The 110,000-nt window shown below is 37.6% G+C and overlaps 7 protein-coding genes, 2 long non-coding RNA genes and 1 pseudogene across 12 annotated transcripts in view; 6 read left to right on the forward strand and 4 right to left on the reverse strand.

Annotated features, from left to right (window-relative positions):
• The window catches only part of LOC109162782 (cytochrome P450 87A3-like), a 13,500-nt gene extending 893 nt beyond the window's left edge, over positions 1 to 12,607 (reverse strand). The window contains exons 1-7 of the mRNA XM_019311465.1: positions 12,408 to 12,607; positions 10,170 to 10,494; positions 9,747 to 9,893; positions 9,361 to 9,618; positions 4,686 to 4,775; positions 4,118 to 4,196; positions 1,268 to 1,374 (exon numbers count right to left, since the gene is read on the reverse strand). Coding sequence (XP_019167010.1) covers positions 1,268 to 1,374; positions 4,118 to 4,196; positions 4,686 to 4,775; positions 9,361 to 9,618; positions 9,747 to 9,893; positions 10,170 to 10,494; positions 12,408 to 12,607 — 1,206 coding nt within the window. The remainder of the gene's footprint in view (positions 1 to 1,267; positions 1,375 to 4,117; positions 4,197 to 4,685; positions 4,776 to 9,360; positions 9,619 to 9,746; positions 9,894 to 10,169; positions 10,495 to 12,407) is intronic.
• Positions 12,608 to 17,964: 5,357 nt separating this feature from the next.
• LOC109162787 (tropinone reductase homolog) lies at positions 17,965 to 25,371 on the reverse strand. The gene is made up of 5 exons (XM_019311471.1): positions 25,242 to 25,371; positions 24,941 to 25,148; positions 24,651 to 24,867; positions 18,869 to 18,981; positions 17,965 to 18,267 (listed from the first exon to the last, which is right to left on the reverse strand). Exons 1-5 carry the CDS (start codon positions 25,313 to 25,315, stop codon positions 18,088 to 18,090), a joined length of 792 nt encoding a protein of 263 aa, XP_019167016.1. The 5' UTR covers positions 25,316 to 25,371; the 3' UTR covers positions 17,965 to 18,087.
• A 4,839-nt stretch (positions 25,372 to 30,210) lies between these two features.
• On the forward strand, positions 30,211 to 35,715 carry LOC109162792. The gene is made up of 3 exons (XR_002051159.1): positions 30,211 to 30,221; positions 35,350 to 35,356; positions 35,464 to 35,715. It is a non-coding gene; the product is annotated as an uncharacterized LOC109162792 (long non-coding RNA).
• Positions 33,389 to 34,915, forward strand: LOC109162791. Its single transcript, XR_002051158.1, has 3 exons — positions 33,389 to 33,418; positions 33,547 to 33,645; positions 34,532 to 34,915. It is a non-coding gene; the product is annotated as an uncharacterized LOC109162791 (long non-coding RNA).
• A 25,150-nt stretch (positions 35,716 to 60,865) lies between the features above and the next one.
• Positions 60,866 to 62,625, forward strand: LOC109162744 (zinc finger BED domain-containing protein RICESLEEPER 2-like). The gene is made up of 3 exons (XM_019311427.1): positions 60,866 to 61,661; positions 61,751 to 62,487; positions 62,578 to 62,625. The coding sequence occupies exons 1-3, from the start codon at positions 60,866 to 60,868 to the stop codon at positions 62,623 to 62,625; spliced, it is 1,581 nt and encodes a 526-aa protein (XP_019166972.1).
• An 8,182-nt stretch (positions 62,626 to 70,807) lies between these two features.
• LOC109162786 (tropinone reductase homolog) lies at positions 70,808 to 77,071 on the reverse strand. Its single transcript, XM_019311470.1, has 5 exons — positions 76,884 to 77,071; positions 76,587 to 76,794; positions 76,283 to 76,499; positions 73,071 to 73,183; positions 70,808 to 71,184 (listed from the first exon to the last, which is right to left on the reverse strand). Exons 1-5 carry the CDS (start codon positions 76,955 to 76,957, stop codon positions 71,005 to 71,007), a joined length of 792 nt encoding a protein of 263 aa, XP_019167015.1. The 5' UTR covers positions 76,958 to 77,071; the 3' UTR covers positions 70,808 to 71,004.
• Positions 77,072 to 79,884: 2,813 nt separating this feature from the next.
• On the reverse strand, positions 79,885 to 89,460 carry LOC109162789 (annotated as a pseudogene).
• Positions 89,461 to 97,028: 7,568 nt separating this feature from the next.
• The window catches only part of LOC109162781 (UDP-glycosyltransferase 89B2-like), an 18,002-nt gene continuing 5,030 nt past the window's right edge, over positions 97,029 to 110,000 (forward strand). The window contains exons 1-2 of one of the 3 annotated variants that reach the window (XM_019311463.1): positions 97,029 to 98,377; positions 100,983 to 100,984. In XM_019311463.1, the coding sequence (XP_019167008.1) occupies positions 97,111 to 98,377; positions 100,983 to 100,984 (1,269 nt within the window). In that variant the 5' untranslated portion in view covers positions 97,029 to 97,110. Of the gene's footprint in view, positions 98,605 to 100,982; positions 100,985 to 110,000 lie in introns of those variants that run through there. The other 2 variants (XR_002051157.1, XM_019311462.1) reach the window with 2 other exon arrangements.
• Positions 106,932 to 110,000, forward strand: part of LOC109162785 (ASC1-like protein) — an 18,140-nt gene continuing 15,071 nt past the window's right edge. Inside the window, exon 1 of one of the 2 annotated variants that reach the window (XM_019311469.1) lies at positions 106,932 to 107,021. The gene's annotated coding sequence lies outside the window, so the exon portion shown is untranslated. The remainder of the gene's footprint in view (positions 107,022 to 110,000) is intronic. The other variant, XM_019311468.1, reaches the window with a different exon arrangement.
• Positions 107,018 to 109,541, forward strand: LOC109162784 (ASC1-like protein). Its single transcript, XM_019311467.1, has 6 exons — positions 107,018 to 107,190; positions 107,501 to 107,736; positions 107,902 to 108,057; positions 108,286 to 108,471; positions 109,084 to 109,262; positions 109,386 to 109,541. The coding sequence occupies exons 1-6, from the start codon at positions 107,053 to 107,055 to the stop codon at positions 109,415 to 109,417; spliced, it is 927 nt and encodes a 308-aa protein (XP_019167012.1). The 5' UTR covers positions 107,018 to 107,052; the 3' UTR covers positions 109,418 to 109,541.

The raw sequence follows: 110,000 nt of genomic DNA on the forward strand, positions 1-110,000 counted from the left end.
ATTATTATTATTATTATTATTATTATTATTATTATTATTATTATTATTACTATTATAATAATAATAATAATAATAATAAATATTATTATTATTATTATTATTATTATTATTATTATATATTTTGTATACGAGTATTTATGTCTTTTAAAAATCTATTTTATATCTATTCTTTTACCCAACCAAACATTGGAATACAATTCATATTCTCTTTCTTACCTATTACTGATTCCATTTCTTATGAAATAGCATTTCTATTTCCTCAAAATGCATTTCATGAACCAAACGTCCACTGCTCTCATTTTGTATTTCTAAAAGTTGCAAATTTTATCTCTAATTTTACAATTATATTGCAATTCCAATCTCTCAGTGGACGAAACCATTCAGGTTGTCACTAGAAAGAAAGAAATAATATTATTTAAAGACTTATATACTGTGTAAAATCCTAATAAAGTTAAGTATAATATTTCGTATGTTGAGTGACTTAAGTTGCGATATTTTTTTGGAAATCTAAAAATTAAAAGTGCAACTTTCAAAAGAGGGTGTTTGGTAACTAGAAAAGTTTGAGCTTTTCAAAGAATTTAAAAGGTGGAAAAATTATTTTTATGGTTGGTACAATCTTTGACTTAGAAAAGTTCAATTCAATAGGAATCTAATTCAATGATATCAAGTAAAGTAGATCCTATTTATGGAGATATGATTCTTTTTCACGGGTGATTGTGAATCTAATAAATTTATTTAATTATATTTATTTATCTTTTTTGGGCGTCAGGTTAAATGTTTCTTATAAATATAAGATATTTATCTATCCCACCACTACGATAACAACACTATTTATCCGAAACAATTTTGTCTCTCTCAATACTTTTTTTTTACATAGATACTGTTTCGAATATTGAATATTCTTATTGTAGACTAAAACTTTTTGGCACATAGTTTATTAATTTACAAGTGATTTATTAAACTCTCAATTATTCGTTATGTTTTTTCTTTTTAATGTTTGTATATAATAAGGATATATTAGAAATTTAAATATAATTTCATAAGAAAGGTTAAACGAACCAAAAATCTTATTAATTTTTTAGGTAGTTCAATTCTTATGTTTTTAGAGTAAAATCAAACATGTCAATTAATTTCCCAACAACGTTATTTCCATCAAATATAATTCCTTGAAAATATTTTTTCTATGAATTTAATTGATAAAAAGTACCAAACGCACTCTAAAAGTGATATGTCAAACTTACTTAGTTGCGTAATGTTTATCACTTACATTCCATCTAGAGGGATTGAATGAAAGAGGATCATCGTACTTCTCTGCACTTAGATGAACAGATGATGGGCAAATCATGAACATCCATCCTCTGGGAATTGTATATCCTGCATTCATCAGTGCATATAGGTTTTGTATTTAGCACACAGACTATTTGAAACCAATATAGAATAGTTTTGTTTAAAATTCAGAATTTGTAATGATAATTACGTAAAAATAATCGTATCAAAGCATATAATCACTAATCACTATAGAACGTATGTAGTCCCCTTTAAATAATTAAGCCATTGATTTCAAATTAATATAACTACAATTTTTTTTCGATATAACTACAGTTTCATTCGATATTTATACACTCAAATATGTGAAAATGTTGTTTAATTTTATTTTATATACATTATAGTTTCATTAAAACACAACTACATTATCATTTTGATATAACTACAGTTTCATTACACAATATACACTCAAATATGTAAAATGTTATTCAGTTTCATTTTATATACACTGCAGTTTCATTTTAACACAACTACAGTTTCATTTCATTTCAATTCAATTGCAGTTTCATTTGATAATATAAAAATAATACGTGAGGCAGTATCAATTTAGATACACTGTAGTTTCAATTCGTAATTATTACACCAAACATGCGCGCTCCGTTAACTGTAACGGCACGCCATTTCTTTATTTAAAGAAACAGCGCCGTTTTTGGACCGCGTGCCGCAAAGCTATGTGGACCACGTTCCACAGTATAATTGCTGCACATAAGGCTTTTTTTTTTTTTTTTTTTTTTTTTTTTTTTTTTTTATAGAAGTGAAGTGGAACAAAATATACATGGAGTTTATATGTAAGCTCATCTTTAGTGGTTTTTTTTTATTAAATATTAAAATAAAATTTTAATAAATATATTAATAAATTTATTACAAAACAAAATATTTTGAGAAATTAAAACACTTTTTCACCCTGAATTGTTTAACTTTTATAAATTTGGTCCATGTAAGTTAATTGAAACAACTTCAGCCCCTAAATATTCACAATGTTGCACTTTTAGTCTATCATGTTATATATTATTACTAGTATTTGCCACGTGCGATGCACGGACAAAAATTTATAAGTACTGTTGTAATGTTATGATACAAAGCAGAATTAGTTTTATTAAAAATGTAAATATAGTTATACAATGTAATATTTAAATGTTAAAGACAATAAATGCATTCGTATTGCTAATCTCATTTGCAATAATGATCTTATAAAGTTAAACGGACAGAGAAAGACCCAGACGACCTCGTAGTTTACATACAATAAAAATAATGATCTTACAAATCTATTAATATGTATTCACACTTAGACGGGAAAATTTTTTCCCTACTTGATTTTACTTTACCTAACTTTCTTTATAAATTATTAGAAAACTAATCAAAATTAAAAAATATTAAAAAGTTAGCGCGCGCGCGCGGACGCACACACACACACACACACACACACACACACACACACACACACACACACACACACACACACACACACACACATATATATCATTCAACAATTTCTGGGATTAGCTTGTGCACACATTAACATACTTACATACACACATTAACATACTTACATGCACACAACGCGTAGGAGGAAAAATCACAACCATCCATCAAAGCTCGTGCACACATTAACATACTTACATGCACACAGCGCATAAGAGGAAAAAATCACAACCATCCATCAAAGCTCGTGCACACATTAACATACTTACATGCACACAGTTTGTATTTTAAGGGGAGTTTGTATTTGAAAACAATCATATATATATATATATATATATATATATATATATATATATATATATATATATATATATATAATAACTTAATAAAAAATTAAAGTTTTAATATAACAAATGTTGGGCCAATATATAATTACATTTTTAAAAAAATTTCTAGGGCAAACCTATTACCTATCCCATTGCTATAGCCTATTTTTCCAAAGTTCATTCACAATTTTGGAGGGAAAGCTAGTTTTGAAGGGAAAGTAGGATTCTGCTTTATTATATATAAAGATAAAGATAAAGAAGATAAAGATTAAACTCCATTAACATATGATGTTATTTTTATAATTTAGAATTAATATTCGCTGTTAAAAAATGATGTATGTTTACATAGCGAGAATGAAACTTTAATAGTGGATATTGATCCTAAATGAAAAAAATTAAATAATAATCTCATAAAAGGAGTTTGATAATAAAGTTTGGAAATTATATAACACGAATGACTGAAAATGCAACATAATGGATAAGTAATGGACTAAATTTGTTTTTTTTTTTTTTTTGAAAGCATGACTAAATTTGTTTAAATCAACTAACAGAGACCAATTTCAAAAAGTGAAACAATTCAGGAGCCAAAAGTGTTGCTTTCAAAATGTTTTTTATGAAAATAAATAATGAAAAATAAAATTATTTACAATAAATATTACTCCATATTTCTAGTGCGTGTAGGTATATTAATTATTTGAAGTTGGAATCCGGAAATATAGGTTTAGATTGATTAAATGATGTATATGTTTATATTTATTACTGTAAATGCGCTACATTATTAAAATTAAAAATTTAGAATGTGAATTTAAAAATGTCAAAAGTTTTACTTGAGCTTGCACGATAAGCTTAATAGTCCGATATTTTAGAGTTTGGGTCAAGAATTTTGAGCTCGACCAAAAAAAAACTAATTAGCTTGAACTAAGAAGCTCGACAACCTGATAAGACTAACCCAAAATCGAATAAGCTGGCATGATTGAAATCCTTATTTAGTCAAAGGTTTGTGCCATATTTTTACATACAAAATATATAAAGTTTGTACTTGCCTTTTATCTCGAAATCTTGCACCACTTTTCTGAAGATTGCTGGAGCAATATCTGCTAGCCTAACGGTTTCATTTATAACCTGTTTCCACATACACAAAATGTGAAGATTACTTAATATCTCAATATGGATAATAAAGGCCGGAAGTCACTAATTTTGAGAAACATCATGTTATAAGATCAAAATTTTTCACCATCACTATATAACTTTCTTGAGTGTCGGCCGGATTGGCTGAGTTCAGTCCTGTTCGATTCGAAAAGTGGTGTTGTGACTTATCATGGATGGATGGATGTGGTTAAATATTTAATGTCCATCTATTTATCACCAATTGGTTTTGAGTAAGATATGACAATTAGATAACCAAAGAACTATGTGTCAAGCGTGCTTGACTTACAGTACATAGTCATAGGATGAGTGAGCGTGCTTGACTTACAACAGTCACATGGTGAATGACTTGCGGATATCAGAGCCGAGGTCACGGGTTCGAATCATGTGAAGTTGACCAATTCCGTATAACTAATAAATAAAAATTGGTCCATGTAGTAATATTCTTTTGATTAGTAAACTAACCATGTGCGTGAACTTCATCGATCTATATTCATTCCATGTAATGCTGGATTCCTTATCTTCTCTGGCCGCAATAATTTTCTCATGCTCCTCCTAGTGTAATTGCATGACATACCTTAACATTAATCATTGCATGTTTCTATTATGCTGTTGAAAAACTTAAATAGAACTATGGGTGTGTTTGGTTCGAGAATTGGAATGAGAATCAAATGCTTGGTAATGAGAATGAGTTTTGGGGAAAATATTTTATATGTTTTGTAGAAGAGTGGAGTTGGAATGATTACTAATATAATATTGATGTTTTGTGTATGACCGTATAATGGGAATAAAGGTTTTAAAAATATAAAAAAAAAAAAAAAATCAAGGCAATTGATCATAATATAATGACGTACAAAGCACCAAAATGAACAAAAAAAATCAAAACAAAAATCTAAAAACATTAATCCAAACTTAAAAATTAGATTACCAATCAGATAGAGTGACACCCATTTTTAATTAGAAGATGAAGTTTTTAATTGGAGGGATAATCAAATTCAATAGTTGTGTTTTAAAATGTTGTCAACCAAACATTAATTATGATTTTGATTCTCATTACCCATGAACCAAACACACCCTAACTGTTATTTATATATAAAGTTGTAATGAAAATTACACTTTTGGTCCTGTGACTATTGTGGTTTTGTTAATTTGAGTACTTGACTTTAAAAACTAACAATTTAGTCTCGTAACTATGCAATTTTTAATACATTTGGTCCACCCGGTAAAATCACCGGCCAAATGTCGTTGGAAAGTTATAAACCATTTTTAATTATTAAATTATAAGGGCAAATCGGTCATTTAATATCACTTTCTTCTTCCTTGCATCTGCTGGTTGGAATTGCCATTGGATTCTGGACTTGATTCGATTGGTGTTGTATGATTTGATTCAGCCATGGATTCTGGACTTGGCCAAAGGATTTGGGTTACTGGGCACTGCGTTGTTCACTCTAAAGCGCCGTTTGCTACCATATGTTCCACGGCGACATCGAAATTCCGCCGGAAAATTCAGCAAAGATTTGCCTTCTGATGGATTTAATTACCTGGGGTGGAACTGAATTGCTAAACCTGGTAAAGAACGTAAATAATAAAAGGATAGATAGATAGGCAAACGATGTCGTTGCAAGGTCGTGGGGAACAAATATTGTATTAGATATCGCTAATAAGTTATTACAATGCTTGATTAGGACAATATAATGAAAGTAGTGAATGTGTCTTAGTTGGACAAAGGAAGGGCTTTTTATACAAGCCGCGGACCTCCCAACTGCCCTTCTAAATTGGGGGAGCGGTTGTCCCCCGCTTTGACCGCGCCCAGTCCAGAGACCGGGCAACGCGGCCAAGATCGGCCGCCGAGGTCATTTGCCGACCCCCTGCCGAGGCCTCGCACTGAGGTCCCGTGCCGAGGTGGCTGCTGAGGTCTCATGCCGAGGCGGCTGTCGAGGTCCTGTGCCGAGGCGGACAGATTTGGCACGTAGCATCGCCCCGGGGCCGTTCTTGCTCCGTGCTCTCGAGTCGGTTCGGGTCGACTTAGTGTTGCAAAAATTGCGCCTAGGCGCTAGGCGGTCCCCAGGCGCCTAGCGATTTTTTCAACATTGGGTCGACTTATAATATATCCATCATTAGTCCCCCACTCTCCGAATTGCGAGTGATCGTCAGTGAAGGAGAGCAGATGCTCCAGCCGACCCGCCAAAAATGACAACCTCTTGGCGTCCACGTCCGAGGCCCACGGGTGTGCGTACGGAAATGCACCTCTTGCGATAAGGTTGGAACTCTATTATGAGCGCAGCTCCTTCATCTGCTAGGACTCAAATGTGATAAAATCCCAATAGGTCTCATTTATCCTACCCACAAATATCTCTAAAGTTAACACATCACAACCATCACCATTTCCCCCTCTTTTTCATTTTCCCCCATTTTTCCCCCTTTTGATTTTCGAATTTCCCCCTTTTTCCTCCCCTCCCACCATCAATATCAACATCCTTCTTCCATTCACTTTCACCACCACACACCGTTCTCTTTCTCCTCTCCCTTCCTACTCCTCCAGCGAGTCCACACGAGCCGCCCCGCCGCATGACCGAGCTGCCCATGCCGACCCCCCTGCCGAGCCGCCTAGCCCGAGCACGGTAACTCTTTCCTCCCTTTTTTCCCCTTAGCGCACGCTGGTTTTTTTTTGTTGTTGTTTGTTTGTTTGTTTTTTTTTTTCCTGCTTAGGCCGAGAACACCCCATTCACCCTTTATTTCGTTTCATAGGCCGATCATACTTCCCCCCTACACCTCCTTTTATTTCGTTGGTCTATATTGTGCATGTACTCTTCTTCCGACTCTTTAGATGATTTTTTGGACTCCGTAGACACCAACACTCTCCCCATGGACGACACTCATGACACCCACTCTCCCTTAGCCATGCACTCCCCTACCGCGAAGGTTACTACGCCGTACGGGGGTCCTTTGGATGCCCATCCTCCTCTTATGGACGACCACAACTCCGTCCCGTTCGAGGACCCCACTATGTACACCCCTCTAGAAACACTTGTCGCCGCCTCGACTCTGGCTTTGACTTCCGCCTACGAGTTCGAAGAGGCTAGGAGCTACGTGGGTTCGGTTGCCGAGGTCCGCCTACCTTCCCCGGCGGGGAACGTTACGGCGCCCCCCGCGCCTCACTTTTTTGGGATCTATGTGCAGTTCCTGAACCTCGGCTTCCGCTTCCCCATCCACCCCTTCGTTGTGGATTTCCTCAACCATTACGGTATAGCTCCGAGGCAATTAGTTCCCAATGCCCATTACCTACTTCTTGCTTTCCTCCTCCACTGCCATACCATCCATGTGAGACCCTATATCGACCTCTTTCAAAGCCTGTTTCAAGTTACATCGTCCTCCGGCCATGCGAGCAAAGGTTTCGTTGCTATCGAAGCTCGGGCGCACATGAAAGTGTTCCATGATATCAATCAGACCAACAAGGATTGGAAGCTCCACTTTGTCTTCATCTCGGTCGGCTCTCCTTGCCTGTTTCTCTCCTGGAACAATCGCTTTGTGCGGCACATGACCCCTCCCAGACGACCCTTTTGGCTCGGGACATCCACGCCTTCCGAGGTGAGTTGGGAGAGATCGCCATCGGAGAGATGATTACGGAGGAGAACATGCAGAGCTTGGGCTTCACGTCGGGCGCTCTGTTGCCGCCGCGCATTCGCCCCCGCCTCTTATGTGCCTCAAGGTCCGACGCGCGCCACTTGATTGATCTGAGCGATTCTGAGCAGTCGGAGCATTCCTCGGGGTCCTTGACTGAGGTCTTCGCCGAGCCCTCCTCCGGGTCCACCTTTGGTCCTTCCCGTGCTTCCTCCCGAGGTCTCTTCCTTCTTCCCTGTTGGACCACCAACTATTTATATTACGTATGCGTTAACCCCAAGTTTGTTTTTATTGCAGTGGGACCTCCTGGTATGGCCTCCCTCCGTGAGCGCCTTGATCGTGCCGTAGAGCACGCCTCCGCGGCGAAGAGACAGAAAGTCGCCGCGCGTCCCCGGGCTTCCCCGACCGATGTCCCGTGCCCAGGTGAACGGATTGTGCACGTAGCATCGCTCCGGGGCCTGTTCTTGCTCCGTGCTCTCGGGTCGACTTATAATATATCCATCATCTTCTTTCTGCTACTTTGCCGGGCATGCCGCTCATGGAGGCTAATGATTTGCATTATTTCTGCTACTTTGCCAGGCGTACTACAAAGATGGTGAATCCCTATGGTGAATTTTCCACCAAAATTTCATCCCTAAAAAATTGATGGTCTTAATTCAAGAACGCACAAAGAATCATCTTGGCCACGGGTGAACGACGGCGATGGAAACTTCATGGTACTTCATCTCCGTTCATCCGCGGCGGGTTAACTTTTCCATTTTTTTTTTATAACCAGCTCTAACGAATGGTATCAAAGTGATTGGTATTGTTTGCTTGATAGGTTTTTAGAATACTATATGGGTTTCAAATACCCCAAAACCCATACCCAAATAAAATAAGGGTATCACCCCCTTTCATTCCCTTATTCATTTCATCCCCTTTGATTAGTGTTTTTAGATTTTTTTGTTTTTTTTTTTTTTTTTTTTCATATTGGTGTTTTGGATATCTTTATATTAGAATCAATTGTCTTGATTTTGTGTTCTTGTATTTTTAAAATCTTTATTCCCATTATAGGATCATACATAACCAAACAACATTATTGATAATTATTCTCATTCCACCATACTACCAAACATGCAAAATATTTTCACTAAAACTCATTACCATTACCAAGTATTTGATACCCATTCCGATTCCGATTCCGATTCCCATGTGTGAACCAAACACACCCTAAAAATGGTTTATAACTTTCCAACTACATTTAGCCGGAGATTTGGCAGGGTGGACCAAATGTGTTAAAAAGTACATAGTTACGAGATTAAATTTTTAATTTTTAAAGTTAAGTACTCAAATTAACAAGACCACAATAGTCAGAGGACTAAAAGTGTAATTTTGTCTAAAGTTGTATATATGAATACTATGAATAATCTATTTCTTTGAAATCTTTGATTATTTAAGTTGACTTATTTAAATAAAGTGATCATATCGAAATGCAAACCTTCTCCCAAAACGTTGAATCCCAAAAGGTTGAAATGCAAACCTGTAGTTGTTTTAAGACGTGAGGATGTTGATTGAGGAACTTCAATGCTAATGTTGTGGCAGAAGAAGTGGTTTCGTAGGCAGCAAAGATAAGCATACAAATTACATCCACTGCAATTTTTTCTGTTAGAAATGTTTCCTCTTTGTCTACTTCACTTAGTAGATAATCCAAGAAATCTTTCTTCTTCTTCTTCTTCTTGCAGCTGGATCGTCTCTCGTTTAACGTTTCTTTAATTAACTTGATCACATTTTTACGTCCCTACAATTCAGCAAGGAGATTACACCAAAAAATATTTTACGTTCCTATATACACATATAAGACAAAAATAAAATACATACAGTAATGTGAAGTTTGGTAAAATTTTCATAATGTATTAAAAGAGGCACCTGCATGGAAGCATAAAAGGAAGTTCCGGGGACATAGAGAGGAAATGATACAAACCCTTCCATGAAAGCTTTATAATACTTTCTAAGCTCCATCGCCTTCTTCTCATCGTAACTCAAAACTTTGCTGGCAGCAAGTTTGAATAACATCTGGGCGAAAACCAAGAATTAATTTCAATGATCTCCTGTGAGATAAAATTGTAATACTAATCCGGAATAAAATACAGTGTTTGTTATGGATAAAGAAAAGGGTAAAAATATTACTCTTTTTTCCCTTATAGTAACAAATACATTATTTAGTATAATTATTGATTCAGACTCATCTCACAGAGAAGAATTCGTGACACAGTCTCACACAAGTTTCATTATTTACACGTCAAAACATGCAAATATTATATAGATTTTTTAATTTATTATGATACTTACAATTTCAGTAGCTTGTTTAATGTCCAAGTTGGAGAGAGCAGTCCAGTGATCCAAATGTTGACGAGCAGTTTGGTCCATCTCGGTGAGCAACGTTTGTTTAAGGTTTTCGGGGCCGACGAGGTTAAGAGCCAGGTTTCTTAGGTACTTGTGGGAGTCGCCATGATGGACCATAAAGCCTTGTGGTCCTGTGATTTGAGCACCGCTTTCTGTGTACCAACAATGGACCAACTTCCCTTCTTGTTGGAATATGAAATGGTTGATTTCTGAGTCGGTTGACACAATCACTTTTTGTCCAACTATGCTTGTTCGAAACAGTGAACCATACCTGAAAAATATATGGGAACTCATATACTCGGCGTTTGATTGGAATGGGAGAATTAGGAAGGGAATAAATTATAATTTGACGGAAAAAAAAAATAATGTGAGAATAAAGTAGAAATTCAATTTACATTATTTGGTAGATAGTAATATAATTTTGAGAATGAGAAATTAAAGGAAGAAGTGATATAAAGAAGGAGTGTTTGGTAGGATGGAATTGTAATTCTATGCTGAATTACTATTTTGTCATTCTTCTTATTATATTATTATTATTATTATTGTTATTATTATTATTATTATTATTATTATTATTATTATTATTATAATACATACATGCTCTGTTTGGTAAAATAGTTAGTCTATAGGCCAATTTTGAGTTATTTGACTACTATTAGTTGTTTGACTTGGTTTAAAATCAATATAACTGTTTGGATAATTAGCTTTTTGTACTTCAAAATGCTAAAATTAAAAAAGCTACTCAAACCAACTTTTTCAATTAGCTTTTTGAGAAAAGAAATTATACCAAACAGCTATCAGGTAACAGCTAATTTACCAAACACCTTTCTATAATCAGCTAATGTTATCAACTAGTTATACCCTCTAATTAACACAATCAGCTAAGAACTATTTACTAAACAGGGCCACAATGACATTTTAGTCTTTATTCACTACTTCTCTTTCAATTTTCAATCATTTTATTTTTACCAATCAAACAATGTAATTTAAATTCTCACTTTTTATTCTTTTCTCATAGAATTAAAATTCATTTCCCCTCTAATTCACTCCTTCCAACCAAACGCTCTGTAAATGTCCTTGTGTATTAATAATAATAATAATAATAATAATAATAATAATAATAATAATAGAGGGTAAATTTCTAAATTTCTTCATTTTTCTTTTGCAACCCGCTGCTAAATTCGAATTCTTGGAGGGGTATATGAATTGTAATTCAATAGTTTGAGGAAATTTCAATTCATCTAACAAAATAATTTAATTGATGACATGGATGATGAATTTCATTGCAATGGAATTGAAATTCATGCCAACCAAACACCTTACCCCATTAAATTAAAGTATCTCTATCATTATATTTTTAGGAGTTTTTTTGTTTTTTGTTTTTTGTTTTTTTTTCCTTGCTTGTTTGAATGAGAGAAATGGACGGAAGAAAAAAGAGGAGAGAGACAATTTACATTTGCAAAAAAATAATTTTTTGTGGGTCTGGTGGAAATTTTTTGAAAAAAAATCATGCTGGACTCGTGCGCTCACCAGTAGGACACACAAAGATGATTTGTTTTTTTTTTTTTTTTTTTTTTTTTTTTTTTTTTTTACTTATTTTCAGGTTTTTTTCCTTTTTTTTTTTTTTTTTCTCTGCTCTTTCCCTATAAACTTAAAAACCTTGACAAAAATCCAAACTGATAAGGATGCGCTTAAGACTGAATGCATCCTTCGAAGGAGCACACAAGAAAATATTTGGCTACCGCCTATTCTTATATGTATGGCCATATTTTACCGCCTATTCGGTGGTTCATGTTCAGTTGAGTTACCATGATTTACATCTTCCCAAGTATTCTGTCGGGTCGGAGTGTGGGGCCCTTAGGGTTGAAGTTCAACCTTTTGGAAGAATGTATGGTCATACTTTAAAAGCAAATAGAAAGGGGAAATTTTAGAGAAAAAAATCAGTCAAGTTCCTTTTATTCAACTACTTAATATTGTCAAAATATCAAATACATTCTTTTTTTTGTGGTAAAATAATATAGTCACTGATATTTTAGAATTAATAATAATAAAAGCTGTTAGAAACATTTCTATTGTTACCTAAATGTATATAAAAGATGTTTCATCCATCTAAATTTACACTACTATCTTTATATTCTTATACTTGAATTAGAAACTAAAATCCATGCTAGTTTTATAGTTTACCTTGTCACTCTCTGTTGAATGAAGGGTGGGATACCTTGGAGGGAGTGAGAAGTGAAGAATTGGATGGATTCACCAATGATTGGAAAACCCATTGAGCCAGGAGGGAGCAACCCTTTGCACTTTGGGTTTCTCCATCTATACACCCAATGAGCAATCGCAATAACTAGAAAAGAAATAAGGTACATAACAAGCCATGTCATTTCGCTACTATACTTTGATGAAGTGAATGATATATGGTCTAAGTTTGCTAACCCCACTTATATAGTGTTGAGGTAGTACTCCAAGAGTCCAAGATGTCATTTCAAATAAATAAATAAATAAATAAATGCCTAGAAAGCTGACACTACGCGATCAGAAATCTTCCCACAACGATAAAAACAAAAATCATCTCCCCCGCCTAATAAATCAATTGCTATATCATGGACCATGTTCCCCATTGTATTGTGGACATTATTGATGCAAAACACATTCATATTATGTATCTACAATTGATATGTTATGTACTTATAGTTAATAAATTATGTACCTATTATATATAATTAGGTCCATTTGAAAATCTGAAAATATTTTTCGAGAGATAATTCAATTTCTGGAAAATATTTTTATTTTTTAGTGTTTGGCGGATGGTCTAAAAACTACATTTTTTTTGTTTGGTAGAAAGTTAAGAAATTACTTTTTTCTCTGTTTGTTTCATTTTCTTGAAAAATGAACATAAATACGGAGTATATTATAAAGTTATTTGTTATACAATATTAATTGTAAAAATGATAATAATAATTGATATATATATATATATATATATATATATATATATATATATATAAGAGCTCATATATGGTCATGTCATTAAGTGTGGCAGTGTGGTCGTATCTGTGTCGTTGAATCAGTTTAATCTAACGACAGTGGCTAATTCTGAGGATTTGAGGATTTTAGCACGTTTTGGTAAGTGGGAGTGTTATGGTAATTACAGTGGCCATTTATAGCGGCCGGGTTCCAGAAATACACCAACAGTGTTGACAACATGCACCAATAGTATAATAAAACACACCAATAGTGTATTCCCGAACATTGTATGGTTTATTTATTTATATCTAATGGCGCGTTTTTGGTGATGCGTACCTAATTTGTGTATGTTTCTTTGATGTGCATTTCATAACATAGATGGTGTATATTTGTATAACAATTGGTGCGACCGCACTGAACACACGGGAAAGCGTTGCCGCACCTAAACTTGGCACCAATGGAAATCTACATATACACCGGAGTAAGCCTAATAATGCACCAATTACACAAATAAAACACACACCAATGTGATTTTCTATATTCCAGTGCCCTATGACGAGTTTACCATTGCAATTCGCTGGATAGGAGAACGTGCGCAAAAATACTTGAAGAATCTTGATTAATGTGATTCATTGAATTTATCTAATCTAATGGCCTGTAATGGACTATATGACCACACCTAACAGCACGGCTGCACTTGATCACCCCTCCCTATATATATATGATGGTACGGACATGGATCTACCTAAAAATAAAATGAATTAAACGACTGTTTTAGTTAAACAACGTACGAAAAAGTAAGTAAATATTATTAGCTCTTTGTAAATTATTTAAATTCCATATGGTTGGTTGGTGAGGGGGAGAGATTCCTGCATGTCCTTATCCTTGTAGGAGTAGGAAGCATTTCCTACATTTGCGTGAGACAAAAAAAGTAACCTCCTCATCGCCAGTACGTAGGAGATGACAAAGTATCCTCAGTCTCTTGTTGGACACGAGAAAGTTGCTTCATCTTCCGCCAGAGAAGATCCAACGAACAACTCACTACTACAAAAATAACATACAATGTCAAACATATAACGCCGATAAACATTAAATCAATTTATACTTTCTTTTTAAAAAAACTTTTCACGTCGGTTTTAAATAAAACCGATATCGTAAATAATTTTAATGAATATACTATAAACACTGACGTCGTATAATATAACTATTAATTTTATTTTTTTTTTTACAATTGGTATACGACGTCGGTTTGTAATAAAACCGACGTCGTATACTACTGATTTTTTTTTTGGTTTTTTTTTTTATAAATAAATTTACGACATCGGTTAATAGCAAACCGATGTCGTATTTTATGAATTTTTTTTAATCAACGAGTATATGTCTATTCTTTATAAAATCGATGTTAGTTGTATACGTATGTTATTTTATATTTTTAATTTATGATACGACGTCGGTTTTACTAAAAAAAACCTACACAGTAGGGCTTTTGAATTAAAAAAAAAATTACAAGATACGACGTCAATTTATTACAAAATCTACGTCGTATCGTAATATTTTGAGACCAGCCATTCCCTTCTAGTTTTCTTCTTCTTCTCTTTCAAACCTAAGCCATTGTTGCCATCTCTCCTCCATACCATTGTTGCCGCCACTGCCACCGAACGTGTTCACCGCCGCTGCTAGGGGAGAGCAACAGACGAATCGGATCGGTTCGAATGGTCGGAGGCTCAAACCGCTCAGATTTCATATTTGATTATTTAAACTCAATTATGTTGTTAAATGTAATTTAACCTTTCAGTTTTATTGTTGTTTCGGTTCGGTCGGATCTCCGAATGGAATTCGGGTAATATACACTTAAAAAAAAAAAATTTAACAAAAACCTTGAAAATTGAAAATATATATCATAATATATTTTGATTCCCATATTTTCAGAATTCAAGTGTATCCTTTGAATACTTGTACAATAATGTACGAAATTACTAATATATAAGTACATTAGCAACTTATAAGTAATTATTATACAAAATGGAAATATGAAATACAGAATTACTATAAGTCTATAATCTAAATAAAATCTAAAGATTTACAATTTACCCATTACAAAAAACTTACTAGCCAACTACTAACTACTAAGTTCTAAGTTTATCAAGTTATCCAAATTCCAAATCATTACAGATTTACAGATTCATCATTCATGATTCATCCACAAAATACAAATTACAAAATATCAAGCTATCCATTTCCCATTAGATTCAAAATCCAAAACCTACTCTTCTTCTCCAACAAGGTTTACGTCATCACTCTGACCATTTAAATGTGCACCACGAGCATCGTTAACAATTCCATTAACAACAATAGTGGATGCCATAGACTAATTCACCAAAAATATCAATTTTAAGATTGTTTGTGGCAAATAAGTCAATGTACCATATATATATATATATATATGTGTGTGTGTGTGGGGGGGGGGGGGGGGGTAAGGTTTAAGTGGGGATACTCCCTCCCATGAGAACGGTGGACTATTCTCAGCTTTAAAATCAATGGTGAGGATTTAAGCATCATATTAATTAATACGAATTACACATAATTAATGAGGTGTTAACTTTCCATGTGTGCAACTTGCATGCGATAAACTAGTAATTAAGGAAAGGACCAAGAATATCTCTTCCATTATAAGTGCACTTTGACTAATGACCTAGCATTATCTTTTTTAAATATTTAGGGTGCAACATTTGCACACAATCTATCACCATCCAACAATGAAAGTGCAGACAAAATATGTAGGGTATGCACAAATATGACAAACATTCTAGACCCACTGAGATGCATACATTACCACAAGGCATATTTGATCACAGTTCTCATGTGGGGAGTGTTCTAATTTGATCCTTAATATATATATATATATATATATATATATATATATATATAAAACAAGAAGAGTGTTTTCAAACATGAGGTTATAAACCCAACGAAAGAAACAAGGAGAAGAAATTCGAGTTATATTAATTATTTACTTAATTTTTTTTCTAGAAAAGGAGGATAATATCCAGGATCAGTGGTTGATCCTCACAACATTGCAGGATGCTGGCTCCAACGATGCCCAGTTCGTCCTCTCGCAGAAGGCTTGTAATCCCCTGAATTGCCACTGCAAACTCAATCCTATTGTCGCAATCCTTAAGAGCGTGCTTTGCGAGCCAATCCTCCACCTTGTTATGTTCTCTCGGGCTTTGTTTGAATTGTAATTCCCAATTCCGAGCCTTTGATGCTCTGCACAACTCAACGATATTCCTTCCCAACCCCTCGTACACCACGTTTTCCTCAATCAGCTTGATGGTTAGTGTTGCACTAGCTATCTGACTCTATCTCGATCAACTCTACAAAAACCTTGCTCCCAGGCTATCTCAACTCCGGTGTATATTCCCTATAGCTCCGCAGGCTCCCACCCGTCTAGCAAAAGCTCTCACGAACACAGCATTTCAATCCCTGATAATTCCTCCACACGTTGCACTTCATGTTAGACATTAGTTCAGTCGCACAATGTGCGTATTATTATAACTAGTTATTATATTTTTTTGAAAGCAAAATAACTACTTATTATATAATTGTGAAAAAATTTAAGTTTATAGTTCATTATCCTAAAGTAGTAAATTAAAATTTAAAGAATAATTACTTTCTGAAGTCATTTTATGGTTTCAAACGCACTTTAATATTCATTAACGAACTTTCTGTAAATTGAATTACCTCAATACAATTTAATTGTCTAATATAAAGTCATATTATTACGTCAAGAACAATCCCTTACCATTATGCCAAAATGTATATTTAGCTTAGTAACATATGCAAAATTTTATTTTCTTATACTTTTTAGCAGTTAACACCATGTTTCAATGACAAAATGTTGGACTCAGCTCACCTCTTCAAGCCGCTGCCCAATGTTTCAATGGCAAGATGTTGGACTTGCTTCTTCGAGCCGCTGCCCAACAATCCCCCTTAGCTCTCAACACTTGTTAGCTTCAACTGCATAGCATGTTTTCAATGGGATTTGAATACGTGACATGCTTTGATACCAATTGTTTTCCATCATCTTCTAAGCGCAGCAAAGGATCCTCCTTTTATAGATTGATGAGGAGGAGTTATTGCCAATTTGAAATTTGAATTTGTCTATTGTCGCTTAACAAGTGGTAGCCCATCCAAAAACTGCCACAATCCTCAGCCAAATCCTTTACTTAGTAACTTGAGAACCATAAGATAAATATTATTTCCCTATAAGTGTAAGCATACTTTGGTTCAGAAATACTCTTCTACGTATCATCAATTTATTTGAGCAAAGGGGTGTCAGATAAATTATAATGTGTCTAATACCTCTTTTTATCCTTCCACGTATGAACTCTTTTCGAGATTAATCTCAGCTCCTAAGAATACTTTCTCGTACTATTGTGGTAAAAGTAAAGAATGTCTTAAAAGAGCATTTCTGAAAGCCCTCGACGTGACTAGATCAAGACTTCTTCTGGATTTTTTCTTCCATTTATAGGTCATTATCCTAAAGTAAAATTTCAAGCATAACATATTATTTGTGCTGCATAAAAATTGAATATAATATAGGCTGAATATATAAAAATTGATATACACAACAACGTAAAACGCACAAACATAATTATTCAAATTTGCAACATTGCAACAACATTCGTAAAACAATTTACACACAGTAGAGCCCGCATGAACAGCTCAGTTAATCACAAAGAGTAAAGTTTAAGAACAATATATCACATTATTTCGATCCCCTCTTAAATTTGTCTCTTAATATTTAACTTTTAACATGACAAGACACTATTCAACCGTGAAAAAGATAAAGAGATTTATTATAATATATAGACGAAAAAAATAAGAGTTTATTATTTTATGGAAAACCAGTAATGGTATATCCACCATCTACGCAGATAGTTTGTCCGGTGATATATGATGCAGCGGGCAAGCAAAGGAACGCCACCAGTGACGACACTTCTCCGACCTCTCCTGGCCGGCTTATCGGAGTCCGACGGATCATGCGCTCGATTTCATCTGATACTTTAGCATCACTCTGCATTGTCAATACATTGGAAAAAATATGAATGAATTCATTTTAATTAGAGCAAAAAGTTATTAGTTTTTTTTTCCTAGTATTATTGAGTCAATACCCAAGTTCGAATTTGCGACCTCCCATTTAAGAAAGCTACACTTACGTCACTTGACCACAAGATTTTTGGCAAAAGTTATTAGTTATAATCTGATAATTAAGGGAGTGTTTGGTAAATACCGGTTAGCTGATTGTATTAGTGAGTTTGACTAGTTGATAGCACTAGCTGATTGTAGAAAAATGTTCGGTAAATTAGTTGTGAGCTGATAGCCTGATATATAGCTGATTACATGCAAAATAAATTTTTGATAAAAAAAAAAAAAAAAAAAAAAGCTGTTTTGATTAGCTTTTTGAATTTTAGCATTTTAGAGCAATAAGCTATTATAAAAAATTAATTAATCAAATACTCATATTAATTGTTTAACCAAGTCAAACAGCTAATAGTGGTCAAACAAACCAAAATTGACTGATGAGTTAACTATGTTACCAATCAGAGCTAAATTAATTTAAGAAAAGAATTTAAAAGATTAATCTGAAAAGGAAAATTATGTTGTAGTATGCGTACCTCGGCGTCATTGACGAGCTTGGTTCGGATGATCCAAGGTGCAACCGAGTTAACACGGATGTTGTCTTTGGCCCACTCACACGCCAAGTTTTTTGTCATTTGGTTTATTGCTCCTACATATTTTCAATTGGTTTATAATTTATTAAAAAAAAAATCACATAGAATAAAAGAACGAATATTATTATTTTGCCCCTGAAAAGATAGCCAAGTTAGTAAAATAGGATACTCGTACTTAATTATTACGAATTCAATTTTTGCTAACATCATTTTGATTGAGCCTGTCGCACAAGATCAACCTAGGATAATTTATTTTTCTTGTATAATTTGTGAGCTATTACACATGAGCAAAATTTACTGTATGTATGCCCTCAAATAATGACGAAATTTCACTCATCACTCAAAAATAATTACTCCGTATTATTTTATCAAATTTTTGAAGTAATATATCATAAAACATCTCAATTGAGATTGAGTTTGCACTCACAAACATACTCACTAGTCAATGTATATTTTAGTCAATGTATATTTTTACATTATGTCCTCCGCACATGCGAAATGAGTGTCATTTTTACCGTTCTATTTCTTTGTTTATCTCTCTTATAATAATTATTAAGGGGTGTATTCAATCATGACTTTCATAGAGTTTTAAAGACTTTTATGAACTTTAAAAGTTTTGGGGTATTCAATTCAAACTTTTAGAGAGTCTTTAAAAGTCAGGCGGTATTCAATCAAGATTTTTAAAGAGTCTTTAAAAGTTGTGTGATATTCGATTAAGACTTTTACAGAGTCTTTAAAAGTCACGTGTTATTCAAAAAGTTATGAACTTTTGTAAATTTTTTAATTTTAAGACTTTTGTAGACTTTTTCTTCTCAAATATAAATAGTTGAAATCCAACCATCAACCCCCACATTTTAAAATTTTCTTTCTAACAACTTTGAATGTTTTCTCTCTCTATTTAAATTCTAATTTTTCTCCCAATTTAAACTTTATAAACCTATCTAAATTTAATAAAATTATTTTTTTCTTCATTATCGTATATTTTCCTCATACCTAAACTCTACCAATTTTTTTCTCTCTCCTAAATTTTACAATCTTCCTCTAAAAATTCGAAATAATATTATTTTTACTTCATTATTGCTTGTTTATATTGATTTTTATTTTTTCTATGAATTTTTTATCCCTAACTTTCTCTAATTCTCCCTAAATACATGAACAAAGCAATTTTTTCATCATCAAATTTTAATATATGTTTCATAATATTTATATAAATACTTATATATTTTGATTTTTATTCTTTTTATGTTTATATTCTCAATATATATTTTTTAATTTTTTAACAATAAGTTACTACGAATAGCGAACTACTGTTCGCAACAACAATTTGGGGTTGTAAACAGTAACACCTTGTTGTTGTTCGCAGTCTCAAATTGCTATTGCAAATAATAGTTCTTTGCGTGATACCTAGCAATATATCAAGTATAATTATATATATATATATATATATATATATATATATATATATTAGATTTTTATTTTTTTTATTTTATGCAACTTGTAATTATATTTTTAAATATTTTATTTGATCAATTCTTTTATTATAAATTTTCTTATTCAATATTGTTATGAATTTCTAATGAAATAATTTTTTTATGTTTATTAATAATATATATAAGTAATTAGCATATAAGTCTCAACATACTATAGATAAAATAATAATGTTGAGAATGTTGATGTGGGCGAAGAACTACATAATAAGAAAATTTTATGGTATATTATAAATGTTTTGTAAGAAAATTATAAATGATAAGAATTAAAATCATTGAAAGTTTGTAAGGATGTATTCAATTTAGAATTTCAATGACTTTTGTAGACTTTTTAAAATAAAAAGTTGATAAAAGTCTATGAATGTTTTTTATATAGACTTTTATAGAGTCTTATAAAGTTTTAAAAAGTTTTGAACGACTCTATGAAAGTCAATCAAAGTTTATTAAAATCTATCATTTTAAAAGTCTTTAAAACTCTACAAAAGTCATGATTGAATACACCCCCAAAGTAAACCAATTTACTGCAAATATCCTTTTCCAACTACACCATGTGCACAGTTTTTGTACATATTGGGGGTGTTTGGTAAACAGCTGTTAGCTTATTCGTTAGTGAGTTTAACTGGTTGATAGCATTAGCTGCTTGTAGAAAGATATTTGGTAAATTAACTATTGGTTGATAGCTGATTACATGCAAAATGACTTTTTAAAAAAATTTATCAAAAAAGCTACTTTGAACAACTTTTGAATTTTAATATTTTGGAGCAATAAGTTGTTACATAAAGCTAACACTCATTCTGGGTGTTTAACCAAGTCAAATAGCTAATAGTGGTCAAACAAGTCAAAATTGACTGATAAGCTAATTATGTTACCAAACAGGACCATAGTCATTTGTAGTACTAGACTACTAGTACTACATTAGACCACTAATCTTAAATGTTTAAGGAAAAATTTTGCAGTTTTCGTTCCTAAGTTATAAGGTAATTGTATGATTCGGTCCCTACTTATTGGTCGTGCTTATTTTTCATCCCTAAGTTATACCTAACGTTGCAAATTCGTCATTTTCCTAACAAAACATTAGGGACGAGATTTGCAATATCAGCTATAGCTTAGAAACGAGAAGTGAGCACGAGTTGTTAGAAAAAAGGACGAAATTTGCAACGTGTTATATATATATATATATATATATATATATATATATATATATATATATATATATATATATATATATTGAAAGTATAAAAGTATAATTGCACAATATTAATATAATTACCTAATAATTATTATGATAATTAAAGCATTACTTGCACATATATTAATATAATTGATTAATAATATTTTGTTAATTAAGCTAATAATTACATGAATATTAGTATAGTTACAATTAAACATGGTCGTTGAATTTTTTTATAATTACAATTAATTTTTTGATAATCTTTCTCTCTCTCTCTCTCTCTCTCTCTCTCTCTATATATATATATATATATATATATATATATATATATGTAATATGATAACAAAATAAATTATCATAATAATTATGATTAATTCATTTTTTTGAGTACTACTAACTCTGTTATAATTTAGTATTTGTTCATAGCTACTTTCTCAACTTAATGAAGCACAAAGAGTTAATATCGCCCCCACTGTGGCTCAAACCCATGACTTTCCATTTGGAAGATCCACTTCATGCCTCGAGACCACAAGGTCATTGGCAATAAAAATTGCATAATTATTATTATGACAATTAAGCTAAACATGGTCGTTGGATTTATTTTTATAATATTTACAATTAAATTATTTCTCCTTTTCCCATACTTATTTAAGTAATAATATAATTACATAAATCATATTACATTTTGATTTTTTTAAGATAATTGCAGACAAACGAGCGGAGTCATATAATATTCAATTAATTGAGTGATACTTTTGCACTAATCTTATAATCAAATAAGTGTACATTTTCAAATATTAGAATTGTTTATAATTTCATCTTTAATTTTATTATTTAAATATATAATAAAAAAAATTATCCATGCATCGCATGTGTAATTGGGCAATTATTTGCTTGAATGGATAACATCATAAAACAGAATCGATCCAATCCATTTCATCAATTTCAGTATATAATATTCATTGTTATAATTTATATAATTGTATATCGATCCAAATATTCTTAAAATATTATAACAAATCCATTTCGTGAAACGCACGGGTGAAAATACTAGTATCAAATTAAAAGGTAATTCTAAAAAATGAGTAATTAGTGTTTTTTAATCCATCATTTGACTATTGCGGCTGCGCTAGAGGTGGCTACGGGCCGGATCAAGGTGGAACCAGCTCTGAATCGGCCTAGAAAAATGCAGGCTTGAGCTTCACCGATTCTGGGTTGGGTTTAGCCCAAACCTAAATCCGCTTATAAAGGGCCGGTTTAGGTCCTATAAAAAAATAGCCTGGAGCCCAGCTCGAAACCAGCCTAGGCCCAAGACACGGCCTAGGTCCCTAACCGGCCCAGGCTCGGACAAAATCTAGCATGCACTTTATAAATTATAACACATTTTATTATAATATTTATAAGTATCAAATAATATTACAAGTCTTATAAAAAATTTTAATAGTACAAGTTCAAATGTTATTAAAGTCTTAGAATTTTTTTTAATTTTGTAAAAAAATATATTAATTTTTTATTTTAAGATTAATAGTTAAAATATTATTTTAAACAAAAATATTAACTTTGAAAAAGTGCGCGTGAGTATATAAATAAATAAATAAATGTGTGTGTGTGTGTGTGTTTGCATTATTATATCATAAGGTTGAAGTAGTTTAATTGGTAAGAACATTCTCTATTTATTATGAGGTCAATGGTTTAAATTTTATTTCAAACAAAAAAAAAAATAATTTATAAATATTTTATATAAAAATAAATAAATAAGAAAAAATTTGGGCCTAGCCTGGGACCAGGTCCGGGACCGGCCCAGGTTATCCTAGACCGATCTGATTAGTGCTAACCTAGGCTCAGACCCGACTCGGGATTTTGTCACCTCTATTTCTGGTCTTGTGGGTAGACAATTTTAAAAGTTCTTACCAATCAGTTTTGAACATCTATTAAGAACAAATTATGGTTCACCTAATCACTTTGGCTAGTGTTTATAAATTGAGTTTTATTACATGTACTTTCAGATCTTACTTTCTCAATTTTATTTCTTAATGTAGCGGGCTGATAAGTTATTTTTTTATATGAGTCCTAATAAAAGTGTCTACATAAAAAATTTGTATATATAAATAAAAATTGGAAATACACATAATATTTTCCATATAAACCTCCACAAACTTCTAATTAATTTAATAATTATATTTTTTTTGAAAGGAATTTAATAATTATATTTATTCATATGTACATCGACTTTCTCAGCCGGCAAGAAAGTGACTTCTAGCCACCGGTTTTTATAAAACTGCACCAACTTTTAATTAATTAATAATTATATTCATTTATATGTATATTGACTTTCTCAGCCGGCAAGAAACTTGACTTCTAGCTCACACGGCTTTAGCTTAGTAATTCTGTAAACAATAATTGAGAGAAGAAGTTAAAGCTTGAAACTTGACAGTAATATTGTGGAAATTATGCATAAAGTGGGTAGATCATTTGTGCGTACCGATATTTTATCTTGTCTGCTGAACAATTGAATTATTATGATTTACATCCATTCACATGTTCTGTCTGGTTTGCGTGTGAGGGATCTTTAGAATTTGACATTCACCTTTTGAGAGAAGAAAGTGACATCTAATTATAGTAATGCAACTTGAAAAATGGCGTGATGCAGGGCGGCTGAAATTGTGCGTCATCACCATTATGGATTTATGCATTTTATGTTCATTTATTATTCTTTCAAAAGGCTGAAACCTAGCCCTAAGGGTCCCCACACCCCGACCCGACAGAGCATCTATTATTGGTCATGTGTGTGCACTGTGCAGGCAACAAAGGATGGAACTATGAAGACAGTTCATTTTGCATTGTGGATCTTATTATGTGCTTTCAGTTAATAAATTATGTATCAGAAAATAAATTAAAGACACGTAATTTGTTAACTACGTTCACTTTTGACACATAATATATTAATTGTAGACATATAATTTTATGCCATTTTGGACGAGCAGGTCTACAATATAACGATAGACCCTGGTTCATGGTATGAGTGGATAAGCAAAATGATGCAGAAATGGGAAGTAATAATACCTACCTTTGGATGCGGAATAGAGAGTAGTTTTAGTGACAGGCAAGAATCCAACGGCAGAGGAGTTGAAAACTATGCTTCCCATTTCTGAAGCTTTGAGGTATGGATATGCCAATTGACAAAGGTGAAACGAAGCCTCAAAGTTGGTTCCCATTACAATTGTGTAATCTTCAGCTGTGAACTCTATTGCGTCCTTAGGCACTATTGTCCCAGCATTATTCACCTATTTAAACAATATAAGTCATATCTTTACCCAAATACAAATATATGATAGAAAGAAATGGAAAAGTAGCAACCAAGATATTGAGTTTTCCATTGAAGTGATTGGCAACTTTTTCCATCAACTCCTCCCTTTGGGGCCGTGAAGATAAATCACAGGCAGATCCGGCGACTTTGAGGCCTTTCCCCCTCCATCTCTCCACGCACTCCTCAACGTCGTTTTGATTCCGGGAACAAGTGTACACTTCTGCTCCAAATCCTGCTAGCTCTTCTATGATTGCAGAACTAATAAAAACCACACAAATAAAAATTTGAACATATGTTTCAGCAAAAATATTATTGGCCTGGAAAGAGTTTAGTAGTTGAATTAATTCATACCCAATGCCTCTGGTTCCACCAGTGACGAGGGCAGTCATGCCCTTAAGAGACCACTTTCCTTCTCCTCTGCTCATTTCTTGATAATTGTTAATGAAGAACCAAACAACAAAGCTTAGATTATATTACTAGTAGCTTAACACACAACCTGCTGGCTGGTTATATTATGATTTTCCCATGTTTAGTCCATACCGACAAGTATATATATAGCTACAGTAACATTTTTTAACACAACCACTAAAACCCAATCATTATTGTGTGGACTGTAATCCACACAAGTTGTGTGGATCATATTTTGTCTACTGTAAAATAATGTACATTTTATAAAAATAATGTAAATTCAGTACAAAAATAATGTACATTTAGTTTATTAAAAATGTACTTTTTGTTATGGTCCACGTAATATTGTGTGGACCATGGTCCACACAATAATTTGCCACTAAAACCTTCACTGTATTGCAACTTCCACAAAGCTAATTTCGGAAATAAAAATAACACAAATAATCGAATATTTTTGAAAAACCAATCCGCCGATTGTATTAATTGATAAAAGCTGTAATAGCGTTAGGAGGGATAGCATCCCAATATATAGAGTGTTCCTGAGTAAAAGCTAACGAAGCTAAAGTATGAGCATGTAAATTAATCTGTCTAGGCACATAGTTTAACGAAATAAAATTAAACAAAGACATCATTGTTCTGCACTGGTCAATTATCACCCCAACATATGAGTGAATGGGTGTAGATTGGTGGTGTATGGTGGTTCGCAGTACCATACAATCTGTAAGAAGACACACCGAGTAAACATTCCTTTCAATTAGCCAAGACAGCGCCTCTTTAAATGCCAATGCCTTCGCCATGAGTGGTGAAAAACAAGAGGACAATCTACCATTCTTTGCCGCAACAAACGAACCCCCGGGCGCTAATAACAGAATTCCATACGTAGCCTCCCCGGTTTCCTGCCGATACCCCGCATCTATATAACATCGCATGTGATTGTCGGGCAACTCCGGTCCTGACTGTGGCAGCGATTCCACCCGTGTGGTGCGACTGTGCACATCGCCATATGCTTGGAGCATTGTTGTCGCCCCCTTTACCACCGTTTGCGGCCGTGACATGGCTCCTTTCTACACGGCCGCATTGCGGCATCTCCATATATTGTAGAGAACCCCCACCATAAACTGTGTCTGTTCCTCCGTTAAGGCCGCCATAGCCCCAGTTAGCCATGCTGCGAACGAATCTGTAACAATGTTTGTGATAGGCAATTGTGTTATATTCCAAACTAATGTAGAATATTCACAATATACTAATGCATGCAACACATCTTCATGATTAATCATGCACATAGGGCATGTCGGGTCAATCTCCACTCTCTTATTAATTAAGTTCGTGGTAGTGGGTAGAATATCACATACTGCTCTCCACAAAAAAGTCTTCCACTTTGGTGGTACTTTTAATTTCCACATCTTAACCCACTTATCAAAATCACCTGGGTTATTCTCATAATCACCAATAATACGCCTGTAAGCATTTTTTACTGAATAAATCCCTTTTGGGTCACCTATCCAGTACCATGAGTCATCATAATCAGGGCTAACAGGAATCATAATTATTCTGCTCACATCCTCAGGGATAAATAAATCAGATAAAATATGTGGATCCCATATTTTTGTTTGTGGGTCTATTAAACCTGCTATTCGTGCCTCCCTTAACTCCTCAGGCATAACTGTTTGTACCAAGGGGCTTGGATTATCCTGGAGCCATGGGTGTCCCCAAATAAGAGTTGTCTCACCATTTCCAATTCTGCGCCTTATCCCAGCTACCACTACTGGGTGTGCTGCCATTATACTCCTCCAACAAAACTTGGGCAATTTCCAATAGTTGCATCAACAAAGCTAGAAGTGGGGAAATACCAGGCTTTGTATATTCTTGCCACCAGAGATCCTGGATCCGTAAGAAAACGTCATGCCTGCTTACCCAGCATAGCGAAGTTAAATGCTCTCAATTCCTTGAAACCCAATCCACCAAATTTTTTAGGGATACATAATTTATCCCATGCCTTCCAATGTATCCCCTATCTCTGCCACTTCCCCACCAGTATCTATTCATGGTTTTCTCAATGGATTGACAAACTGTTTCAGGCAACAAAAAGACACTCATCGAAAAGGTTGGCATAGATTGAGCTACACTTTTCAATAAAACCTCCTTACCAGCCTGAGATAATAATTTTTTATTCCGCGATCCAATCCTTTGCCTGATCTTTTCCCCCACATAAGAAAAAACTGCTTTTTTATTTCTGCTCACAAACGATGGGAGGCCCAGATATTTCCCAAAATTATTCGCCTGCACAACCTCAAGGCAGTTCGCCACCTGTGTTCTGGCCATGTGCTGGGCATTTCGACTAAAACATATATTTGACTTGTTATAATTCACCACCTGTCCAGATAGCTTCTCATACCTCACCAAACATTGTTTAACCACATTAGCTTCGTGAATATTTGCTTTAAAGAAAAGCAGGCTGTCATCCGCAAAAAATAAATGCGATACCGGAGGTGCCCCCCTGGCAACTCTACATCCATGTATAGATCCTGCAACCTGTTCCTTTTGCAATAACATCGAAAATGCCACAGCACAGATAATAAATAAATAAGGGGAAAGAGGGTCTCCTTGTCTGAGCCCACGAGTCGGTTTGACCCGTCCTCCTACCTCCCCATTCACCATCACAGTATAGTTCACCGTTGTCACACACAGCATTATCAGCCGGACCCATTTATCACTAAACCCCAGCACCACCAACATTCTTTCCAAAAAATTTCACTCCATTCTATCATATGCTTTCGACATGTCCAACTTCAGTGCACTCCAACCAACCACACCACACTACTTCCTGTTCAAGTAGTGACCCACCACAGCTGCCACCAAGATATTATCTGTAATTAACCTGTCAGGAATAAACGCACTTTGGGATTCCGAAATGATTCACCCATTAGCAATTTCATTATGTTTGTCAATATTTTAGCCATTATTCTATAAATGACATTGCTCAACGCAATCGGTCTCAAATCTGCAACAGTCTCCGGGACCTCCTTTTTAAGAATTAATACTATGTTAGTATCATTCAGACCTTCCGAAAATACACCAGAATTCAATGCATGCAATATAAATCCAGACACATCCTCCCCCACAACAGACCAAAAATGCTGGTAGAAACCCGGATTCATTCCATCCGGGCCTGGTGCTTTATCCGGGAACATAGAAAAAAGCGCAGTTCTTACCTTTTCCACAGAAAAAGGCCGATTCAACATCTCATTATTCTCATCCGACGGGGTAAAATCATTAAAAAGGGGATCATCGCAGCTCAAATTATTAGAAGTAAAAATGCCCTTAAAATAATCCAGTATGACCGAATGCATATCCCTGTCCTCCACCCAATCACCACCATCATTTTTAATACTAGCAATAAAATTCTTCTTTCTACGGGCAGAAGCATACCTGTGGTAGAACTTGGTGTTGGCATCCGCACCCCGGAGCAAGTGTTGTTTCGCCCGCTCTCTCCAAAACACATCCTCCTGGGCCTCCAATTGCTTGAGCTGATTCTCATTTCGTTGGAATTCGGCCAATGCGACCGGATTCGTTACATCTCGGAACATCTCTTGCTGTCTCCGCAACTGCCCGATTCGGTGACCAAATTTATGGAACTGGTCCCACCCCCCCCCCCCCCACCGCATTAACTTCACACCACAAACTTGCTGACAGTGCAACAAGCCCTCCGGCCTCCTCTCCTGCCAGGCTGCCTCCACCACCTCCTTGCACCCCTCATCCAATAACCATCGTTCTCAAATCTGAAATTCCTCGGCCCTCTTACTCTTCGTATGCCAAGCGTATTTACATTAAGAAACAAAGCCGAGTGATCCGATTCTCAAGTCTGTATATTTTCCACCCATGCATTCTCATTCATACCACCCCACTCCTTTGTTATAAACACCTTATCCAGCCTTTCCTGTATCCAATTCGCCGTGCCTTTACTCTTATCCCATGTGAACTGACGGCCCCGCATCGGCATCTGCATCAACCCGCACTCATTAATGGTATCCCCAAACCCACGCAGGAGGCTATTCGGATACGGATCCCCCCCCCCCCCCCCTTTTCATGTTGATAGAGAAGATTATTAAAATCCCCTATCACCACCCAGGGCAACCAGATCTATTCCTCAACATACCCAGCAGCTCCCAGGTTTCCTCCCTCCTGTTTCGATCCGAACACCCATATAAGCATGTCATACGCCAAAACTTTCCAGTTATACTAACCTCAATATCAATATGGTTCGGCGAGTAACTCAACAATCTAACAGTGTTGTTTTTCTTCCATATGAGAGTCATCCCCCCACTCAAACCTTCATTATTCACATAAAACAATCCATCATATCCAAGCCTGACACGGACTCTCTCTGCATGACTCCATCCCACCTTGGTTTCCATTAAAAACACTAACCCTGGCTTCTTACGGGACACCATGTCCACTACTTCTCGAACTGTGCGTGGATTGCCCAAGCCACGACAGTTCCAGCTCAATGTACTCATGATGACGGGCGGGGCTGGACACTAGCTCTCGCCATGGGCAAGTTTTTTGAACCATCGGTCATTGTAACATCATCCTCCCCTCAAGCTTCTCCGTCTTCCGTACCATGCCTATGGCGCTTTGCCGTAGCCACCACCATCTCATCCTCAGACATACTCGTCTGCATGACACCCCCACCTCCAGACCCCCGTCTACTGCCTCAGTCACCCGTGGTTTTGCCACCAATGGACGTGGTTTCCCGCCTACCGGCACGAGCCAGCTATCCCCAACCACTCTAGGAACGCTCCGGGATCCACCAGCCCGCATATCCAGACCGTACAGGTACCTTTCCACTGGAATTCCCGCTTCCCTAGCTTGTAGACAAAACGTGTGCAAGTGACCCATATAACTACAAAAGTAGCAGAACTTGTGCAACCGTTCATACCTGAAATTAACCCATGTTGTTGTCCTATCCCTCTTCATCAATCTCATCCTCCTCCTAAGCGGCCTATCAACCGGAATTGACACCCGAATACAATGAAAGGTTAGCCATGGCGCCCCTTCAAAACGGTCATCATGCTTAACAAAAGAACCCAAAAAGTTCCCTGCCTGTTCCAGAATTGCCTGAGTTGTACACCCCTTCGGCATATCATGCAACTGTACCCACATGTCAATCATGTCTAGCTTCACATCGAGAGGATTCACCCCGTCCATAACCTCCCGACACACAAGTGCGTTGTTCTCAAATGCCCAGGGTCCCCCATTCAACACATAGTCCATATATGTTTTATGGAAAAAAAAAAATAAATAAGAACAATCCCCTTTGAATTTCCGTTACCTGCACCCCACGCACCGGCTGCCACACCAACGCTAACACCTGCCTCATAAAATCCAATTTAATCAATTTCTGTGTCAGAAACCTCCCCACCACCCTCCACGTCTCCTCCTCACCCTCCCCGCCACCCTCCACTCCGGCAACCTCCCCTTCCAACATAAACACCGCGCCCTCCTCCTCCAGCAGCGCCCAATCCGCCCACCGATCCGTCAACCCCGCAACATCAGCCACCGCCTCCGCTAGCCGACCAGTCACATCCCCTCCCCTCCCACGCTGCACCCTACTGCCAGCATTCCTCCCCTCCATACTGCCGACCTCCACCGCCGGGACATCACTCCTACGTCGCAAACCTCCACTGCCCTCAAACTCACCCTCCCTTCACTTGAACCCCGGAGCCGTCTCCTCTCCCCTTCTGTTCATCCCGTCGATTGAACTTCCCCCACCAGTTCGCCCTACCCCCAGTCTCGCCCCCTCCATCCGGCATAGCGAATCTAGAGAGAGAATTTTTTTGCTCCCCACAAATAATCGAATATAATAACTTACATTTTACATAATTTAAAGACAAAATTACCTAGTAAGATAGTAAGTAATCCCGTCGAGATAGTTACAAAGTACAAAATAGTAAAATACAGTGCTAAGCATCGAGATAATTTATTTCAAATTTTAGGAATTAATGTTAATATATTTAAATTTTAGGAATTATTGTTAATATGTAAAAATTTGTGTGTGTATTATTTTTGTATTGATAAAATAATTAAATTAAAGATTTTTGAATTGGCCTGTTTGTGGGTTTGTGCTGTGTGGCAAACAATAGCAGAATTTAAATTCTGCCGTCTTGATTTCGTGTGCCGAAGGCCGAAGCTGAAGCCAAAAAGAAAAGCTAAGGCTTCCGCCTTTGTAGTTTGTTTATTGCAAACCACGAAGAATGTTGGCCATTTGGAAGGCGACAGCAATTCCATTTTAATTGGTGTTGTGTGAATTTGTTTGAAGTGAAATATTAATACAGACAAGTGTTTGCTATTTATAAAGGCAATTGTAATATTTGTGAAGAAAAAAAGTAATACTTTTAAATCAAAATGTAAAAGTATTACATTTTTCCATATAGTAAACATTTTATTCCTGATTTAGTATTATATTTTTCAGTATAAGTATTACATTTCATATTGACCCAACCTGCCTCACGGATAAGGATTCCTAAAACGGTTCACACATGTTCTTGTCAATTTTTATTTACTTTGTTTTTTTGTATATAAAATTAATTAATTAATAGTAAAATAAGTATGTACTAGTAGTTATTTCTTAAATTTCAAAAGAATTATAAATCACATCAAACTTTATGATATGCTTTCATTTTTAATGCGGAGTAGTAAAATAAGTATATATTGGTAGTTATTTTTAAAATTTCACAAGAATAAGTCACAACAAATTTTATGATGATATGCTCTCTTTATTTGTGCATACATTGATTTCACATAACGTTATTAGAACCATTTATGGGTTTAATTGCAAAAATCATTTATGGTTTTTATTGTCTATTCCCTTGCTCTTTATTTAAAGAGTGGTGTAATGTCCTTTAAAAAAAAAAGTGGTGTAATGCATGTTATTTTGAATAATTTTTACTATATTAGTTAGTGCATTTGGACCTGTAAGTGTAAAGAATATATAATACACATTGGACCCTATTATGTTGGCTTAATTAGTTGTCAAAATAGAATAACTGTTAGGATTCTGGATCAATGTCAGGACGCGCTTGAGTCAGCAGTTTACATCTTCAAACCGGTTGTTTGTTTCAGACCCTATTTCGTTGCTGGTTTAAATCTTGTGGTGCAGCTTATTTGAGGATTTGGAAGCAACACATTTTCAGACCAAGAGGTTCTCATTTCACCTCTATAAAATGCTACTTTGAGCTATTCTTTAATTGAAGATTCAAGGGATTAATTTCTATATTTCATTCCTCAAATCCTCCTTTGGTTAGTCTATCAATATGTTCTTGTGGTGAAGTTTTCTCAACTGGTTCATGCTGTGATGAACATTGCCTGCACGTCAAGTCTGTTATGATGATGAAGGATTTGCTGGAGTTGTTGTAGTTTACACTGTTGTGTAACTTGTACTCTCCCCTTGTACTCCTTGTTGATCATTCAGTGGATTAGGCTTACGTGGGTGGCTCCGCAGACGTAGGAATGAGACTCCGAACTGCGTGAATATTTCACTGCTGGAAATTATCCATTTTCCGACCTCTTTCTGGCCACCTAAAAATTTGATCGCAAAAATTGACTTTTTTTCATTTTTTCGTCCAAATAGAAGCGTTGTCGGAAATTGGTCGGAATTTCCGACCACATTTACGAAGTGGTCGGTAATTTCAATCATTTTTTATATTGTGGCCGGACAATTTCGCTAAATATTTAAATTAATCTCATTTTCCGACCACCAAATACTGTGGTCGGAATAATTTTTTTAAATCGCAAACAGACCTAAAAAACACTTGGCCATTTGCGCAGCTGCCCAATATATAAATATCTATTATATCTATTTTTCCTAACTCTTTTTGGCAGCTAGATCTAAAGACCTTCTCCTCAATCCCAGATTTAAACCTTTTCCTCCCTACCTCTTCACCTCAAACGCAGATTTCAATTCAATCCTTCTCCTCCTTACCTCTTCTCCTCAATCATAGATTTAAACCTTCTCCTCTCCAATTCTTTTCCTCGAAGGACGACACCCCCTCCCTTGCTCTTCTCCTCCATCGACGACGCCTTCTCCTCCATAGCGCTTCTCCTTGATCGACGATGTAATGGTTAGGATTCTTTATTTCTTAATCTATTGTTAGGGTTCTTTGTTTATAATCTATAGTTTTTAGTTATTTTTAATATAATTAGAGAGATATAAAAGAATGAAGTTCCGAATCTGATTCAGAATAATTAGGGCATTGGCCTTCACTTCGAATTGGGGAAAGTATCTTCTTAGCTTCTAGATCTATCAAGCATTCAGGCATGCTATCTACGATAGAGAATCCAGAAAACAGTATGTATGACTTTCTACTTGTATTGATACATACATTTTGCTGTAAAAAGATGAGCATTATATATATGCTATAAAAATGTAGATGATGAATATGTTCTAGAGTGAATTTTACTTTTAACAGTTAAGATGTGTTTGTAGTTTATACTTTAGGAATGGTTTGCACTTGAGTTGGCTCCTCTCTCTATATAATAGAAATACAAATTTAAATATTTTTTTTTTACTTATTTCTGTATAAATATGGGGTATTATATGTTATAATATATAATATATGTTATATATATTTGTGAGGTATGGTTACTTGGTTTTTCTAGTGCTGTGAATTGTTTAATATGATTTATTGGAATGATTATATTTAACTATATTTTTTAAAAATCTCTGAGGTTTTGCTATTAATTATAATCTTTTTAGTTGCCAATGATGAATTAGGAAAATTTTTGTTGGTTTGGTGATATTATAATTAGACTAGAATTGGCTGTGTATGTGGTTACATCTGTTGGATGGTTATACAAGTCATCTACACTCTATCCTGATTTGGTTTCAAATCTATTCATCTGAAATTTAAATGCTCTCTTCCTCTATATGTTTTGTCTTACTTTGCTGACCAAGCTATAAGCTTTTTCTTTTATGTGTAAAAGTCATCATTTGGTTTTGAATATGTTCATTATAAAATGTTAATGCTTTCTTCTTATTCTCATTATATCTTGCTTTGCTGGCCTAGCTATTAAGAAATTGCAAATTTGTGGTGTTCTATCGTTACCACATTTGGTTTTAGTTTATGACACAAACATAAAGAGGACCGAATTTAGTTCATGACTTCTATTTCCTTAACAAGTGAAATGTGAAAGAGTAGTATTCAAATGTGCACAATTGTTTTGGTGTACCGTAGGGATTGATTAGCGAAAATGACAGGGATACAATTCTACAAGGTCTAGATGAGATAGAAAGGCAGATTGAAGCATGCAAGTTCTTGTGGAGGACTGACAGAGAGGATGTGCACATGAACATTGAAGCAGCTCTTACTGATTTAGTGGGTGAATCTGCAAAGCAGCTCTTCTTACACATTATCCTACAATTAGTTTGGATATGCTGTCACGTGTTCATTCTCGGAGCTCTATGTACAACAATGATGCCTTGATTGCTAAGAGGTGCCATTTATATATGCTAATATATCTATTCTGAATCTTAGCTACTTTAACACTTCATATACAGTTTTATGCATGACAAATTATTGACTTTAAGATATGCTTTAGGCACTGCTTTTATCAGATTGGAACATCTAGATATCTTTTTCTAATTGATTTAACACATGACGCTAACAATTTTTTTCCCTAAAGTGAAGTAACCCTTGATCTTCTGTTCTTGCATGATCATTGGATTATATTATCATAAACTTAAGTAACCTTAATATTTTGTTCTTGCATGATTAATGTATTATCCTAAACTTATGTTTGATACTGGGAAATTGAATCTTTCGCCTTTTTACTCAAGAATGATTAAGATCAAGAACACTTAGCAGGTAACTAACCAAGTAAAACAGGGTTGGTTATAATAGGACTATAATGTAGGAAGTACCTTTTTTGTGATTTCTACATTATTAGAATATGACTATAATGTAATGATGTCTGATAAGTCAGAAGCATAACATTATTTGTTAGATTATAAGTTTCACGTCAGCCAGTCTTATCCAAGAAGTGGATGTCCTAGCAGAAGTGTGGGTAAACTTGACTTAATAAGCTATGATTTGGATATTTGAGACCTTGACATTTTCATTGAATCATTGGAGTGACCACCGACAACCCCGATTTTGATATTTTACAGCAAACAGTAGACCATGGACCAAAAGAATTGGCCGTGGAGAAAAAAATCCTCAGAGAGAAGAATAATTGCAAATGACAAAGCTGATCTTTCCATTAATGACAACGATGAGGAGGTACTATACATATCATGTTTTTACCGTACTCGAGCCTAGCTGTGTAAAATGTTGTTGGCCTTTTGACATTTGACATGAAATTGTATCCAAAACCTCATAGCTAGTTGATTATGATTTGATTTGCTGATACTCTTAAATGTCACTTCTTAAGACATGATATTTCTTAGATTGAAGGAAGCTTTGTTGTAATTTTGGGTTTAGGTTCATATCCTTCAGAATGAAAAGGAAAAAGTTCTGGAGGAATCGGTGAGTGCAACGCTAAAGATTTTTTATAGATAAAAGCAGTCCTCATCCTCTTTAAAATCCTAAGCTAGTTCAGATAAAACTGAAAACAAATACATTTATGCTGTCTCAATGATTTTATCAAGAGAAAAAGCCCAGGAGTTTATACATACAATCAGGTTCTTAGTAGGGAGAATGGATTGCACTTCCCATGGAATTCCACATTCTGGAAATCCTTTTGGAGGAGAAAAAAAATACTAGAGAACATTATGCTTCAACCTCAGAAGTTAATTTAATTGACAACTCAGATAAAGAGAGTGCAAATTTATTTGGAGAAGAGATATACAAACTGGTCATGGAAACTATCAGTTTGGAAATGAAACAAGATATTGATGTGAGGTAATGTTTACATATTATCTCCAACTGAATTTCCTTGACTTAGTTGTGCATGCATTCTGTACAAGTATTAAGTTGTACAATTACGCCTATCTTCATGATATGCAGATGTATACAGATCAGGAATCTGCAGAAGGTGTACAGTACAAATAGGGGAAACTGTTCCGCTGTTAAGTCATCATCAGGGGGTTTAGATTTCCCTTTGGAAAAAAACATGTGAAGTAATTGAGTTGAGTTGAGTTTTTTTTTTTAATCAATATCATACTTGATGTGTCTTATCTCCCCTCCCAACCTCCAAAAGAAAAGTACTGAAGCAACAAAGGAAAGTTGATCCTATAACATTCACTTTTAATTTCATTTATCTTATTTCAGCTCAATTTTCACCTCCACTTTAACAACCCACCCACCCACCCACCCACCCACCCACTTTATGGCAATTCAGATGAGCTAAGCCTGGCTTTAGGGATTTTTTTATTGATTGCCCAAGTATCCTTGTAAAAAAGCACAGACCATGGCAATGTTGTAGTGCCTGTGAATAGTTGCAGACTTACAATCTCCGAACTAGAATTCTTCAATCTTTTAGTTAATTTTTTAGACTGATGTTATGGTTATTGAACATACTGGGACACTAGATTTAGCTCATCACGATGAGCGAATGTTGGGACTCCATTTACTTCAATTTCCTGAGGTAAATTAATAATCCCTAATCTCATCTGCTTGGCATCAATCTTAGCTATGAGAGTATCAATATTGCATTTTCTTTTCCTCTTACTCTTGTAGGTTGTTGAAGAAGCTTGTACGAATCTTCTACCAAATTTATTGTGCGAGTATCTCTATAACTTATCCGAGGATTTCACAAGATTCTACACAAACTGTCAGGTGTGCAAGCTCTCTATGGATAATTATATGAAATCATGATTGAATTTACCAATTTTCAATATAACTCTTTAGTTGACTGTGTTATCCTTTTGTAAAAAAAAAAAAAAAAAGAAGTAAATTTGGTTTTGAATATAAAGTGATACGTACTTCCATGGTGTAAACCATCAAATAACATGTCTTGCTGCATTACCCTCAACATTTTGTTCCCATTTGCTAAGGTGGATTAATCATTTTGTGGGATTGTTCTTGATTATATATTATTCCCATGTTCACAGCTGAAACAGCAGTCATGGATTATTCTTACTGGGTGAAGCGGGATAAAAATGCTATGTGGTAGGGAATATCCCGACCGACATAGCTTCACCACGACCGAGGAGCCTTTGTCTCTTTCTCCTTATCTTTGCAGGTAACAGGTCGGGCTCCACGAGAAGAACTCGGTCGTAGACCGACCGGGAGTTACCCGAGCGACGGTGTCGACCACCGAGCGGTAGCCCCTTTGGCGAAAGAGCTGACGAAGGACACGTGGCGGCTCTTTACATCGACAGGCAGGGCACCCGGGAGGATGACACGTGGTGGCTACGTGGAGGACATGCCGAACGGCTGGAATCCTGTCCCCGGCATAGCGGCTATAAATACCCACAGTAGCTACAGTGTAAAGGACTTTTGGACGATCGATAGGTTGTTGTTAGAGAATCCCGACCGCAGTCAGTCGGTACTCAGAGCAGCCAAGTAGATTGTACTTAGGGCCTTTACCGGGATCAATAAAGATTTTACTTGCTTTAATTGGTATCGTGTTATTTTATATTGCTTACACAGAATTAGCAGTATCATTTTGGCGCCGTCCGTGGGGAACCGTACGAGAAACCAACGTCTTGACGAGCACCCGGTCTCTATACCAACATGTATCCGTGGGCACACAACAATTTTGCCGACGACCAGGCGGACGCGGCGAGCTCCTCCGACCACTATGCTACCCAACAGCAGGGTCAGACGATGGACCTCAACCTCAACCTTTCACCACCGCATCCGTCAAATGCATACCCGGCCGCCCAACAGCCGGTGAATTACATACAACCGGGATACCCACCACCCGGTCTGCCATACCAGCAGCAGCCGATGATGTATCCCGCCCAGTATCCATACCCGGTCCCACCTCCACCGTATGGGTATTGGCCAGGCCAACCAATGTGCTACACTTCCCCGGTTGGCTATCCACCATATACGCCTGCTTATACAGCTCCAGCCGCCGCCCCTCCAGTACAACCGACCGCCCAAGTGGAGCCGCAGCGTCAGTCCACATCCCGGGCTCGACGCTCGGCTCATTCGCGGTTGGGGTCGGGGGGTGCTGATGCGATGGAGGCACCAGCTCAGGCCGTTCAAGCGGAGGACCCTGAAGAAGTTGCCCGAGCGGTAGCTTTTGATCGTCTTCGACCGGAGATGCGCCAGCGTTTGGGACCCCAAGACCCGAACCGCGGGCAAGAAGACGTACAAATGCAGGAAGCTAGCCACGAGGCTTCATCCGGATATAGCGGGTTGAGATCTCACCGACGGCGACGCGCTCGGGATACAGCCCAAGCCGCTCAAGCCGCCGAGCTCAACGAAACCCGGGGATTGCTCTACAACCTCCAGGCTGAAGTTGCGCAGCTCAGGAGTGCGTATCCTACAGCACCCCCGGCCGACCGATCGACCCTACACCAGACGCCTTTCACAGCAGCGGTAATGGCTCAGCCTTACCCGCTCGACTTAAAGGTCTCGGGAGAGAAGAGTTACGACGGTCGGACAGATCCTGAGGCTCACGTGAATGATTTTTTCAGCAATATGATGCTGAAGGGCGTTTCAGACGCCGTGATGTGCAGGGCCTTCTACTCAACCCTCACCGGTCGGGCGGCAGAATGGTTCCAAACCCTGCAGCCGGGGTCAATCGACAAATTTGAGACCCTGGCGATCAAGTTTGTACGGAAGTTCATTACTTCCAAAGTGGTGAGGAAGTCCTATATGTACCTCGAAAAGGCCAAGCAGCTCGAAGGGGAAAGCTTAACCGACTTCCTCATCAAGTGGAAGGCAGCGGTCGGGGAGGTCGAGCCCATGGATGATGCGACCGCCACTCACATGCTTCACATCTCCCTCCGGGCGGGGTATCTATACCAAGATTTTATCCTACACCCCCCGACCACCTATGAGGAGGCCCTCCAAAGGGTCACTGATTACGCCAACGCAGGTGAGGCGAATGCCGTCAAGCGCTCGCAGGAGGTCGGCTCTTCGTCCCGTAAACCGGCCAGCCGGGCAGAACATCGATCGGGAGATGACAATCCCCGACCCCGCACCAGGCATGGCGAGTTTACGGCCTTGAACCGATCCGCAGCGGAGGCCATGCAATACGCCCAGTCCTGTAATCTCATCAAACTTCCCCATCCCGATCGGGACGGCCCTGACAAGAGTAAGCATTGTGCTTACCATCGATGCGCCGGGCATGACACCGAGGAGTGTACCCACTTGCGCCAATTATTGGAAGATTTGCTCAATTTGGGAAAATTAGACAAGTGTGTGGGGAAGAGAGAGGAAAACAAAAGGAACACCGATCGGAGGGATCATAGACGTTCTCAACACCGCTCTGATCGATCTGGGCAAGACAGGAGGGATGATCGTCATGATGACCGACGGGACCCCGACCCTCCGTCCGGTAGCCGCCCGTCCGGAAAACCTACCATCCACGTCATTTTTGGTGGGCTGGAAGATGCTTCCCGACCGCAGACTAATTGCCCGGTCGCAGTAGTGGATTCCCGGGAGACCGGGAAGAGGCAGAAGATGGAGCCCATAACCTTCATCCTCGAGGACCAACCTACCAGCAGTGATCACGGCATGGAGGCGCTCGTGGTCACGATTGACGTTAAGGGGACGGATGTCCAGAGGGTTATGGTTGACACGGGCAGTAGCGTGAACGTCCTATACTTGGACGTGTTTGAGAAGCTTGGCCTTGACAGGAAGGAGCTGACTCCGGTCGGTGTACCACTGTCAGGATTTACCGGGGCTCTTATCTACCCTGAGGGAAAAATAACGCTCCCGGTCGAGATCGGCACGCCTCCAAAGTCGATCCAAACGGAGCTGGAATTTGTTGTGGTCAACCTCCATTGCGTCCACAACATTATCTTGGGCCGACCCGCCATTATGAAGATCGGTGGGATAATTTCTATGCCCCACCTGTGCATGAAATTCCCCACCCCTAATGGGGTCGGCGTGGTCCGTGGCGATGTCCAATCCGCCCGGAAGTGTTACACCCGAGCGGTTAATCAACGTGATTCCGGTCCATCTTCCCGGGTGAACACCATAGCCAAAGAGGAGGCTAAGGAACGGAAGGAGCAGCCTGAGCCCTCCGAGGAAATAGAAGAAGTTCCCCTATCCAAGGATCGCCCGGATAGGAAAATCAAGATTGGCCGAGCCCTCACCCCCGAGATCCGAGCGGAAGTTCTGACCGTGCTCCGGGAGTATGCTGATATCTTTGCATGGGGGCCTGAAGATATGCCCGGGATCGATCGGTCGGTCATTTGTCACAAATTGGCCGTCGATCCCGCAGCTAAGCCGGTCGTGCAGAAAACACGACACCTCTCCTCCGATCGCCGCGAGTTTGTAAGAGAAGAAGTCAAAAAGATGGCGGCGATCGAGCACATCCGTCCGGTGGTCTATCCTGAGTGGGTGGCAAATATCGTTCTTGTCCCGAAGCCCCCAGCATGGAGGATGTGCATCGATTTCACGGACCTCAACAAAGCCTGTCCGCTCGACCCGTATCCTCTACCGAGCATTCACCAGATGGTCGACGAGACGGCCGGGGCCGAGTTAATGAGCTTCATGGATGCCTTCAAGGGGTACCATCAGATCATGATGCACCATGAAGACGAGAGCAAGACAGCCTTCGTGACCCCGGACGGGCTGTATTGTTACCGAGTGATGCCGTTCGGTCTGCGGAACGCAGGAGCCACCTACCAGAGGATGGTCAACATGCTCTTTGCTGATCTGCTGGGCCGAACGATGGAAGCTTACATCGACGATATGTTGGTCAAGAGTCGGGACCGATCCGACCACACTCGGGACCTTCGGGAGTGCTTCCAGATCATGAGGAAGTACCAGTTACGGCTGAACCCGACCAAGTGCACATTCGCGGTTCAGACCGGCAAATTCCTCGGCTATATGATGACTAAGAGAGGAATCGAACCTAACCCGGCCAAAGTAAAAGCGATTCTGGACATGCAGCCACCTTCCTCCGTTCGGGAAGTCCAGCAATTGACCGGTCGGTTGGCAGCCCTCAGCCGGTTCCTCTCCAAGTTAGCCGAGCGCGCTCTACCTTTCTTCAAGGTATTGAGGAAAGTGAATGGATTCGTCTGGGACGAGGAATGCCGAGCGGCTTTTGACGAGCTGAAGGAGTATCTCATGTCACCAATCGTGCTCTCAAAGCCCGAGCTCGGAGAAGAGCTAGACGTGTACCTCGCCGTGTCCGATCGCGCAGTAAGCGCAGTGTTGTGCCGAACCGATCCGGAAGGGGTCCAGCGACCGGTGTACTATGTAAGCCACGCGCTACATGGTCCTGAGCTCCGGTACTCCCGGCTAGAGAAATGGGCGTTAATGTTGACCCAGTACGCGATCGAATACCGACCAAGACCGGCTATTAAAGGTCAGGCTCTTGCAGACTTCCTGGTTGAGTGCACCGCCCGGGATACCCGGCCTCCTGAGGTTGCGGATCCCGAGGCTGAGCGGTGGTCGTTGGCTACTGACGGGTCAAGTAGCAAAAAAGGAGCAGGGGGAGGAGTAGTAGTCACGAGCCCGGAAGGATTCAAGGTCTATTTTGCTCTTATGTACCAGTTCCACCCGACCAACAACGAGGCCGAGTACGAAGCGTTCGTTAATGGCTTGCAGTGCGCTCGGGACTTGGGGGCTGAATACATCCGAGCTCAGACAGATTCCGCGCTCGTGGTCGGGCAAGTTCTCGGAGACTATGAAGTCAATGGTGAGCGTTTGCAGTTGTACCGGGACCTTGCCATGGAAAAGCTCGTTCAGTTCCGGGGGTATACCGTCCGACACATACCCCGGTTGGATAACGCCGATGCGGATATCTTATCCAAACTGGCCCAAGACGCCCCGGAACACATTTCGAAGATAGCTCGGATCTTGGTGATCCCCAAACACAGTATCCATCGCCTGCCGGTCAATCCAATCCAACCGGTGGAGGACAGCTGGATCACCGATCTGAAGGAATACCTCGAGCACGGTCGACTCCCAGACGACCCACAGCGTGCTCGAAAAGCCAAGCTGAGAGCCCCGAGGTTCCAAGTCTTCGATGGTCGTCTTTATCGGCGATCGTATGGAGGCCCTCTTATGCGTTGCTTGACCGCGTTCGAGGCCGAGTTAGTCATGAAGGAGCTGCACTCGGGAATCTGCTCCTCACATCAAGGAGGTCGATCCCTGGCCCGTCGTATCATGTTGATCGGGTACTATTGGCCGTCCCTCCAGCTAGACTGTGAAAAGTTAGCTCGGGAATGTGAGACGTGCCAACTGTACGCCCGGATGCCTGGACGACCGGCAACGTTCTACCAGCCAGTCACGACCGCAATCCCTTTCGCTAGGTGGGGGGTAGACATCTTGGGCCCCTTCCCTCAGCTCTCCGGTCGGAGAAAGTTCGTGATCGTCGCCATAGATTACTTCTCCAAGTGGATAGAAGCCGAGCCCTTAGCCACGATCACATCTCAGCAGTGTGCTCGCTTCCTTTGGCACAATGTCATTTCCCGTTTTGGCGCACCCGTGCATCTCATTAGCGACAACGGTCGCCAGTTTGTGAGCCAATACTTCCAGAATTTCTTGGCCACGATCGGGATGACTCACGTCCGGTCATCGGTCGCTTACCCACAGGGAAATGGACAAGTGGAGAATGCTAACCGGACGATATTGGAAGGTCTGAAAAAGAAGTTACACTCGGCCGGTCGTAGTTGGGCCGATGAGTTGCCATATGTTTTGTGGACTTATCGGACGACCCCGAGGGAAGCTACTTTGGAGACCCCTTTCGCCCTGGTTTACGGAGCTGAGGCCCGACTTCCGATCGAGGCCTGGATTCCGACCGATCGAGAGAGAACCTATAATGCGGAAGAGAACGAACACGCGATGGCCGTGGACCTTGATGGGGTCGAAGAAAAAAGGGAGCTAGCCGCTCGACGCATAGCCGAGTATCAGAAGCGCGTCAAGAGTTCTAAAGATGTTCGGGTCAACCCTCGTTATTTTCAAGTCGGAGACTACGTTCTACGACGAAGGGAGGCCAGCCAACCTCTAGAGGGCGGAAAGCTAGCTCAGAACTGGGAAGGGCCGTACATCATCAACGCTGTCATACGGCCGGGTACATACCGACTAGAGACAACGACTGGTCGGCTAATCGAGGGGACTTGGAATTCTGAGCACCTCGTTCTTTTTAGGCATTAGCCTATTTTTTGTATTTTCTAGATGAAGTGGGGGCTTGACCTGCGAGTTAGTCCCGGTCGTCATTTCTATGTAAATTTAGGGTTGTAAAATTAATTCAACCGCCTGTGAGCGGGAAAGTTTAATGTATATACGATCGATGATTGCTCGACCGTTTGTATGCGGCGGCCCGATCAGCTATTTTCTTTCACCTTCGTTACATGCAGATCAGTTCAACATTCATCAACCGGGCGAAATCTATCGACCGGTCAAAACGCGCTCCACATTGGCGGACACCCAAGTCATGCCACTGATCGGGGAAGCCAGGAGCTCTCAGCATTATTCCCCGATCCCTCCAACTTCTGTCCACTATTGCACCCACTCGTGCCTCGAGCGCACAATAGTGTGGGGGCTGGGATAAGGAAGTATTTGCAGGCCCGTCGCTCGGTTACATTCCGACCGTAGAGGCTTGTTTTCAAAAAAAATATATTTTTTCGACAAAGGGCCGGAGATCGGGTAAACCCGATCGGTTGGCCAGATTTGACGTCGAAATATCGAACGCACGACCAGGCCATAAGGTCGTAAGGTCGGGCGTTAAGCGGATCGAGTATTGCGAGACCGGGTCTAAAGGCCAAGGGGTCGAGTGATTACGATCAGTGTGTGCAAATTGAAAGCAAGGAAACAAGAGACGAGCGACGCAAGATAGAACGAAAAATAAATTTTATTAATTAACAAAAGCTGCCCGGTACAATTCGGGACCGGGCTCCCGATTGGTGGTCCTTTACGAAAAGAAGAAGAAGAAAGGAGCCTATTCTACTTCTTCGTCTCCCGAGCTCCGGCAGCCGGTTCCTTTCCGCTCGAGGTGACCGCCGTTGGTGCCCCGGGCTCAGATGCCTTGGCTTTTGGGGCAAAGGGAGAAGGACCGGGATCGGTTAGGTCTGGGGGTAATGCCGAGAGGACCAGCTGAAGGTCTTCCCCATCTAGAGCCTGCTCCAACCGGGAACGGACTCGTTCAAGCATCTTCCGTTTCCCGGCCGTAAAGCCCCAGCGACCGAACGAGACGATCAGCTCTTCCCCGATCTCTGTTCCCCGGGCTGCTGTAAGGAAGGCCGAGCCCAAGTCCTTGTCTTTGAAGGCTGCCCGCGCCAGCTCGCTCGGATCCTCGAGCTGAGCCTTCAGCTCCTTGGCCTCTCCAATCGCCCGACTGGCGACCTTCTCGGCGAGGACCCGCTCCTCGTCGCCCTTCTTCAGGGCCTTTTGCGTCTTCTCCAGCTCGGCCTGGAGCTCCTTGATCTCCTTCAGACGACGAGCGGCCGTCTTCTTATGATGATCAGCTTCCTCGGCCAGCATAGCCTGACCTTGAAGGAGTTGGGTCGCCCGGGAGATCTGCAGTACAAAAGGGTATTCAGGCTTAGCCCGGTCAAAGATACTTGGGCAAAGAAAGATTATAAGTTGGGAAACTCACCTCAGCCAGGTCGTGGCCGATCCGTTCAGCCACCTGGGTCGGGGTCATCTTCCCCAGATCCACTCGGGCTGGCGCGGCGTTGCCGATCCGTGCCAGCACGGACGTAGAATCCCTTTCTCGCCCAACCGAAGGGCTCGGGCTGTGTTGGTCGCGGCGGCGCTTCAGGCTGCCCACCTCGGTCGCGCCCTGGTCGGCGACCTTCTCCTTGCCCCGGGCGACCTCTACCCGGGTGACCAAGACGTTAGGCTGCTCGACGATGAAGCCCTCACCCGTCGTCACGGTCGAGGCGCTCAGGGGTCGGGCAGTGGGAATCTCCTTTTCCCCGGCCGCTTTGGTCTTGGCCTTCTTCTTCCCGCCGAGGGAGATCTTAGCGGGCGGGGGAAGGGCGGTGTCTTCATCACCGAATTCTGCCATGGCTGTAATAAAAAGAGCTAAGTTAGTTTGATCAAGAAATGAAGCTAGGTCGGGAGGAACGGCTCGAGCTAAACCTTTCTTCTTTCGTTTCGACAGCTTGGCGACCGTCACGCCCATCGGTACGGGCAGGTACTTCTCCCTTAGCTCGTACGTAGGGGGCGGGAGCTTGGCGGCTGCGAGACTCTCGGCTGTCCGGAAGATGGAATACTCGTGTATTTCACTCGAGATCCGAGTGACCGTCTCCTTGAGCGCCTGAGTCACGGCCGGCGCCACTTGCTTTCTGAAGTGACTGCTCCAAGTGCGGTCGACCAGGAGGATCCAGGGGTCGTATTTGATGGAGAAAATTCGATTCTTCCACCCCTTGTTGTTCCCGGGCAGGCCTTTGATGGCGCACATATCTGCTCGGGATTGCAGCATCAGGAACCCGCCCCCGTAGCGGCCCGGGAGAACCTTGATCTGGTAGATGAAGTTGAACAACTCCATCGTGCACTCGGCCTCGTGCCGAGCGCATATCTGCGGAAAGCAGGCGAGGATCCGGTGGGCGTTCGGGCAGATTTGAGCCGGGACGACCCGGTAGTACGCTAGAAAGGCCGTCAAGAGGGCCGGGAAGGGAATGGAAATCGGGGCCATTAGGGAGTCGTAATGCATCCCGATCCACTTGCCCCGATGCCTGTCAATTACGTTTCCCAACTGCCGGCTCGTGTCGAATTCAACCCGACCCCGGAGTACTTCAGCAATCCGAGCCGCTTCGCCTTTGGTCAGCAAGCTCATTTCTTGCTCGACACTCTCGCTGTTCAAGAATTCGAGCTCGACGGCTGGTGTGGCCGGCCCGGCCGGGTCTTCTTCGGTCTGCTCGGGGTATTTTCCCGATCCCCCCCTCGAGGAGCAGCTTCCGGGTAGTCCCCAACCACCCGGGTAGGCGTCTCCCTAACGCCCTCGGTCGGAGAACCCCGCCCGCTTGACGTTGTTCTCTCTTCCTCTTCTTCGCTGGAGCTCCCCGATCCGCTGGAGCTAGAGCTCGACGTCCCGGAGGAGCTTGATGCGTTGTTATGCTCGACGGCTCGCTCAGGGGCTGGCGTTGCTCGGGGGCTGGCTTCGGGAGTGCAGGACATAATGTCCACTTCCTCGTCGCTGATGTACTCGACCTCCTCGTCATAGTCCGCGATCGAGGCGTTTTGACTATCCGAGTCCGACATAATTCTACCTAAAGGTCGGTCGGGAGTTAGTACAGGGTTCGGGAAGTTAGCTCGAAGTTAGTGCTATCCTACTTCTACGCTAAGTGAAGAATAAAGAAAGAGTAAAGAACTAGGAGCTTACCGAGTGAAGAAACTTGGAAGAGGATCTGAAGTTTTGCTTTGCTTGATCGCCTTGCTGAGATGCTCTGCTCGGGATTCTTAGAGGATACCGACTGAAGCAAAAGAGTGAGGAAAGTTCAAATGAGGGCCTCAAGGGCCTATTTATAGGAGGGCATTTAGGCGGGAAATGGGCCAACTTGCCTGACACGACCCACGCTGAATCCGAGGCGACGGATGGGATCGCCGAGGCCGGCAGAGGCCGACACGTGGCGTAGGAGGGAATGACAGCTGGCAGGTCGGCTTGGTGGCTGACGGTTGGGCTTCTTCATCCCGTCCCGTTTTTTCCCGACTGATCAAAAAGGCCCGGGCTGGGGGGCTCTTGGTAGGGAATATCCCGACCGACATAGCTTCACCACGACCGAGGAGCCTTTGTCTCTTTCTCCTTATCTTTGCAGGTAACAGGTCGGGCTCCACGAGAAGAACTCGGTCGTAGACCGACCGGGAGTTGCCCGAGCGACGGTGTCGACCACCGAGCGGTAGCCCCTTTGGCGAAAGAGCTGACGAAGGACACGTGGCGGCTCTTTACATCGACAGGCAGGGCACCCGGGAGGATGACACGTGGTGGCTACGTGGAGGACATGCCGAACGGCTGGAATCCTGTCCCCGGCATAGCGGCTATAAATACCCACAGTAGCTACAGTGTAAAGGACTTTTGGACGATCGATAGGTTGTTGTTAGAGAATCCCGACCGCAGTCAGTCGGTACTCAGAGCAGCCAAGTAGATTGTACTTAGGGCCTTTACCGGGATCAATAAAGATTTTACTTGCTTTAATTGGTCTCGTGTTATTTTATATTGCTTACACAGAATTAGCAGTATCACTATGTTATGCCATGTTTTATCGGTGAAAATGTACTTATACATTATCCAACGACTTGACTTTGCGGTTTTCAGGTGGTTAGCTCGGTCCAGGAAACAAGTAGGCTCTTGCTTTGTGAAGCAACCACAGTTGTGATGAAGAAGTGCTTCCACTTATTGGGTATCAACCCAGTTTATAAAATCTGATGGCCTATTTTACTCACCCTCTTGATAATTTTAATGATATTGCTTTGTTATTTTCTGGCATGTATTTAAACCAGGAAATATCCTTGCTTTATCCAACGACTTGACTTTGCGGTTTTCAGGGATGTGGTCAAATGGGCCACTTAGCAACAGATTGCGAAGGGAAGGCGAAGAGAAAGGCTGGGGAGTTTGATGAAAAAGGTGATACTGAAGTGGTGGCAAAAATGCCTTATCAGGTTGAGCTTTGGGTTTGATTACAAATCCAGTTCCTTTATGTACCGCATTTGTATTTCTCTGCTTGGCTACTTTGAATTTGTGTTCGTGAATGGTTTAAAATTTCAAATTTATATTTGACACCCATGTTTCAGCTTGGTTTATCTGAATTTGCATTTATCTAAATCGCATTGCTCTCCCAAATGGAGCTTAAGTTGATGTGTTGCTCAGACCAACTTTTTTGGCACTATATATATTCATTTGCTTCTCATAAGTAGCACATAGTTCAATGAGTTTCAGATGTTAACAGGCACTTGAAACTAATATTTCTACCATCTTAATGTACTTATTCACTTGCACTTTGTTGTAGAGGTTTTTATGTTTCAGGGTGTATGAATTTTTTTAACTTGCTCATGGCTGTTTACAAGGAGTTTAGGTTGATGGAAGGGTATTTGACAGATGGCAGCAAGGTATTCAATTTGTATTAAAGAAGGTCTACTAATTTAGAGATTTTGTCTTATTAATTGTTTTTCATCTCATATTCTGTTTTTTTTTTTTTTTTTTTTTTTTTTTGGGTGTGTTCCCTGCAGCAAGGTTTCTACCAATATCTTTCTTCTTTATTTCTTTTCACGCTATGGTGTTTTTTGGGGTTCTAACTGAGTTCACATGCGCTTCTCGAGCATTATAGGAGATTGATGACAGACCCAAACTCGTCTACTATTGATTTTTATCCCACTAGTATTTTTTATCGCTTAATGTATTCATTTTTTTTAAACGTAATGGAATTGTGTTTATATGGTTGTTATGCTTGTAGATTTTGAAGTGGACATGAATGGCAAGAGGTTTTCTTGGCAGGTATTGATTAAAACATTTATAATTTTGCTTTCTGAGAAAGGATATCTTCTGTGATGTTTATCATACAACTGAATTAAAATATTTCTTGATGTCAAGGGCATTGCCAAATTGCCTTTCATTGAAGAAGCTCGGCTCCTTGCAGAGGTTGCAAAGGTTGAACATACATTGACGACTAATTACCAATAGTAAATTTCTTCTTTATTGGTAATTGAGCCAAATTGCCTTCCATTGGTGTCTAGTTCCACTTACATTTCTTGTACTTAGTTTTTTATTCTGCCTGGAGTAGATCCTGGAGCTAGTCCAAATTAATAATTGAATTAAAATTTAGTAGAAACCTTTAGGTTATCACTTGCATTCAAGATTCACGATCTTTTTCATGACCTTTGGAAAACAAGTATTGAAATAGTAGAATGATTAAAGCATTGGAGCAACTGAGCAAGCCCCAAGTATGGAAAGGGAAAACATGCTAATTTCAGAATTATTAATGTGCCAAGATTCTAACTCGATGCAATAAAGGAGAACAAAATGTCCTAATGAGCAGCATAGTATTCTCGAAGTGTTGAGAGAAAGTCAAATGATTAAAATGTTGAATTGCAGCAATTTAGCATGAAGAGATCTAGACAGAGCTGTAATGTCACTGAGATGAGATTTTACAATTGTGCAACATTTCATTTTAGTCCCTACATTGCTCTTACTTGTCAAGACTAGCTTGGTGGAGGCTAGAGAGTGAGATCATGTAGGGTTCTACATTGTTATACACTGCTGGGAATTTGCCATTTTCCGATCACCAAAAAGTGGTCGGAAATGGCCTTAATTAGGTTAGAAACGCCTGTTTCGACCTCTTTTCCGACCAATTTAGGTATCCGAAAAAATTCCCTTACTATGTCCGACCTCCAGAGAGAGTGGTCGGAGATAATAACCACTTTTTTAAAGCCGTCGAAAAATGGCCAAGAGAATAGTCAGGCGGGTCCAAATCTTCCGACCACATGTGGTCGGAAATTTCGACCACTTTGGTGATCGAAAAACTGGACGTAGTCAATAAAAAAAATTCATTTCACTACAGAGGAACCCTCCGTAATGAAATGAATATATATATATATATTATCCTCCCTATTATTGGTGAGCTAAATCAAACTTTGCAACACAATACTTTAAAATGAAGTTAAAAACGATCTGAGAGTAAGATAAGTCCTGTTTATGACTTATGAGGCAAAGCTTTTGCCTCAAGAAGCAAATATTAGATTTTAGAATCGTATTATTAGATAGCATCAGTAACATGCCAAGTCCTTCAAATTTTGAAGTCTTCTCTCATTTGCTTCATTTCTGCAATTACCCACAAGTTGGAGGTTGGGCCTTGGTAGGCCTGGTTCTAACTTTTTGATGGCAACAACTGAAGCCTCATGTTGGACGGGGTGAGCCTGGTGCATAGCAAACCCAGTCGTTATATCATAGACCGCGGTGCACAAAACGGCGCCGTTTCTTTAAGTAAAGAAACGGCCCGCCGTTATAGTTAACGGAGTCCGCTTGTTTGGTGTATTAAACACCAGCTGACACTACAGTATATCTAAACCGACACTGCAGTTATATCAAAATGATACTGTAGTATAGTGAAATGAAACTGCAGTGTATATAAAATGAAACTGAATAACATTTCACATATTTGAGTGTATATTGTACAATGAAGCTGTAATTATATCAAAATGATCATGTAGTTGTGTTTTAATGAAACTATAGTGTGTATAAAATAAAATTAAATAACATTTTCACATATTTGAATCTATAAATATCGAATGAAACTATAGTTATATCGAAATGAAACTGTAATTGTGTTGAACTGACACTGCAGTGTATACAAAATGACACTGAAGAACAGGGTTACTTTTTGCAAAAGGGTGCGAAACGGCGGAAAACAAACACGGTTTATTTTCATTTAAAAAAAAAAAGACGCGCGGTGCATGATTGATTATGCACCGTGGTGCATGATATAATTTGCCTAGCAAACCAATTCAACATGACTCTAACTTGTCTTTTGCTCCTCAAATTGTAATTTTAGCGAAAAAATGGATACCCTCATTTCGTACGGATTTATTTATATAAGGATCCTCACCTTCTCTAGACGAAATTGAGCTACTGATATAATTCTAGGAGGATCCATTGGCCTTTCAAGAGAGAGCACCTGCATGACAAATTAACAATCAAAAAGTCAAGACGATATAAAAAGTGACATAAGGGTTATAACTAACAATGACAAAAGACCCTGAATCGCAAAGTAAAAAGACAAATATGCAAATGGCACCTCTTAGCAATCAAGGCATCACTGTTGTACATAGAGCTCCGAGAATGAACATGTGACAGCATATCCAAATTAATTGTACGATAACACATAACTTTGCAGCCGAAAATTCGGGCAACAGGATAAGTAAAAGCATATCCACTCGTATCTAGATAGTACAGAGGGGTGAACTTGGATAAAGCTTCCCATGAAAGATAGATGGAACCAAAACTTTGACCAATCATTGTAAATCGAGGGTACGTAGTTTTGAATTCTACTACATAGACTCCCAAATTGTACTCCCTCATTTGTACTCCTTGAGGTGGCAAATCAGGATTGGTTATTTTCAACATGTGGGTACACAGAAAAATGTCTATATCAAAAACATGTGAGAGAGAGTACAAGTTGGAAGTATAAAATGGGAGTACACCAAGTATCAATTCACTTTCTCTTATATAGATGGACCACCTAACATAAGATAGTAGTAAGACTAGTAACAAGCAAACATGATTCTAGGACTAGGATTGTCTAGAATAAATAAAGCCAGAACTCATAAGCAGCATCCTATCTTTTTATCTGATACATTTCAGTGAAATAAGTTCTTTAAAGTCTAATTTTATTAGTGAGATGGAACACCCATGGGAAAACATAATGGTCAAGGAAGAAAAATAAAAACATTTTTTTTAAAGAAACATAATAGGATAATAAACAAACTCCAACTCACCAATTCAGAGATATGACACGAGCAGTAGTTGCACCACCAAGCAATCATTATTGTATGGACCATGGTCTACACAAGTTGTGTGAACCATATTTTGTCTTTGTAAAATAATGTATATTTAGTACGAAAATAATGTACATTCAATACAAAAATAATGTATATTGTATTCAGGGGATGTACATTATTTTTGTTCTGAGTGTACATTATATTGTACATACATAAAGTGCACAACTCCATCCATCACTTTTAATCAAACAGATTAATTAGCTAGATTACTACTGAAATGTACTACTGATTCTAGCTATGCTATTATTTAATCATTATTATAATTAATATATATAATATATAATATAAAGGGAAAATGGCACTTTTTCCCCCTGAGTTATATACTTATAGCATTTTTTTCCCCTGAGTTGTTTATGTAAGCACATTAGCCCCCTCAATTATTTTAAAAGTGGCAATTTTCCCCCCTGTTATATTAAATTGACATTCCTACCCTTAAAGTAAACATTTTATTTATTTTTCTTCTTCAACAAATTATTGCTTATACGTAGGGATGACCATGGTTCGATTTGAACTGAACCGGACACTATAACAATCGAATTGAAAGTTTCCAGTTATGATTCAGATTCAGAACCCAATATTTTAGATTTCAATTTATTAAAATTATGAATAAAAAAACTGGATTCTGAACCGTGAACCGGCGGTTCCGGATCCGGTTCGCGATTTTGAATCGTCTTTATTTTAACATTTTATTTTTTATTTTTAAAATAGTCTAAATTCAACAATAAATGTATTTTATTTTTTTCAGTTCGGAAAATGAACCGGTCGTTCCTGTTCGCGATTTTAATAAACTCTAAATATCAAGTTTTGATTCTAAATTGTAATTGGAATATTTCAGTTTAGTTGCTATAGTGTCTGTTCAGTTTGAACCGAATCGTAGTCATAATTTATTGGAGAAGAAAAATAAATGAAATATTTATTTTAATGGTAAATATGTCTATTTAATATTTCAAGGGAAGAAATAGCCACTTGAATAATTCAGAGGGAAAAAGTGCTATAAGTATATAACTAAAGGGGAAAAAGTGCCATTTTCCCTAATATAAATTATACTTGACATGGACTTGTGTCTGCAACTACATGCATATAGGCATAAATAACCACCTACTTCTCAAAAGTGAAGTAGTTGAGTTAATGAGATCGACAAGATACCCATGTGGCCTTAAATCTTGAACTTTCACTACCATATGTCCATATATATATATAAATTTCATTGTCGTCTAACTTTTTTTTTTTTTTTAAATCCTACTAGCTCTATTACATTATAGTATCTGTTCATATACTTTCTCAACCTACTGAAACACAAAGAGCTAATAACGCCTCCACTAAGGCTTGAACTCACAACCTTCCTAACAAAAGTCCAACCCGGATACCATTGGACCACATAGTCCTGGTCATTGTCATCTAACTTAAATCTCAAACATCATTAAAATAAACAATTTTATATATATTATACGTGTTTTATTTATTTATTTATATATTTACACTACACAGATATTACTGAGCACATTGCAGTAAAAGTAGTTCATAACAACCATCCAGAGAAAGTGCATTAACAAAGCAAATACAATAAAAAAGAACAGAGGTTCACACAGTTATGTTCAATCCCACAGCAAGCTAAAGCAAATCCGTACATGGGCTAGTAGCTTAGAATTAGATGAATAAGGGGTACTTAGAATTTATTTAGAGTTTCTTTCTATGCTTTATGTTTATTTCAAATTCTGTGGATAGTAGCTTATTAGCTTCTGTATAAATAGGGTTCCTTTTGTACTGCAATCATTGCTGGAAATCAAGAAATTTTCGATCATCTGAAAGTGATCTTAAATCAAATCAGAAATCCTTGTTCCGACCACTTTTGATATCCGGAAAAACATTCGTCGCTATTTCCAACCACCGGACAAGGTGGTCAGAAATAGCATCCAATTTGGTAAAGTGGTCGAAAAAATCGACTACTAGAAAAATTGGCGGAAATTCTCAACTCAGTTTAAAAAATTTTAACTGCCGAATTTTTTTTCCAACCACCTTTACTTTGTGGTCGGTATTCCCGACCACTAAGTAAAGGTGGTCGGAAATTGTGACCTATTTCCCCACCATAATCCTTTAACGAAAAATTGAAAAAATGACACCTTTTCGACTATTTTTTAGGTGGTCGAAAAATCAAAGATTTCCAGCAGTGAACATACAAAATATACACATTGTTTTTCTATCCTTCAACATTTAACATGGTATCAGAGCCTAGAAAGTGAGAGTGGTTGCTTGAGCTGGGTTTGGGAAGTAGTAGCGACGCCGCTACGAGGAGTCTGGTAGCCGTCGGAGAAGTCACGCACCACCGTCGTCGAGCTGCTCCGCCTCCACACGCCGACGCGTGAGGCTGTTCCGGCGACGCCGCCAGTCAGTTTTTTTATATACATTGTCGCCTCGTCATGATGAGTCTAGGGAGGTAGGATGTGTTAAAACTTTTCAATCGAGTTGATCCTTCTGGTCTATTTTCAACCATTATAGCTAGCATCGACCAGCTTTGCGATACGGACGGACACGAAAAAGAACGCAGGCAGCGGAAATGCAAAAGAGAAAAGAGCTGAGGTACTTACGGGCAGTAAAACTTTTTCTTTTCTGGGTGAAGTGTTGTCTGATATTGTTCATTTGTTGAATCTATTGGGTGAAGATTAAACTGACACTAGAAAAGGAATACAATCGTTATTTCTACATCATCTAAATTAATTGACATAGTTTTAGCTTATATGGGTCTAATTTTTCTGAGTGGAGATTTCTGATTAAAGTGAATTTAGATGGTATGGGAAATGGTGACAGAAGTCATAAAGAATATCATACAGATGCTACTTTAGCTGTGGACTGGAAAACTACTGATAAGGCTTTACTCTCGCTTATAATTAATTGCATCGATAGGAGAATTATTTTGTCCATGCAACATTGCTAAACTGTACAGGAAGTGTGGGAGATAGTGAACAAATGATTTAGTGGAACAAGTAATTTGAGAAAATTATATCGGTTATCTTAGGAAGTATATCGTTCTAGTAAAAAAGGGCGTGTCTTGTTATACCAATAACAAATGATGTGGATGAAATGAAAAAGCAACGTGACAAATTACTTGTTTTTAGCTGGATTTCTGGCATGGATAAAGAGTATGATGTCCTTAGGTCTCAACTGTTGGGGAATAAGGACTTAGAGTCTTTAGATCAAGTATTTTCCATGCTACTAAATGCATCGGGAAATAATGATTCAAACGAGCTCCAGAAAGAAATGTCTTTATGTCTCAAGGAAGTGGTGTGGATCCAAGTGCCTTGGTATCACAAGGAGGAAGTACTGGTGAAAGTTATTGCTATCGAGGAAGAGGTAATAACTGCTTCAGAGGACGTGGGGGGTTTTTTGGAGAGGTTGTGGCATACGTGGAGGACCACAAGTTTGTTTTACCTGTGGAGATCCGGATACTTATGAAATTTGTGTCCTAAGCTGCCAAGACAACAAGTGGATGCTAATACGGCTTCTACGTCAGAAGGTCATACGGTAGTATTGATAGATGAATAGTTTGCTAAGTTCAACTAGATGAAAGTTTCCCCATCATTGCAGTCTCCATTTAGTCAAGTGTCTTCCTTCGCAACTTTTGTCCAAACAGATAATCTAGTTGCTTGTGTTTCTTCTATATCTCGGCAGTGGGTCATTGACTCAGGGGTTTCTGAGCATATGACAGGTAATTTCAATATTTTTTTTTTACATATCTACCCAATACTTCTGGTCATACCGTTACTCTAGCAGATGGGTCTATAGCCATTGGCTTTGGTAAAGGAAGTACTATTGCAACCTCTTCGTTACCCCTTACTTCTGTGTTATACCTTCCAAAGTTTTTCTTCAATTTTCTCTCTATTAGTCAAATAACTTGTTACCTGAATTGTTCTATTATGTTTTTTCCTAGCTACTGTCTATTCCAAGATCTTTTGACGCGGAGGATTATTGATAAGGGGAAGGATGTTGGTGGTCTGTATATCTTAGAGTAGTCTATAGGTTTCGTCAGCAATGTTTCCCTCTTTCAATTGCAATGTCGGTATTGTAACACCCCCGAATTTACCATATTTTCAAAACTTAAATGCAAGAGAAAAGTAATCTAATCATCCATTAATCATAAAGCGGAAGCAAGTCTAAACGGGGGCATTATGCCACATCTTACAGTACTAAAGATGCACAGGCGGGAAAACTAAATCATAAAAACAAGTCAAAAGGAGTCAAGGCACACAGGCCGCTCAAAAGGCTCACAGGCCATCAACAAAACGTCTAGACAAGGTGACTAACTATCTAACGCTCCAAGTCTAGCGCTCTCGGGCATCTACTCAAAACCTGTAGAACAAGGAAACATAACATGGGGATGACACTCGGTCAGCGAACAATGCTGGTAACCCATCAATACGCATTAAATAGCATATATAGATAAGTATAAGTCAAAACCACTTTGAAACGGAATACAGTATATATCATTTCAAAAGCCATAGAGAGAAGTCAACTTCAAAGACTCATTCACACTCTCAAAGGAAAAGGAATCAACATCCTTACGACATTAACAAGACATAAGCAGAGAATACACATTCACACATTGGCAACTACATGCCACAGTGACAACTACATGTCACAAATATCATACTTCCAACATTATGCCCTGTTCCAACCTTATGGCTACCCCAGGCCTTATTTTGGTTCCAACCTTTACCTCCTAGTGCCACCATGTACTTCTGAGTCCAACCTTATACCTCCGAGGACCGTTATCCCCCCCTCCGACTCTCCTATTCACCGCCGAACTCTCAGTACACGAGGGTACCATTAATTTCATTCGCATAGCCTCCAACATATGAGCCAATGCTCACGTAACACACCACCAATTTAAATCATAGTCACACAAGATCATCATCATTACCAAGAGGACTAAGGTTCAACAATAACCTTAATCAAGTATCAATCAAAGGGTACAACGATTACATACGTTCACATCATAGGAATCAATCAATGGATCACAACAAAGATCTGAAACTATACTCAACAACGAAGGATCACAATCCGACACCAAACGATGGTCAACACAAGTTGCCAATCACAATAAGAAAGAACAAACCGCACACACTAGCATTTCAACATCAAACTAGCATACTTATGAAACGGGTAAACCAAAAGTAGTTCCATAGAACATTCAAGACTCACAATAGTCCAACTTATCACAAGGTCGGACCCTTAGCAAGATTCAAGACACCAAATCCTACGTGGATTCCTAACATACCGTTCTAGACATATGAAACATCAAGAAGACTCACAAATAGCCCAATAAAACAACATCGGGAGGTCAAAACATCAATACCGAGTCAAAAGAATCACGGGGAACAAATCCCCGCCCAACATCAATAATGTACCCCGCAGGTGGGGCCACGGGTGGACAACCACCCGCGGGTACCAACCCACGAGGCCTTTGTTCCCCGCGGGTGGGGCGGCGGGTAGGCCTCTGCCCGCGGGTACGCCCTGTACACCAACATAATCCCTTCGGGGATTTTCAACAACAAGTCCAAATTCAAGTCCAAAACACCCAAAATGTCACACACAACAACAATATGACTTGAACCCAAGAAATAGCCAAGCAATGGCATTCAAGAACCCTAAGGACAAGCTCTAAACATGCATCACCACAAGATAATGCATCAAATCTCACAAATCAACACAAGAATCACAAGTAGAAGCCAAGAAATCATCATATAAGTAAGAAAATAGGTTTCGTAAAGCATGGGTTACCTTTGTAGCCTAATAACTTCTTCTTATCACCCTTAGAAAGCCTTCCCTAAAGCTCTTCTTCCACACCAACTTCATACACAAACCAAAAGACAACAAAGATTCTATCTTTAGAAAAAGACACCTAAAAGGAGGTTAAAAACACCAAAAGACCAAGGATCTTACCCTTCCATATGCTCAAGATGAAGAAAGTAGGAATCTTGGAAGACAACTGGCAAGATTTGTGATGCCCAAATCCTAGCTTGGAGAAGAAGCTACACCTTTCTAGAGAGAAGTTAGAGATTTTTGTGTTTGGATTGTAGGGTGAGAGAATGAAGGAGTGTTGCTAGGTTAGCTTGAACCACAAACTTTAGGCAGAAAGACATCCCTACCCTTACTAAAGTTGGAAAGACAAGGGAACAAAGGCACTACTCAAGAAGCACAAGGTACAACTCTTTGACTTTAGGTGACTAGTCAAAATCTAGTCCCTCGACTACTGAATTTCAGGATTTTTTTAGGAATAAATTAACAAAGAGGCTAGGATTAATTCTCTAATTAATCCTTGATTAGATTTTGGATTTACGGGGCGTCACATCCTCTCCCCCTAACAAGAAGCTTCGTCCCCGAAGCTTGGGCACGACGAGTTCAAACAAACGGGAAACAACGAATCAACTATGTGACAAAAGGAAAACAAGAATACCATTTAACCAAAATTTCAAGGTTCCAAAAGGTGTAAGGTTTGCAAAAATCAATAATTTTGCAAGGTTTCAAAAGGTCACAAAAGAAACTTTCTTGAGCACACAACGCTAAGGCCAAAACAACGACAACTAGAAGCCTTCTAAACCACGCCTAAACTCAAACAACTGAATTCTAACTAGGCAAAACACTAAACTAACTACCCAATCAACCAACTAACAAACAGGATAAACAAGAAAGAGCAACAAGCACAACCAACAAACAACAACTACTAAACGGACAACAGCAAACAAGAAAGAAACGAGCTTACCCCAACTCCGGTCTAAAAGGACTCACTCTCCGACTCCTCGGCATCCTCGTCCGAGTCTTCCTCCGCTCCACCACGGCTAGAACCGACCTCCAACTGGTCCAACCTCTGGTTGACAGCGACGAACTGAGTCTTCATGTAAGCGAAACCTTCCTCTATCATCCGGTTCTATTGACGAAGAAGGGTGACCACATGCTCCTCATGTGTCATAGCATCATGCTCCTTTTTGGTTCTCGCTTCCTTTCTCCTTATGTTTTCTTCACTTTCGGAGTGGCTCTCCTCGACCCCTTCAGCTTCTTCTCCACCTTCGTCCTCTTTCCGTTCCTCTTCACCTTCACTCCCAGCATCTCCTCCCAAGCTTTGAACCGTGAGGTTCAACTTTCCAACAGGAATCTCAAGCTCTTCAACCAACGAATTCCTCTCGGCAAGGTCTTTTCTGGCGACATCTTCAAGAGTGATGTAATCACCATCATCTAACTGATACAGGTTGCAACTACGGAGATTTGTGGCATCCAAAACCATCTTGCCCACCGGCTTAGGCACACAACCATCAACACTCACTCCCTTCTTAGCAAAGATCCAGCTTAAAATAGGGGTGTAAATGAGCCGAGCCGCTCACGAGCGGCTCGGTCAACGCTCGGCTCGAGCTCGGTCAAAATCGAGCTCGAGCCGAGCTCGAGCGGCTTGTCAAATAAACGAGCACGAGCCGAGCCTAGATACTCTAGGCTCGTGGCTCGTCGAGCCAGCTCGCGAGCCGTATAATATATGGTATAATATAATTAAAATATATAAAAATAATAATTAATATTTAAAATTTAAAAGTCAAAGCTCAAAACTCAAAAGCCCTAGAATTCTAGCGCCTTCAGAATTTGATATTTTATATTTCGAGTTTCGACTGTCGAGAGAGACTTTGGCAGTTTCTATTCGAGTATTCGTCCACGACTCCACGCCTCCACGATAGAGAAACTTCGACAGTTGCCGCCGGTGATTCACGACCAGACTTTGGCTCCAGGACATCGTCGACTCTGTCCACCCCAGGGTTTCCGTCGCGAGGAAGCTATAATTCTAGGTATTCATACGTTTGCGTTATTGGAACCTTGATATAAAAAGAAGATATAATTCTAGGTATTCATATTTCATACGTTTGCGTTATTGAAACTTTGAATATATTAGTTCATTATGGTATTGATTCAATTTAGCTATATTCCAGTTTAGTTTCTTGGGATTAACTATATTGATTAACTATTGAAGATATAATCCAGTATTCCAGTTTCTTAATTTGTTAAATATATTAGTTTAGTTTGTTATGGAACCTTGAATATATTAGTTCATTATTGTTAAATATATTAGTTTAGTTTGTCATGGAACCTTGAATATATTAGTTCATTATTTATTTCTTATTGAAGATATAATCCATTTACTTGCAGCAATATAATTTTATAATCCAGTTTCTTAATTTGTTAAATATATAATCCAGTTCATTATGGTTATTATATTAGTTTCTTAATTTGTTAAATATATGAAAGTAAGGTACTAGAATATTGGATTAGTTGTTGTTGAATTGAGGTATGATAACTTGATGTCGTAACTGTTTTCCATTAGGCATGTGAGCATGTCTACCGATAATTCATCTGTCCCGCAAAATCCACACACTCTAAATAGTGTGGTTGGTGAAAGCAATGAAACTATTAATCAATCACATGAACAATCTGAAGGAGTTGAAAGAGTAGAATTACATTCAGATGATCATGACACACAACAAAATGAAGAAACACACGAGCAAGAATTTCAAACAAACAAGAGAAAAAAGACTTCAGGTGTGTGGATTGATTTTCATATGGTCGACATAGATGGAGTGCAGAAGGTACAATGTAATCATTGTCATCATCATTTCGCATTAACTAAATCGGGCACAACAACTAGCTACAAGAGGCATCAAGACAAATGCGTTAAGAGAAAGGCACATTTGAAGGTAAGTACTTAAATTTGAAAATAAATTTTTATATAGCTAAATTATTCTATTCATTATTAATAGTTATGGTATTGGTTTTGTACTTTGTACTTTGTAGGTCACCGATCAACAAACAAAGTTAAATTTTATGCCTAGTGATGGAGTTCCATCCTCCCTTCCTCCATTACATCGTGGAAATTTTAATATGGAAAGAATGAGGGAGTGTGCTGCTAATTGGATCATGATGCATGAACATTCGTTTACTATTTTGGAGGAAGCATGATTTAACCTATTAATGAAAGAAGGATGGCCGGAGTGGAAAAAAATTAGTAGAAATACATGCAAAGCAGATTGTTTGCAGGTTTATGAGATTGAAAAGAAGAAGTTGAAGAACAATCTTGAAACTGTTAGTAAAGTAAGTTTGACAACAGATTGTTGGAAGTCAAAAAATCAGAAGATTGAGTATATGGTTGTCACTGGACACTGGATTGATTCTTCTTGGAGGTTGCAAAAGAGAGTTTTAAACTTCATTAACATTCCACCACCGAGGGGAGGTCTTCAGCTTTCTGATGCTATATTTGGATGCATGAAAGAGTGGGGAATTGAAAAGAAAGTGTTTACAATTACAGTTGATAATGCTTCAAGTAACGATTCTGCTATTAGGTACATGAAGGATACACTCCAAAGGTCAAGAAGTTTGGTATGTGGGGGACGTTTGTTTCATGTTCGTTGTTGTGCACACATCTTGAACTTGTGTGTTCAAGATGGATTAGATGAGATTCAGAACATCATTAGTGATGTTAGAAATAGTGTGGAATATGTGAACCGGTCGGAATCAAGGCGTATACAATTTGCTAACTGTGTGCAACAATTGCAATTGAAAGATAGGAAATTGATTCGTGATTGTAAAACTAGATGGAACTCAACTTTTGAGATGTTAAGTTGTGCACTCAAGTTCAAAGAAGCTTTCAAGATGCTAAAAGATCGTGATCCTTTCTATGAGAGTTGTCCATTGGAAGATGATTGGGACAAGGTTGTCAAAGTTTGCTCAATTTTAGAGACTTTCTGGACAGCTACTCACATTATTTCAGGTTTGTTTCTTTTAATATATATTTTTTTTTTAATTTAGTTAAGGTTGTGACTTGTGAATTGTGATTATCTGAATTCAAATTTATTTCAGGTTCTGAGTATCCTACTTCAAATTTGTTTCTTCAAGAAGTTCAAAAAATCAAATCAACATTGGATAGTCATGTAGATGATGAAGATGACTTTATTAAGGATTTGGTTAAAAGAATGAAGAAAAAGTTTGATAAATATTGGGGTGAGTGCAATTTGTTGATGGCTATAGGTGTTGTTTTTGATCCAACAAAGAAAATGCTTGCAGTTGAATTCTGTTTCCCTAGACTTTATTCTGATAAGGAAACTAAGGAGAATATAGCAAAAGTGAAGGAGATCATCAATACTCTTTATGAAGAGTATGTTGCTGAATCAATGAACAAAGATAATCCTGAAAATCTAAGTTCTTCTAACACTTTTAGAAGCCAAGTCAGCCGCCAAAAGTCTACATATGCTTGGGAAGATTTTGAGGGATTTTGTGCCCAAGTTGAAACTTCAGGGCCTAAAAACTCTGAGTTAGTAGACTATCTAGAAAAAGCGCGTCTTAAGACTACTGAGGTTCCAAGCAACTTTTGTTCTTTAGATTGGTGGAAGATGCATAGACTGCAGTATCCAATATTGTCTCGAATGGCAGCAGATATTTTAGCTATACCTGTTAGCAGTGTGGCTTCAGAAGCAACATTTAGTGCTGGGACAAGGGTAATTGATTCCTATCGTGCATCATTGTTGCCTGAAACAGCCCAAGCTTTACTTTGTGGGGGTGATTGGCTAAGACATATACATGGAGTTACCAAAAACAAAGTAAGTTAACTTTTATGCTAAAAGATACATTATTTTTTAAAAAAATATTTGTTTAATTGTATACTTATTTTTATTTTATTTTTTTTGTAGAAAGAGAAATCATTCCAAGAAATATTTCTTCCGGCATCCAACTCATGAAAGTAAGTTACAAAGTAACATCTTTGTTTAACTATTTTTAATTAATTTCATTTATTATCTAATATTATTCATTTTTTTTTTTGCAAGTTGAACAGATATTTCCTGTTTTGAACATATCTGGGACGAAATATATATGTACAAGGAATCAAGGACTACTACACTGTTGACTTGTGTTTTGTTGTGATTTGCAAACTTATTTTGAATGTTTTGAAGTTTGAACAATGTTATTGACTTGTGTCTTCACTATCTTTTACTTCGTTGCAAAATTATTTTGATTGTTTTGATTTGAAGTTTGGATTATTTATGTATGGATAAAACAGAGTAGTTTAAATTTTAAATCAAACAGGTCAAACCGTCAAATTCAAGGTTAAAATCGAGCACGCATTTGAACTCAAACTCGAGCTCGAGTTCGAGCCTGATCTCGAGCTCGAATTCGAGCTCAAAATCACGCTCGAACTCGAGCTCGAACAATCGAGCTGCTCGAGCCGCTCGAGCAGCTCGATAATTGCCGAGCTCGAGCTCGAGCATCCAGTCACGAGCTCGATCGAGCACGAGCTCGAGCTCGAGCATAGCTTCATTTACCGAGCTCGAGCTCGAGCATACCCATGCTCGAGCTCGGCTCGGCTCGTTTACACCCCTAGCTTAAAACCATGCCATACGGCAAACTCTTGCGGTTATGGTCTCAACAATAGACCATGTACTGCAACATCAACGCAGGCAGATTGAACTTCACCTTATTTTTCAGGCAGAAAGCAAACGTGCACTCCAGCTTACGCAACAAACGACTCTTATTGTTATTGGGCAACAAGCAGTCAAAAACGAGCATGACCAGAATCTTTTGCTCGGCAGATAACCATTTCCTCTCCGGCCTCGTGGCCTGGGTGAACTCACTAGTCCTTCCCAACAGGTAACTCAGATAATTCCGATAGCTCATGTTGTTCATCTCAATCCAAGAGTCACCAATATACTGCGAGACTCTCGTGGTTGTCAAACTCAAAAGCTGAGCCAACCGCTTCTCGGTCAAGACAACTTTCACACCTCCCACTTTAGAGGTAACCTCCAACCTTCCACTATCTTTGGTCACACTCATGTGACGGTAGAACTCTTTCACCAAACTTGGGTAAGTCTCGGTCCTAATGGCGAGAAACCCATCCAACAATCCTTGGTAGTTCAACATATCCAACAAGGAACTCGAAAAAGAGTCGGGATCAAAAGCTTTACCTTCTAAAACTAGGTAGTGGGCATCCACCCATTCCACTCTTCTCATCAAATTAGACCTCCAAGGCATGATTTTGAGATGACCCAAACTTCTTCCTCTTTTCTCTTCCTTTTCCTCTCTTTCTTCTTCTCGCTCGGCTTCTCAGCGAGTCCGACAGCAGGTCACGGCGGCGGCGGCTTCGGGCGGTGGTTGCTCGACGACGGCAGGGGGTGATCGACGGGCGGAGGGTTGTCGACGGGTGGAGGTGGGTCGGCTGCTACTTGCAGGTGGGGGAGAAGACAAGAGGGGAAGGGTTTTGGAAATTTGGGAAAAGAAGATTTTAATTTGGGGATTTTTGGGTAAGATGGAAATTATAGGTTAAAAGGAATTTAGGTGATATAAGGTTTAAGAAATACAATTGGTTTAGATGGTTCAAAGGTTGAGTTGGAAACTTGGACACTTGGGTTAGAAATTTAGTGGCTACAAATTAAATCCTTTTAGCTTTTTAGGCTCCACTTATAGAGATTTCCCAATGGTTGGCTATTCTAAATTTTAAGTTAACCAATTAGGCTTAGACGACCCGAAAGAATGAGGTTAGAATTAAAAGTATACCCGTAAGGCTTCGGGATAAGAACTAACATTAAACCACTCAGAATTAACAAGAAACTCACAAGGGAGAACTCACTCGAAAGATACAAAAGGGTCACACAACAAAGGATAAGGAAAACACAAGAAAGGCACATTCTCAAGGTAAAGGTAAGCTTAAGAAAAGTTACCTGCCGTCTCATCCTCCACCAAACCCTTAGACTCGGCCTGCGACTGGCCCATCACGAACACTCTGCCCGGAGGCCTTGTCCTTGTCGCACCCTGTACGGAACTCCCTCTCGAGGGTCCACTAGATCTCGCATTGGATGGCAAGGCTTTCTGATTAGCTTGGAGAGGACATACGAAAGCTTTGTGGCCCCTTTCCCCACACTTGAAGCATCGGAGCGCTTGTCCTTGGCAATCCTTCCCCACGTGGTCCTTCCCACACTTCTTGCATCAAAAAGCCTTAGCTTGATCTCCATTCTCTACCCGAGTTGATCTTTGAGGCGGGGAGGGTGCGGGTCTGGATCGGAAGTCTTGTCTCGGCTTCTTGAAACTGTGGGATCCACTTCCTTCATTCCTCTTCTTGGCAAACTCAAACGACCCTCGCTGCAGCTGTTGCACTCGATATAGATCGGCCGCGCTCAGATAAGCCTCATTCAAGGTTCTAGGCTTGCTTACAGTCAACGCCTTCCGGGCTTCATAGTTGAGCCCTGCCACAAACTTCTCCACCTTCGCTAGCTCGGTGGGGACCAGCATCCTAGCAAAACGAGCAAGTTCCAAGAAGCGCTTGTGGTACTCCACCACAGATGACGAGCCCTGCTAAAGATGTAAGAACTCCTCGTACATGGCGGCTCGGACGTGCGATGGATAAAACCTCTCCCTCATCCTGTCCTTCAAGGCTGACCAGTCGAAACCTGGTTCTTCTTGACACGCGGGACCCTCGTGCACCCACCAGAGATCAGTCTCGTGACTGAAGTAGAAAGAAGCCAGCTCCACTTGGCGATCCTCAAGGCAACCCACAACGGCGAAGATCTTATCGAGGGATTGGATCCATTCCTCGAGTATCACGGGATCCTCCTCTCCAGCGAACACTGGTGGCCTATGTCCCGAGACTAAACGTCCCACATCCCGATTCCCGGCAGGCGGCGGTGGAGGAGCAGGATGGTTGTTGTGCAGAAGGGCTTCACTCAGGGTCTGCATCATTTGCGTCAGATGTTGCAAGTTCTGAGCCAGCTGCTCATTAGTCGGCGTCTCAGGCATACGGGCGCGATGACGAGGCGGGGCCATGACGAAACTTCTACAACAAGAACACGGTTACGAAAGGCGCAAACAAACAACGCACCCTTACCTGGTGCCAACTTGGAGAACACTAAAACGAAACAGAAGCAAGAAAGCAAACATAACAAATGGTAGACAACACACAGCTCACCACGCGTCCTAAAAGTCCTAATGCATAAACACTTAAGTACTTAAGGGTCATCTTATGGTCTCAAACTACACTTAACTTCTTAAAGGCTAGACTTTAACATCCTAGGCTCTGATACCAACTGTAACACCCCAATTTTACCATATTTTCAAAACTTAAATGCAATAGAAAAGCAATCTAATCATCCATTAATCATAAAGCGGAAGAGGGTCTAAACGGGGGCATTATGCCACATCTTACAGTACTAAAGATGCACAGGCGGGAAAACTAAACCATTAAAACAAGTCAAAAGGAGTCAAGGCACACGACCGCTCAAAAGACTCATATGCCATCAACAAAACTTCTAGACAAGGTGACTAACTATTTAACGCTCCAAGTCTAGCGCTCTCGGGCATCTACTCAAAACTTGTAGAATAAGGAAACATAACATGGGGATAACACCCGGTCAGCGAACATTGCTGGTAACACATCAATACGCGTTAAAGAGCATATATAGATAAGTATAAGTCAAAACCACTTTGAAACGGAATACAGTATATATCATTTCAAAAGCCATAGAGAGAAGTCAACTTCAAGGACTCATTCACACTCTCAAAGGAAAAGGAATCAACATCCTTACGACATTAACAAGACAAGAATCATGAAAGACAATACAACTCAAGATGCATTCTACTGATCACAAAGTAGAGTACATCAAGACATGCTCATAAGCAGAGAATACACATTCACACATTGGCAACTACATGCCACATTGACAACTACATGTCACAAGTATCATAGTTCCAACCTTATGACCTGTTCCAACCTTATGGCTACCCCCGGCCTTATTTCGGTTCCAACCTTTACCTCCTAGTGCCACCCTGTACTTCTGAGTCCAACCTTATGCCTCCGAGGACCGTCGTCCCCCCTCCGACTCTCCTATTCACCGCCGAACTCTCAGTACACGAGGGTACCATTAATTTCATTCACATAGCCTCCAACATATGAGCCAATGCTCAGGTAACACACCACCAATTTCAATCATAGTCACACAAGAACATCATCATTACCAAGAGGACTAAGGTTCAACAATAACCTTAATCAAGTATCAATCAAAGGGTACAATGATTACATACGTTCACATCATAGGCATCAATCAATGGATCACAACAAAGATATGAAACCATACTCAACAACAAAGGATCACAATCCGACACCAAACGATGGCCAATACAAGTTGCCAATCTCAATAAGAAAGAACAAACCGCACACAGTAGCATTTCAACATTAAACTAGCATGCTTATCAAACTGGTAAACCAAAAGTAGTTCCATAGAACATTCAAGACTCACAATAGTCCAACGAATCACAAGGTCGGACCCTTAGAATGATTCAAGACACCAAATCCTACATGGATTCCCAACCTACCGTCCTAGACATATGAAACATCAAGAAGACTCACAAATAGCCCAATAAAACAACATCGGGAGGTCAAAACATCAATACCGAGTCAAAAAAATCACGGGAACAAATCCCCGCCCAACAACAATAATGTACCCTGCGGGTGGGGCCACGGGTGGAAAACCGCCCGCGGATACCAACCCATGAGGCCTTTGTTCCCCGCAGGTGGAGCGGCGGGTAGGCCTCTGCCCGCCGTTCCGCCCTCGGGTACGCCCTGTACACCAACATAATCCCTTCGGGGATTTTAAAAAACAAGTCCAAATTCAAGTCCAAAACACCCAAAATCTCACACACAATAACAATATGACTTGAACCCAAGAAATAGCCAAGTAATGGCATTCAAGAACCCTAAGAACAAGCTCTAAACATGCATCACCACAAGATAATGCATCAAATCTCACAAATCAACACAAGAATCACAAGTAGAAGCCAAGAAATCATCATATAAGTAAGAAAATAGGTTTTGTAAAGCATGGGTTACCTTTGTAGCCTAAGAACTTCTTCTTATCACCCTTAGAAAGCCTTCCCTAAAGCTCTTCTTCCACAACAACTTCATACACAAACCAAAAGACAACAAAGATTCTATCTTTAGAAAAAGACACCTAAAAGGAGGTTAAAAACACCAAAAGACCAAGGATCTTACCCTCCCCTATGCTCAAGATGAAGAAAGTGGGAATCTTGGAAGACAACTTGCAAGATTTGGGATGCCCAAATCCTAGCTTGGAGAAGAAGCTACACCTCTCTAGAGAGAAGTTAGAGATTTTTGTGTTTGGATTGTAGGGTGAAAGAATGTAGGAGTGTTGCTAGGTTAGCGTGAACCACAAACTTTAGGTAGAAAGACATCCATACCCTTACTAAAGTTGGAAAGACAGGGGAACAAGGGCACCACTCAAGAAACACAAGGTACAACTCTTTGACTTTAGGTGACTAGTCAAAATCTAGTCCATCGACTATTGAATTTTAGGATTTTTTTTACGAATAAATTAACAAAGAGGTCGGCTAGGATTAATTCTCTAATTAATCCTTGATTAGAGTTTGGATTTACGGGGTGTCACAGGTATGGTCACCTGTCTTTATCAACGCTAAAAAAGATGTGTCCTGGTTTAGATCTTGACTGTTTTGTAATGTGAGTCATATGAGTTTGCAAAATATCACCGTATTCCCTATATTTCTCGGGTAAATAATATAGTAGACTTCTTGCTTCAATTAATTTATTCTGATGTTTGGGGTCTATGTCGGTTATGTCAAAAAAAAGTTTTCGATATTTTGTAGCCTTTGTTGATGACTTCTCTAGATGTACTTTGTTGTATCTCATGAAATCTAGGGATGAATTGTTTGATATCTTTCGAAACGTTTATGTTGAAATTAAACTCAGTTTAATAAAACTATATAGTGTTTGAGAAGTAACAATGTTCACGAATGTTTCATTAGCTCTTTGTCTTGCATTATGAGTCAAAATGATATCATACATCAAACTTCGTGTGGTTACCCCCCCCCCCCCTCCCAACCCCCAACAAATTAAAATGGTGTCGCAGAAAAAAAGAACCGTCATTTGTTGGAAATTTTTCGTGCTCTTTTATTGCAGATGAAATTACCTAAAGTTTTTTTTGGCAGATGTTGTTCACACTGGTTGTTTCTTCATTAACATGGTGCTTTCTTCCGTACTCCACGGTCAAATCCCGTATTTAATTGTGTATCCATCTAAATCTTTGTTTTCCCTATCCCCCTAAGGTTTTTTTGTTGTATGTGTTTTGTACAAGATGTTCGTCCACTAAGGGGAAAGCTGCGCTTGATCCTATGTCCCTAAAGTGTTTTTTCTTGGGGTATTCTTAGTCTCAAAAATGGTATGTGTTAGTAGTGTGTTACTCTCCTTTTGAGGAAATTCTGTTCTCTAATAGTATTTGCGGGGTAGGTCTCCAATGATAGAAGATGATTTTCTTACATATACTATCATTATTCATGTGCCCACAACGGAGTCCGTTTTTGGAGTAATACCTCCCATTACGCAAGTGTATTCTAGGCGGCCCAGGATGTGGTTAGGTCGACGGTTACACAGGTGAATACTCCTCCCCTACCACAACCTCCGTCAAATTATCTTGATCTTCTGATTGCCCTACGGAAAGGTAAATGTAGTTACTGCTATCCCCTTTCTTCATTTGTTCCGTACGGGCATTTGACAGAGTCTTCTCGTACCTCTATATCCCAATTGGATTCCGTGTCTGTTCCTAAAACGTTGTGCCAAGCTATTTCTCATGATGGGTGGAGATTTGAAATGGAGGAAGAAATGCCAGCCCTTGAAGAGAATCAGACTTGGGAGCTTGTCCATCTCCCAACCGAGAACTCTGCAATTGGGTGTAAGTGGATTTATGTCGTCAAGACAAACCTGGATGGTTCAGTTGCTTGGCTTAAAGCATGCTTGGTGGCTAAAGGGTATGTACAGACTTATGGAGTTGATTATATAGAGACTTTTTCTCCGGCCAAGATAACTTCTATGTGGCTTTTTATTTCTCTAGTTCCTATTAATAGTTGTCCGTTATACCAGTTAGATATCAAAAATGTATTTTTACATGATGATTGGTCAGAAGAAGTGTATATGGAGCAGCCACATGAGTTTGTTGCTTAGGGGGAGAATGGTAAAGTTTGTAATATAAGATGAAGAAGTCGTTGTATGGGTTAAAACAGTCTTCTAGAGCGTGGTTTGGGAGATTCAGTGTAGTTACAGAGTTTGGAATGCAATGTAGTGCCTATGATCACACTATTTTTTACAAGCATTCTAACTATGACAATGTTTTGTTAATTGTCTATATCGTCCATAATAATGTCCGAAAACTTAATAAAATTTAATGTCCAAAAAATATTAATGTTTAGAAAATAATAACGTCCATAAAATTTTCTTAACTGAAATATTGCCACATGAACATAATTGGAAACAATTCATCAGGATTCATAACTTAATACCATAATGTTATCATTAATTAAAAGTATCAATAGCAATAAGCAACATTATAATCACCATTAACGTAACATTTAATAATAGCAACCAAAGTATGGTAATAGTGTAATACACCTTCTTAATGCTTCCATTTTTTCTAAAGATAACATGTGACTAGTCCAATTAGTGGTTAACTGCAATTGTAACACTAATTACCAACAACAACAATAATAATAATAATAATAAGAGTTAATGAACGATTTGGTCCCCCAATTATTAGCGAACTGTCAATGTAGTCCCTCGATCGCTTATTTATCGATTTGGTTCCTGAAAATAATTATTTTTAGTTGATTTAGTCCCTCAGGCCGTCTTACGACGACGGCCGGTGGGACTAAATCGACTAAAAATAATTATTTTCGGGGACCAAATCGACGGTCGGAGGGATTAAATCGACTAAAAATAATTGTTTTTGGAGACCAAATCGATGAATAAGCAATTGAGGAACTATATTGACAGTTCGCTAATAATTGAGGAACCAAATTGTTGATTAACTCTAATAATAATAGTGGGTAATTAATATATATTAAAACGTAAAAGTCACAAACATAATAATTATTCAAATTTGAAACGACATCCATAAAACAATTAACACACGGTAATGCTACATACATTATTCAATTCCAATCTTAAACTTGTCTCTTGATATTTAACTTTTAACATGACACTACTTTAAGCGTAAAAAATATAAAGAGATTTATTATATTATAACATACAAACCAAAAAATAAAAGTTTATTTTAGGGAAAACCAGTAATGGTATATCCACCATCTACGCAGATAGTTTGTCCGGTGATATATGATGCAGCCGGCAAGCAAAGGAATGCCACCAGTGACGATACTTCTCCGACCTCTCCTGGCCGGCTTATCGGAGTCCGACGGATCATGCGCTCGATTTCTTCCGACCCTTCAGCATAAATCTGCATTATTGGGAAAAGAAAATTAATTAATGAATTCATTTTAATTAGAACAAAATGTTGTTATTAGTTATAACTAGTAATTGTCCTTGCGATGCACGATCTATTATTAATTTAACAAATTTACCAATTAAATTTTTGACATCCTCTGAATTAGCAAAGAAAGTAATGGTTGTGGAAACAGAAAAACGTACTTGAGTTCTTGAGCTCAGAATTAGTTTGATTAAAAATGTAAGTATAACTATATAACTAGTATTTGTCCCGTGCGATGCACGGAAAATATGTTATAAAAATATATCCTATATGAGGTTTATTCATATATAAAATTTTTGTTATTTAATAATTATTATGTGTGAATTCCTATGATAAAATTATGAACATAAATATATTTACAATTAAAATAATATTTAAGGTGGGTGATTACTACAAATCTTAAACTATATTAAAAATTTAGTACATAGTATTTAATACTACAAATTTTTAAGAACTTAGTAAACTACAATAGTAATTGAATTACAATTTTAGAGTCACCACGGATCAAAATTTTTAGACTTTTGAGATTTCTAACTCTAGATGTAGCAACATACAATTGACCTTTAAAGACCAAACAATAACAATCTTAGTTCGAACATTGATTTTTTCTTCCAAATACTATCGAATTAAGTGTGTAATCAATAAAAGATGATAACTAATAATTCGAGAATATAATCTTAATGTTACTAAGCCTACTTCACGTCAATTGAGTTGGAGAGTGTTGTTGGATAGTATCCGATGAATCCAAAAATAACGCATCTTTGTCTCCGTAATCCTCGATATGCACATCAACAATCTTAAATATAAGGCCGCCTAGCTATGCTATATATTAATTTCAAACTTATGGACTTTGGGGTTGCACGTGTGGTGTGCATGCATGCTTTTTAAAGCCATATGGTCTTGTGAAAATTAAATGTTGTTAATACCAACATTTAATTTTCACAAGACCATATGGCTTTATTATAATTAAGATGTAATATTTAATATTTTTAAAAGTTTAATTATGCTATTATTATGTTGATTTTAAAGTTTATTGTTACTTATATTATTATTTAAATTTGAATTTTTTTTGAAAGGAATTTGAATTCGAAATAACTACTTTAATTATATAACTAACGTATTTAAATAAAACTTGTAAATAAAATAACATGCGATATTTATTGAAAATCTCTACAAAAAAACTTATTCATCATTTGAAAAAGATTATTTATCTAAGAACTATATTTATTTTATATCTAATTTCCCATCTTTATATATGTGGAGTCAAATTAATTATAATTGAAGTTTAAATGAATATATACACAAATTATATTAAATATAAAACATTACCAATAAATTTGAATACAATAAACTTTTTTCCATACTAAATTATGCTTTACTATATATAGAGATAGATATAGAGGCATAGAGCTATAATAATAAAATATAATTTATAAAATATAAATACACATAATAACTTCAAAAAAATATGTATAAATAAATCTACCCTCACAATAAATTCATTCATACTTTGCTAATCTTGTTTCTTACCCCAAAAGGCTGAATCCCCAACCCTAAGGGCCCCCCACACTCCGACCCGACAGAGCATGTGAGATGATGTAAATCACAGTGACTCAATGGGTTACTAGACAAAGCTAAATGCCGGTGCGCCGAAGGAATCTACTTACTTTGGACATAATTCTTACACTGCCGCCGACTAATCTTGTTTTTATCAAAATGCATTCACACTTTGGAGAGAAAATTTTGTGACTAGATTTTGTTTTATTATATATAAAGATCTGATAATTAAATTAATTAAGAAGCGAAATTAAAAGATTATGCTGAAAAGGAAAATTATTATGTTGTACTATACGTACCTCGGCGTCATTGACGAGCTTGGTTCGGATGATCCAAGGTGCAACCGAGTTAACACGGATGTTGTCTTTGGCCCACTCACACGCCAAGTTTTTTGTCACTTGATTTATTGCTCCTACATATTTATACATGGTTTAAAATTTGTTAAATAAAAAAATCACATAGAATAAAAGAAAGAATATTACTATTTTGTACCCTAAGTAAAACATAAGTACTCGTACTTAAATATTACAAGTTCAATTTTTGTCAACATCATTTTGATTGAGCCCGTCGCATAGGATCAACCTAGTGCAGTTTACTTTTCTTTTATGGTTTATGAGTTATTACACATGAGCGAGATTTACTATGTACCTAGCCTCATATAGTGACGGGATTTCCCTTCTCACTCAAAAATAATTATTATTATTATTATGAATACTACTCACTCTATTTCAATGTAGTATCTGTTCATAGCTACTTTCTCAATCTAATAAAGCACAAAGAGTCAATATCGCATCCACTAAAACTCAAACTCACAACCTCCCATATAAAGGAGCAACTTGGTGCCATTGGACCACAATATCCATGGTATATTGAATTTTTTTATTACTTTAAAAAGATAAAAATGATATTGAATTTTTTTAGAAGTCATTTTTTATCTTTTCAAAGTAATATATCATAAAACATCTCAATTGAGATTGAGTTTGCACTCACAAACATACTAATCAATGTATGTGATGATTCTTACGTTATGTCCTCCGCATGTGAAATGAGTGTCATTTTTACCGTTATAATTCTTAGTCTAGATTTATGTGGTCTGTTGGCGTTTGTTTACCCTTCATATAATAATTATTAAGTAAACCAATTTACTGCAAATATCCTTTTTCCTACTAAGCCATGTGTACAGTTTATATGCATATTGAGGTGTTTGGTAAATAGCTGTTTAGCGGATAGCTGTTAACTTATTGGGTTAGTGGATTTGACTAATTGATAGCATTAACTGATTGTAGAAAGATATTGGTAAATTAGAAGTTAGCTGATAGCTAATTACAAGTAAAATGACTTTGTCAAGAAGCTTATCGAAAAAACTGCTTTGGGCAGCTTTTTGAATTTTAGTGTTTTGGAGCAATAAGTTGTTACATAAAGGCATAAAGCAAATTAATCAGACACTCATATTAGTTGTTTAATCAAGTCAAACAACTAATAGTGGTCAAACAAGACAAAATTGACTGATAAGGAAAAATTATTACACTTTTCGTTCCTAAGTTATAGGGTAAGTGTAAAATTCGGTCCCTACTTATTGGACGTGCTCACTTTTCATCCCTAAGTTATAACTGGAGTTGCAAATTCCTCTTTTTCCTAACAAAACATTAGAGACAAGATTTGCAATATCAGCTATAGCTTAGAAACGAGAAGTGAGCACGACTTGTTTGAAAATGGATGAAATTTGCAACGTTTGTTTTAGCTTAGGGAGAGAAGTGAACTCAACCAACAAGTAGTGGCAAATCCTATTACCCTATAAATTAGGGACGAAAAGGTGTAAATTTATCAATGTTTAATTTAGCTCGTTAAATATTAACTTGGTCCATTTAATTTTTATATATTTAAAAATCTAATGATAAAGTAAAACTCTTTCAAATTAAATTTGATTGGTGACTAATTGGAATTAGATTACTTAAGTTTTATTAATTACAACCTCATTTTGAATCTTTCTTAGGTAAAAATTGATGTGTTTTGGTACTGAGAAATTAGTAGCCACATAGGCAGATTTAGATGCCACATCATTCAACCATATAGGACGACTTCCCAATGGATATTAACAAGGTTAACCCATTTTTCTTAATTGTTATGTTTTAAATAGTATATGATATATTTAATGATTGAGATACGGAGTACTAAATTAAACATTTTGCATTAATACATGGATTTATATAATACTTAAATGAAAGAGAGACTCTTTTTTGGGTGATGAGAAAAACTCACAATGACTAATTAAGAGTATGCACGGGATAAATCTATTTCAGTGAATGTACTAGAAAGGCCCTCTATGACAGGCTCAATAGAGAAAGTGTTGACAATAATTAAACTTGTGATTTTTATGTACGAGAATTATACTCAACTTACTCGTGACTCGAATACTACTTTTGAGGCAAGGGGCCTCATTTTATTTTTACTTTACCTGTTATTTGTAGCAGCACAAACTAATATCATAAATAATAATTAATATTTTAAAATTTTCCAAATCTTCATATTCCAAATTAAAAGGTAATTCTCAAAATGAGTAATTAGTGTTTTTTCATCCATTATTGGACTTGTGTTTTCAAATTTGCCAGTACTTTTTTTTATTATTGTGGCCTTGTGGCAGTTGTGGGTAGACAATTTTAAAAGTTCTTACCAATCAATTTTGAACATCTATTAATAACAAATTATGGTTCACCTAATGACTTGGACTGGTGTTTATAAAACTGCACCAACTTTTAATTAATTTAATTTAATAATTATATTTATTTATATGTATATTGACTTTCTCAGCCTGCAAGAAAGTGACTTCTAATTATATTAATGCAACTTGAAAAATGCCGTGATGCATGGCTGAAACTGTTGATCGTCACCACTATGGATTTGGGGATTTTATTTTCATGTGTGTTCATGCCGCAAAGGTCCAAACTCATAACATTTCATTTGAGCGTGAGGCTATCTAAGTTTGAACTCCAAACTTAAAGGTCCTTCACGTCTTCTGTCTGGAGACTTGTAAGTTGCAAGAGAAGGTAAATTGATCACGGAATGTGCTTTGATAATGCAGTCTTTTAAGTTTTTGCATTGAAGGTGGATACTGACTAAATATTGGCTCTATTTGATAGAGTTTATAACTTATTTTAAATTACAAATAAGCTATAAACTCTATTTGCTAAAAGTTTAAAATAATAACTTATTTTGATCTAGCATTTAAAAATAATCTACTGGCTGTTAAACTTTTTTTTTATATATATCTTTATTAATTTACAAAAAAAAATGATACCATCTACCCTTCATCAATCAAAATCTCAATAGATTAATTTATACTTTTATCTGATTTTGCACTTATCAGCTAATTCAACCATTAATTATACCAAACACTTTAATTTCAATTAGTTAACTTATTAGTTTTTCATGTCAAACAAAGTCATTACCCCAAACTCAGTCTTTCACCCACCAAACTATGCAAAAGATGCAGAAATGGAATAGTAATACCTACCTTTGGATGCGGAATAGAGAGTAGATTTAATGACAGGCATGATTCCAGCTGCAGAGGAGTTGAAAACTATGCTTCCCATTTCTGAAGCTTTGAGATATGGATATGCCAATTGACAAAAGTGGAATGAAGCTTCAAAGTTGGTTCCCATTACAATTGTGTAATCTTCTGCTGTGAACTCTGTTGCGTCCTTAGGCACTAATGTCCCAGCATTATTCACCTAATTAAACAAAATATATATAAATCATATCTTTACCCAAATACAAATATATGATAGAAAGAAATGGAAAAGGGAGGGAATAGCAACCAAGATGTTGAGTTTTCCATTGAAGTGATTGGCCACTTTTTCCATTAACTCCTCCCTCTGCGGCCGTGAGGATACGTCGCAGGCAGATCCGGCGACTTTGAGGCCTTTCTCCCTCCATCTTTCCACGCATTCCTTAACGTCGTTTTGATTCCGGGCACAAGTATACACCTCCGCTCCAAATCCTGCTAGCTCTTCTATGATTGCATAACTAATAAAAACCACACAAAAATTTTAACATATCTTTAAGCAAAAATATAATGGAAAAGATTGGAAAGAGTTTAGTAGTTGAATTCATACCCAATGCCTCTGGTTCCACCAGTGACGAGGGCAGTCATGCCCTGAAGAGACCACTTTCCTTCTCCTCTGCTCATTTCTTGATAATTGTTAATGAAGAACCAAACAACAAAGCTTAGATTACTTGTAGCTTAACACACAACCTGCTGGCTGGTTATATTATGATTTTCCCATGTTTAGTCCATACCCACAAGTATATATAGACAGAGTAATGTTACTCACTCTTCAAACTTTATTCTTTTTTTTTTTCTTTTTTATTTAATACATTAACGGGTTCAGGAAATATGCATAAAATAGAATGAAATTCTCGAGAATAGGCCTATTCCGTTGTCTGGTAAAGATTTTTGTTCTCAGGGATATCATTTTTTAGAATGAGCTATTTCTTTTGCAAAGAGAATAGTAATTCCGGGAGCACCCTGGTATTCTTGAGTTCTCAAGAATAGCCTAAATTTGTTATTTCATATTCTACACCCAATTAAATCTAAAAAAGTTTTAGTCCTTTTTTTTCTCCCTATGGCAACACTTCTTTATCACCAGTACCACAGGTGTATTCCTTTCAAGTTCAAGCATTTCAACCTTCACAAGATTGATATTTATCTTATTCTATGGTGAATGTATATATGATGTCTAATTTTTTTTATATGATTTTTTTCTAATAATAATAATATTACATTTATACATTAGAATATACATTTTAGTACAAGTTGATCTACTATGTTCTAGAAAAAATCTATCTCAATCATGTACCCAAGGAAAACATATGAATTCATATATATGCTATAACTTTATTGTATAACTCTTTACTTACTTTTTGACAACTTTAGTAAGTCCATTATATAGATACGTCACTTTCAACAAAAAAAAAAGAAGCTAACATTTAGTAACTAATCAATGACCACTGAAATATTGACATTATAGATAGTTTCTTTGCCGAATTGTAGGACCTAAGGGATCGAAGGGTTTACGACTTAGTAAAGAAAGGGGGTTCAAGAGGTTGGTAGTGGAGGTTAGTTCAGAAGCCGTGGTTAAGGTGATGGAGGAGAACTACAAGCCTAGCGACTTTATTATTGCTCTCATTGTTGATTGCAAGTTCCTTGTTTGGGGGTTTGATGAGGTTATTTTCACGCATGTGTTGAGGGAAGGTAACAGTTGTGCCAATTTTCTTGTTAATCTTGGTCACATTATGGTTGGATACGACGATCTTAGAGACTCCTCCTGATGATTTGTTGAGGTTCCTTCTAGTTGATGCGGGTGGTGCTCGGTTCAGAAGGGTCAAATAGAGTCCCGTTGTTGCAGGGACGACTCACCCATTAAAAAAACAGCTAAAATCGCATTAAAGATAATTAAATTTATTTTAATATGAAAATTATTTGGATATTATTTTTATTTCCAATCATAATTATCACAAGTTAATGTATTTTAATTATATTCAAAACAATCATTATTGGAATCGTAAATCTGGCAGCCAGCACATATTAAGATGGAAGTGGCACGCCTTGTGCATGAATGGCAAGAGAGGATGGAAGCTTTGGCAGGTGGAGGCGCAAGTCTAGTAACTCCATCTACAGGGGCGGAGGCACCTTAGTGCAGCCGGGGGCCTCCCCCCCCCCCCCCCCACCCATCCAAAAAAAAGAATTTGAAGTGTTATTGTAATCCTAGGAAGAAAATCAAGTGGAATGTAATTATTGCTTTTTTAAAAAAAAAAAATCATCCAAACTAGTGCAGTTCGCCCTCGTCGAGTTTGCCGCACCGCTGCTTCATATGCTCGGCTGCCTCCGCTCTTTCCTCGAAATCCTTTTTCTCTTCATTCAGTTTTTTTTTTTTTTATTTCTCATAAATTTCGAGATTGTTCCATCGTTGTCTTCCTCAATTTATATCTGCATCCCTTTCTGAGCGCCATTGAAATAAATCCAGGAAGAAAAGGGGGATTATGGGTACTATGAACGGGAGAAGGAAGCTTTGAGCCTGTTGATTGTGCGGCTTACACTGCAGGTAATTTCTCTTCAATTTTCAAGCTGCAAGTCTATAGGTAAATTTTCATTTCTTTTTTATCCTTAAGCTTTGGATTTTTTTTTTTTTTTGAATTACTCTTTATTGGAGATGGATTCATCACTCCTCACCACAACAAAAAGTCTAGGTATTGTTGTTAAATGGTAGCTAAACCAACTCGAGTGTAGTAGTGTACTACTATATGCTTTTACTACTAAGGAAAATGAAATACATTGCAATGGTTGCCCCTCCCCCCGGCACCAACAAATCCTGACTCCGCCCCTATCCATCTATGTCGACTTCTGTGCCGCCGCGGCAGACACTCTAATGGTTTATGTGGATGCAGCGGTTTGGTCAGACACACATGAGGCTAGTTACGGTATTGTGATTACACAAGCAAATGGTAGCTTTGTTGCAGCAAAGAATGGCCAGGTACAGTGCATGGATGATGTTCATTTAGCTGAGGTCATAGCTATCAAGGAAGCTCTCACCTGGGCCAAGGAGAGGGGTATATATTTTAAAAGCAAGAATACACTCTGGTTGCCAGTTGATATGTAAGTTGCTTAAAGGCTCCTTACCAGACTTTACCTATGCAGGCTGTATTCTGAATGAATGTCGGGATCTACAACGACACTTTGATATGGTGTCTATTCAGTATGTTTCAAGATCAGTGAACACAGATGCTCATGCCTTAACTAGGACGGCATGTTCGCAACCTGATCCTATTATTTGGTCTACTTCTTTTCCGCATTGTATTGAACATTTGTTCTAATGAAATTTGGTTATGTGGTTTAAAAAAAAAAATTAACTTTCATATTTGAACATTATATTAATTATTTACTTATTCTCATTTTTATGTTAAACATTAGTTCAGTGGCGTAATACGCATATTATAACTGGTTATCATGTCATTGTGCCAATTTTTAAGTTTATAGTTCACTATCATAAAAGTAAAATTTAAAAGTAAAATTTAAAGAATAAGATAGTATTTAAGTTGGGTAAATAAAAGTTGAAGTATACAACATCGAAAACGTACAAACATTATTATTCAAATTAGCAACAACATCCATAAAACAATTAGCACATGGTAATACTAACATTATATTATTCCTCTCTTAATATTCAATTTCTAATATATATAACACTACTTTGCAATGAATATAAAGAGATTTATTTATTATCACGTTAGAACAAAAAAAAATGCCATTTTTTATGGAAAACCAGTGATGGTATATCCACCATCAACGCAGATAGTTTGTCCAGTGATATATGATGCAGCGGGCAAGCACAGGAACGCCACCAGTGACGACACTTCTCCGACCTCTCCTGGCCGGCTTATCGGAGCCCGACGGATCATGCGCCCGATTACTTCCGATACTTCAGCCTCACTCTGCACAGTCAGTAGACTCAGTACAATGGGAAAATAATATATATATGTAATGAATTCTTTTTAAATTAGAACAAGAAGTTATTACTCACCGTCCGTTTGGTTCACTGTAAAATATTTGAAGGGAAATTGAATTGAAATTTAATAGAAAATAAATTTCAGGAATATTGATTCAATTGTTTAGTTGGTTGAAAAGAAATTACTAGGAATATGGATTCCATTGTTTGGTTGGGTTTAAAAAGATAAGGAATAATGCGTATAAAGACCAATATGACTTTAAAAAAATGAATGAATAAATAGGTGCTTATGTAATTAAGAAACTTTCATAAGGGTAAAACGGTACACTCATGTTATTTTTCTTCCCAGTCCTTGTGGAAAACAAAATCTCACCATTTGGCAAAGAATTCATTTTCCAATGAAAAATGTTTTCCAATGTTGCAAAAAGGCGCCTCCTAGGTGCCGATTTTTTAAAAAAAAAAAAAATAATTAAAAAAAATTTTAAAATTAAAAATTTAGTACTAAAACATAAGGGATCGTTTACTAACAGAAAATTATTTTCTGTTTTCAATTCTCTGTTTTCAATTCCCTGTTTTCAAAAACCAAAATTGAAAACTTGTTTTATTCATTCTCTAGTGTCAATTAATACATCATTTCTAAAATATGAATCATATACACACTGACACTGCCAAGTGCCAAAGTTAAAATTAATACATATTTTTCAAAATCCTAATCACAATTCGCATGCACACTGCTAAGTGCCAAAGTCACAATTCGCATGCACATTGCCAAGTGCCAAAGTCACAATTAATCAAGGTTGCAGTAGGCGCTAGGCGCTAGTCGGGCGGCCGGGCAGCGCCTAGCGCCTAGGCGGTCTAGGCGGCGCCTAGGCAGATTCTAGGCGGCGCTAGGCGGGCACCAAAAAAATTTAAAAAAATAGTGACAGACTTGTAGTTCGATAATTTTAATAAGGTTGTTTTCAACGTTCAATCAAATAACACATCTAAATAAATGAAATAATGATAATTTATAAGTCATAATGTCATAATAATATTAAAATCAATAATTAATGAAAGACGACATCGGTCAAAATCGGTCAAAATCAGACAAAATCGATCAAAATCGGTCAAAACGGTCAAAATCGGACGAAATCGGTCGACTCGGCCGAGTTGACCGACTCGGCCGAGTTTGACCGCCCAGGCCGCCTAGCGGCCGCCCAGGCCGCCTAGGCGGCCGACCGAGTTTTGGCCGCCTATAGGCCAAAACTCCAAGGCAAGTGGCCGCCTAGCGCCTAGGCGGGCGCCTAGGCGGCTAGGCGGCCGAGTTTTACAACACTGCAATTAATACATAATTTTCAAATCCAAATTAAAAACACAAAAATAGTAATTAAAAAAATTTATCGAGCTCAGTATGTTACTGGCCAAGTGGTTGATTGGAGTCTGAAGCAGTGGAGTGGCTTGGCCGACGGGGCAGGGAGGAGTCACCGGCGTCCAGCAGTAGTTGAGGAAACGTGAGATTGTGAGACTGTGAGAGGACTGAGGTCTGAGGAAGAGAGGAGCGAAGCTGCGAAGGCGGCGTTGCCGTCGGAGGATAGACTACGGAGGGCCGAGGGAGTGACCGCAGACCAGCTGACTGGAGTGTCGCCCTCGTTGAAGGTGGAACTGTGGTCTGTGGAAACCAGAAGGCGTGAGGCATAGACGAGTGTGGGGGTGTGGATTGTGGAGTACTGGAGTGGAAGTCGTGGAGATTATAGAGAAGACGAGAAGCTGAGTCGCGGAGAGCCGGGGAAGGTGAAGGACGGAAGGCAATTAGGGATTTAGGAATTAGGAATTAGAATTTTAGGGCTGGCGGATTCGATGGGTGGATCTACTATTCACGCGTGTTATTCTCAGATTTGAAAACAACTTTTGATTGTGTTCCAAATTTCTTGAAAAAGGAAGAATAATTCTCAAACTTTGGAAATGGGAAAAGAGCATAGTAAACACCTAGCCTATTTTCAATTTTCAATTTCCGAAAATTCTTGAAAATTTCCTGTTAGTAAACGCCCCTTAAGGTTTCCATAGTTATTTCTTATAAACTATTTACAAAAGTGGTTGTAAAATTGTTCAAAAGATTGTTTAAACCATCTAAATACATTAAAAAAAAAAAAAAAAAAAAAAAAAAAAAAAAAAAAAAAAACTAAAATTAAGAGCTAAAGAAGCATTTTTTTGAGAAATTAGTGGACCAAACTGCCTTTGGCTGTTTGCGGTGTATAGATCTCGAAAAAATGCGCGATTTGAAAAAAAAATTGTCCAAATCAAACAACCGAGTCAAAAGTTATGCCTTTCGGAATTTTTTCGGCATTTTCAAAAAAAAAAAAAAAAAAATATCGCCGAACCGGCCGATTAGGCGGTCTAGGCGGCTGCCTAGACTGCCTAGCCGGCCAGCTAGGCGGCTGGCCGCCGAGGCCATTCCTCGCGGCGGCCTCCTAGCGCCTAGGCGCGATTTTTGCAACACTGATGTTTTCCATCCAACCAAACAACATAAAACAACATTTTCCTTCACTTTTAAGAAAACATTTTCTATGGAAAATGTTTTCCATCCAACCAAACACCCCCTTAGGGAAAAGTGACAATTATGCCCTTAAACTTTATATAATAAAGTAATTAGGCATCTAAACTTTTAAAATGTGTAAAACCCATCAAAATCATTAAAATCGATCAAATAGGTCCAATTTACTCATAACTAACAGATTATCACTGACTATTGTAATTGTCGTTGACCGCATTCGAAATGCACTGTCAGTGACTTGATTGGGTGCCCTCTCCCGAGAGGCGACCAAAATTAGTTGTCATCTCCGGAAGTCGCCTTCTCTAGAGAGGCAACCAAAAATGGTTCCATCTCTAAGAGAAGGCGACCATTCAAACATTGTAGTCATAACATTTTAGAGTGTTTAATTGTATCTTTTAAAAGTTCAATAGTCTAATTGATCTATTATGTAAAGTTCAAGAGTTTATTTGATCATTTTCTTTATTACTTATAATATGCTAATTAAATAAATTAAGAGAAGAATTTAAATATTAATCTGATCTGAAAAAGGAAATTAATGTTGTACGTACAGTGCCTTCATCAAGGAGCTTGGTTTGGATGACCCCAGGTGCAACCGAGTTAACACGAATGTTGTCTTTGGCCCACTCGCATGCCAAATTTTTTGTCACTTGATTTATTGCTCCTACATTTTTATACTCGTTCAAAAAGTAATAAATAAATAGAACAATAGATAATAAAAGAAAAAATATTACTAACTGGAGATAATCCAGCAATTTTTGGTCAAGTTGTTAACTTGATAAGTACAATGTTACAAGTTGGACTCCTAGCGGGTGCAGCCTATTGACCTCATTGATTTGAGCCAGTCAATTATAAATCAGATAACCTAAACTAGTTTATCTCCTTGTGGTCCTTATTTTGCCAATTAGAGTCACAATGTAAGATTTTCCTGATACACAAGCTATTGGTTTCTCTCGTCACTCAAAAAAATTACTATTTTATCAAATCTTTTATATCAAAATGTTAAAGAAAAAAATCTTGTTTTTATTTTTTCAAAGAAATATATCATCTGAAAACTTATTAATTGAAATTGAGTCGATCTGCACTCAATACCATACTCACTAATCGATGCGTGTGCTGATTGGATGACAATATCTTATAACCATTTATTTTATGTGCTTCACTGCTTCATGCATGTGAAATGAGTGTCATTTTTGCTAGTTATAATTCTTAGTTAATATTTGTTTATCCGTAGTATATAAGTAAAACAATTTAATGGAAATATCATTTTCCTACTAAGCCTTGTCTGCAGTTTCTATACATATTGGCATTTGAAGTACATGACTACTAGTGCTACATTAGTCCACAAATGCAAAATATAATATTTAATTTAGCACTTTAAATATTAAATTGATCAATTTTTTTTTTTTTGAAAATATTAAATTGATCAATTTAATCTTTGTATTATTAAAAATCTAATAATAACGTAAACTTATTAATCTCATTAGTATTTATCATTTTATGAGTGTAGTATGATGATGTGGCATCTAAATTTATCTATGTGATTTTCACTCTCTTAATAGCAAAATATAACAATTTTTACCTAACTGAACCTAAATTGTAATGATTATTTAACTACATACTTCCAATAAGTCACCCATCAATGTTGAAATTAGTCAAAAAAAAAAAAACAAATAAATTAAAGGAGTCAATTTTGATGTCTCAAGATAATTTATAAAGTCCTGGTTGATAACATAGCTTATCAACTAAATTTGATTTATTTGACCACTATTATAACATACGGAGTAGTTGATTTTGTTAAACAATCAATACAAATGTTTGATTAATTAGCTTTTTGTAACAACTTATTTCTCTAAAACATTAAAATTCAAAAAGTTGCTCAATTGAAATATGGGCTACATGAATGAAGCTATGGAGAGGAAGAGGAAGCAGATTGAAGAAGATGGAGAAAAGATATTATTCCAGTCAACTATATCAGCTTTACACGTTGGCTTATATATAAAAGATGAAGGTTAGGAAAAGACATTCTTATCCTCCAACACCCCCCCCCCCCCTTAAGCTGGAGCGTGTAGATCCTACATGCCCAACTTATATACAAAAGAGCGGGAAAAAAAAAAAAAAAAAAAAAAAAAAAAAAAAAAAGGAGAAAGCATCAAGGAAGTCACTTGGGCATGAATGAAGACTTTCACCGCTTGAGAGCTTTGTCTGATTATCTTCCTCGGGATTCATTGCTAGCAATGCCCCAACTACCATTCAGTTACCATACTCTATGTTGTATTCATCCAGGACAATCTTTGTCTGCCTAATTGTTTCCATATCACAGGGAGCCTCAAGGATAGACTTCAGCTCATTCAAAGGCAAATCATGAGGAATATCCTTCACCTTAAGTGGATCAACATCACCTTTGCAGAAAACCTTCAGAGGTCCAGTAGCAACTTGTGCAAGAACTCCAGCTTGATGGAATTTTCGGTAAGCCTTCAGTGCTGTTGGATTCATATAAACAACAAGATCAGAATCCTCAATAGCATTGCTTTGCATAATCAACTTCCCAAGATCAACAAACCTCCTCTCTGATATATACATCCCAAAGACATTAGTATATGAATTATACCAGCTCAATGTGTCCTTATTAACCCCTTGTGACATTTGGATCATAGCAGCCTTCACAGACAAGGTTACATAACCTTCCCACCTTGTCAGAGCTTTTTCATTTGCAAGGGATGCAACAGGGTATGCAGATGCAGTTAGTGATACAATCTTCCACTCATTTCCACGGGCAGCAGTCTCTTCAGTGTCCACATGCCACTCATTTGAATTCACGAAGAAGGGAAGATCCTTAATACTGAAAATATAGCTCCCCTGTTTTTCATCCCATCCAGAAAATGAGGACTTTGAAGTATGGTAGAGAACCTGACTCTCCACACTAATGTCAGTTATTAGTCGTAAAGCTTGAACAATAGGAGCCACCAACATATCATCTAACTCTTGAAAAACCCAATCATAAATCCAATCATGAGGATCAGCATTCAAGAGATTGAATGAAAGCACAACTCTACAATCTGCACCAACTGGCATAAATTCCCCATGAATTGATCCTTTTTCTTTTATGTATCTCTTTTCACAAGGGGCTATATGGTTGTTAACTAGAAGGAAATAGATTCTCCAAAACTTCCTCTCTCTCATCACACGGGGGCATAACTCATACCTTAGTTTAGAGATTTCCTTCACTGATGTGAGAACAAGTTTTGCATGTCTTTCCTGGAACTCTGTAAGATCCTGGCGAACATTAGAGACTGTAGGAATGGATCGGAGGACCTTTCTGAATCATCTTGTAGAGGAAAATCCCGGAATGTGTTCAATGTAATCCCCTTAACGAACTCTCTCGACTCATCCGTAACACCAAATCTCTTGAGATCAGCCTCCGTGGCCGCAACCACCGTTGTTTGAGTGGAGCCAGTCGACGACGAGTCGACAAGCTGAGAGATCGCGGCGGCTGGAATTTGAGACGTGATCTGCTCGACCACGATCTCCTTAGACCTCTTGGACGCTTCGGCGGCGATCTCTTTGGATCGCTCAGACGCCTCCAAAACAACGTCAGACAGCTTGGCGGAGCCTCCAATCGTCAGCTCCCACGAGCACTTAGCAGCTTCCTTCGTGAACTCCTACGATCGCTTCGGAACAAGAGACACAGCCTCTGTGGCTGAATCGGAGGACTGCTCCATCTGCTTCAATCGGTGTGAGCTACGAACTCCTTCCTTCCGCTGCGGAACGGCTGTGGAGGTCACTTGTACTGGAGATCGACTCAAAATCAACGGACGAACTCCTTCCTTCCGTTGCGGAACGACTGTGGAGGTCACCTAGGAGATCGAGCAATTCGGATTCTCCTTATCTTCTGGATTCCTCTGCGAAATCGTTGCTGATGATCGACTACTCTGCGTAGCAATCGGATTGATTGGCGATGCGCAAACTAGGGATTTAACAATCGACATCGCCGGATGAGCCGTTCTTTGACTCGATTTTCCGGCGACGGTGACAGCGGCAGCGTGGCTGCCTCGCCGCTCTGATACCATGTTGGAATATGGGCTACATGAATGAAGCTATGGAAAGGAAGAGGAAGCAGATTGAAGAAGACGGAGAAAAGATATTATTCCAGTCAACTATATCAGCTTTTCACATTGGCTTATATATAAAAGATGAAGGTTAGGAAAAGACATTCTTATCCTCCAACAGTATCTTTATCAATCAACATTTGAAAAAGTCATTTAGCATGTAATCAACTATCAGTTAACAATCAATTTACCAAATATCTTTCTACAATCAGCTAGTGCTATCAATTAGACAAACTCACTAACACAATCAGTTAACAGCTATTTACCCAAACACCTCCAAAATATTTTAAATTTGTTTCGATGTTTTGGCAGTAGCGTGTAGTCAAAGCAAACGAAATACACCTTTTAAACAAAATTGAAGTATATCACTAATTGTAACTAAAAATTGTTTATTGAACTACTAATCAAAGATTTTTTATATTTTTTTTGTGCATAATATTGAATTGCAACAGAGCAAAAATTTTAAATTCTCCTTTCGTAATAGCAATGTTTACATAGTAGCTAATTTTTCGAGTATCAACAAAAATTTAAAAATTATATCAATTACCACTAACTCTGTTTTTAATCTCTATTAAGAAAAACATATAGTCCACCTAAGCAATGCTTCTTAGGTGGAATATGGCACATATAGTTGTGGGGAATCATGCATAAGCTACTTATAAAAATGCCCCTAATGGTTTGGATCGGTGTTTATAAAAATGCCCCCCAAATTAATCTAATAATTCTACTTATTTATTTATTGCATGTGCATATTGGCTTTGTCAGCTTGCAATAATGTGACTTTTTAACTATAGTAATGCAATTTGACAAAATGTCGTGATGCTCGACTGGAATTGTGGATCATCACCATTATAGATCAAAGATAAGTCTAGATTTATCCCTACAAGTTTTACAATTACAATTTTAGGTGACATTTTTATTTTATTTTAAAAAAAAAAATAAAAAATTAGTCTTACATGGTTTGAAAGCTTGCACAATTAGAAAGCTTTCATATGTACAAAAGACTGCAAATTTGGTAGCCTTTTTCACTCTCTTTTTTTTTTAATATTTATTTATTTATTATTATTTTATTATTTAATTATTATATTATGATGTGATTTGACTTTCGGGGCCTCATGGCCCCTCCTGTGCACTCAAAAAAAAAAAAAAATGATCTAAAAGTTGAAGAGTATTGAAGTGATGTAGAGAAAATAGTAAAAGTAACTCCATTAAATCATTTTGATGGTTTTTTGCAGAAATTTAAATAAATAAAATCTTGGCCTGGGTTGAGTTTTTAACAAATGGGGTGGGATATTTTTAGGGTTTTTTTTTTTTTTTTGTAGTGCAAATTAGGTTTCTTTGTGGGCGTCACTTGTTAGAAAGAATTAAATACGTGCATTTCGCGAGTTCTGTGCACTCTTACTGTTAAAGCCTGCTCATAACACCTCGTGGTGGTCTGACCCCCCCCCCCCCCCCCAAAAAAAAAAAGAAAAAAAAAGAAGATATAGATATGCTAAGGAAGAGAAAGTAACCATTTCCTAAAGATAACTAATGAAAAGAGGTTTTTTTTTTTCTTAATAAAAATCATTCGATGATATTTACTTGCTTACATAGCTTTATTTTTCTTAAAATTTTATTTTCATCTATCCTTTAGTCATGAATTTTCAACCAGACTAAAAATGATAGAGCTATAACCTTTAATTTGAGTCAACTATGTTGAAGATATATAGTGTAGTATGATTGGATAAGCAAAATGATAATATATACTTACCTTTGGATGCGGAATAGAGAGTAGATTTAATGGTAGGCATGATTCCAGCGGCAGAGGAGTTGAAAACTATGCTTCCCATTTCTGAAGCTTTGAGGTATGGATATGCCAATTGACAAAGGTGAAATGAAGCCTCAAAGTTGGTTCCCATTACATGTGTAATCTTCAGCTGTGAACTCTATTGCGTCCTTAGGCGCTATTGTCCCAGCATTATTCACCTATTTAAACAAAACAAAATGTATATTTACCAAAAAAGAATTTAGTATATACTGGGTATATATATATATATATATATATATATATATATATATATATATATATATGATAAAAATGGAAAAAAGGGAGTACCAAGATGTGAGTTTTCCATTGAAGTGATTGGCGACTTTTTCCATTAACTCCTCCCTTTGCACCCGTGAGGATACGTCGCAGGTAGATCCGGCGACTTTGAGGCCTTTCTCCCTCCATTTCTCCACGCATTCCTTAACGTCGTTTTGATTCCGGGCACAAGTGTACACCTCCGCTCCAAATCCTGCTAGCTCTTCTATGATTGCATAACTAATGAATTGAAAACCAGACAAATAAAAATTTGAACATATCTTTCAGCAAAAATATAATTGGGAAGAGTTTAGTAGTTGAATTCATACCCAATGCCTCTGGTTCCACCAGTGACGAGGGCAGTCATGCCCTGAAGAGACCACTTTCCTTCTCCTCTGCTCATTTCTTGATGGGATGTGATAATTGTTAATGAAGGACCAAAGACCAAAGCTTAGATTACTAGGTAGTAGCTTATATTAAGAAACAACCTGCTGGCCGGTTATATTATGATTTTCCCATGTTTAGTGTTGGTAATTGGTGGCTCAAATTCATATATTATTGGTGTTTGTGCTTTGCTCCACATGACGTACTCTTCACTTGCTTCCTACATTTACTTTTTTCAATGCTAGCTTTACCTTAATTCAACATCTTTTTTTTTTTTTTGAAGAACCTTAATTCAACATCTTGAGAAAAGAACTTTCTCCTTTCTTTAATGTATAAATAGGAGTCCGTAGCATTCAAAACAAAATAGATGTATATATATGACAGTGTTGCAAAAATCGTAATCTGCACCACCCGATCACGTCAAGGAAGGCTGGAATCGGCCTCCTCCTAACCGGCTGAACCGCCCAATTTTTTAAATTTTTTTTAGGGTGGTTGACAAGTATAGAAATTTTGGCAAGGCATAATTTTTGATTCGGTTATCCGTTTTGCACAATTTTTTTTTGAAATCGCGTATTTTTTCGAGATCTATGTGAACAAACAGCCGTAGACGGTTTGCCCCACCAATTTCTTAAAAAATGCTTCTTTTGCTCTTAATTTTAGTTTTTTTTTATGTATTTGGTTTCAACAATATTTTGAACAATTTTATAGTCACTTAAATAAATAGTTTCTAAGAAAAAACCATGAAAACCTTATATTTTATTAGTGAATTTTTATAATTTTTAGTTTAAAATTATTATTTTTAAATAAAAAATAATAATTAATCGGACGCGTAGGCGCCTAACGTAGTTTGTAACATTGATATAAGTGGAATTCTATTTGCACCACTCTTATTGTTATTTACACCACACTTTGATAGATGTGCTAACTCTATAGGTGGTGTAAATACAACAATTTGTTATTTGCACCACCTTCATTAAAGTTAATCAAACATTATCAAAAAAAATTTAAAAAAAAAAATTAAAAAAAACTCACCTTTTCATTGGAGAAAAGGTTAGGGTTTTTTTTTTTTTTTAATGTTTTGATTTTTAAATTTGTAATTAAAAAATTATTATGGAATCTCGTAAATTACATTTGATCAGATTGTTGTAAATAGGGTTGTTAAAGAATCGAACATAAACAAACAGAGGTTGTTCGTGTTCGTTTATTAAGGTTTTGGAGTGTGAGTGTGAGTGTTCGTTTGTTAAGGTTTTTGAAAATCATGTTCGTGTTTGTTTGTTAAGCGTTGATTAGTGTTTGTTAACGTTCGCGAACACATTCACGAACATGTTCGTTCATGTTCATAAATACGTTCGTTAATGCTTAATATAATCAAACATATGAACATGTTCATGATCACAAATTGTTTGTGAACAATAAATAATATATCTTCACGAAAAATAATCAAACAAGTAACACAACTACAAAGAGAATACAAACAAATATTAAACGAACACAAACGAGCTTGTTCACAAACATTATTAAATGAACACTAAACGATCTTGTTCGCGAACATTATTAAACGAACACAAACGAGCTTGTTCACGATTTCTTAACAAACGAGCTTACAACTGTTCAGACTCTGTTCATTTATAAACTGAGCTCTAAATTTTGTTTGCTAATGTTTCTTTACCTTAATAAACAAACGCTTACCGAACACGAACACGAGTAGTTTACCGAAAGCTCTGTTCACTGACACCCCTAATTGTAAATAATCATATTCTTTCTATTTACACCACCTATGTACTTGTTAAAATTTCCACCTTTTTACAATTCCAAAATTATTTACACCCTCTTTTCACTATGGGTGGTACAAATAACAATGGTTATGTATAATCAATTGGCTACAAAGTTGATCTCTTAATCACATCTCTCCCTTATACATTATCCTGTAATATTTATTATTACACTACTACGGAGTATATATTTATTACCAAATTTAATTTGTTCTATCTTTTTTCCTTATATATATTTTCAACTTATCTCAATAATCCTCAATTTCGGTTATTCGATTCTGTGTTATTCTGCTTTATTTAAATAAGTGTTATGAGAGCGATTTAATTGATAATTATTTTCAAAGATGTCGACTGTCACCAAGTTTAATTTGATATCGAGAAATTCGGCAATAAAATTAGCTCTGGAAAGTTCAGATAAAGATCATTCTAACCCATAGCGGTTTGAAGAAAACACTAGCCCCCCAAAAAAAAAAAATAAAAAAAAAAAAATAAGCCGACTGCAATGATAGCGAAGCAATGGGAATATTTGGATGACCCTAGTTCTAAATTGTGCATTTTAGTATTGGAATTGTAAACATTTAGAATATACACGGATTGTCATACGGTTCAGTGTTATCTATCTTCCACAGGTGCTCCGGTTCATTCATATATTGGCTATGCTGTTGATGGTTGTAGAGCTTGCATATCTACTTTTGATTACTGCTAATTTTATTCCTAGGTCACAAAATTATTTAGCTCATACTTTAGCTTCTACAGCTTTTGATCAGACTACTACTATGTATTGGGACACAGTCAACCTGACTCTATTTCAGCTTATTTCTAATAAAAACCACATTGGTTTGCTTTCAAATATATATATATATATATATATATATATATATATATATATATATATATATATATATATATAAATTGTATTTGTAAGTTTTGAGAATTTGTGAATACAAGAATACAATACAGGGTGACAGGATCATCACAAATTATGAATTTTTAAAGGTAAATTGTGAACATTTAGTATGTAAATTGTGTATCTTCATATTTGTTTCCACCTTACAAAATGGACCCGGGTCCACAAAATAATTTGTCGTTTAGCAATGGGCGCCTATTGGACGTCATGGACTCCTGCAATTCAGGCACCCCACACGATTCCGCCGCCCGGGGACCATCACTCTTATCACCGGCGAGCTGGAGGCGAAGGCTAATGAACTTTGGCTTCCGGGTTCTCACTTTCCGGGCAGATCTACACGGTTTAGCTTTGCTCTGCGTTTCTTGTTCATGGTGATGCCACTCTCATTGAGGTGGATTGCCAAAGTTTGCTCTCCACTTAAATTGGTTTGAACGAAAAATCTAATTAGGGACGAAATTGAGTGCAATTTTAAAACTCAGACGATATGGAGGCGTTTGGTAAATGGTTGTTGGCAGATAGTTGTTAGTTGATTGAGTTATTAAATTTGACTAGTTGAGCATTAATTGATTGTTGATTGAGTTATTAAATTTGACTAGTTGAGAATTAATTGATTGTAAAAAAGTGTTTGGTAAATAAGTTGGTAACTGATTATATATATATATAATGACTTTCTCAAAAAACTTATCGTAAAAGTTACTTTAAGTAGGTTTTTGAATTTTAACATTTTGGCAGTGTTGTAAAAATTGCGCCTAGCGCCCGCCTAGGCGCTCTAGGCACCCTAGGCGGTCCCCAGGCACCTAGCGATTTTTTCAACATTGCATTTTGGAGCAATAAGTTGTTACAAAAAGTTAATTAATCAAGCACTTATATATTGTTTAACTAAGTCAAACAACTAATAGTGGTCAAATAAGTCAAAATTGATTTTGATAGGCTAATTATTTTACCAAGGCCAAAATTAAATTAAGTAATAGTCTATAGTTGATGGACCAGAACATGTATTAACTTGTTTATATACATGGATTAAAAGTGAAACTATATTTAAAGGTCAAAGTGACATTTTAGGGCAAATAGTCTAACTGATACTTGTTTATTGATTCATTTTCTTTGATTTTTTAAAATAACTTTGAAATGTTTATTTAATATTTTTTCTTGTATGGAAACTTTGATAAATATATTTTAAAATTTATTTACTAATATTACATTTATTAACTTAAAAACTTGGATTATATATATTTTAAAATTTATTTACTAATATTAAATTTATTAACTTAAAAACTTGGATTATAAATAATATAAATTAACTTTTGTTAATGGAATTAGACAAATAAATGAAAGAAAATTGAGTGAATAATAGAAATCATTTAGGCTCTGTTTGGTAAACCTAGCTGAAAAGCTATAAGCTAGGAGTTGAAAGCTGAAAAGCTATAAGCTTGGAGCTAAAAATCGAAGAGCTGTTAAGCTAGTTGTTATGATTGAAAGTGTTTGGTAAAATTAGCTTTTTTATAAGCTGATAAATGTAAAAATACTAAAATGGACATCTTCATAAAATTTAAATTAGTTTGTTTACATATTAAAATTTAATATTTTGCTTTAAAAGAAAGTTAACATTTTGAAATAGAACTATTAGCATACTCATGATCTAGCATCTCATAATGAAGTAGCAATATTGTTGCAAATCTCATCTCATAATAATAATAATAATAATAATAATAATAATAATAATAATAATAATAATAATAATAAAACTATTTGCGGTGAAAGTTGCAAATAAAGGAGAAGATAAAAGGGTTTTAATTGGAAATGGTAAGTTATGTTATTTCTTTAAAATAATAAGGATAAAGATGGAAAAAAAAAAGTTAAGAAGCTAGGAGCTTATTTTGAAACGCTATATAATGTAGCGTTCCGAAATAAACTCTTATTTTAAGCTAGGAGCTTATTTTGGTAACATTACCAAACAGAGTTTATAGCTTATTAATAGCTTATATTAAATAAGCTATAAGCTTCTAAATAAGCTCTGCCAAACAGAGCTAGTCAGATGCACACATAACTATGCCCACACTAAAAATCACATGTTTTGACTTATAACGAGCGTATTAAATTTATTTATTTATTTATTTAGTATTACTGACTCTGTTACCATGTAGTATCTGCTCGTAACTATTTTCTCAACCTACTGAAACTTGAACCCACAACCTCTTATATGAGAGAACAACTTGGTGCCACTAGAACTTTTAAATTCTAATTATTAAGGTTCCGTTGACACTCGAAAATTTACCCCTAATTTTATTTTTATGTTTGGTGTTGGGATTATTTCTTGGAAAAGTGATGCAAACATATTTTGAGCACACTTTCACACTTGTTTTGTTTTTATGTTTGACTTGTTCAAAGTATACATACATTGTGCTAAATTGATTAAAATACATGCGTTTAAATTAATAGATGAACTATTGAATTATTCAATGATTTAATATTTAATGAGACATTTTCAGGCCATCTCAAGACGAAGGAGTCCTACTTGTCTTCCTTATGTTTTCTTTTTTCCTTTTTCCCTTTGTTTTTCATTAATTCTCTTTTTTCCTTAAGGGTCCGTTTGGAAAGCAGGAAAATGACTTCTGGAAAATGTTTTCTGGAAAATGAGTCATTTTCCGGAAAACATTTTCCTTTCCGGTGTTTGGCTACATAACAGAAAATTGTCTTTGTGTGTTTGGTTCATTTTCTAGAAAATGATTAAGAAAATGACAAAAAAAAAAAAAAAAAAAAAAATCACAAACATCACTGGAATATCAAAAGAATATAAAAAACATACAATTAGCTAGAATGCAAGTGCAAATTCAAATAATGAAAGCTCAGAAATTTCAGGCTCAAACAAACGAAAAAAAAAAAAAACAAACAAAATTAAATTTATAAGATAAACAGTGAGTGAAAAAGAAAAGAAAGCATATTATCTGTACTCAAACAAACAGACCAGTGGCCTCGTCTCCCTCTCCGGAGAGGGTGGTTGACATCAGATTCAGCGGTGAAACAATAGCCCTTGAACCTCCGTCTCCCTCTTTCTTTTTTCTCGATCAGTAGCGATGGTGGTGGCCGGACGCAGTGGTTGAGCAGAGCAGCGGCGGACCTGAGTTTCTTCCTTGGTCTTCTTCAGCAACGACGGGCAGATCGACGGCAGCAGTGGCGGATCTGGGTTTCTTCTTCCGAGGAACGACGGCAGATTGATGGCGGTGACGGGATGAACCTCCAATGGAGAGATTGACGGCGGCGGCGGGATGAACCTCCAACAATGGCGATGGTCTCCGGTGGTGCAGCTTCGCTTTTGACCTTTGGTGTTAACGGAGGTTGAGCTTCATATGATGGAGAACCAACGAATGGAAAATGACTTCCCCAAAAAAAAGGGGAAGTCATTTTCCGGAAAATAGGAGTGATTTTCCATTGACCACAAGTTATTTTCCATTGACTTCCATTTTTCTTGCCTAGCCAAACACCTAAAACCCGGAAAATGATTTCCAGAAATCATTTTCCGGGTTTCCAAACACACCCTAAGTCTGCCGTATCATTCTTTTGTATTCATTATTATAATATTCCCTTTGTTGATTGAAGTCACCAAATTAGCTGCCAAACAAATCAAATAAACAAAGTCAACCAACTTTGACTTAATACATGAATTAAGAATATTAAATTGATAACGAAATATATATATATATATATATATATATATATATATATATATATATATAGAATAAAGCAACAAGGCAATTAAAAGGCTAAATAATCATTTAGATTTATTGATTCTACTAGTTTTACATGCGTATTGCACGAATAGGTTAATGCTTAATGTTCATATTTAAATATAAGTATTTTAAAGTATACCAATGCAAGATTATATAGGAGGAGTTCATAAGTAATTTAGGGTGTGTTTGAAAACTCGAAAAATGATTTCTGGAAATTATTTTTCGGGTTTTGAGTGTTTGGTAAGTAGGAAAACATTAAAGTCAATGGAAAATGAAGTTGGGTCAATGGAAAATAGAGTCATTTTTTTATGGAAAATGACTTTCCTTTTTTTTTTTTTTCGCTTCAACCTTCTTCTCCGCTTCTCCGCTTCTCGACATCACTTCTTCGCCTCTTCGCTTCTGGACATTGCTTCATGGTTTCTCGACATCGAAAAATGGTTTCCGACTAAGAAACACCTAGTTCTGGATTCAAAACTAAACCAAATTGCCCACCCCTAAACACCATGGATAAGAGATAACAAACTATAAAGAAACAATAAAGAAATCAAATAAAATAAAACATATAATATAGATTATATTATATTATATGGATTATGAAAACATCATAACACATAATATAGAACTTTTGATAAGTGATAACAAACCATAAAGAAATCAAATAAAACATTTACGAGAGATACCCGTGAGAATATGAGCTGAACGGCAGAGCAAGCAGCAAGGGACTTAGATTTACTTTTTACTTATTTATTGATTTATTATTATTATTATTATTATTATTATTATTATTATTATTATTATTATTATATTTTTAGAAAAAAAAAATCAAACGGTATTCGGTTCAGTTTAATTTTTTACCGAACAATTCGGATCGGTTCAGATCGATTTTTTATTGAACCGTTCGGTATACAAGAATCCAATACCGTTCAGTATATTACCAAACCAAACTAGTTCGGTTCGATTTGGTACAGTTCGGTTCGAGAAAACTAAACCGAATTGCCCACCCCTAAAGTTAATTACCAAAATAGTCCCTTGACTATAGTGAAATTACCAATTTGGTCCCAAGTTAACGGTTGACTAACGGTCAAACAAACGGATGATCAAATTGGTTAAGATTTTTAAAGTTGAAGGACTTAATTGGTTAAAAAAAAATAGTCAAGGACCAAATTAAGAATTTCGCTAGAGTTAATGAACCATTTCGATAATTAACTCTTTCCCCAATTTGCCATTTTTGTCTCCCTTGTCTTATAAATTAATGTTGATTCCTACTCTCCATCCTCCCCACCAACCACTGTAACAACACTCTCATCTCATCCACGCTCCGCCGTGTCGCCGCCGCACTGCCGCCAAAATGACAGGCGTCCATGTCCTAATCTTCCCCTACCCTGCTCAAGGCCACATGCTACCGCTCTTAGACTTCGCTCACCAACTTGCCTCCCGTGGCGTCACCATTACCATTCTTGTCACCCCAAAAAACCTCCATCTCTTAAACGCCCTTCTCTCCGTCCACCCTTCCATCGGAACCCTCGTCTTACCTTTTCCGGCCAACCAACATCTCCCCGCCGGCGTCGAGAACGTCAAGGACCTGCCGCCCGATGGTTTCCGCCACATGATGCGGAATCTCGGCGAGCTTAGGGGCCAAATTGTCCGGTGGTTTCGCAGCCACCCTTCGCCGCCGACGGCCATAGTTTCCGACTTGTTCCTCGGCTTCACCAACGACGTCGCGGCCGAGGTCGGCGTCCGCCGCTACGTTTTCTCTTCCTCCGGCGCCTTCGCCCTCTCTGTTATTTATAGTCTCTGGCGCGAAGTGCCCAAGAGAAAGAATCCTAACGACGACGGAGAGGTTATCCGGTTCCCGAATATTCCCAGCTGCCCGGAATTTCCCTGGTGGCAGATATCTCCGGTGTACCGGAGCTACGCCGACGGGGACCAAAATGATGAATTCTTCAGAGAGTGTTTCCTGGCGAACATACTGAGTTATGGACTCGTGTGCAACTCATTCACTGAGTTGGAACGTGTTTATTTTAAGCATTTAATGGAGTATTTGGGCCATGATAGGATTTGGGCCGTAGGCCCATTACTGCCCTTAGAAAAAGGGCAAGCAGAGAGAGGTGGGCTTAGTTCAATCTCAACCATTGATATAATATCTTGGCTTGATTCTTGCCAAGATAACTCTGTTGTGTATGTTTGCTTTGGTAGTCAATCAATTCTAACCAATCAGCAGATGGAAGCAATAGCATTGGGGTTGGAGAAAAGTGGGGTCAGGTTTATATGGTCAACGAGGGGTCCGACAAAGGGACACGTGGAAGAAGGATACAACTCGGTACCTTCTGGTTTTGAAGATCGTGTGGAAGGGACGGGAATAGTGATCAAGGGATGGGCACCACAAGTTTTGATACTCCAGCACCGAGCCGTTGGTGCATTCTTAAGTCATTGCGGTTGGAATTCGACCTTAGAAGCGTTAGTAGCTGGAGTTCCGTTGTTAACTTGGCCAATGGGAGCCGATCAATACACTAACGCAATTCTCATAGCAGATGAACATAGAATTGGAACTAGAGCGAGTGAGGGTGACGAAACGGTTCCTAACTCGGACAAGTTGGCTCAAATACTAATTGATTGCCTGGATCAAGAAGGGAAAGGAGTTGAACAGAGGGAGCGTGCATTGCACTTGTGCGGAGCAGCAATGGATAGTGTCAACAAGGGTGGAGATTCATTCAACAATTTGGAGAACTTTGTGGTGCACTTGTTTGAAGAGGCTTCAAAAAGGTAAATACCATGCCGAATAGGCAATAATGTATAAGTTTAAAATTGAAAGGGTTAATAAAAAATGTTTTAAAATTCAAAAAAGTGCTACTGTCATTTAACTATGGTTGAAAATAAGGTTTTTTTTTTTATAAAGTGAATTTAAAAGATGGTAAATGTTTCCGATGAAATGCTATGCTTGTTGAAAATTTAGACAACAAACAAACACTCAGGTGTGTTTGGTTAATAGTATCCGCATAACCTTGGGAATATGAAGAGTGAATTTCATTTTTGGTCCTATTGTTATAAGAGTGTTTCTAATTTCAGTCCACTTTAATTTTTTTTTTTTTCATTTTACAATCACTGTTATTCAATGTGTTCCACTTTTAGTCCACTGTTAATATTTCCGTCAAGAGGCCGTATAATCAAATGGTATTTTGGTCTTTTTTATGTTTGTCTCTTCTCTTTTAATTCAGGCGCTTTGTCCTCCTCCTCCGATATTCGAAGATGGCTCTTCGAACAACGAGAATGGGAAGCCAAAGCTACATCGTTTCGTTCGTTCCAACATGGGCCGGCAAGGTTTCTTAGGTTTTAGGTTTAATGTTCTCATTTCTTTAGTCAAACATAGTCTTGGATGAGAAGAAAGGTCAAAATATCCATAGATTACACGGCCTCTTGATGGAAATACTAACAGTGGGACTAAAAGTGGAACACATTCAATAATAGCGGTTATAAAGTGGCAAAAAAAATTAAGGTGGACTAAAATTGAAAACGTCCGTATAACAGTAGGACCAAAAATGGAATTCACTCGAATATGAATATGGTCTTATCATATTCTCTTGTTTGGTTCAATGAAATATGAAATTACTATATGAAATTTGATATTCTCATACTTTGTTTTTAGTTCATTTTTTGGTAGCTTTCATGGGAATCACATCCCCCCACATTCTTATATTATGTAAGATTCTCGAGAATGTTACATTATTTCAAAATATCCCTTGAACTAAACGTTCCTATAGTATTATAGAGTATCGAATTACAGGGAAGTAAGAGCATTAAACACTAACTACTAGCCTATTTATAATAAGTTAATCGTAATGTAACAAGTAAATTGAATTAAAAGGAAGTAAACAATTTACTATCATAAGTGAGACAAATAAATCAAAAGATGCGAGTGAGTGAGAATTTGAGATTTTTAGGTCTAATGTTTAATTACCTAGATGAAATATGAATTTTGGTCTCAACAAGTGTGAAGAGTTGCTAAACCAATTAAGTCAAAGATAAGTGCAATATATTCATTCCACAAGATGATCACACAAGCAATGTAAAAACAAGCAACCAAATAAATCCCTTGACATATATATATATATATATATATATATATATATATATATATATATATATCATTTCCCAAGGTACAAGAATTAAGTGTAATTATAAATTCCATCAAGACACAATTTTAGTAAAGAATGAAGCATGTAATTTGAGCTCTTAACCACAAACTTCAACAATATGAATCACAAATTGTAACACAAGATTATTTTAAAAAAGCAAAACCAAATAAACATTTCATTAGGAATTGAAGGACTAGGCCACAAAGGTTCATTAAGACTATATACCTAAAAATTCAAAAGTGTTCTTAGCCACCAATAACTAACATGTCTCAAATACACAAATTATAAAAGAAAATACAATGAACAAAAAAAAGTAAAGAAAAAGGCAAGAAATTCTCCAAAAATGAGGTATCCTCCCAAACTTCTCATTAATTAGTCTTTAGTGTAGCTTGAATCTTACTTCATCTTCTTGTCTTGATGTGTAAAGAAATGTATGAACTATCTAATATTCTCTGTCTTTCATTACAGAAGATGTACACCCCTATATATACAAACTATAAGGTACAGAGAAATGAAATAGAATCAATAAGAATAATAATAATGAAACCAAGATTACAAGAGAAAATATTTGCTAGAAGAAATATGTGATTTATGTGATTTCTTGTGATTTCTGTGATTTCTTTCCTTAACACCCCCCCTCAAGTTGGAGCATGTAACAGAGAGATGCCCAACTTGGGAATAAGAGACTCCATGCGTGTCTTGCCCAACGCCTTTGTATGAATATCAGCCAACTGTTGTGTCGTAGACACATGCTCTATTTGTATCACACCTTGTAATAGCTCATCACGAACAAAGTGACAATCAACCTCGATGTGCTTTGTTCGTTCATGGAAGACTGGATTCGCTGCAATGTGAAGAGCAGCGGTACTGTCACAACGAATCTGCATAGGAGTCGTATGGTGTATCCCAAGAGAACGAAGAAGACCTTTTAACCACTTCAATTCACATGTCACTGCGGCCAAAGCTCGGTATTCAGCTTCGGCTGAGGAGCGTGCAACTGTGGTTTGTTTCTTTGTTTTCCAAGAGATGGGAGAGTCGCCTAGCTGAACGAACCATGCGGTCAACGATCGTCGAGTCAAAGGGCAAGCTGCCCAATCTGAATCGCACCAGCCAGTTAATTGCAGAGTATTTTTAGCGGATAGAAAAATACCTTGACCGGGACTTCCTTTTAGATAGCGCACTACTCCAAGCGCTGCTTTCCAATGATCATCACGGGGATCCTTCATGAATTGAGCCAGAGTATGGACAGCATAGGCTAACTCTGGCTGGGTGATTGACAAATAAACTAGACGCCCCACTAGGTGACGGTATGGTTCGGGATCATCGAGAAGCGGGGCTTCAGATAAAGCAAGACGATGATTGGGTTCCATAGGAGTACCCAGTGGTCGAGCACCTAGTAGACCTGTCTCAGAAATGATATCAAGAGCGTATTTTCTTTGACACAAGAAAATACCAGAAGAATTCCGAGCTACCTCTATACCAAGAAAATATTTTAAAGTACCAAGATCCTTCATATGAAAACAAGAGGCCAAGTAGGATTTAAACTTGGCAATCATAACTGTGTTATCTCCCGAAATAACAAGATCATCAACATACACCAAAACATGTACCACACCATGATCACTACGCAACGAGAACAACGAATAATCAGATGTGGACTGTGTGAAACCATACCTTTTCAGAGCACCTGACAACTTTGCAAACCAGCACAGTGGGGCTTATCTTAGACCATAAAGAGACTTCTTGAGTTTGCACACCACGTTGGACTGTGAGGTGCGAACCCCGGTAGAAGCCTCATGTAAACTTCCTCATCTAAGTCGCCATGAAGGAACACATTATGCACGTCCATTTGATGTAGCTCCCATGAACGCGTTGCAGCCACAACTAAAAGAGTGCGAACAGTCGTTAACTTTACTACCAGTGCAAAGGTCTCATTGTAGTCAAGACCCTCAACCTGATGATTGCCGAATATCACCAGTCGTGCCTTGTAGCGCTCAATGCTCCCATCAGATTTTCTTTTTATTTTGTAGACCTACTTACTCCCAAGTGGCTTCTTGTGTCTGGGAGCAGGTACAAGTGTCCATGTGTCATTCTTCTCCAAAGCATCAATTTCCGCACGCATAGCCTTCCTCCATGGTTCACACTGAATTGCTTGACGAAAATTTCTGGGCTCTACGTACTTCGGTATCAAGAGAAGCAAGATAACATTTATGAGTCAAGGAAAACTTGCCATACCCAATATAGGTAGTGATGGGACGGTTTATTCCTTATTAGTATTACATTTCTAGTATAAGTATTACATTTGATCTTGACCCGACCCGCCTCACGAACAAGAATTCGTGAGACGGTTTCACACAAATTTTGCCACTTTATAAAACCTTTATTTGCAAGTCCACAACTCATATACCAAAAGGAGTATCTAGAACAATAATCAAGATTCTCTGCCTACACTTTGTATATTTACATGTGTTTTTTTTTTTTTTTTTTCTTTTGATGTATTAAGCCAGATTCCAAAAAGAGGAAACATCCTTGGACTTGCGGGGAAACACTCTTTTGGTTTTCTTAATCAAACAAAAACTTTAGAATATTCCAAGAGAAAAACCCATATGGACAAATAATTAATATATACTACATTAGAATTATATTACTTGCTTTTAATTTCAAACACAAAAAATAGAACCGTCAAAACGGGCTTAGTCCGCCGGGCTTTCCCACCCCTCCTCGTCAAAAGGACAGGGTGGACTCATGTTTTAGAAGCCCGTTTTAAAAATGAGCTTTTTTACCCGCCCCGCCAGCCCGCTTTTTTTTTTTTTTTTTTTAAATTCTAAATCCTAAATAAAATAAAACTAAAACTAAAAGCCTAACCCCCTAAATCATAATACTCAAAGGCGGTCAAAGGCTCAGCCGCTCAAAGCCCTAACTCTCTCTTACCGGGAAATCGCAGATTCCCAATGAGTAGCGACGCCTCCGCCCGTCTCCCAACTATGTTGCGCCAATCTCCTAGTGACGCCGCCGCCCGCCGCATTCGGCATCACAGCCGGCACTGCCACCACGACCGTCGACTACTTCAAGCTCTCCGAACCCCGTCCAGCAGCGAGACGACAGTCCGACCGGCGACCCCTCCAGGTAATTTAATTATTTTCCTTTTTTTTTTTCTCTTTTCCTTTCATTTAATTTATTTTATTTTTATAGTTTACAACTGTACATATGATTATATATTTATATGAATGATATTATATGATTAGTAATTTAGTAGTTTACATTTGGATATGATTAGTAGATTACAGTAGTTCAGTACTACATATTTGTTTTTAAAAAATATGAATTACTGTAGATTACAGATTTACAGTGTATATGAACTACAACAATGTACTGATTTGTGTTTTTTACTTATGAATAAGTGTTTTAAGTTGATAACAATTAAGTTATTAACATAGTCACATCAGAGTTTAGATTTTAGGGACATATGATTTAAAGAAAAAGAAAAAGAAAAAAAGGCGGGCTTTGGTGGGGCCCGCGGGCCTAGGCGGGGCGGGACGAGCTGCCCCCACCTAGGCCCGTATTCTTGGTGGGCTTTTTAGCCCGCCCCGCCAGCCCGCATTGACAGCTCTACAAAAAAAAATACAATTGAGATCGGTAGAGCTATATTATAATAGAGTCAGTAGTAATCAATATATATATATATATATATATATATATATATAAAAGTTAATTATTAACCATTTGTTTTAGTCAATCTCGCTCTTATATTACCTTAATTATATTGAATAATGATGTTTTAAAGTTTTTAAAGAAAAATTTTAAGATGTTTTAAAGCTTTATTATATAGAGTGTGAAGTTTAGATGTACTATGATTCCAAGTCATAAGAAGTCATTATCAAAATTTTGTAAATTTCTTATTAGTTTCTAACTGAATTTAGAATGCCCAAAAATCTTACATCAGTAAATTAAGTTATCCAACAAAATTGGTCAAAAATTTTAGACTTGATATTTTTATTTATTATACATGCAAATTTTATTGCTCTTATTTCCGCCTACTTTAAGTGGTCGGAAATGTTCTATCAACATTGAAAAATTAAATAAGAGCATTCTTAATATTGGTCAACTTTTTTTTTTATTGTTCTAAAAACTTCTTCAGCGAACCAACGGTAGCTGCAGTGCAGTAGGGGCAGGATCAGCAGAGGCTCACAGTCGGACTCCGATCAGAGGCTTGTCGCCACCGCGCTCTGGGCGAACACCGGCGGGAAGATGGGCCCCACAGTAAAAAACGACGTCTTTTTTAGAGTCGCGCCGATTTTCCAGAGAAGATGAAGAATGGAAATCATCGTCAAGAAAGAACTGCAACGGCGAGCTACTAGTGCTGGAAGGTGCCAAGTATCCAGCAGGGACATCGGAAGCCGCGGTGGTGGTGAACAAAGTAGTAAGTAGGATTGCGAAACCGGTTACTCTGTTGGATATAATAACGTTTCTGTCTCATATAGTCATATGAGAAAAGATGGCCACCCATATATGTATGGAGGTTCTGAAGGTCACCGCTACCGGCTCCAAGCGGTGCAAAAGATGGCCAACCATTGTTTTCTATATATATATATATAGTATACTGGCGGCAGGCTGATCATCACATTTATGGTTGATGAACTATGTCATGCCCTTGAACACTAGGCTTCTAAAAGCTCGTCTAAAGTAGATATCAATATTAAGTATCAAAAAGGCCATTCAAGGTATGATGAGTTCAGTCATCCACGATAACATCATAGCCATAGAAGGTAAAGGCTTGTTGAGAAGAAGCTAATGATTAAATTAGTTCAATAAAATGGTCCAGGGAGCGCACACAGCACATTTAGCACATCATTATTTAGCAGTCATGAATAGGAACTAATGGTAGTTTGCCGTAATATGTTTCTGGAAGTTGGCTCTCGTCAATATCTCGAAGAAGGGTGGATTTCATTTTCTTGTTTTCGACAAAAATGATCTTTTTCTTTGTTCCCTTCTTTATCCTCACTCCTTCCAAACAAACAGATTACAGATCCTTCCTTCTTATTCTTCTTCTTCTCTCTCTCTATCTGTGATGGAGCAGGAAGAAATGAAGATCAGCAAGTTACGGCGTTTATGGAGATTGACTTAAAAATTTAAGATTGACTTGAAAAGAAGGCCCACATCAGTTAATAACCTATGCCATGTCATCATAGTAACTGGTAACCTATAAAAATTGTTAAATAAAAAAAATTAATGATTTGTGAATCTAAATGGACCTTATGAAAAGATTAGGGTGCGGCATGAATAATCCAATATAGTTCAGGGTATGGAAGGACACTTTAGACTTTTTTTTTTAAAAAGGGTCAACTTTTATTTCAAATATAATTGACCATTATTAAAAGTAACGATCTGCTTTCATTCGAGATGTTCTCCAAACCAAAACTTATATAATAAAACATTCAAAGATGAGGGACGAATTGAAAGTCATACATATGGTCAAAGGTCAAAGCTAGAGAAAAGAATGTTCAAAGCTCATACCATCCAAATTAAGGTAGGTTCTAGGTTGTCAAGTTTTTATGCAATTCTCTTGCTAACTTTATTCTAGATTAACTTATCCATATCATCAATGATGAACACACTAACTATATTGAAGAGGAAATCTTTTTAAAATTAATAAATTGTTTTTCTCTGTTTTCTAGTCACCAATCGCATTATATGTCTCTTCTTTTAAGTGATTCTCTTGTGAGACCATGACATGTCAGATCAAGATGAAAATATAATACTTATATTGAAAAATCTAATATTAATCATAAATAAATCAAAATGTAAAAGTATTACATTGTTCTTCAAAAATATTACATTTTTCATTATAAGTAATAAATACTCTATTCATGATTAGTATTACATTTATCATCAGTATTACATTTTTATCTTAATCCGACCAGTCTCATAACATTCAAGGATCCGTGGGGCAGACTTACACAAGTTTTTGACTTTTTGAATTGGTTTTTGCCTTCTACCTGCATAAACATTTTTCTGGTAAAATTTCTCTCCCTTTCTATTCGTAATACTGATGGTCTGTTTGGTTGGGGGTAATTTGGCTATAGTTGAATTGCAATTCAGTGGAAGTCACAATTACGCCGTTTGGTTGGAGAGAATTGCAATTCCATTCCCTCCTTTTGCTGAATTGCAATTCATGGGCACCCCCCTATGAATTGCAATTCGGTGGTCGTGGGAAAAGAAAAAAGGGATGAAATGACAAAAGTACACTTAATTATTACTACTATTATTATTACATAAGGACATTTTAGTCTTAATATCACTTCTTTTATTCCTTACCCAATAATTCTATTCATCCCTACCAAACAATGTAATTTGAATTCCTATTTTATTCCACCTTATTCTTTTCCCACCGAATTGCAATTCCTTTCCACCCTAATTCCTTACTCCCAACCAAACGCCCTGTTATACGAGTTGGTATACCATGGACCAGGGTCCACCTTGAAAAGGTGGACCCTGGTCCTAAACATATAAATTATGTATTTTTAGTATTAAAATTGTGAACATTTAGAATATAAATTGTGTTTCTAAGTCAAAACACATAACAATTATAGAAAAGAATTTGTTAATTCAATATAGGGTCATCAGATCCTAATCTATTACAATTGTGTGAATGCAGTATTTGAAAGTAACTTGTGAATACAAAACAATGTAATCAATTACATATATGTTTATATTGTATATTTGTAATATACAAATTGTGAATTTTAAAAGATAAATTGTAAATATTTAGACTCAAATTCACCTTCGGGTCCACCCAATAATTTGCGCCAAAGAAACGTGTGGGCTTACTAAAAAAGTAAATAATTAACAAAGATGGTTTGCCAGTTTTTTTAAATTATATATTTTTTTGTCTTTTGAAAAACAGTAAGCTAGATTCCAAATAGTAGGTGGAGTTTCGAGGAAACACGGTACACTTTTGGTTTTCATAATGATTAATCTGCCAGCCAAATTTGAATCTTTTCACCCAATTCAACAAGCCGTGGAAACTAGAAAGGAGACGCCATAAACTCCATTATATTGATCTCTTCATTCCAGCACTCCAAATATCACATTATATTTCCATCATCAAAAGCCCTTCTAAGAAAAAATAGAAGCAATCTTAGCTTGATATTATATATATGATGCAGAAAATGGCAGCTTCTTGGCTTAACTGGAAAATGGAATCCTACCCAGACTACCAAGATTTCTTCCTTCTTCCCTTCCTGCTTCTCTACTTCCCCACGCTACGTTTCATTCTCGACACTTCAATCTTCGAGGTATATTACCTACGCCAATATCTATAGCTAGTAGCGAATGCGTAACTTTATTTTCTTATACAGTCACAATTTCAAAAAGCATGTAAGGTGTTGGACTTGGCCCTTTCGGTCCAACAACCCCTTAGCATCTGGTGCTGGATTTGGCCTTTCACCGGCCTCTGTCCAACATTTACAAACCATCACAATTGCCAGGGACAGGGTGCTGGATTTGGCCATTCACTGGCCTCGGCCCAACATTTACAAACTCTTCTATCTGGGAATGAATATTTATATGTATATGATGTTGATGATAAGTGTACTAGTGTTGCAGAAAATGGCAAGAAGGATGGTATTAGGGGCGAAACATGGCAATGTGGAAATCAAGAAAGGCCCTAAGAGGAAGAAGATCGACAAGTTCAAAGAGTCTGCTTGGAAGTTCCTCCATTACTTTTCTTCAGAGCTTTTTGCACTTTATGTTTGCTATGATGAGCCATGGCTCACCAACACAAAATACTTTTGGATGGGCCCTGGTGAGGGTGACCACCTTTGGCCAGATCACAAATACAAGTATGCTACTTAACCTCTGTCTCTTCTCAGTTAGTTAACTCATTCTTTTCATTAACAAAATAATGTAAAGAAAATATATATATAATTTGGTTAAAAGGTTGATTGTATGCAGTAAATTTGAATGTAATAATTAGTGTGTGGGTGATGATCTGATGTGATGTGCAGGCTAAAGATGAAGGGATATTATATGTATGCTGGAGGGTTCTATATTTACTCCATTTTTGCATTGGTGTTTTGGGAAACAAGACGTTCTGATTTCGCAGCATCTATGGCTCATCACATAACATCAGTCTTCCTCATTCTCTCTTCTTATATTTTGAGGTATGTATATATACTATATACTAGTTACTCTTGTCCATAATCATCATATCATGGAATGCTTTCCCTCTACTATATATATATATTTTAAAGTTGTATTGTGTTTGTTTCTACTGATATGTGTGAGGACAATTGTAATTTTAGTTTCTAAGTTATTGTTAGTTGAATAGTGATTTTTTTTATCTATATTTGTTTCTTGTGTGCATATATATAATGTGTGGTTTTGTGCAGGTTTGGGAGGGTTGGTTCAATGGTTCTACTACTTCATGAAGGGTGTGATGTGTTTATGGAATTTGCAAAGATGTCTAGATACAGTGGCTTTTATGGCTTGTCCGACCTTTCTTTTCTTGGTTTTGTGCTGTCATGGCTCACTGGCCGTCTAATCCTTTTCCCCTTCTGCGTCCTCAAGAGCACAAGGTATGTACATTCTCAGCTCCGCCATTACAGTGTTGTAAAAATCAGCTTAGGTATTGACTAGGCGCTAGACACCCTTAGGTCAAGGCAATTTCAGCCTTAAGCGGCTTTTAATCGGCCTGCGGACTAACTGGCCGACTAGACGCTGAGTTGGACGCTGACTCGGTAGAGTTGGCTCCCTTAGGCCGAGACAATTTCAGCCCTAAGCTTTTAGTCGGCCGACTAACTGGCTAACTAGACGCTGAGTTGGACACTAACTCGGTAGAATTGACGCCCAATACAATCGAGTCAGTTAACATATGTAATTGACTAGTTTGTGGGATTATAGTTTACAATATACTCAATTAACTTGACCACGTAGGCGCCGCCTAGGCACTTGGTGCTCTAAGGGGCGCCTAGTGCTCTAGGCGCACGGCGCACCCCAGGTACCGCAACATTGCTTATTACAGAGTAATATTTATAATAGTTGAAATTGAGCACATGCTTCAATTTTGCTCGTCATATTGAATTTAATATATATATAGTTTTTCTAAGACAATGTTCAATGTTTTCTTAAAGATGTCTTCCGTTAATGTTTTTGTTTTCATTAACAATTAAGACTTCAAAACATTACAGCTACGATGTACTTTTCATCTTGGACAAGGATAAGCATGGCACAGCTGAAGTTATATACTACTTTATGTTCAATGCTCTGCTGTTTGGCCTCATGCTTCTTCACATATACTGGACGAAGATGATCCTCCGAATGCTCATAGGAAAAATCCGGAATGGCGAGATCAGCGACGTTCGATCGGGTAAGAATACCATAAGACCAACACTCTGCCCTTTAATTGAGTCAGGCAAGTACAAACAATTAAGGTTTACTCTAGACAACTCGTGATCTAACAAAAACAAAATCATATATTGCCTGGTTGCAGATTCTGAAAGCGATGATGAACACGACGACTGAAGATCGACAATGGACTGGGATTGAAGAGAGGGAGTGTTGTAAAAAGATTTGAATTATATTTTGTTCTGTCAATGTTTAACATTCATCGGTAGATAAATATATAAAGATTACTTTGAAATGAGTCCATAAAGCTCTTCACTTGGCATTGGTGGGTGGACTGAGGGGAAAATGACAAGATAAACAGTTCCCAGCAAGCAAACCAGATTAAAAAGATGATAGTTTTAGCAATCACTAACAATGAAGCAGAGTACATTTCTAAGTACAAACATCAAAACCATAAAATTTCAAAACATAGATGATGTTAGCTAACGAACTTCGGTCACAGCCTGATCATAATCTCCTTTCAATTTTTCTTGATCCTCTGGGCTGAGTTCTCCCTTAGCAGGCTTGGTTAACACCAATACGCAGCAAGTTGGCCTTTTTGAAAACAAATTTTTTGGCAATTTAGCATATGATATATCTTCATAAATAACAACAAAACCAGAGTTCCCTATTTGTTATTGATATGAACTAGAGTGACATGTGCCAGTTATGAACTTTTGTAAAATTTTTAATTTTAAGACTTTTGTAGAGTTTTCCTTCT

This window comes from Ipomoea nil, unplaced genomic scaffold (genome assembly GCF_001879475.1).
Source record: "Ipomoea nil cultivar Tokyo-kokei standard unplaced genomic scaffold, Asagao_1.1 scaffold2957, whole genome shotgun sequence".
Classification (NCBI taxonomy): domain Eukaryota; kingdom Viridiplantae; phylum Streptophyta; class Magnoliopsida; order Solanales; family Convolvulaceae; genus Ipomoea; species Ipomoea nil.

What these genes read in the sequence shown, in the direction of transcription:
- LOC109162787 (XM_019311471.1), bottom strand. Translation starts at nt 25,315, where the DNA reads ATGAGCAGAGGAGAAGGAAAGTGGTCTCTTAAGGGCATGACTGCCCTC. An exon ending in TCTCTATTCCGCATCCAAAG is followed by an intron (nt 18,982 to 24,650) that starts GTAGGTATTATT and finishes GAAAATATGTAG; the next exon opens with GAGCAATAAACCAAATGACA. An exon ending in AGCTCGTCAATGACGCCGAG is followed by an intron (nt 18,268 to 18,868) that starts GTACGCATACTA and finishes TTGACAATGCAG; the next exon opens with AGTGATGCTAAAGTATCAGA.
- LOC109162744 (XM_019311427.1), top strand. Translation starts at nt 60,866, where the DNA reads ATGAAAGAAGGATGGCCGGAGTGGAAAAAAATTAGTAGAAATACATGC. An exon ending in AGCTACTCACATTATTTCAG is followed by an intron (nt 61,662 to 61,750) that starts GTTTGTTTCTTT and finishes AATTTATTTCAG; the next exon opens with GTTCTGAGTATCCTACTTCA. An exon ending in ATGGAGTTACCAAAAACAAA is followed by an intron (nt 62,488 to 62,577) that starts GTAAGTTAACTT and finishes TTTTTTTTGTAG; the next exon opens with AAAGAGAAATCATTCCAAGA.
- LOC109162786 (XM_019311470.1), bottom strand. Translation starts at nt 76,957, where the DNA reads ATGAGCAGAGGAGAAGGAAAGTGGTCTCTTCAGGGCATGACTGCCCTC. An exon ending in GGTGGAACCAGAGGCATTGG is followed by an intron (nt 76,795 to 76,883) that starts GTATGAATTCAA and finishes GGTTTTTATTAG; the next exon opens with TTATGCAATCATAGAAGAGC. An exon ending in TCTCTATTCCGCATCCAAAG is followed by an intron (nt 73,184 to 76,282) that starts GTAGGTATTACT and finishes ATAAATATGTAG; the next exon opens with GAGCAATAAATCAAGTGACA.
- LOC109162784 (XM_019311467.1), top strand. Translation starts at nt 107,053, where the DNA reads ATGATGCAGAAAATGGCAGCTTCTTGGCTTAACTGGAAAATGGAATCC. An exon ending in TCGACACTTCAATCTTCGAG is followed by an intron (nt 107,191 to 107,500) that starts GTATATTACCTA and finishes CTAGTGTTGCAG; the next exon opens with AAAATGGCAAGAAGGATGGT. An exon ending in TGCGTCCTCAAGAGCACAAG is followed by an intron (nt 108,472 to 109,083) that starts GTATGTACATTC and finishes AAAACATTACAG; the next exon opens with CTACGATGTACTTTTCATCT.